This window comes from Tasmannia lanceolata, unplaced genomic scaffold, assembly GCF_043159265.1.
Source record: "Tasmannia lanceolata isolate RefF3 unplaced genomic scaffold, GAP_Taslan_0.1 ptg000015l, whole genome shotgun sequence".
Lineage (NCBI taxonomy): Eukaryota > Viridiplantae > Streptophyta > Magnoliopsida > Canellales > Winteraceae > Tasmannia > Tasmannia lanceolata.
In genome coordinates this window covers 54,224,267-54,343,398 of record NW_027518692.1, presented here as the reverse complement: position 1 = coordinate 54,343,398, position 119,132 = coordinate 54,224,267, and the positions used below count along the sequence as shown (strand labels likewise).

At 38.9% G+C, this 119,132-nt stretch overlaps 8 protein-coding genes and 1 pseudogene across 9 annotated transcripts; 4 read left to right on the top strand and 5 right to left on the bottom strand.

Moving 5' to 3' along the window:
* Positions 1-10,844: 10,844 nt before the first annotated feature.
* Positions 10,845-12,425, bottom strand: LOC143892452 (aquaporin TIP1-1). Its single transcript, XM_077397074.1, has 3 exons — positions 12,238-12,425; positions 11,990-12,117; positions 10,845-11,484 (listed from the first exon to the last, which is right to left on the bottom strand). The coding sequence occupies exons 1-3, from the start codon at positions 12,368-12,370 to the stop codon at positions 10,990-10,992; spliced, it is 756 nt and encodes a 251-aa protein (XP_077253189.1). The 5' UTR covers positions 12,371-12,425; the 3' UTR covers positions 10,845-10,989.
* A 6,326-nt stretch (positions 12,426-18,751) lies between these two features.
* LOC143892451 (uncharacterized) lies at positions 18,752-34,712 on the bottom strand. The gene is made up of 8 exons (XM_077397073.1): positions 33,873-34,712; positions 27,098-29,887; positions 22,078-22,131; positions 21,414-21,759; positions 21,150-21,306; positions 19,640-19,759; positions 19,485-19,549; positions 18,752-18,937 (listed from the first exon to the last, which is right to left on the bottom strand). The coding sequence occupies exons 1-4, from the start codon at positions 34,434-34,436 to the stop codon at positions 21,502-21,504; spliced, it is 3,666 nt and encodes a 1,221-aa protein (XP_077253188.1). The 5' UTR covers positions 34,437-34,712; the 3' UTR covers positions 18,752-18,937; positions 19,485-19,549; positions 19,640-19,759; positions 21,150-21,306; positions 21,414-21,501.
* A 1,767-nt stretch (positions 34,713-36,479) lies between these two features.
* Positions 36,480-43,690, top strand: CSD2 (copper/zinc superoxide dismutase 2). Its single transcript, XM_077397072.1, has 8 exons — positions 36,480-36,794; positions 38,632-38,693; positions 38,778-38,817; positions 39,746-39,841; positions 39,938-39,969; positions 40,131-40,206; positions 40,395-40,448; positions 43,444-43,690. The coding sequence occupies exons 1-8, from the start codon at positions 36,533-36,535 to the stop codon at positions 43,470-43,472; spliced, it is 651 nt and encodes a 216-aa protein (XP_077253187.1). The 5' UTR covers positions 36,480-36,532; the 3' UTR covers positions 43,473-43,690.
* A 7,056-nt stretch (positions 43,691-50,746) lies between these two features.
* LIG1 (DNA ligase 1) lies at positions 50,747-80,118 on the top strand. 2 transcript variants are annotated; one of them, XM_077397071.1, is made up of 18 exons: positions 50,747-51,515; positions 51,759-51,875; positions 52,784-52,885; positions 52,965-53,081; positions 54,400-54,630; positions 54,711-54,805; positions 57,626-57,713; positions 61,499-61,630; positions 64,809-64,921; positions 72,421-72,522; positions 72,646-72,707; positions 72,966-73,037; positions 73,234-73,307; positions 77,125-77,181; positions 79,190-79,267; positions 79,409-79,486; positions 79,578-79,699; positions 79,777-80,118. In XM_077397071.1, exons 1-17 carry the CDS (start codon positions 50,850-50,852, stop codon positions 79,644-79,646), a joined length of 2,253 nt encoding a protein of 750 aa, XP_077253186.1. In that variant the 5' UTR covers positions 50,747-50,849; the 3' UTR covers positions 79,647-79,699; positions 79,777-80,118. The 2 variants fall into 2 exon arrangements, with proteins under 2 accessions (XP_077253186.1, XP_077253185.1); XM_077397070.1 differs by having other exon boundaries at positions 50,748-51,515; positions 79,795-80,118.
* Positions 80,119-81,777: 1,659 nt separating this feature from the next.
* LOC143892448 (GDP-L-galactose phosphorylase 1-like) lies at positions 81,778-88,969 on the bottom strand. Its single transcript, XM_077397069.1, has 6 exons — positions 88,399-88,969; positions 87,418-87,527; positions 87,009-87,314; positions 86,724-86,909; positions 85,418-85,678; positions 81,778-82,362 (listed from the first exon to the last, which is right to left on the bottom strand). The coding sequence occupies exons 1-6, from the start codon at positions 88,499-88,501 to the stop codon at positions 82,042-82,044; spliced, it is 1,287 nt and encodes a 428-aa protein (XP_077253184.1). The 5' UTR covers positions 88,502-88,969; the 3' UTR covers positions 81,778-82,041.
* Positions 88,970-96,318: 7,349 nt separating this feature from the next.
* LOC143846051 (nuclear localized protein) lies at positions 96,319-101,403 on the top strand. The gene is made up of 8 exons (XM_077354459.1): positions 96,319-96,744; positions 96,844-96,923; positions 97,005-97,067; positions 97,169-97,270; positions 97,388-97,453; positions 100,537-100,615; positions 100,718-100,926; positions 101,289-101,403. The coding sequence occupies exons 1-8, from the start codon at positions 96,390-96,392 to the stop codon at positions 101,331-101,333; spliced, it is 999 nt and encodes a 332-aa protein (XP_077210574.1). The 5' UTR covers positions 96,319-96,389; the 3' UTR covers positions 101,334-101,403.
* Positions 101,404-102,327: 924 nt separating this feature from the next.
* LOC143846050 (flavonoid 3'-monooxygenase CYP75B137-like) lies at positions 102,328-104,275 on the bottom strand. The gene is made up of 2 exons (XM_077354458.1): positions 103,216-104,275; positions 102,328-103,090 (listed from the first exon to the last, which is right to left on the bottom strand). The coding sequence occupies exons 1-2, from the start codon at positions 104,173-104,175 to the stop codon at positions 102,452-102,454; spliced, it is 1,599 nt and encodes a 532-aa protein (XP_077210573.1). The 5' UTR covers positions 104,176-104,275; the 3' UTR covers positions 102,328-102,451.
* Positions 104,276-105,642: 1,367 nt separating this feature from the next.
* On the top strand, positions 105,643-106,176 carry LOC143892091 (cytochrome P450 98A1 pseudogene; annotated as a pseudogene).
* Positions 106,177-115,948: 9,772 nt separating this feature from the next.
* On the bottom strand, positions 115,949-118,129 carry LOC143892447 (uncharacterized protein At4g22758-like). Its single transcript, XM_077397068.1, has 2 exons — positions 117,456-118,129; positions 115,949-116,385 (listed from the first exon to the last, which is right to left on the bottom strand). Exons 1-2 carry the CDS (start codon positions 117,697-117,699, stop codon positions 116,192-116,194), a joined length of 438 nt encoding a protein of 145 aa, XP_077253183.1. The 5' UTR covers positions 117,700-118,129; the 3' UTR covers positions 115,949-116,191.
* Positions 118,130-119,132: the final 1,003 nt, after the last annotated feature.

The window sequence follows — 119,132 nt, the reverse complement described above, 5'->3', positions numbered from 1 at the left end:
TTCTAGAGGTAGTGGAGATGGTGTAAGCAATTACTCACACATTCACTCACCATAAAACAAATCCTCTCTCTCTCTCTCTCTCTCTCTCTGCCAATGGTTTTTCTATTGTCATGATATTTTGATTCATGTATTTGTTAAGGGTACAAATGAATAAATGTAAGTCAATGTAGTGATTGAGAGGAAGTTTCATATATTCCCAGTCACTTGACTTTATGGAAATGTATGAAAAGATTACTAAACTTGGAAGGCAAAAATCTTAAAAGGAAAAGAAAAATAAATAGGGAAATGATATAGAGAGATGGGCCCGCTTTAATATCTAAACCAATAGATCACCCATGTGGCGAGCCTTATACCTCGATGACAAGATTGATATGAAGCATTTAATCCATAGATCTCTTATGCTCTGTTTGGTTGCCGGGTTTTTTTTGTTCTTGGGAGTTTTGTGGGAGAGTAAGTTAAATTTTGGTCCCATCCCATGTTTGGTTGCCTTTTAGTACTAGGTTTATTTTAATCCCACTCTTGTAATGATTACTTGTGGGGTGAATTTTTTAATCCCACTTTTGTAATGATTGCCTTTTCATCTCATCCCTAGATAACCCCAGGAACAAAAATAAACTCAGGAACCAAAAATAAGTTTGAGAAGAATTTTTTTTCTACCCAACAGTTCAAGCAACCAAACAAAGTTTTTTTTTTTCCCACCATATCTCCCAGGGTATTTTTTTCTCCCACATAACCAAACATGGGATTTTTATTTTACCAGGATACTTCTAGGACTTTTTTTTTCCCACCTATCTCCCAGGGTATTTTTTTCTCCCACGTAACTCCCAGGAACAAGAAAAACCCGGCAACCATACAGAGCATTAGGCATCGTAAAAAGTTCCCATATAATCTTTTTGGCAGTAATAAATCGACCCCCATATATCTCAAATCAACCCCTTTTAACGAAAGAGGTTAGGGAGTGCGAATAAAGTTTTCATCTGCCGTTAAACACCGTACAAGTATACAAGTACAACTCACACGCCCTAACGTTTTTGTTAAAAGGGTGGATTTAAGATATATGGGGGTCGATTTATCACTTCCCAATCTTTTTCATCGATTCATTTACCATCTTTTCTTAAAGAATGATCCAATTCGGTTTTCATTTTCGCCCGTCAACGTTTTATGGTGGACCAGTGTTTGTATAGAAATTGTTACAATGGACAAGAACTAAGGTTAAATCGAACCAACTTAGGCAGGTGGGCAATTGACTGGATCAATTTTTCATTCATTCGGGCAGTCAAAAAGTCAATTGTGGAGTCAATAAGTCGGTGATTTTGAGTTTAGAAGTCTTAATTTCAACAGTCATTCAAACCATTTAAAGTAGAACTCACATGACTTGGTCCAGTCCTAGATAGACTAATTTTGACTCATCTAAACAACTCATGTGGTAAGCCTGGGCTCAGATCACAAATGTTCTTTTATATCAAATGATCCCAGCCATCTAATCATTAGATCTTCGGATCATTGAAATTGGAATGTTCTCTTCATCTCTTTTTCACTGCTTATTTCCTAGCTCCTGTTTCATCCAATTAGGTTGATCTTCTCCGCCCATACATATTTTAAAGATTCGCCTACGACATCAACGGTTAGAAACTCGTATTTGGACAAAGAAGAACGTGGCCTAGTTAAAACTGATTGGCTAGAACAAGTCAGTAATTGACAAAATCAATTTTTCATTAGCTCGGACAAGTCAAAGGAGTAAACCCAATCTACTTGAGCAAGTCAAGCTGGTGGTTGAGGGGAGATTATAAAGAAGGTACATGGAACACTCGGCTTGACGGAAATGCGTCGATTGGAAAATTAAAGTGCTATCAGAGATGCAAAAAAAAAAAAAGAGAATATATTCGTTACACACATGTATTGCTCTGATACCATGGTAAATTTAGGAGATTTTCACTAAACTTGGATTTCTTAGATTCTTTACAAAGAGCCCTAATTTGTGTTTATATAAAACACCCATAGGGATAAACATAGAAAGAGATCATGATAAGAAGGGAAAGAGATAAACCTAATCTAATTCACTAGCCTAATCTAACCTAACTACTCAATATAGCCCAATCAAATTAAATCTGAGGAGATTTGATCTTAATCTGATTTTATTCTCTAACACAACATGTTTGATTCCCAATTAAATAATAATAAAATCTTTTATTTTATTGTTGGGTTGGGGGCTACATGTAGCCCTTGATCAGCTGAGATGAATTTTCTCGCTTTGTAAAGAACTTTTTGCGAGGGTGAATTAATGAGGGTGGATTCTTGGCGTAACGATTATTTTGTTGGTAGTGTGTAGCACGTAATGCATTAGGTGGTGGAAGGAAGGGATTGGTTGGTCGAAGATGGTTTCCCTCTCCTTTCCAACTAATTCAATATGCATTTCCACAAAGCAAATACAACAAACATTAAACAAACAAACACTCCCAAGCTCACTGAGATAGAATACAGGTGCCCATTAGAATACTCGCCATAAAGCTAGCACTACTCCCACGTCACCCCAAACAGATAGCCAAAAAGAAAGAAAGAGATAGGAAGTAGCTTCTGAGCCACTCCATGCCAGCATGTCTGTTTCAACTAAGCACATCTTTCAAACAATACTCTCACAGAAAAAGATTAGGTTATGCGATTGCTCCCCTAGGAAAGAAACCCACCCAATCCATGATTTTTTTTTTCTTCCTTTCTAAAGGACTAAGCACTTAAGAAAACTATGCACTTAATTAGGCCCTGTTTGGATTGAAGGAATTTTCTGGAATAGTTTGGAAAAGAAAAACTTTCCAAAATTTCATGTTTTTCCATTGTTTGATTTGACTTGAAAATAGAAAGTAATTTGAACCACTACAGCTCAAGTTTTATTTACTATGACCTTCAATTTATAATGATGTCCCTCAAATTCATCATTTCCCTCTAAATTGTGGATACAAAAAAAATTCCTTAACCATAGAATTATTTTTCCTGAAACCAAACAGGAAACATATAACCCATCTTCCAAGGATTTCAATCATTTCTAGGTTGCTCCTCTCTCTTTTCATTTTGTATTTTGAGATGGGGAAGACTTGTTAGGGGTACAACTCGAGACGGGTTGGGTCGAGTTGATGACAACGCTAGCCCAACCTGAAATAGCATCACCTCAATCCTAACCCAACCCAACCCCAAACCTTGACCTCATGTTGAGGAGTGTCAACCCTAATGCAACTCCTTTAAATCTCTCAACCCTAACCCAACCCGCTAACCCAATTATTGAAATCGGGTCGGGTTCAGCTTGGCTTGGGGAATAAAATAAAATATAAAATACAAAGAAATGGATTTTGGTACGGGGTTGGGTTCATGTGTCAATAAAATTACGACAAAATTAGGGGGAAATGTTGGGTTTGAGTTGGGTCAGGTCGCCCAAGGCCTCAACCCTAACCAAACCTAGAATTAAATCAGGTTGGCAACCCGAGCAGTAATGCCGTGTAGAGTTCGGTGAATCCATGTTTTTCATTATTCTAAAGCAAGAGGTTAATACTTAATATTACAAGTGGAAAAAATAAAGGGGAATCGAAGAAATAGTGTAACAAACACCAGCAAGGAGAATCATGTTGATATTCTAAGTTTCTATTGTGGTACTAGTGGTAGTGGTAGAAGTACTGATGTCTTGGAAAACCACTTAGGCGAGGTTGGAGATAATACATATATATGAGTGTGTGTTTTGTGTGTGTGAAAAACAAAGAAGTGGCATCATCAAACCATTAAAGACAACGACATAATGCCAACCCCACCAAATGTTAGGTCTGCACCACACACTCTCTACATCTACTCGCACCTCACACTTGCCTCGTGAATTAAGTCTATCCCAACAGTGTTTTAAAAAACCATGCCGGCAACAAAGTTGATGGGGTCGTTGTCATGTAACACGACAGGTTGGGCACATAGTTATTAGTCCCAAAAAGGCATTACTAAACTCGGGTCGAAATCAACTCGAAACTCATCCGAGTTGACTTGCTACTAAAATGAGTCGACTCGATGATAACTCTGAATATGAGTAAACAAAATGGCAAACGGACGTCTACAACATATCATGATATAAAATGGACTATACAGCCCATACCATAGGATGATCAAACCGCCCAATTGATGGGCCACAACATAAATAGGTTGTGCCCCAAAAATCATTTCCATAGGATGATTCTAACCATCCGATCTAAAGAGGGACTTAGATTATGGAAACTTCTATAGATTGGCTGGTTGGGATCATCTATGGAAATAATTTTTGGGCCAGAAACTATTTATGTTGGGGCCCATCGATTGGGCGGTTTGGATCATCCTATGGTGTGGGCCGTATAGTCTTTTTTGAAAAATACGAGGTGAATTTATCACTACCCTTCTAGAAATTGTGTTCAATTACGTAAATACGCTTGGCTTTTGACTTGGTGGTAGGGAAGACCTATTGTTTCTTCATGAGAAAGAGTTTTTATATGATGTAAACCCATATACTCCAGCACTTTTCAAAAAGTATTGTACGGGTCACACCATAAGATGATCCAAACCATCCATTAGATGGGCCACAATGGAAATAGGTTGTGCCTAAAAAATCATTTCCATAGGGTGATCCTAGCCCTTCATTCCATAGAGGAAATTCGGATTATGGAAACCTCTGTAGATTGAAGAGCGAGGATCAGCCTGTGAAAAACATACTCAAAACTTCAAACAACATTCCATGTTATGTATTTTTGTTTGGAAAAAAATTGTCCATCCTCTCTAGTTTCTTTCCACTTTCTCTTGATCCCTAACTCTAAGCGCTAACTATATACAATATAAGTAGGACTTACGACACTATGATGGATGGTCCCACTCGACTCAAAATAGCTTGTGACCCGGACTCAGAAACTAAGATCCGAAAAGCATCCTAAAAAGGATAATAGATCTAATGAAATACTATTAGAATGTATGAACCACTATTTATACCCTGGAACCACTACATAGTGGTAAATAGTGGTTCCGAGGTATAAATAGTGCTTCTCACTGTATAATTAGTGGTTCTGAGTGTTTAAACCACTATGTGTACACTCATTCTCACTTTTTATAGTGGTTTTGACTGTAATTGTGGTTCCCATGAATCTTGAAACCACAATTAGTGCTTGGAAGGATTTAATTGTTGTTCTTTTCATCTAAATATGGTTCTGAGTATTTAAACCACTGTTTATAAATTCATGGCAACTTTGAGACCCAATGAAATACTATTAGAATGTATAAACCAATATTTATATTCGGGAACCGCTATTTATATCTCGGAACCACTACATAGTGGTAAATAGTGGTTCCTAAGTATAATTAGTGGTTCTGAGTGTTTAAAACTACATAAATACACTCATTCTCACTATTTGTAGTAGTTTTGAATGCATAAAATTTTCAATCTCACAATTTTAACTCTTGGAACAAGTATTAGGCCATCTAAACTATCAACCACCATAAGATCTGAGTGTTTAGACAAATATTTAACCCATTGTTCATAAATTCATTGCAACTTTGACACCCAATGAAATACCAGTAGAATGTGTGAACCTTTATTATACTTCACAACCACTATTTATACCCCGTAACTACTATATAGTGGTAAATAGTGTTGTCTAAGTATAATTGGTGGTTTTGAGTCTTTAATCCCCTATTTATACATTGATTCTCACTTTTTATACTGGTTTTGGCTGCATAACCTTTTATTCTTACTATTTATACTCTCAGAACCACTATATAGTGGTTCAGAGATCTACATGGTGGTTAGGACGATATAAATAGATTACATAAGTGTTTAAATAGTGGTTCTGATCTTCTACATAGGGTCCTCATTGTATTTCCACATTCAGAACCACTATTCAAACCATTGGAACCATTACTTAGTGGTTGAGAGGACTAAATACTGATTCCCACATATCAACAGTGGTTTCGAAAACAAAATATTGCTTCTACACATTTAAATAGTTGTTTTAATTGTATAGACATGAGTTTCATCCGGGTTTACTCTGAATAGAAACATAGAGGGCAATAGAGAGATAGAGGGATGATGACAATACACCATAACATTGTAAAGAGGATGATGACAATAACAAATGCCTAACAAAACCATAACAAATCACTAACAAATAAACAAGATGATGACAATACACCATAACATTGTAAGGGACATGTTAAACCTAAGAATATGTATGACAATTGACCTACCAGAGAACCTTAGGTTTCATAGCCAAAGAAAATAAAGAGATCCAATAAAATCTAGATGTTCTCAAGGGGAGTTTCACCGGTCTGCAATGGAGTTTTACAACAAGCAATGGAGTTTCAGCAGTTGGCATGAGGAAGAAGAAGGTTAAAAGGTAGAAATGGTAGGTGAAATGCATTGGGATCCGTTTCTTACCTTCTTGGAGGGAAAAGCAACTCAAGGGCATTTTTGTCTTAAAACATGCCTTGGGATGCGTTTTACCCTTTTTTGAGATTTTCAGTTAAAAATCACATTTTTTTGAGAATTTTCCCCATAATATATAGTAGTTTTGATTAAAAAAAAATTCACCACCGAAAAGAATGCAACCTGGGGGCAGGCCTCGGTGTGCAGTGTACGGCCTGCACCATAGCATCCAAACCATCCATTTGATAAAAAAAGTATTGAAATGATTTTTTTGGGCACAGGCCTAGGAAGATCCAAACCGTCCATTTGATGGGCCACAACTTAAATAGGTTGTGCCCAAAAAATCATTTACATAGGATGATCACAACCTATCGAAATGATTTTTATGGGCAAAACCTATTTTCATTTGATAGGCCACAACGTAAATACGTTGTGCCAGAGGAAGATCGTTTGGCATTAGCTTCCTCTCACTTGGAGAGTGACACTCAATTATGGTATCAATTGAGAAAACAAGAAGGGACCATGATGACGTGGCAGTAATTTTGAGAAGGGCTTCACTCTAGATAGATACAGTTGGACTCAATTCCAAGAATTTTTTGGTGAGTAAATGAAGTTGACAACAAGTTGGGTGTATTCGTGACCATCAGACTCAATTTGAGAAGTTGTTTGGCAAGGGTAGGGAAGCTACCTCAGGCTCATCAAATCAGTTCTTTTATTACTGGGCTTAGAGACAACATCAAGGAGGATGTGCTATCAAGAAGGCCCGCTTCATTATCAACCGGTATTGGGCTGGCCCATTTGTACGAAGCCCACATCATATCACACCGACATGCTGCATCAATGAAGACCTAAGGAGGAGCACCCCTACTAAAAACGAGGATACAACCCTCTTACCACTTTACCAAGTCACGGAGTTGCAAGAGTGGCGTGCCAAGGGACTATGTTACAATTACAATGATAAATTTAGCCTGGGACATCGCCGCAAGAAGTTGTTTTGATGAGGCCTGTTTTGAAGAAGATGATGATTATGTAATCAAGGAAGAGGCCTGTTTTGAAGAAGATGATGATTATGTAATCAAGGAAGAGGAAGATACTATTAATGAAGATCTTAAGGAGCTGCCAGAATTTCCTTGCATGCAATATCCAGCACATGAGCACCAGAAACAATGCGAGTCATGGGCAGTATAGGGCATGTGTCAGCCATCATGTTGGTGGACGCAGGTAGCATCCATAATCTCATGAGTGAATCTCTTGCAAAAATGGTGAGCTTACAACCAATGATGGGAAAATGATTTGAAGTAGTTGTAGTCCTGTAGAATTCGGTGAGAAATTATGAATAATCTAGCCCGATCGAGTACACTAACGTAAAATTAAATTTACAAGGAGTGCCTATACTTGTGGATTTCTATTTACTTCCATTAGAGGGCTATGATATTGTATTGGGTACACAATGGTTGCGTACGCTTGGCCCAATCGTGTGGGATTTCTTAAAATTGAAAATTAAGTTTAATGTTGCAAATAAGGATGCGAGGCTTTATCAGTTCCGGATGACAAGGTGGTTGGAAATTCAGAATTCGGTCGACAAACAAGGAAGAATAAGCAAGGCGTGTTTTTTCTCTTCTTATTTTTTTTTTTTTTTTTTGGAATGGTAAGCCGATGTGGGCCCACTCAACGGCTTGATGCTTATTATTTAAATGCCTGCATTTCCGGCCTAATTTCGCTCTTTCTTTCTATTGGCTGACTTGAGGAGTAGGATCAAATGTTCCCCTCTTTCCATATGTGTTGTTTTGCATCTAGGAGATATCCTGCCTTAGTGATAAGGGGCATACCTCTAAGAGGCGTGCCATGGCTCCATTTTCACCTTAGGTAGTTTCTATTCGCAAGTTTAGCTTAATTTCTATTTTCAAACGTAGGCTAATTCTATTTAACAATAGTTACTATTCACAAGTGTTTTATAGAAGTGGCCCCCATTGACCTAGGGAAATTATATTTACGCCCCTTTTATCACCAGGGACGCCCATTGCCAGTGTACTTTGCAATCAAAGCCACACTATATTCATGTTTTCGTGACTATATTCATGTTTATATATTCATGAAATCATGCTTTGGAAAGGTGATCATGTTTTTAGCATGTTGTATTTCTAAAAACTTGGATCAGGCCTATGTGCATATTTTATGATGGTAATATTTATTAGTTTTATTATACTGTTGGTGTAATGGAATCGGCTTTGGCCTTTGGGTTGTGATTTCATCATGCATGTTATTAGACGGACAAATTATTTGGGTTTCCCTATCTACTAGTGGAGCTATGCCATTGGAACTAAACATGATGCCCGTGGTACCTACGGTATCGTTGCCTGCCACTTGGGGTTGTGGCACTGGTACATGGTCACGTAGATCTGTCAAATACACAGTTTTTGGGAGTTTTCCAGTGGTACCCATGGTATTGTTACCTATCAATTGGGGCGGTGGGACTGGCCATGACCACGCTAGACCAATCAACTATCTATTAGTTGGGGTTGTGGCACTAACCCTAGTGTAGGGTAAGAGACACAATTGATCGTTGCATGTTTTTTGGTGAATGTGGCGTCATGGGTAGACTTTACTACTTTTTTTAAAAAAAAACAAAGTTGTTCCGTTTCTCTTTCCACTATAACTGTTTGGGATATCCTGTTTAATATTATATTTCCCTTGCATTTTTGGTCCACCTGTTAAAGTGATTTGGTATCATGTTTTACAAATCCAGAGGAATAGGTAGGGTGTATGACACGGGATTTGGGGTGAGCATGGCGTAGCTTAGTTGGAAATCTTCATATTCATTTCATTTAGAAACACTGGCCTAAACTTTTTAGTGATTGATTTATTATTAGCTGGGAACTTTATGACTTGGAATTTAATTTACGATGGATCGTTGTAAGACTTATTGGTTTTTAATCTGATCGAAAATGTTTAGTTGCTCTCCATACTTGATTTGTGAAACAAGTGATGATTTGATCTGCTTGCCTTGCGCGCTCGTGCTGGTGAGCCATGGGAGTGCGGTGCTGTCACGGACCCCGGTTCAGGGTGTGACATAAACCTTGACTAATTAATATCTTACAGGCCCTCCAAATCCAAAATTCAAGAGCTCACAACCCTCTATAGTTTTGAGCAATCTGATTGGAACGTGGCAGTTGATAGTAGTTTTAGTAGTTATCCTATTCTATATTCAATAGGATATCTATATTAGTAAGAGATGGTGATTTTCTAGGACTCTTAACATATTGGATGTGATTTAGGTAGGAAGAAGATTTTGGTACGGCTCTTATTAATCAAATTTAATGGGAAAATATGAAAACATAAGAATTATTTGAGATTTTTAGAGTTGAGAATAAAAATCAATAAGAAGTTGAGATTTGCTGGGGTCCATCGTAAAAGGCATTTCACAGATGGTATGTCGCATGTCAGAGCAGCCACACAGGCTCACTTTTCGGCATATTTTGTCTTCATTCACAAGGTGGACGACTATCTACGAAATGCGACAGACTATATGGGAAATGCCTTTTGCAATGGACGCTAGCAAATCACAAAACAAATCCGACATAATCGATCTAAAGAATGGAAGGTTGGTAGAAAATTTCATGATGTCACATAATAATGAATATGAAGTGAGTGGAACATGGAGAGGGCATGGGTAAGAAAAGGGACCACGATGGGAGCTATGTTTTTGTCCCTTTATTAATTACTTCTTTGGGCTTGCCTTATCCTCCTGACAACTCCACTGTCTCAGACGTGAATAGCATACCCATCTTTTTTATCCATATGTACATCTAATTTTACATTAACAAAATGACCCAACGTCGGGCATATTATAATTTATAACTACGAAAATGCTTTCACTGGTTTGTGACTCATTTCTAGGAATGTCAATGGACGGATCGAATCCCATCCACTTAAGTCGTAGTCACGATCCATTCAAATCTCTGATCCGTCTGATCGGATTTGGAGTGTTTTTGGATCTTAATTTTGTGCCACGGTCACAATCCGTTTCAAATTGTTGTCCATCGGATTGTCATTGTAGGTTCTACTTACATTTTACACAGTTTAAATTCTCAAATGAAGGCGAGCGCCAGATGGTTCGTTGGACCGTCTGGGTCCATTGTCACCCCTGCTAATTTTCCTCTACAGCACCAAATGATTAAGCTAGTCTATTCTCTCCCGTGATTTGATATTGGCAGCCCTCTCTCTAGACACACAGGTGCCCTCGCAGAAAAAGGGGTGAAAATACGCCCCCGTTGGTCAAATGCCATTTTGACCATTAAAATCATGTGCCATCCTAAATGGCTATTGACCAATGGGGGGCGGACCCTTTCATCCCTTCTTTGCAAGGGCGCCTGTGGAGCATTCCTCTATTTACACACTTCTCTTATTAATATCAACCCAATGGAGTGGCATAAAAAGATAAATAAGTGTCATCACATGATCTCAAATGCATAAAAAGAGAAATAAGTGGCATCACATAATCACAAACAGTCGGAACCACTATGCAGCCAGAGAAGAAGGAAGCCCATAACACCAACAAACCAAAGAAATTATCAAAATCAAGTCTAGTAGTCGGTAGAAGGAAGTTGCTCGTGGGAGTGAGAAATGAAGAACAACTCATAGACCACACCCGCAAGTCCACCTCCAATCAAGGGTCCAGCCCAGTAAACCCAATGATTCTCCCAGCTCCAGCTCACGAGAGCCGGTCCAAACGAAACCGCTGGGTTCATAGACGCACCGGTAAAAGCTCCGCCGGCAAGAATGTTAGCACCCACAATAAATCCGATCGCAATGGGCGCGATAGTCCCCAAACTCCCCTTCTTAGGGTCGATCGCGGTAGCGTAGACCGTGTAAACCAGCCCGAATGTCATGACGATCTCGAACACGAACGCGTTCCAAACGGTCACGCCTGTGGAGAGCGAAAAGGCTGCCGTAGTCATACCGTGGGTGGCGAATTTTAGTAACAGGCAAGCGACGGTGGACCCCAGGAGCTGGGCGATCCAGTATAAGATCCCTCGGAGGAGGGTGATGTTTCCGCCGATGAACGCACCGAAGGTTACCTGTTGAAGTGTAAATGATTAAATAACACTAACTCTACCAGCTTAAGCTTTTGGAGTAATTGGTTGTTTCGCATGGTCTCAGAGTCATGAGTTCAAAACTAAGGGTCCCCTTGCCAAAACAAAAACAAAAAAAGGGGGAAAGGGAGCCCTCATTCGCTGAAGGTGGCCAAAGTGCATTTAATACTCTTTGACTTTGCCATTATAAATGCACTTTAAGCCAATGGGGGCGCGCTTTCAGCCCTTTTTCCCAAGGGTGCTCGAGTTTAGCATTCCTCCTTTGATAGATCGGTGCCTCCAGCTAGAGATGAGGGTGAAGTGGCCAAACTAAAAATCAAGAAACAAAAGAACTCTACTCAAAATAGGATTGACTTTTTCCTAATTTTTAGCCACTTCTTAGGCTCATCTCAATTGTACCCTCTCAAGTCTCACTTGTGCCCTCTCAATTGCACCATCTCTAACAGTTTAAGCTTTAATTTGGAGTGAGTAATTGGTTGTTTCACATTACCGCTGGGTTGACATGTCCGCCGGAGATGTTAGCTCCTACGGAAACTGCCACGAATAAGCCAAATGCGTGAGCAAGGGAAGCCGCAACCAGACCGGCCGGCGTGGTCGAGCCATCATTTGTCAGCTTATCTGCAAAAAAACATATACCGGCAGTCTGGTAAATATGGACAATTAGGGGCGTTTCTATAGACCGCCTGTAAAAACCTTAATTCTTCTAAAGAGAAGAGGAAGAGAGATTTATGATCTTACTGAAAGCCATGCCGGATCCCTCTCCGGCGAAAACGAAGATGAGAGTGCAGATGAATTCTGCTAGAGCTGCCTTCAATGCATCTGGGTGTGTTGCGTCCTCCCTCCGGCCTACTGCAATTCGAGAAATCGGCATTTTTCTACTCTCTCTCTCTCTCTCGATCTCAAGTCACTCTAACTGGGTTGCCCATCTTATAGTTGAGCTGAAAGCTCTACGACTGCTATTAGCCGGTTTCCGGTTGCTTCTGACAGCCCAACAGGGCCGGTTCTCCGCTTTTGCCAAGCTCTAGAATCGTCTTCTAAAAGTAAATGAATATAAAAAAATGACACTCACTTTTTTTAGTGGAAAATCAGACTTTTTGAAAGAAATGACAACATGATTTCTTTCTCTGATAAAAAGAGGTCGTTGATCATGTGAAACACTTTTTTTTTACTGTAGTCACATGTTTCATGGGTATGGAACCAAACTACTCATCTGAACCAGTTCTTTCTAGGTGGGCCACGGCACTAAAAAATTATATGCTCATTCAAAACATCCAAACCGTTCATCACAGGGAGGGAGTGATTGCAGGAAGTTTCTGGAAATTTAAGGTCTCTCTAGATAAAATTTGAACCTTGGTCGTTCAGGTTCCTTCTTTTCAAGGGTAATCAAAGCATTGAAAAGCAAGGAATCTTAGAAAGAGTTTTTCTTTTTAAAACTTATCCAAAACATCCACGCAATCCAAACAGGGTGATAGGCTTTAGATACTAAATACCCTTATGAATATATTATAAACCTCTATATAGCTATTAAATATCTTGTAAGTATAGCATTCCTTATCGCTATTAAATAACAGCAAACAATTATTTCTGAAAAGAAAATGAAATGTAAAACAAAGAAAAGCAGCTCAAGACCGATGCATGTCACAGACTCACAGGTACATAATTGAATCTGTATTCAACAACCTCAAGTCTGGACCATTACAGATAGTCTCCTGATAATTATTAACCAATATCTTTAGGAGCCCTCAAAGAGAAGCTTAACCACAGATTTTGTTGTTGTTGTTGTTGTTGTTGATCTTATGAATGGGACATCCAAGTGGCATGGGACTGGGATCATGTAGGACGCCTATATATGTGGCTCCACCACACCAAATCAATGATCTCGATGACATGCGTGTGATGTGGGATCCGATTTTGGTCATTAAGATTTAAGATCATATCTTAACTATTGGGAGTTGACTTGTTTCTTTTGTGTACGATTGCAGAAGGCATTTCGCGGATGGCCTGTTGCATTTCGTGGATCGCATTTCTGTGATGGACACTATCAAATCCCTAATAATATATATATACATTTGGGAATTGCTAGCGTCCATGGCAAAAGGCATTTCGCAGCTGGTCTATCGCTTAATAATGATCATTTGGGCTGTTAATTGATGAATTGAAACTCTTGATTTCAATCACCTCTAATTAAGTACCTCTTAAAAATAGCTTAAAATCACAATTTCTTAATGAATCATGCTCTTACAAGGCGTTGTTATTTTAGTAATTTTTGAAATACTTCTGCCCTATTCGTTTCGGATTGTGGCAACCGATTGTGAGCTCCAAACCAATTATTGGACTCAAAACTTAATGTAATTTTGAGTCCAATAATCGGTTGCCACAATCTAAAACAAACAGGGCCTTCTAGTACGACAAAGGTGCCTAGATTCCAGAACCATCACCCTTTTAAGCTATGGCTTGTATGTATTTCTCAAAAGCCCGATGTCTTTTCAAACAATTTTAATGTATGCAAAGACAAAAAGACCTGATGGAAAACGATTTTTCTACACCAAATCTTATCTCCACCAGGAGGGAAATGATATTTCCACCTCTTTTTAAACATCTGCACACCTTTTGGCTGCTGTGACTGTAAATTCATTTAAAGGAAAAGATAAACAAAAGGAAGTGATAATACATAGAAAAAATAACATCAATCCTAATGCTGCCAAACGTACCAAAGTAGGAATATTTGTCACTTTATCATATATATATATATGAAGACATTGTTGTAAAAGAAGACTTCACAAAATGGTGTAGATAATGAGAGTATTTTAGTTTGCATGTGAAAAACGACACATAATCCTTAACCATCAATATCCTGTTCGCATTGGATTTGGAGAAGTGATTTTGAGTTCAGAATCGGTTAATTGACTCAAAGTTAACTGTGCTCATTTTCAATTTTGAGAATTGATTTTGAGCCCAAAACAAATTATTGAACTCAAAATTGTATTTAATTTAAGGGTCATGTTGCTCACGAGGTGAAAGACTGAAAGGCATCCTCTTCAGGAGCATATGTATATGTCCAAGGAGATAGAATTCTGGCACTAGAGGCACCATAAGGTGGTCTTTTTGTGATCTTACAAGGCGTTGTTATTTTAGTAATTTTTCACATTAAAATGGTGTGAATTATCCTACATGGGGTGCAAATTTATCATCGCTCTAATTAATTTTGATTATAAAATCAATTTTGAAAGTCCAAAGCTAATAGGGCCTTAAGGCAATCAACTTTGCGTCTGATAATCAATATTAGTTATAAGGGATTTGCTAGCGTTCATTGCAGATGGCATTTTGCGGATGGGATGTTGCATGTGAGCACAGCCACCTCATGAATGAAGACAAAATCTGCTGAACAGTGAGCCTGTGTGGCCGCTCTCACATGCAACAACCCATCCGTGAAATGCCGACGCTAGCAAATCCCTACTAATAAATTAGGACAGCGTTATATTCAGCCCCTTTTTCTTCCATGAGTGTATACTGAGAGAGAGAGAGAGAGAGATATAAAAAAAAGAAAGAGAAGATAGAGACGCGTGAACGCGCATGTCAGGAATAGTGCTTCCCAGCCTGGCGATCAGATTGGTCAGATTATGACAGCTCTGCAAAACCCAACCTCCATATAACGGTGGGGCCTACCACGTGACTAATGAGATTCTGTGTCTATCCTTTACCCATTCGGGAGGGGCCCACTCTTTCTCGAGTACAGCTTTTTCAACGACATTCTTTGGGTTAAGAAAATCAATTAACGCTACCCACATTATGGACCCATTGTCACTTGTTGGTTGATCCCACACCTTATCATACACTAGAGTGGGCTGCCCCAAGTAAAAAATGTGGTGAGAATATATATCACTTCCCTACTAGACCTTTGATCATGTATGATGGCTTTTAAGTGAAATCATATGGTGTTCACCTGTTGCTGTGGGTATGGGGTACGACATATGTTATCCAACAACCACAGCATCATTAGGTGTAAGCCCTTATGGTCCCTTATTTTTCTAAAATTACTATACGTCCTGCTCCATCCAAACCATCCATTTGATGGGCCATAACATAAATAGATTGTGCCTAAAAAATTATTTACGTAACATGATTTCAACCCTCCCATTTATAGAGGTTTCCATAATATGCATTTCCTCTATAGATCGAAGGGCTATGATCATCCTTTGGAAATAATTTTTTGGGCCCAACCTATTTACATTATGACCCATCAAATGGACGGCTTGATCATCCTATGGAGCAGGCCGTACAATACTTTTAGAAAATTAAGGTGCTATCAGGGCTTACACCGTATAAAATCTCGCAATTTACCCTCCCATTATTCCTGATATACCAATTATCATTTAAATTCCTAGCCCTGATTTACTTTTCCTCGAACTCTGATACGTTGTCAAGTCATTTACATTTCTTCACACCTTAATGTTCATGCATCATTTAGTTTCTTGTACCTGATCATCATCCAAGTACATTAGGCATAATCACTCGTGCCTACTAAAACCTCCCTCTGTAAAAAAACGTTGTCCCATAATTGTACTCTAGAAGGGACCAAATAAGGGAAACCGAGACTGTAATTATCAGAGTTGAAGAAGTAGCCAAGCTCAAAGCCGCCCACCCTTGGTCACCCAATTGCAAGATGTTGTCCGAAAAGAGGAGAGCGATAACTGACCCAAACATCTTCTTGCCACCCTAGTGGGACCCGGTTCTAGGAAAACTTGTCAAGCATGCCTGAAAAGAAGAAACTCAATGACTAGAGTAGGGGCGATGCCAGAAATTTTGCACAAGGGGGGCAAAAATTATAGTAATTTTTTTATCTATCTTAAAATTAAGATAGAAAAAAATTCTTTCTGAAATTTTGCACAAGGGGGCAAAAATTATAGTAAATTTTCCACAAAAAAGGGAGATAAAAATGGTAAAATTAAAATTTTAAACTTATTTTCTATCTTAGGGATGATTGGAAAGGGGGGCATATTTTTTTTAAAAAGGGGTAAAGATAAAAAAATATTAAAACATGAAGGTATATTTTTTTTTCCCAAAAAATTAAGGGGGGCAATTGCCCCCCTTTCCTCTCATGTGGCATCGCCCCTGACTAGAGTGACGCTCCGAATGTCGCTGCTGGGGAGGGGGGAATGAACTCCCCGAGGAATCATTGAACTATGAGCCGCACTACACGCCCACTAATGAAGCACAAGCCACCTCCGTAGAAGGTTTGGCTCACCTAAGGGTGTCCATTCACATCGGATTCCATAGTACAGTGACCATAGTACAGTGATCTGAAGTGAACAACTAATGGAGGTCATTGTTCGACAAGAATAGGCTATGATTACGGAAGAATAACAAACTGCCAAAATTAACGATGGGAGGATGGATCGAGATTCCTCTCCATGGTTGACTGAGTAAGCCAACTGGTGGTTGGCTTGTATAAGTGCATTGGTTGTGTTGAGCAAATAAGATGGAGTCAAAACTAGGATGATTTAGTGATATGTAGCTTACAGAACCGCCCTTATAGTTCTAAAGAATAAGGGCGGTCTACCCTTATAATTATTCTAAGGAATAAGGGCGGTCTACGGCGATAGCAAACCTGTGGAGACATCAACTGTAAATCTTCATGTAGCTGGAAAACAATCCAAAGTGGAGATTGTTGGGCATTTTGATGTCTTATTTTAACTCATGCGAAACGGTCATATCCTAGTTTGACTAAGAGTACGAATTGCCTCTTGTACATCCTAGTTAGACTACGTGAGTAGAGTTAAATTAGGTTTTCTAGAGAGAGAGAGAGAGATCTATAAAAGCAGGCATGGGGAGAGGAAAACCTCCAACCATATGAGCAAGGTTTTAAATTTCGGCCGAAATCCAAAATTTCGGTAAGGACCCAAATCAAAACGGTCCGATACCGAAATTGATGGAATTTACCAAATTTCGATCGAAATTTCAGCAAAATTTTTTGATAAAATATTAATTTTTTATTGCTTTACGAAATTTCAGCCCAAAAAACCAACATTTCCAGCAACTTTGCCGAATTTCGGCTGAAATTTCGGGATTTCAGCCATGATTTCAGTTTCAGTGAGGACTTAAATTTAAAACCTTGCGTGTGAGGAGTGGGTGGATAGAGAAAAAAATGAAAGTTACTTCCTAGAAATTTCTCATGTGATGAGAAATTAAGAAAGGGATTTCTCTGGGGTTTCTTCTGAATCTTGGTTGAGAAGAAGAGAAAGGGCTGCAGTTTCTGGTTTTCGGGCTAATGCATTGTATTTTGCATTCTCGTGTGAAGATCATGACATCACCGTCAACGTGGTCATATTGGCCAAACCACGTTGAAACTGAGTATTTGCATCTTCATGCAGAGGTCTACCAGAGAGTCAAATCTAATGGGAAGTCGGCACAACCAACGAAGTCAAATCTGACGTAGTCATTGTCAGCTGATGGAAAGTTCAAAATGACAAACCAACAACATGCCAAAATTCTAATCGGGCCCACATTGTGGACCCACCTCAATCTCCACCGTTTTAAGGGAATTTGATTAGTGAGTCCACCAGTTGGATTGTCAGCTGATGGGTCCACCAGTCAAATCTCCACAATTGAAATTTTCATTAATCACATTATATCCTATTATGAAGGTGGAACCCCACTACGAGTGATTTCTCATTTTCACTTCATCCAAGGCTCAACCTAACAAGTTAGAGTACGATTTTTTATTTTTGTGTGTGTCTGTGTGTGTGTGTGTGGGGGGGGGGGGGGGCGGGGCGCACATAGAGAATATTTTGTGGAGCAGTGACATCTCTCGTTTTCCGCAGGACTGTTCGCTGCTTTGGCTGTGTTGTTTTTCTGCTTTCGGTTAGTCCGGGGGACACAATGTTCCCTGGTCTGTTTTCGTTGGCTTGGGGATCTTTTTACCGTAAAATTGTAACCTTTCAAAGAAAATAAATGCTCAAAGAAAATAAATTTTTATTCTAACAATGTAATTTGATCATACCCGAATCAGATTCCCTGCCATCCCATACTAGCTAACTAATAGGGTTATGATCCCATTAACCACACCCACTGCCATTAACTAAAAATACTCATCATGGCGACAGCTAGCCGTGGGGTAGATACCTCTCGACACAAGCAAATCATCTAATAGCAACACGAAAGCAATGAAGCAAAACAGAAAGGAACAATCTTTTTTTATTACAAACAAATGAAAGGATGTTCAAAATAATGAACCCCCCCCCCCCCCCCCCCCCTCCCCGAAACCTAAGAGAAAAAAAAACTAGCTGAAAATAATGAAGGAAAAAGTACCTTCTGAAGCCATAATTTTCCAATAGCTTCACCATCTATGATTCTCCAGCCGGTTACAGAATTTCAAATGTTCCACCCTGTCCCGCATAAAACTTTGCTAGCCTGCTCCAGTAATTTGAGTATGGAAATCCTGCACGAAATCCTCCACAATTGATTTAACACTGCTCCTATCACTAACAAGTGAAAGGTAAATGCATCTATGAAAGCACCAAAAATGCAATTGGACTGCAGACACAAATGGACCCTTAATTGATGATTTGTGTAAGAACTATACTTGTGCAATCTTTACTCGATAGACAATGCCACTTGAGTATCATAACCAATTTAACTCTCAGCAAACACAACCAAAGAATGCAAATACGGAAAAATCGTAAGATTTATGCAACATCCACCCAAAAACAAAGGGATAGTGTCGACAGAATTAAGCCAATGACGAACATACGAGCATTAACATCAAGGAAGACCAGTCCAGACTGAGATTCACCTACAATGTGCTCTAGAGATTGCATCCATCTTCCTCTCAGAATAAAAAATGCAATAAACGGTGCCACTGTTTTATTGGCATGCACCAGGCAATTCAAAGAAACTTTCAAAAGAACATGCATGGATCAATGAACAAACATTAAATAGATAGATAGATATGATAATGAAAGGCGAGCACACATGCAATAGCATACCTCATTGGTTCAGAAGTTTCCACCTAAATGACGCACCAGCAGATTAGTGCCCTAACAACATTCACCTGCAAAAAGTGTCAGCCTTTAATAAGATTTCTGTCACTTCCACAGAAGGGAAGATCAACAAAATTTTCTGATTAAGCTAAAAAACTTACATGCAGAGAAAACACTATCTGACAGGAATAGCTATGCTCAAAGTTTCTGCTTTCTGATTGCAGCTCAGTACAGTAGTTGCATCATAACTTCAATTGATGAGAATATGAGATATCCTTACTCTGCATAAAAAAATACTTGGTGACACTAAAGACGTAAAAATAATTCCAATATGAAATTATGGATCATACATGCTACCCTTGTAAGGCACGCAGAGTAATGCATAATTACATACTACATCAGACATAATATGTAGAGGATTGCTATCCGCGGGCATAAGGCCTACAAACGCACCCTAAACAGGAGGAACATCTGCCTAAACAGGAGGAACATCTGAGTATTTGACAATTTTCAGAATGCATACTGTTCAAAACATTATATTCAATTTTCTGCATGCATCTGCAGCTAGCATTTCTCTAATTAATCATTATAGATTATGTAATAATATTAATTTTGATGATTTAGGAAAGCCAAAACAGATATTTTGTTTTTTTAAGTATTCTCCTTTTCTGCGTGCATCTGTAGCTAGCATTCCTCTTATTAATCATTATAGATTATATAATAATATTAATTTTGATGATTTAGGAAAGCCAAAACAGATATTTTGTTTTTTAAAGTATTCTCCACGTGCGCCCACGCACAGGCGCCCCCCAACCAAAAACAAAAAGCCCACACACACCCGCACGCCAACACATACATGCACGAATCGGAAAGAAAGAGAGGTTTTGCTTTCTCAAATGATAATGGCTGACTTATTAACATAAAGAGAAAGCTATAGGGGTGATGAGGCCAAGGTGACCCTTCTAGGCTTCACCGGAAGAAAAAGAAAAAAAATGATGATACTCTATACATAATCCTTCGGTGCATATGGTATATTACATAAATTTGTTTAATCGCATTAACTTGATCATCTAAACATGCTTGTGACAACAACCAAGTCAGACTACAAATTACCCACGGTCATCTACCATGTCCCAACCCAAGCCCAAGGTTTTAAATTTCGCTTTCGGTCTTGGTTTGGCTTTGGTTGCCACGAAAACATACGCAAAACATAAAGTGGAAACTCTATAAAGTCATACGCAAATGATAGAATTGAAAGATGAAACTTAGGAAATACTAGAATAAGCACAAATACACACTTAGAAACCATCACATGAGCAAGATAATCATCCATAATGGTTTAAAAAATCGAACACCTAGTGACATGCACGACACGCATGTCTGATAATTTAATATATACCAAATTTCACATGTAATCCATATAAATATTTATACATAATGAATGCACCACATCTCGCATGCAATTCATATAAATATAATTATGTAATACATACTGATAGTATACCACTATTACATTTATGATTTTGGTTTATGCATTTCGGTTTCGGTTTCGGTTTCAATTGAGAGGGAAACGGGAACATTTCTGTTATTTAGTGTCGGCTTAGGTGGAAATTAAAAAGCATGCCCAAGCAGAGTTTCAAACAGATGGAACATTCAAGTATTTCAAGTTACCTGGTCAGAAGCTCACAATGCTCCAAGGGAAAAGAAGAGAGCACTTTGAATTCGTTCGCCGGTTCAGGGCATATCGTGGGGTAGAATGGAATTGGTAACCACAGTAAAAGCAAGGATAATTTGGAACTCCTTCAGTGTTAAAGACCACCGAATAAATCTGAAACATCAAGTGCATTTGTCATCTTATTAACCGAAAACAGGTGTTAGAAGTTCCCGTTAAGGAAAGAAATGGAAGAACTGAAAAATAGGTAGACCAGCTCACACCTGATGACAACTGCAGCTATTTTTACAGTGCCAGTTCTACTCCAAAAGTAAATTTAGTGGCCAGATTCCATGGCTCAAATGTTTCAATCTACTTGTAAATCTCCTCATTGATATTGCTCCCCTTTGATACAACCTGCAATACTGTGCCTTTGGTAATCCAGGCAGTTAGTTCTGGTAGATGTTCAAAGTGCTTAAGTGGGTACAGACTTCTATCCTCCAGTTGCACACCATACACAAATGGAAGTCTAAATGTAAGAAAACTCTCGGGAGGTAAGATCACTCGACAGCCAAGGCTGAACTGTGATTGTTTCTCACGGTCGAGTGCTGATGAAGGCAAACATGAGGCCTACACATGCAAAAGAACCTTTAACACTGATGACAGCTTCACAGCTTGTAAAAATATCCATCAACTCTACAAGAGTTTAACATAATCTACATTTTTATTTTTATTTTGAAAGAGTGACAAAGATAACCAACTATGGATAGATTAGAAAGGCAAATAAGTGAATAAATGAAAATAATAGTATACAGAAAATGAAATATTTTAGGAAGAAGAAAGAGTAATTAATTCAACAAAAATAAACAAGATAGAAAGTGATTTACCATTTAAGCACTCAAGAGGTGTCAGTAGATGTAGCTAAACTATTGAACAATTAATATGTACCTCAAATTGTACAACTGGGCATGTTGCTAACACGATGGGAAATGGTGGCGTCACCTACACGAGGATGCAGAAGTAAATTAGATGGTGTTTTAGGCAGAATAGTTTCAAGATATGATTATCAGCACACTTCATATCAGTACAGTATAGCACATTTAACTCACAAAATAAATAGGGTCACCCTTTTCCTCTCTTTTTCCCTTCTTGACAGTACAAAATAAATAGGATCACCCTTAATACACAACTCATTGTTGATAACTGTTTTGAGTCTCCATATGGTGGACAGCTATGTATGTGTGCACGTGCAGTGAAAAAAAATAGGGGCACCCACATTATTGGGTGATCCAAACTATTCAGTTTTTGAGCCACGAGGTAGACGGATGGGCCACGGGGGAGTGTGGATATCAATTCCCTTACTTTTATCATAACCGTAGTATTGAAGAACAGTGATGATGCTGGAAACATGATATTGAAAAGGAAACTAGATAGCTCCTTGTAGTTATCTTTGATATCTCTAATTACAAGCATTTTAATGTCACGGGATAGTCATTGAACTCAAGATACAACCATGTCTACCAGCAAAACACACGAAGCCCATGTCAGCATTACTAGTACATGGCCTGTTCCATCTCTCATCAGTGTCGTAACACCGGTATCATCTCTTATCAAACTCTTACGATTAACCAAAAAAAGGGGTACTTTCGATGCCTTATACATTAGATTTTGAGTTGATAAAACTGTCTTGAGTTTGAAAACACAACTAAGAAGGACAAGCAAGCCGATAACCATAAGGGTAAAATCACAAAACCAAGTCAACACAGCATAATATTACAAAATCATCATCAGAAACTCCATCTGCAAAACAAGATAATGAGCATGATAATACCCTCAGGCAGAGACGCAGCCCTCTAAGTCAAAAGTTTGTTTGAGTTGTGGATACAACTATTATTTACTATTTTTCCCACTGAAGTTAATAGCAAAGTAACATCCACTTTCTGGGCCCCAAGTGTGCCACATAGACATTATCGATCCATTGATATTATTGGCCAGCCCACTGCCATTGACCCCACCTTGAGCTAAGCTGGATAGATCCACTTTTTCCTCCATGGTGTAAAAGAAGGAAAGCATCGACCGCGAAGAAGTGGGACACTTGGATAGATCCACTTCTTCTTCTTCTTCCTCTCTCCTCCATTATTTCCTAACTACTTATCACCATCACCTTAACCCAGCAACCCGGACCTATCCTTAAACCCTTTGCCCCCTTTCCACCTTCCCCTTGCCCCCTTTTCCCTTTCCCCTTTCCCCTCTCCATATCCTTTACAACCCAAACCAAACCACGATTCCTTCCCTTACACAACTTATAAATCACACAATCGTTCAAGAACCAATCTTTATCAATCCACCCTCTCTATAACTGGTCTTTATCAATCTTTATCCTTTCTTTACATTATTTACCTATTCTTTTTATCGAATCATTAACTTTACAAATAGTCAAGAAACCCAATCAAAAACCTTTTCAAGGACCTTTATCATTAACCAACCTTCTTTTTCTTGCTTACGTCAATTGGTATGATAAAGATCTTTCCATTGCCTCATCGACATTTTAACCAAAGAGGTCACACATATGAGGCAATATTCCATCATCTAACTCATAGGACTGAACCCCAATTTTTTTTTAAGCGATAACCAATTTCAGTAATGTGCGACCGTAAAATCCCTACCAAGTTGAAGAAAAAGTTTTATAAGACAGCTGTGAGGCCAGCCATGCTGTACGGCTCAGAATGTTGGGCCACCAAGAAGCAGGATGTGCATAAGATGAGTCTAGCGGAGATGCGAATGCTTGGATGGATGTGTGGCCACACAAGGCTAGATAGAATTAAAAATGAAGACATTCGTAAAAGGGTGGGGGTGGCTCCAATTGAGGAGAAGATAAGAGAGCACCGCTTAGGATGGTTTGGACATATCCAACGTAGGCCTTTGGATGCTCCGGTGAGAAGAGGCGACTCGTGCCAAATTGATGGAGTAAAAAGAGGTAGGGGCAGACCGAAAACAACTTGGGTAGAAACATTGAGGAAAGACTAGATAGCTAGGAACATAACAGAACTTGACCTTGGATAGGATAGAATGGAAGAAAATGATCCACGTAGAAGAACCCAACTAGAACCAGGATTAGAGCCGGGTAGATTCCTTTTACCTTCTTCATGAAATTTTTCTAAAGGATTTATTTAGCTGTACCCAACTCGTTTGGGACAAAGGCTTTGTTGAGTTGAGTTGAGAATAACCAATTTCAGTAATGAAAAAATAAATAAATAAAGTATTAGGACAGCTTATACATTGTCAGCCGACCCCAACTAGTTTGGGACAAAGGTTTTGTTGAGTTGAGTTGAGTTGAGAATAACCAATTTCAGTAATGAAAAAAAAAAAGGAAATAAAGAAAGTATTAGGACAGCTTATACATTGTTGAGTTATTTTTAGAGAAATGGTACCTGCACTATCTTCTTCGGTGGCACTCCTTACGGTATTAAACACTTTTATTGGTTGTTGATAGCTTTTAGTGCCATTATAAAACCAAGGAAGGATAACAATTCCCTATTTTTATTGATTCTTCTTTTGTTCATATTATTCATCTACTCCTTAAATAAGAACCAAGACCTAGAATCCATGATATACCTACCCTAACCCACGCAAAAATCTAAACCTAGTTTCAATCTCATTCGGTCTCTGGGTAAGATGGCATTGAATAAGGATGTCAATGCATCCTTGACGTCATGATGTCACTGCATCCGTTGAGTAAGAGAGAGGGGAGGGGAGGGGAGAGTAAACCATTATAATGAAAATGAAACACCAAAATACAATCCTTGGCGCACACACATTGACGCACCGCATGCACCCACAGGCACACGTGCACACACACATCAATAATAACAGCAACACAAGAACAACAACGACATTAGTAATAGGTGGGATTTCTCTAAAACCCTCAACCTGAGTATGGAAAAGCTAGATAGAAGAGTAAAACCCTCCGACCAGATTTGCTCTTCAAAGGTTCTACAAGTCCTGTCCAACCACAATATAGTAGGCAAGCATATTGGTCTTTCTTTGTTTTCGACTTCTAGTATAACTGTTCCATATTCCATCGTCATACAGAGGTATGTAACACTACGTCAAGGTCCTCGATTCTAAATCTTGTTAATATCAGAATGCACAGATTCAACTTTCTCCTATGGTTTTGTGCCTCAATCTTGAGGTTGCACGTTCTATCTCAACTTACCTACCAAAAGATAAAAGGAAAAACATTCTCCTACAGAAAGAATTAGTAACTCACTCACGACACCATGAGACATATTGATAGAAAGCGTATGCTACTCTATAATATATCCTAGAAGAAAACATCTGACTCAAGATTGTACCCCATGATTAGCATTAAAGTGCTGACAAAGAAAAGATTAAATCACCCAATTTAATTGAGTTGAGTCCATATTGTCACATGAGATATTCACACAATTTTTGCCAATCCAAAAGAAATTCCTAATAGGAAAAAAAAAAGGTGAGTTAGTTTGAAATCTCCAAGCAACTATAATAAAAAATCAGGGCTTTCTGGTTCTTGCAGTCAAATTTTTCCCAAGAAAAACGATCGCGAAGCTCTTTCTTCAAACACCACAAAAACACTAGGGTGGATAAGCATGAAAACAAAGAGATAAACCGAATAGCATGTTACAAACTAGATAGCCATATCCATGTGTGTACAGGATTTCAGGAAATACACGATTCACATCCCGACACCCCATATCAGTGTCCATGTCCTTATCCAAATGCATATCGAAAAATTGTGTATCAGAGCACAAAACATCTCTCTAAAATGTGCATGATCATATCATTTTTCTTTTTTTTTTACAATTTCAGGTTTAGGGAAACCAAAAAAAAAAAAAAACCTAATTGCGACCAAAAAAGGGGCTTCTGATGGATTTTAACCCCCCATTTGATTGAAAGGAATGAAATACCTTAAACGCCCCTCCTTTCCTCAAAAAACTATAACAAAAATGGAAAATCTCAAAAAAAAAAATTGTGATGGTACTTCCATTGCAGTTTTAAAAAATTGTGATGGTACTTCCATTGCAGCTTTGGTTGGTCGAGACAGAACAGGCTGTTCTAGACATGTTACATTTGAAATTTTAGGAATTTTCTGGAATTTCAACTGGGAACGCCTCATGGACACTTCTTTCCCGAATTCCATTATGGGACAGAATTGACAACTAAGATCAAGACCGACAACACTGAAGCTTGAGATGAGAAAGACACTATTGAGAAACAAACTACCAAAGACAATAAAGAAACCTCATGCCTAGCCGTGGGGGTCAAATTGACTGCATCTAGACTAAGCAGCTAAATCTGAGTAAAAACTATGATATAATGAAGTCTGTGCAACTTGGGATAATTGGCTGCCGCCAAGATGGCGACTGAAATAAAGAAATACAAGGATTTACAATTCATTTTTAAGTCAAATTGGAGAGCTTGACACGAGAAAACAAGGTAGAGAATTTTTGAAAAATGATACGCTTCATTGAGTAATCGATTCTACAATCATCTGGATAAAAAATTTTAAGAGCTTCATGGGCAATTAGTAGAAAAAATAAAGTTGACACCGTAAAGTTATTTTCTCATTACAGATACTGATACAGCTCGGCAGATGCCTACTTTGTTTCACCTGTCTAGTTTAATGATAGTACTTCAGCTATCCTTCGAGTCCCTATATACAATAGATCATATGTCTTAGATAAAATAAAACTTCTTCCTATCAGTAGTCATAAAATAACTAGACAAAATGGCCATTCAAAAAAAACTAGACAAAAATAAAAAATATCTGCAGCAAATTGAAAAAACCATCAAAGACATGAGAGCCATGAATTCACCAAAGGGGCGATTTGGAATTTTATGTTCAAGGAAGTAGACGCAAGTGTAAACAAATAAATGATATCTGTTAAATAAGCATAACCAATAGATCTGGGGCAAAAAAATCATGTACCATAAAAATTCGTTGTAACTGTGATATTGTACTTGCAAATTTGATCTTTTGACGATCCCCCTTACTCGAGCAGATCCTGCAGTGTGGGCAGTTCATGTAAATGGGCAAGTTCCTGTTCAAAAGAGAAAATGCAGACCCTTTATCATCAAGTGTAGCATAGTGAAGGCTCCCATCAAGGTCATCAACAGATTTAGAGTGTCCCCAAATCCCAGTAGCAGACTCGTTCTGTTCTTTTTCTGATTTGGCGAACAGTCTGCGTCCATCCCAATGTTGGTTACTATTAGCCACTTTCTCCTTTGTCAAATTCACTGGATGTGGATGAACTTTTTCATGTGTACCATTCTTATTCAAAATCAATGAGTCCGCGGACTCTCTGTCAGAATTTTCTGTAGAAGAGATATGGTGTTCTTCAGGCACAGAAATGGAGGAGCACTCGTTGAGAAGCTCCGGAGACAATACAAAACGGTGTCCATATGAGCACTCGTACTCAAATCCAATATACACTACGACATGTTTCAGAGAAGTGTCTGGTATTGGCCTTCCACCACTACTCACATTCACTGGCACTACATTACTTCCTATCTTTAAAAATGGGTCTCCATCTGGGTGGAAATTAACCACTGGCCCAAGTGAGCTTTCCTGGCCAGAAATATCATCAGACTTTTGAGATGTCTGATAATCACCACTGACGTGAACTTGGTCCTCGATTCGATCTCTTGCAACCCTTTTTTTAATCCCCTTTTCTAATCCTGTTTGTCTTCTTTGCTGAAGAGGAGGGAACTCCAAATCCGCAGCAATCGATCCTGCAACAACCTCGGAAAAAGGTTTTTTCATAGCAAAAGATGGAAGACCTCTACCAAAACTGATCTTTGGATCATTAGAAGAAATGTTCTCTGAGAGTTTTCGTTGATTTTCTAATCCTCCAGTTCGGATTTCTTCCGGAGATGCACCACCTTTCTTTATTTCATCACCTGTAATAGATGCAAAGTTGGGATCTCGAGGCGACCTTATTATGAATCCTTTCCGGGTTACACCAGAACCATCTGTTTCCTTCAGTTTCTCAAGAAAAATTGTCCATCTTAACAGTAATTTTTCGTTGGAGCAGAACCCACTCTGAAGCAACCCTTTAGAAGGTTCATAATATTTTGCACCTCCAACACGAACCAGACTCCATGAAGAAGCCTGAAAAGGTCCCGCATCACTAGTTTTTGGTAATGCAAGTGCTGGAAGGAGATTTTCGCAGTTCGGGAAACAATTGAACTTAACATTGGCACTCTCAAAATCAAAAGGGTCATCTCGAAATTGCCTTGAACGGCCACAAGCACAAGCATGAAGAAAGACATGTCCACTAGAGTGTGGCTTAACATCAGATTGTGAAGTTAAAGCATCGGTTTCAACCTTGTGTCTTTGATGCACGCACGGTTTTCCCGTCAAACTAACAGCATCACAGAGTTGCCTCCCGGATTTCCAAATGGACAAACACTCATCTTCCAACTTTTTAGCAAACATTTGGACAGCAGGTCCTTTGACCATCGAGTTAAAAGCTCGCATAGCCTTCCCTAACTGTGTCTCATGAAGGGTAGTCGGATAGCAAGGTGGCAAATCTCTCAGATATACCGCCTTGGCAGACGGAAGGACTCTCTGGCACCATGACACTGAAAATTTCATGTTTAGGCCTCTACCACTATCCAACCAAGATATAGCTCCTTCTACAGCATTTGCTCCTATCAGAGTGACCCCATCAACTTGTGGCCCACATTTTGGAGAGAGCAATGCATCAATAATAAGACGACAAGAGGACAACCAGCTATCCAAAGTTGGGAGTTCGGGAGTCGTACTAAATGACTTCCCGGATGCAGCAGAAGCGGCGGCGGCGGCGGCAGCAATGGCTACCATACCAACACCAGCGGCTGAACCACTATTTGTATTTCCCGCCAACCCTCCTTTCCCTCTTAGGGTATCAGAATGCCTATAAATAAATTCCTTTATAGATAGAATATCCTCTTTATTTGCACTCTGACTATGGTTTTCAAGCAGAAAAATATCAGAGGAAGCATTGGCATTTAAAACCTCTTCGACAAGACCTGTAATGAAATCCAGTGATTCGCCTTTGTGGTTCGTCGACCTATCTAATAATGCTACAGCCCTCGAAGGGTCGAGGGAAAATAGTGGCAGGGAGTTCACATTGACCCCACCTCTTGTGCCAGAATGATTGGCTTCTGTACCAGCTAAAGTACGACATTTCTTAATTAAAAATCGGATCTGTGCCTCAAGAGATGACTGCACTTTCTTCCTGAAACTGCCTTCAGTTTTACTCATTTGGCGTGATAACATAACAACTGAACTGGAACCTTTCATGGGCACGCTTGGCTTCAGAGTGCCATTTAAACTAGAGGACTGATTTGAAGAAGAGACATCTGCCAAATCCTCAACTTGGAACCCGGGGCTCGGACCATCCAAGAAATCATCAAGAAAAACAAAAAGAATGACGGGGGTGCACTGGCCCGGAAACAACGAGGGGGATGAACCTGAACCAGACATGAGTGAAATGGCCGAAGCATGGCGACTTGTGATGCCACCACCTCTACTAGGAGAACTGTTCAAAGTGGTCGTCAGAGCAGTTGGCTGTGAGGAGGATGAAGAAGAAGCCTTTGAGGTCAACATCGGTGCAATGTTGGACTTCATAAATGGAGCCAGAGTGTTCTTTGCGGCTTGTAGCATTCGAAACTTTTTCAAGATTTGGGTATCAAACCGTGACCCCTCGTGAAGGTGTACAATGACATGGCAAACCTGCATTACTTATTTAATTATTTGCCTGAAATCAAGAATTAAATATTTTTTTCATTCAAAACCACAGGTATCACAAAATTGGAACTCAAAATCAAGAACTCAAAAATGACACCTATTGTGGAACTTCTGCTGCTGTTGCAAGGTTGTCTTTTGCTGCATTTGGTTTTTAGTATGTTTCCTCTTCTTAATAAAGCTAGTTATTTCATTAAGAATAGATACATATATATATATATATATATATATATATATATATATATATATATATTAAGATAGGTGAGGTAAATCAAAAATCCAAAATGCACAAGAAAACATATCCTCTTTAAAAATCCGAATCCCTTGTAGGTTGGCCGAGCTCTTATCCAAGTCCAAGTTTTTAAGCATTGGTATATCAGTTATACAATCCCCAACACTTGCATAGAGTTTATTTTTTAGTTACAAGGGAGTGTCCATAATCCAAGCATCTTTGCGTTGAGCTTGAGCGACCAGACCCTTTGTATTTTATGTTGCCAATGAGAGAATGGATTCCAGTTTTGGAAACCATGAGATGATTAATGACGATAGAAAGTTGCCACTTTTGGAAACCCAACTCAAGGATAATGATACTGTTTAAATAAACTGAAATAGCAAAATGCAGAGAAAATTGATGGAATTTCTTAATCGTATTCAAGAAATTCATTGGGGTTAGTATTATGTAGTGAAGCATTACAATAACAAGTTCTTCTTTTTCTTAGCTTCTTTTGATGTTGGGTTGAGTAGTGAGGGATCTTTCCCACAAATCATAGACCTAAACAAATCTAAAAGTAGGAAGAGCTTTCACCCACAGGATAGTTAAAGCTGACACTTTTGTGAAAATACTTGCAGGGCTTCTAGAAGATTCTTTAAATACTCTTGTGTTCCTCTCCTTCCAAAATACCCGAATTGTAGCTAGAAAGGACACATTCCACAACATTCTTCATTTCTTCTTCCATGGAACTTCAGCCCATCCCTAAAGAAGACCAAATAGATTCTCTAGGAATACCCAGAGGATGCCAAAACGACTAAGGATCTACTCCAAACCTCCCTTGCCGTCTTGCAATGAAGAAATATATGATTTACAGTTTCTCCCGCCTCAATACATAATGGGCCTATCATGAGCATCTTCCTCTTTCTAAGGAAGTCTACGGTTTGAATTCTCCCTCGAACCGCCGCCCGTCCAAAGGTACACACCCTAGGACGAGCTTGGATTGTCCACAACGAGGAGTTCACCAAGGCCTTTAGCTTTTAGCAAGAGACAGGGTGACCAATGTGGTTGTTGAACAAGACTCATTGAATGTTATAAAGTGACTTAAAGGATCAACAAATCGCCCGAGGAGATTTGAAAGTTTCTTTGATGAAATGCTTGATTTGATAGGAGCGGGCCAGATTGAGTTTATACATGTTCGGCTCACGGCAAATAAGGGAGCCGATTCCCATGCTAGAGAAGGGGTGTTTAAAGAATCTCTGCATTTGTTTGACTCTCTAACTCTTTGATTGAGGGGGCGTTGAGTCTCCTCTTGTTTATTTTGTATTCTCTTGTTGTATCTTGACCATCTCGGTCCTTATATCAATGAATTTGGCGATCATTTAAAAAAAAAAGTGAGGGATCTTTGTTTTTTGAATGATGAATAATTTCATCAAAAAGAACGAGGAAAAGACCGGCGACTGAGATGTTCAATACAAGAAAATGGAAATGGAAGTGGAGGGAGAAAAGAAACTATAAAATCCTCATGGGTGGAGGAAATCAAATAACTCAACCAGGAACGAGGAGCTCTCCCCCTTTTTCCGATGACATCCCTGCCGACGTCGACCCTAGCTAAGTTGTCGGCCTTCCCGTTTGCCGATCTTTTTACATGTTTATACATATGGAAATGCCTTCCACTTGGTCTTAAATTCCGTCGAACCATTGCTCAAATCTCCATGGATAGGGGAGACTACGCTTTAGCCACCTAATAACATTGAGGGAGTCTCCCTCTACAATCAGTATTTCCAAGATGTCAACCTCCATTAGCATCAGACCCAATGGACCGCTCTCACCACAGCTTCATTGGAATCCGCAGCTCCGATTAGGCCTAAAAAGGCCCATTTTGGTCCCTCTCTGGTCATCTCTTAGAACCCCTCATATTCATGCTGGTCCTAGGTTCCCAATGCTAGATCCATCAAAGTTAAATTTTAGTTTTCCTACATTTGGCGGTTCCCACCTAGGGGAAGAGGTTGTTACATGCTTAGTGCCATTACATATATCTCTCCAGACCCACCACAAATCATATGCTGAAACGAACCTAAAACTTGGTAGGCATTTCACCCATGCAATGGTCAATGCTATGATCTTGGTGTAGAAGAAGGTCGAGACACAACCGAGCCCTTGAAGACCCGAGCTTTCCTTTCTTTCCAGAGCACACATAGTAACAGATAGGGATCTTGCAAGTCAATGATTGACACGGTCAATTTTTTATTAACTCGAGCAAGTTAGGAGTTTTGGTTTGACTTGGAAGAGCAAACATTCAGACTTAGAGGATAACTCAGCCAAGGTACGCCCTAGTCCATTCAAGTGAGTTGATGAGTGACTCAAGGAGTTTTTAAACAATGCATTATACCAACAACTTGAGCAGATTAGTTTACTTGACCACTGCTCCTCATACATTGCGACTGCAATCCATGTTGCCAGCCAGTACGACAGTATCAACGATCCAACTCTATTTTAATAAATGGAGGGCAGGTGGGACATTTTCGGTGTCTCTTGAGGCCTAAGAACAAACAATCCTCTCTCCCTTTATGTTCATTGCAGCAATAAAGAACTTATGATACATCCTGTCTGATGAAAAAGAAAAGTGCTTTTTTAGAGGGTTGGAATCCATGTCCGGAGGACCTTTTATGTTTCACTTACAGTGTGTGGATGATACTATTACCCATAGTTTCAAAACTCCCCCGCATCATCGTGGACTACCTTGAGTCGACTCCCTTTTGCATTGGCTGCATTCCATGTTTTGCCTTACAAAGTCAATAAAAACTCTTTTGACTCTCTCGAGTTATGACCGCGTCAACCGAGTACTTAGGCACATCAATCGAGTACTCAACCACGTAGTGCTGAGTTGACTAGGATTTTCTTCACCCGCATTTTGTGGGAAAATCTTTACCACACGCACACACTAAGCCGGGTCGGGTCGTGGACGTGGTGCGTGTGCAAAAAATTTCTTATTCTATTTTATTTTATTTTGCTTTCCGGTACCAACCAAAATCAAAATATTTCGGCTGAAAATAAATGTTTGTTTCGGCCGAAATTTAAAACCATGATGTGAATTCAGAACGTGTGATTCAGATACGATGGACCTCATTGCATGTCTAAGTCCTGTCCAAATGTACCCGGATCCAACCAATCAGTCGGAGTGTTTGGGTTCTTTGACAGTCCTACCATAGTAGATAATCCTACATATTACCAAACAAAGGGCCAAATACCTTTTGAAATTAGATCATTTTCCAATGCACCTCCGAGCACGGTAAAGTACACGGCACGGAGATAAATGATAAAACATAACTCCAAGGAGTGCTGTCCAATGGAGAATATGAAATGAAATGGAAGATCGGTCAATAATAGGGAAAGACCCATGCATAACAAATAAATGTTAAACTTTATAGTTGAAGATAAATAATCTAGATTTTCTTTATAAATGAAAAACACATTCACCTGTTGAAACAAAAACCTAAAGAGGATCAATTGGTAGTAAAGAGCTCAGCGTGTATTTAAAACCAAAAACAATAAAAAAAAATATGAACAACATGAACACATGAAAGCAAAAAAAAAAGAGAGAAAATCATAAGTAAAGACAATTACAATGTTACGAGAGTACTGCTGTAATTGCTTGATTTAGGGAATAATCATACGTTGTAATTGCGTAATTTAAGGATTAATTATGTGATTGAATTAAGGTGTTAATTAGGGCAGAATTAGGAAAATAAAATAAATACTCACAGAAAACATCAGGAGCATCCCCTTGAGATCCTCAGACTCATTTTCCTCTAAAATTGAATCTAAAGAGGAGTCCCCAAGGTCAAGCCCGGACAAAAAAGAAGATGAAGGTTGAAAGTGCAAAAAGACAATCCCTTTTTCCTCCTCGTAGTAATAACTGAGCCGAAAAGAACCCTTATTCTCCTTTTCTTCGAGATGTTTGTCGAGATTACCAGAGCCGAAAACATTGGCATCGAGAATTCGGTTGATGAGATAGGTTACGTCGTCACTGTTCCTTCCAATAAATCCAACAACGATTACGCCTTCTGAAGAGGGAGACGCGGATTGGGAAGGAGAAGAAGCGGAGGAGGAGGAAGAGAGAGGGAGAGATGAAAATGAAGAGAGGCGGAGAGGTGAGGGTTTTTGAAGAGGAGGGTTTGTGAGATTTGTGGAAGAAGTTGAAGTCGAGGTAGTAGTAGTAGTAGTAGTAGTTGAAGAAGAAGTAGGGATTGTGGAAGTGGAAGGGGAAGAAGAAGAAGAAGAAGGTCGGATTAGGACACGGAGGGAATGGGGATTTGGTGTCTCCATCAAAGACAAGAGTTTCACTTATTATCGCATTGTTTCAGAAAGAGAGGGGGATTCGGTTCAGATTTCTGATCTCTCTCTCCTCGCCATGGACAAAACCCAAATCAACTGGACGATTCCCACCGTACGACCAAATGACTTGGGAGGACTGCACAGAGGATGGTTGTACGAGTCCAAGATCTACCTATATAGAGATTGATAAGAAGCCATCTTATGATCATGTGATCAATTAGTGTTTGTTGTGATACACCCAATCAATGGTGATGGGCTTAGGTTATGACTCGATGAGAAGCCCTCGCTTGTGGTCACATGTGTAGGCAAGGTTATATTTAACAGTTACTCATAGATAATGAAGAAAAGGTTGATTTTGTCTGATGAAAACACAGCTAGGGATTAGTTTAAGCTAATGTAGCCTGGCTGTGGCGCAGGCGTTTTAGGAGGGATGAATGACAATCACACCTACCATTGCAAATCGGACTCAACTCGACTAAGCCTTTGTCCCAAACTAGTTGGTGTCGGCCAGGTCCAAATCATAGAAGACGATAAAAGGTTCATGCTTCTCCCTTCCCTATGTTATTTCATAAGATCAACTAAAAGTCCCCTTTCAAATAAATAAATGTCACATACATCTTCTATACGAAGCATAAATCCTCATCCTAGCATCTTTCTAGATATAACTACCAAACCCCTAAAAATAGAAAAAACACTAATAATAGACTCCAGATGTAAATAAACTTTCTAAACTATTAAAATATATAAGAATACATCTTATAATCTAAAATCTAATTTGTTGCTGGATATAAAGGTGATTATTAGCAACAAAATCCCTTGGCTCCAAGTTACCAAAACATGTGACCATATCGACTACCCTAGTTAGAGAAAATAAATCCTTGGATTTGAATCTTTCGAAGAGGGTACGTTTTTACTAATTTTCGTTGGCATCATTTTCCCATGATTCGACTTCATCTGCTGTCATGTTAGAATCTCCTCGAAAACAGTGCTAAAGAATGGATTCTCTGGGAAAACATGAGAGAATTCCTCAACCAGAGGCCTCGCCAATTCTGAAATTTCTTCAACTACATCTTCCATTTTAGTCACTAGCACATACACAATACTTGAAATTTCAGTAACTATTAAATATCCGTCATATGAATATTGGTGGTAACTCCCAGTCTACAATTTTTGCTCTAGGTCATACTAAAATAGTTTAAAGTCTTATGTTACCTTCTCAGTCTCGAGACACGATTTCCAAAGCTTGGAATCACTTCTAGTAGCCTCAACTCTCATCGGTCGTCATGACGGATAATCCTGTCGTTGGCTCATGGATTCTCTTTTCACGTTATTCAACTTGCGGGGGCAAATATCTGTCTTAAGGAAAGTGACATTTTAATGCACCTTGACTCATCATTTTCTTCTACAACTCCATAAATATTCATCCTCAGTCCATTTTTCTCCTGGCAGTATATGCCACATGGATATGACCACTATTGATCCATCCCACAAGCATGGGTCCGGCTCATTGCCATCGATCCACCTCAGGCCCTGTTCGTTTAAGAAAAGTTTGTTTTGGACTCACAATCAGTTGTTATAGTCCTAAACAAGCAGGGCCCAGTGAAATGTCTCCAGACCCTTTCTGGAGACATTTCTGAACATTGTTTGGGGTTCTACGGAAGATAAAACCTTGTTTAGGGTTATTCGAGAAGTATGCAGGCCGCTTATGATCATACACAAAATTTCTGAGGTGGGACCCAATGCTGATCCTTACAATTCAATCTCAACATGTCCGTTCCCAACTGGGATAGGAAGCTGGAGTTTATATTATCCTCGAACATTTCTATCCTCTCTGGTTACCTTCACCTCTGTTCTTGGATAAAATATTACGATAACAAAAATGGTGAACATCAAAGTAGGGATATTCAATCCACGACCAGCTTATCCAGGGACTTCTATTCCTGAACAACCCTTTTCCTATTCCAGGTTCCAGAACATTGTGGTGCAGCACGTGCATCCAATGGCCGAACAACTCTCTTTTATCCTCCTCCTTATCTATCTGGTGAGTTTGTGCGAGTGTGAGTGTGCGCATTTTTTTGGTTTAGCGAATGCAAGCGATTTTGGCAGCCATGGCCGCCGCCCACATCGTGCTCGGAGCTTCCCCTTCTCCCGCCATTTTCCCCATTTCCCAACACCGCTCATTCCAATCCTCATTCGCCGGATTGTCCCTTAAATTACCTCGTCAGTCCTTCTTTAACCTAGCCGCTGTCAAGCCACTGACCGTGGTGGCCGAGGCCAAAAAGGCCGTGGCCGTACTAAAGGGAAATTCTCAGGTAGAGGGTGTCGTTACCCTTCTCCAGGAAGACGGAGGTCAGTTATCTTCTCCCTTCCCTCTCTCACTAAGCTTCTTTCTTTCTCTAAAACCTATGATTGTTTCCTTCTTCTTCTCTTATGAATTGTACCTTCAAATGTGCCCTAATTCTAAACAAACGCTTTAGAATCAGGAACCCTAGGTCTAGATTGATTCAATTGCAGTTATTTTGATGCACGGCATAGACTGGGAGAGTAGTTGAATAAGTAGGGGGTGTTATTACTAGTAGAGAGAGAGAGAGAGAGAGAGAGAGGGAAGAGAGCGAAACATAGAGAGAAAAAGCACCGTTCCCAAGCAAAATTCCACCTTTTGTTTTTGGGAGAATTTGGTTTGAAAGCTACAAGAGGAGACAAGAATTCTACCTCAGCACACATACAGTAATTACGACATGCCAAGGAGTCTTCTTGGATTTCGTTTTATAAATGGCAACCAAACAAGGAATGACGTCTGAAATTCCTTCAAAATCCCGACGGATGCCGAGATTTAGGGCAACCAGACACAGGAGTTCTCTCCTCAGACACCTTAGAACTATAAATCCCATTGATGCGGGCACTGATTCAAATGTTTCAAAAAGTTGCAACATCATTTTCAAACAAAGTATGGACTATTGGGGTTCATTCTATACCTTCCTCCGGGAGGGGATACTCAGTGTTGGGAGTTGGGAAAAAAGAGACTAGAAATTATGATTAAATCACATAAAGTGAATCTACATCTGAAACTCTCGCTTTTTAATGCTGTAAACTGTTTTCCGAAGTCCAATGGAGTTATTGATGGACAAGAGGCCTATAAATTGTTAAATAGGAGAAATTATACGATGCCCCGGCCGTGAAAATGTAAAGGGCGGAAGGAGACAAAACCTGCTGCCTTGGTTTTTGAACCAAGGAAAAGTAAAAAACGGGGCTTTCTCTTGGATTAAAAATCAAGGGAGAGATGGTTCTCTCTCTCTCCGCCCTTTACATTTTCACGGTCGGTCATCATATAAGTTCTCGTTAAATAGAGTAGGTATGAAATTCCCATTACGCTATGGATAATAGGCAAGACTACAATAGGATCTACCTGCTACGGAAGTGTTGGCATGGCTGATAGAGAACAGACATTTCACATTGTAACTTGCTGTTCAGAATTTTTTTTTTTATCATACCTGCTTTAATTTTATTAACATGCTAATTGAATCTAACCACCAATTACAATGAGAACAAACGGGATGGTCATAGATGTAAGCCAAATAATGAAGCAGAAAGTAAGAATAATAGCCTAAAACTACTGATCCTGCACTGGATAAGCACCTGTCACAAGCAACAAAGGTCTCTCGACTTCCTCTATAGCTGGATTATTGCCTCAGAATTTGCACATTTGATGTAGAGGAGGACAAAACTTATGAAGCAATGTTGGTAACCTCCTCAATATTATTTGTGACGCCACAACAACTGTATAAAAAAGGGGGGCCCAGTGCACAAGGCTCCCACCATTGCGGGGTCTGGGGAGGGCTAGATGTACGCGCCACAACAACTGTATCTTCCCCAAAATTTTGTAATTGTTACAAAAAAGTTTATATTGTTTCTGCTCCAACATAAATTATCAGTGATGAGTGTTGGCTCAAGTCCAATACAAAAAATTTATATTGTTTCTGCTCCAACCTAAATTATCAGTGAGGAGTCTACCACTTTAGGAATTCTAGTTGCTAGTTTCACTCTGCACACTATTTCTTTCCTAACACATATTTTGTTTTCTACTTGCAATTTCATTTCTTGACCAGTAACTAGAATATGTTGCCTTTCGTGTAAATGATATTTTCTTTTTAATTATGCTAAAAATGATCTTTTCTCTGTATAATAGGTCCTACTACGGTAAAAGTTCGTGTTACCGGACTTACTCCTGGACTTCATGGATTCCATCTTGTGAGTATATTTGATTTAATTTTCTATCAGTTTGTGGGCAATATCTGGGGCTTCTCTAAATATTCCTCTCCTTTTATTCTGCAGCACGAGTACGGCGACACTACCAACGGTTGCATATCAACAGGTTGAATTTCATTGCAATCACTTGGATTATTATTTGGAACATTTAAAGCTCCGGATCATAGCCAATGGTCTAATTTGCCACCTCATTGAGGACCACTTATATGTATTGAATTATGTCAAGCAGTTGTAATTATGAAAATATGCAACCCTTGAAAGCCTGACATTCCGACACTTATGTTTATTTCTATAGTAATTTGAAATTTATAATAACAAATACTATCAGTTTATAATTCTCTCTCTCTCTCTCTCTCTCTCTCCCTATATATATATATATATAGAGGAAAATGATTGTGAGCTTGAAGCTCATATAGCTTATATGAGCTTGAGGGCCCAAACACATGTGGGCCCACATTGTTAGGATGATCCAAAGCATTCATTTGAAAGGCCCTTACATAGATAGGGTGTGTACAAAAAATCAGCTCCATAGGATCATCCTAACCCATCCAAAAGTGGAGGGCAAAATGGACAAACACCGTTTGCCACAACTTTGCCCATTTTTGCCCTCCGCTTTTGGAGGGGTTAGGATGATCCAATGGAGCTGACTTTTGGTACACACCCTATCTATGATGGGGCCTTGCAAATGAATAGTTTGGATCACCACAAAAAATGTGGGACCCATGTGTTTGGGCCCTCAAGCTCATATAAGCTATATGAGCTTCAAGCTCACAATCATTTTCCTCATATATATATATATATATATATATATATATATATATATATATATATATATATAGTGCGTGTGTGTGTAATACGATAAAGCACGCATATATCTAAGCTTCACAACTAGAATATAAAGTTACCTGAAAATGAAAGAAAATAAATATATTGTTTCGTCCTAATAGGCTTTTTCACTACTGGTAAGTGTGAGTGCCTTTTTGTTTTATTTATCATGTTCTATCATATTCTTTAGCTAATCGATTACTTTATAGGGCCACATTTCAACCCTAAAAAATTGACACATGGCGCTCCTGAGGATGAAGTCCGTCATGCGGGTGACCTGGGAAACATAGTTGCTAACTCTGATGGTAAATCTTTGCATCCATCTTAAAATCATTCCCAATCTTCTCCTCCATTAGGTACTGGATTAATTGTGCTTTTCTTGTTGGGTTGTATGAATACAGGTATAGCTGAGGCGACAATAGTGGACATTCAGGTACAACATAAATCATGTTCAGCTTTTTTTCTTATGGGCCATGTTATGCTATATTTTTTGTCTATTTTTTTCAGATGATACTTTTTCTTGTTGCTTACTTACATTTCCTAATAATTTCTACACTCCAGTTTCGTAACCTCATTTTTTATTTCAATATGCAGATACCATTGTCTGGACCTAATGGAGTAATTGGAAGAGCTTTTGTGGTTCATGAGCTTGAGGATGACCTAGGAAAGGGTAAAGCATGATATCAATTAGCTAATTTAAGCTTAAATTTGTTGCTTTCTACTTGTGGATTGAACTTGTCCTATTTTTTCTGAACCTTACTTTCCTCCGCGAGCAGCTCCCACTTCCTATAACACTCCCTTCTCTTGTCTTCTCATTTTCTGATCCATTGTGTTTTTGTCTCTGTTCTGTATCCATAGGAGGGCACGAACTTAGCCTTAGCACCGGCAATGCAGGTGGAAGATTGGCATGTGGTATGCAATATATACTAACATTATTCTTTGCATGCTAGTTTTCTTGGAGTGATTCTTCACTGTTAGCTAGAGTAAAACTTAATTTTGCTAAAGCAAAGATTTCTAAAGTTCATCATTGGAATTCTGTAGCTTGTATATGGAAAGGGACTTTAGCCATGCAAAAACCGCATGGGACATGAACATAATTACAAGAGTTGCTGATTTTTTTAAACTTCAGAAAAAATCTCAACTTAATAGTTTGCCATTCTAAACTTTTAAAACTCGCGAATAATTCAATGAGTCATCCATTTTCCGAATGGTTCAGAAATTTTTTGCTTAAATCACAATTATTTGATATACTTGTTAAAAAAAATAGTAAAGTAAAAGTCTTTTTATGTAGGTAAGCTGGGATTGAACCTACGGCCTCAAGGCTGAAACAAACCCTCAACCAATTCAGATATATGACCTATCGCCCAATTTAATCTCAAGTAAAATGCTAAAATCCACTTTCCCTTCTCCTTTAGCCTTTCCCCGTTTCAGTTGCTTTGCCTAAAACCCTAGCCCTACGGCCCCCACCCAGTCCTTCATATTACCATCATATTGACCTATGTTGCCTTTGTGATGAATTCAGGTCATTCACCTTTTCAGATCTCCATGACTGTATTTGCGCTAAAACGTTACCTAGACATCTTCTCTATGAGGGCCCTGATTCCTTCCACCATTGTGACACCGTCTCTTACAACCAAGGTTTTAAATTTCGGTTTCGGAGGTAATTTCGGTCCTATCCGAAACCGAAAGTTTAGCCTAAATCCTGAAATTTCGGGCAAAATTTGGTAATGGGCGCTCGAAATGTGGTTTTTGGGGGCAAAATTTTCGAAATTTCGACTGAAATTTGGCACGTTTCGGGAATTTCGGTTTCGGAACGTTTCGGTTTTGGTGTTCACCTTCGGATTTCGGTTGAAATTTAAAACCTTGCTTACAACCATGGCTGAGTCCGAGACTCTATCCATTCGAAAGCCACACGCAGTCATCTTCTGTTGACTTCGTCCTCTTGAAAACCCTTGCCCCGTGCCCAACCTCTCTTTTTCCCCGGTTTGGGAAGATAAATGAGAAAAGTAGAAGCTAATGTGAAAAATGTTAGAAAAATAGCGTGGAAGCCTATGGGATTGCTTGACTTTAGGGCTCTGGAGTTTGGGCTTACAAGAGTCATGGCTGACAAACCGTAAGCAACAACAAAGAAAATCAATAAAGAGAAGCATGAAATGTGTGAATGCCTATGCATAAGCTTGAATTAGGTATGCATTGTCAGGGCTTGAGAGACTTTAATGTGGATTTTGGACCATGTTTGCAAGAAATGGATTGCTGCGAATGGGTGCCCAAAGATAACATAAACAATGAGATAAAAAATAGAGAAATCATACCAAGATCTAACAAATGCAATCCACACATTTGCATTCTAAAAAAAATAACTAAGAGGACAAATAGTCTTGTGTATATATCCCTTAGCCCATACGAAGGCTACAAGTAGTTCACAATAGCCCACATATAGGCTACACAACAGTCCGAAGCAGCCTACACAAAACCAACTCTACACTTCACATGGGGCAGCTCAACACCAACTGCACATTGACACTGCAGCCCATATGGATGGAAGTTACCTTTCTCATGAAAGCACAAAAGTCCATACTTCGGCCAAAAATCCCTATGAAGGAATAGCAGTCCATACGAAGAGTAGATTCCTTCACTAGTGGGCACATGCCAACCACCAACCCACTCTCAGACACAATAATCCACATTTACACCCATAAATCCACACAAAAGCAGTTCAATTCTAAAAAAAAAAAAAAAAAAAATCCACACAAGAGCAGTCCATACTTTCACGCGTAGTAGACCCAGAATCCAAACTATATGAAAATTTCACCAAAGAGGTGTAGGTTGACTGAAATACACTAGGACACAACAAACACAGAGCATCCCATGGGATGTGACTATACACAAAAGAAAGAGAGAACCCTAACCTTTCAAGAATTAAGAATGATATAAAATAGTAGTAGGAAATTAGGGTTTCAAACAAGGAATAGTAGAATATGGTTTAAAAAATCTTACCATTAAAAAAAAATGGTTTCAAAAATATGGACACAAGAATGGGGATTTCAAAAAATGTGGTTTAATGGAAGGATTAGGTGATAAATTTAAATATGATTACAATTTGGGGTGCAAACGTGAATAGGATTAGGATTAGGGTTACAAATAGGACTAGAGCTTAGATTTCTAGTAGAATTAGGGTATCCTTAAAAAAAACTAAAATTATATATTCTAACATGAGATATGGAGAAATTAAGATTTCAAGGATTAGGGTTGGATTCTGAATATGTTTATGGCTAGGGTTTTGAGTTTGGGTTTGGGAGTTTTTGAATTCTAGAGAAGGCTAGGTTTTGAATTGGTTGGAGAAAGAATTCGGCTAGGTTCTAGGAATTCAAATGGTGGAAATATGATGATGTTATGGTAAGGTTAGGGTTTTGAGTTGATGGTGATGAAACTTGTGATTTGGGGATGGATGCAAGATCCAAGATGAGTTCTTAGGCTTTGGATGGAGAAAATACCTCTTATAGATCACTTATGAGTTCATGATCAACGATGCCATGTTTTACTTTCAATTAAACATCCGGAAGCAAATCTTATGTAATAAGAGGACAAAAGAAAAAGAAAGAATAATATGCAAATTTTAAAAAAAAGAATAGAGGTTTCCATTCAAAACAAAACAAAAAAAAAGAATAGAGGGAACAATATTTCAAATGTTTTGGTTGTGCTTCATTCATACTAAGTACCCATGATTCTCGAAAAGCAAAATCCCATCCTGATTATAAGTAGCGATAATATACACCCATAAAAGACCCAGTGTTAGTTATGTTACCATAGAAATTTCTATAGTTGTAGAAGATAAAACACATTATTATTCCTTATTCCCTTGAATATTCAGTAACTTGTTCTTCTCATCATGGATGTGCATATACAGGTGTGGTTGGGTTGACTCCACTTGCATGACTGGATCACTCTATTACTACTCGCCTACTTATTGCAAGAGCTTGATATGTGTACATCTGAAGTCTAGTATTCAGGCGGAGTGGTAAGTTGCTATTTAGAAGTGAGAAGACATTAGTCATTGTTGTTGGGTAGCAATTACTTGTGAATGCATTAACTTTGTTTGAAGCATGAATCTTTGTCTTCACATGGTATGGCTATTATTCAATTACTTGTGAGTATTTTCCATTTAATCTATAAACTTCTGCTGTTTATTTATGATATATACTCGATTAAAAGAAACACACAAAGAAAGATTAGAGAATTCAAAAATCAAAATGAAAAATTATGTCACAGGAACTTAATTCCACATCGAAATCGATAATCTTGGAACACCACCTCTGGCAGGAGAATCCACTTCATCATCAACCTTTCGAGTGAGTCAACCTAAGAAAAGTACGTTGGTAAGGGTGAGTGGGATGGCAGAAATAGAAGGCTTATGCCATGTTTTGCATTTTCAGATTCAGCACTCGCCGATTTCCTCAATGTCCCTTTAGAAACTGCCGATAAAGAGGCTGGGAAAAACACTGGTGTTTTGGAAGAGGAACCATCTTTCTCGTTTTCTTTTTAGGGGTTAGGTTACTCTTAATCATAGGGGACCCCACTAATTTGATTGCAAACGGGTTCTCTTTGGGAAGGGAAGGAAGAAGGGAAAATATTAAGGCATCTATTAAAGTGGAAGGTTTGTTTACCTAAAAATGGTTGGTGAAACAGGAGTGGTAGATTAAGCAAGACTCTTTTCGCTACGTGGCATTAGAGATTGGGAGAAGAAAAAGATGCCTTATGCCACAGCCATATTGGAAATTTATGTGTTGCCGGTAAGAGATAAGAGACGTAGGTAGAACTGGAAGCTCAACGTGTGGCATTTCACTTGTTCTGTCAATTGGGTTCTTTACTATGTATAGGTGGGAAGATGGAGGGATGGGGATGGGAAAGGCGTTAGGTATTGGGAGAATCTGTGCTGGGTAGCGTTCCTTTGTGCCGTGCTTTTCTGATTCTATATAGTTTTTTTAATGGTAAAGGAATATATTCAATGCGAAAAAGAATGGGAAGCTTGCGACCGAGATGGTCAGTACATGAAAAAAGCAAACACAACACCAAATCCCTCAGGGGAGGATAAAAAAATCTAAGCTTTCCCTAGCAACACCTACGCTGGCTAACCTATGGGCATCACTGTTAGCCGATCTTCTCACATGCTGGTAAGAAATGGATGAGCCCGCCACTCGGTCTCGAATCTCATCAATCCAGTGGCAAATCGACAAGGGTGATTGTCTACTCTCATCCATCTGATGACATTGTGGGAATCTCTGTCCACTATCGCTCGAGTAATAGGCTGCTCTCAAGTATCTTGATGCCTTTGAGGACCCGAGAGGGTCTGGCCTCTGCCTCATTAGAGTCTATGGTCTTATTAGGACCTGAGGAAGCCTACCTCGTTGACCCTTTTTCATCTCTAACATCACTAACTCCTGCTGGGCCAGGATTCCCCTTGCTAGATCCATCAAAGTTGAGCTTTAGCTGCCCAGGGCTAGGTTGATCCCCCAACCCTGGGAAGGAGTCGCCACCTGCTCACTACTCGTGCAAATCCCCCCCCCCCCCCGGCAAAATTGTGCCAAAGATTGAAGGTTGAGACGAACTTGAAACTAGAGAGGGTCCTGAGGAGATGGTCAGTGCAATCACCTTCGAAAAAATAAATTGTGAGCTTCTGATGAAATCTCTAAATACACGTGTTTCTTTCCTTCCAATGTATCCAAATCGTGGCTAACAATGGCACATTCCACTGGGTCTTTCCTTCTTCTTTTTCTGCCAATGGCATAGGACCAACAGTCCAAAAGGCTAATGAACCTGGAAGGGAAAATCCAAGTCAGACCAAATTTGCTGAAGATTCTACTCCACACATCCCTACCTTCCTAGTCTCAACCATAAATGATGCCGACCAATGAAGAAATATATAATCCATCGACTCTTTCGACTCCATACATAGAGCACATTGGTCAATAATCAGCAAGTGGCGGTTATACAGACGGCCCATTGTTAGTATTTTCCTCGAGAAAGGTTGTCCAATCCAACGCACATACCATGGGCACTTCACGAATACTCCACACTTTATAGAAGAGAGTACACTTGGCAAAGTTCAATCTGATGGTTAAATGATTTGACCTTGAACACTCCAGAAGAGCTCCAATTCCAAAACCTTTTGTCTTCACCAAACTTAATGTCGCAGGCTTCCAACATTTCTAATAACCTTGCCATCCGATCCAATTCTCTCTCAAAAAAAGTTCAGTCTGAAGTTGATCTTCCATGATATGCTATTCTCCCCCGTTGGAAGCAATCCTTTACGAATGCTTCCTCATCCAAAACCACTATAACAAATTAGGAAACACCTGTTTTAGAGGAGCTTCTTCACACTAGTATCATACTAGAACTTTATCCTTTCTCCCTGAGTAGACTCTTGAGTCTTATTCCTTCATTAAATTTTAGTTTTTGTCTCAAGAGCCATGTCCAAACCTAACATCAAATATCCACTGTCCCGGTGAAGATCCATACTTAGATAGTTAGATTCAATGACTGGCCCATAGATGATGATTTTCTTCTCCAAACCTCCGTAGCGATTCTATATAGGTTATTAGTACACTTTTTTTTTCTATTTCTATTAACATTTGTAATGAGGGTTTTGTTAGTAACAATGCTGTAAGTATATTTTAGAAACAGTGCTTGACTCTATATAGATTGTTATCAAAGGGGTTTTTTATTTCTGTCAACATTTGGGCATTGGGTTTTCATTTAGTAGAAATTACACGGATCGTGAATTTGAGGATACTTTAGGACATGTTTGACAACCATGGTTTTTTTTCCCCATAGAATATCAGCTTATCCATTGATGAGAGAGCTGGAGAGGGAGAGACCCGAGAGGGATTGAGTGAGGAGAGAGTGAGACAAGGCTGAAACAAGAAAATAAATCTCCACTCAAAACTGTATTTTTTTTTTCAAATTGTTTTTTTTTCTTAATTATATCTTAGGTCGTGCTTGGCAGCTGTGATTTTTTTCCATGGAATATCAGCTTACCCAATGGTGAGAGAGGGCTGGAGAGGGAGAGACCTGAGATGGATTTGAGTGAGGAGAGGATGAGAGAAGGCTGAGAAGCAAGGGGAAAAAAAATCAACAGTTCTCACCTCCTTGCTTGTGCCCTCTCAAGTCTCTCCTCTCACTACTTGATAAACTACCATTCCATGGAAAAAGAATTCATGGTCGTCAAACATGGCCTTAGAGTTACTCCAGTAGTTCAAGGAGTATTATTGGAAACTTTGAAGATAACAGCTTACCAATTGGTCCATTTTGAAAAAAAAAAGAGCTTACCAATTGGGAAATCAAGATTCTTATCGGTAGTTGGAAGGAAATTATTTCCTGGTTGTGTGAAAGAGAGAAGTCTGGGATAAGAGTCTTGTCCCTTTGGTGTGATCAAACTTAATTTAATGGAAGCCTGTGGGCAATCTAGGCTCCACATAGCCCGGAAGAATGATAGAAGGAAAATAATTAGACTACTCTAGTCCATAGTTACTACTCAAGGACTCTAATGAAGCTGGGGCATGCAGCATGCTCTATTTTGGTCTTTGTATATAGTAATAGATATTAGAGCTCGGAAGTAAGCAGTTGGAAAGGGGGACTCTTCCGATGGTATAGGGGCCCTTCGTCGTGGTGTAAGCATCCAGAGATTAGCTCATATATGGCATGTTTTGCAGGCCAGGAAACTTTTTTATCAAATATTTTTCCTTGAAAGTTTTATTAGTAAAAAAATTTTCTTGATATTTTTAGGTTTGATCTGCATCTTAGGACTTGAATTTTAAATTCCATTGTTTGGTTCTAGGTTTGTTAACCCGAGCCCAGCTCTGTGGCGACTAAGTGCATCGCCCAGAAATCCGCCTTTCACTTTCTTGGGAAGGGCTGAGATAAAGGTTGATCACTGGGCGGCACGCTCAGTCCGCGGGGGTAAAACTGCTTCGCGGGAATCCTTAATTTGGTTGAGAGCATTGCTTGCCCTCCCAACATATTTTCGTTTCTTAGAGATGCTCGGCTGAGTTGGGACTTTTTATGCCGTGCTCACACTATTGGATGATCCAAACCATTCATTTGTTGGGTGCCCTAAAAATCGTCTCCGTAGAATGATCCTAACCCCTTGATCAATAGAGATTTCTATAATGTGGCATCCCTCTACAAATAAGAGGGTTGGGATCATCCTATGGAGATGATTTTCGGGAGTTAGGATCATCCTAGGAGATAATTTTCAGGGCACGACCAATTTACATTGAGGCCCAACAAATGAATTGTGGATCATTGGATAATATGCGCCCCACTTTATTTTATTAATGATGTGTGTAAAGTACACACGGACACAATATAAAAACTCATGAATTGTTACCTAAGTAGACAATTTGTTAATTTCTTATCATCCGGCCTTCCTTCCCAACTCCCATCGGTGTAGTAGTATATAGATACGAATAAAAGATCAAAGAAACAAGCGGTAAAGTATTGTAGTGTTATCGAAGAATACTTTGCGTGTTGTACGTCCTTTCATCATATAATTTCTCGAAAATTGGCAAAACTTTAAATTTATTAAATCAAGAAAAGTGTTCATGCGCTGTAGCGCAGGGAGCTTAACCGCGCTTAGCTGGTTTATAAAGTCTCCCATTGGTTCCTTTCTCGTGGACCCACTATACGTTTCAAAGGGGGCCCCGCTGTACGAACCAATGGGAGGCTTTATAACCCACTAAAGCACAGTTAAGCTCCCCGCGCTGCAGCGCAGGAACACTTTTCTCTATTAAACCATGGAATGATCCGGATAAATTTACTCAATTGCTCAGTCAAATAAGAATAATATCAATGTCTTGAAGAAGTAGCGACTAGGGCTGGTCCCCAAATATCCGAGGGGATTAAGTTATGAGGCTCGTGATATTTAGTAGAAAGGACTGAGGAGAGAAAACTAAGACATTGATTTTTACCTTGTTAGGAAAAAAAATTCCGTGGTAAATGTTTTTCTTGCAATCCTAGCAGGGTCCACCAGCACTTATTTTACTCACTGCTACTCCCTTATTATGGCCAGAATAAGCAAAGGGACGCTGATAAATTAGCCCACCTGCCAGAACCTATTATTCCCCGGGTTCTAAGCCTACCTTACAGCCGGTAAAGCCTTTCTCCCGTCTCTCTCTCACGACAACTCCTTGGTTGGCCCAACCCAACAACTAAATGTGTTAGATCATGAAATGATATATTCACCCCCATTTTATTTGGGACAGCCATCTCTAGTGTAAAAGAAAAGTCATAAATACGCTGGAGGGGGCTGTCCCAATTAAAAAAGGGGCTAATTTATCATTTTCCTTTAGAGCTTTGAAAACGTAGACCCCACTGTAGTTTTAAAAAAATACGTGCAACGACACGGCGAGACTATATTCTTGGGCCGACTTCGTTCGAAATCAAAACGATTCATTTGTTGGACCCAATAAAACTAGGCAAAATCATCTCCGTGGGATAATCCTAACTTTCCAATCTGTAGAGTTTTCTAATGGTACCTTAACTTTTTTAATCTTCGAACAATCAAGCCTAGGTGTTTTTTTTTTAATAAAAAGGTATGCTTACCGATGGTTGAGTACCATATAATGGATATTTTTTAGAAAATTTATTGGGGCCCTTGTTCGAAGACCCACACCGTTCATTTGTTAAGCTTTCTCCCAAAAAATATCTATACAAGTTGATTGGAGCTCTTCGATCCGTTATATGGTGTCTTCCGTCTATAGATCAGATGTTTATCGCCGCAGGGGGGGGGGGGGGGAAGTCGCATAGAAGGTTGTTATTGCATGTTGAGGCCCACCATTCTACACTTCATGTCTGATAGGTAGGGCCCAACAGCTCCTCCTAAAGTCCTAACCGATCCATAAGGTGGAGCCCACAATTTACACCTCTAATTTTGATGTAGTAGGGCCCACTATGCATTGCCCCCCCCCCCCCCCTCTCACACACACACCCTTAAGAGGATCGCTTTCTACTTTGAGAATCCCAAAAATATTCGAGATTTTATATTTTGCGTGAAGTCAAGCATTTTTCAAAAAATACTATGGGCCCCACTTCATATGATGATCCAAACCGTTCATTTATTGGGCCACAACACAAATAGGTTGCATCACGTAAATCATCTCCATAGGATGATCTAACCATCCAATCTATAGAGGTTTCTATAGCGGGCAATCCCATTATATATCGGAGGGTTACGATCATCCTAGGGAGATGATTTATGGGGTGAAGGCGTGCAACCTACTTATATTGTGCTCAACAAATGAACAGTTTGGATCATCTTATGAATTAGGCCATACTTTAAAGTGCATGCAACATATAAAATCTCACAATTAACGAGTATAGAGTTTTCACATGGTGTGTGCCATTATAGTCCGGTATTTTTCAAAAACTATTGTATGGGCCATGCCATAGGATGATCCAAACCGTCCATTTGATGGGCCACAACGTTAATAGGTTGTGCCCAAAAATTCATTTACATGGGATGATCCTAGCCCTCTAATATACAGAGGTGTACATAGTATTATGTTCCCAGATAAATTGGTGGGATCATACTACGCAAATGAATTTTTGGGTACAACCTATTTTCGTCTTGGCCCATCAAATGGGCGGTCTAGATCATCCTGTGGTGCAGCCCGTACAATACAAATTTTCTAATACAGGCTTACACCACATAAAATCTTGTGACTCCCTTAATTAAATGGACAGTTTTGATCGTCTTGTGGTGTACTATTTTTCAAATACTAGCCTACATCATATACAATCATGCAGATAAGGTGTGATTCCCCTCAACAAATCAGCTGGAACGAGAGAGGGGGCATTGATTGATATTGAGAGAGAGAGGGTTAATCGAGGTGGAAAAAGGGCATTAATAGGTGACAAAATCCTGTAATATATGGAAGATTCCGGTAGAATTCATCTATGTGAAAATCCTTTGGAGATGATTTTTAGGGAAAACCCTATTTACATGGGGGGGGGGGGGGGAGGGGACAAGGGGGGATATTTTGTGTACCGGTTGTTAAGCTCAAAGGGGGCGGATTGGTTCTTTCAGGGGCGAATTTATAAGCGCCCTTAAATTTTCTGAGATAAATGTTTTCCCTCCGAATCCGAATGGGCCAAAGCCTAAGATTGACGCCAGTCGCACCAAGATACGTATTAGTCACCAGACCACTACACCCCTTGTTACATACGTCCAGAATAAAGGCCGAAAAAAAAAAAAATAGCACTTGGGAAAAAGCCCGCGCTCTCACATTTCTTCCTCATTTTTGCCTCAATAGGTTGATGTTGAGGCTCTCCCCGCTTGTCAGAATCCCTCCCCTTCTCCACCATTTTTCTCCCAAGCCCTCCTCTTTCTCTTTTAAGTCCACCCACTCCATTTTCAAATCCCCCCTCTCATTCTCTCTCACTTATTCTCCCATGTCCGGCAGAACCGTCGCCGACGTTCTCATGGGCGCCGCTCGTGCCGCCGCCGGTAAGAAGAGCGGCCCTCTCTCCAAAAAACAAAAAACCTCTCAAGAAAACGACGACCAAAACCCTAAAAAACCTCCTCAACAACCTAAACCTAAAGGAACACCCAAGCCAGAAGAGAAATCGACCAACATAGAGGAGAAAATCGCGGATTTGAGAAAGAAAGGTTCCGATTTCAAGCCCAAATCTGCGTCTTTCTGGAAAGACGGCGAGCGGGTCCCATTCCTATTCCTCGCTAGGGCTCTCGATCTCATCGCGAGCGAATCTGGTCGGATTGCCATTACAGAGATCCTCTGTAATGTCTTTCGTACTGTGATAGCCACTACACCTGATGATCTTGTTTCTGTTGTATATCTCTCCGCGAACAAGATCGCTCCTTCACATGAGGGTGTAGAGCTTGGGATTGGAGATGCTGCTCTAATCAAAGCGCTCGCAGAAGCTTACGGGAGAAAGGAGGAGCAAATAAAGAATCAACTCAAGGTAATCCAATGTAATTATCCTTTTCTTAGAAACTTTGAAGCCTTAAATTTGTTAAACCTACTGTGGCTACTATTGTTTTGGTCTTAAGTAACAAGAGGGCTTAATAATTTTGTTTTTTTATTGGAAAGTTGAAATAATGAACACCATTTGTTTGGTAAAAATGATTACTACTCTCCCTTGTTATTCAAGAAAGATTTTTTAGGTTTTGTTGCGTGGATGTAATTGTTGTTCATTTTATGATAGGGATTGGGTGACTTAGGCCTTGTCGCAAAAGCAAGCCGTTCATCTCAAAGCTTGATGTTTAAGCCTTCTCCATTAACAGTTGTCAAGGTTTTGGATACATTCCGTGCAATTGCCAAGGTTCTCCATTCCTCATTATTTTGCTGACACGTTTGTTTTGAATATTTACTTAGGTAAAGAGTTCATTATTTCATATGGCTTATCCTTACACATTTTTGTGCCTAGATATTGCGAATTTGCTATCTCATTCTATTTCGATATGCTTGCTTTTTTGTAATAACAATGGTCAATATGGTAACTATATTTCAAGTACAACAAATTTTAAATGTGGTACCTACTGAATTATCGGAGATGTGCGGCATCATATACCACTAGGTGTTCGATGTTGTTGAATCATTATGGATGACAATCATATGGTTTCAAGTATGTATTTGTAAGAGACACCCAAGATAGCATGCCCTTACCTTAGTTCACATTTTGGAAGAAACAACCAAGAAACTCTTCAAAACGAAAAAAAATCTAAAAAACCCTAACTTTGTGGCTTTTGCATGGAATGGAATTCTCAAACACACACAAAAAGAATCTAACAAACACACACAAAAAGAATCTAAAAAGCCTAAAATTTGGGAATTCTCACATAGTTGGGTGAAATAACACACTTATGGACCACTTAAGCTTTCCCTACTAAAACAAAAACCAATACCCTTTTTTGTCCAACCAGAATAACCTTTAAATACGACAATAGACTAACTAAAATCCAATAAAAAATAACTCTCTTTAATGCTATTCAAGGGTCACATGGGCCATGACCCCTATGCTCGCCACTTTGCCAGTCCTTGGTGAGCCATGGCTCTCACATGTATCATTCTTGTTCAATCATAAAAACAAGATGCCAATCTCTAATGAGAAACAAACTTGATGAGTTTGACTAGCTTCTCTAATACTTTATTAGGAGTCGCAGTTGCAGTTCTTTTTTCATTTTTAAGTACTGTTTAGTTACCTGTATTTTTTTCTTTGAATTTATCTAGGAATCTGGAAAGGATAGTCAAGACAAGAAAAGGAACCACATCAAAGCACTTCTTGTTGCTGCAACTGATTGTGAACCTCAGTATCTAATTCGCTTACTGCAGGTTATAACTTGCACCTTTTATTTTTTGATTTCGTGGTTCCTTTTGCTCTAATTTAACTACCTTTGAACTCTTGTTTCAGTCAAAGATGCGAATAGGTTTGGCAGAGCAGACTGTATTAGTAGCACTAGGGCAAGCCGCGGTATATTCCGAAGCACTTCCTGGATCACGTTTGCAAATTCAGTCCCCTTTTGAAGAGGTTTGTTGGTTTATCTTTACTTTATGATATTAACGCTACCGCAAGAATTTCTGGCAGTATGGAATTATTAGTATTTCGCAATGCTACCACATCACTCACTGCACAGTTTGTTTCATTTCTAGGGTTTAGTTGATTAGTTGAATTTGAAGCTATAAGTATGTTTTTATTTATAACTTTTAAAATTTCTTAGTGTGATATTCTCTATATTTTTGGTGTCACTGTACAAAGCGTTTTTTGTTTGTTTGAACCTTTTGCATTGCAGCAATGACGAAAATGCAATTCTTTATGTTATAGAAATAATACAACATTTTATAGAATTCATTGACCACTGACGCTTCTAATCTAGTCGTATTTATGGTTTTAAATTTCCAATGAAACCGACACGGAATGATCGCACTGTTTCCGTTTCCATCCCTACTGAAATTGCAACCGAAACGACCGGATTCCATAAACCAAAATCGTTAGTGTAATAGTGGTAAACTATATCACTATGTACTACATAATTATATTCATATGAATTGCACGTGAAATGTGATGCATGTATTATGTATACATATTTATATAAATTACATTTGAAATATGGTGTGTACTAAATTATTCAACATGCGCGATATTGCTTGTCATGACTCATGAGGTCTTTGATGCTTTTAAACTATTATGGATGGTTTTCTTGCTTATTTGATGGTTTCTAAGTTTGTATTTGTCCTTATTCTTTCATGTCCTGAAGTTTCATCTTTAAATTTTATCATTTGCACTTGTTTCCATATGTTTCCGTGATTTTACAGAATTTCCACCTTAACCGGAATGTTTCCGTTGCCGTGGTGACCAAAACCGAAACCAAAATGTAAAACCCTGGTCATATCCTTACTCCACGATCCATTACAAATTACAAACGGTGCTGATTTCTTCACGTTGCATTTCAGTCAATCTGGAAAGAGAAATGTCCACCACATATTATTAATATAAAATCACAAATTAAATATCTAGTGTCTATTTTTGGATGGCAATATCAGAAAGCATCAACACTTGTGATGTGGTCTTTAAAAATATCAGAATGGCTACTCTTTGTATAACGTTCATATCTGACGAAGAATCTGCTATGCGGTGTAGCTCTTTCACCCACAAGTCAAACTTATACTTAAATGTAGTTGCTCTCCTCACCTGTGTACAGATGAATAGACAGGTAGATTCTTAGGGACATTTTTAGTTGTCAATATTGTGCGTACTGAGACCTAATCTATTTTCTATATTAACCTGTTGCACTTTGGTTTTATGTTGCCTTTTTTACTTAATGATAAATTTTCTGGTGCATTTTCAGGCTGGAAAAATCATGAAACAAGTGTATTCAGTACTCCCTATTTATGATAAAATTATCTCGGCTCTACTCCATGATGGTGTATGGAAGCTTCCAGATACTTGTAGCTTTACATTGGGCGTGCCGGTTGGACCTATGTTAGCTAAGCCAACTAAAGGTGTATCGGAGATCCTAGATAAATTCCAGGATATGGAATTTACATGTGAATATAAATATGATGGTGAACGTGCGCAGGTGTGACTAATTGCTCGGTCTCACTGCTATATGTATCTTCTTATATTATATGCAATAACATCCCTGCAATTTGGACACAGATACATTACATGGAGGATGGGGCAGTTGAGATATACAGTCGAAATGCGGAACGAAATACCGGAAAATACCCAGATGTTGTTGGTAAAGTTTCAAGGTAGACGTGCTTTGTGAGGGCACTTTTTCTACTATGCTAAATGTTGCTTTGTAAATGCTCCATGAAGACCACCATCTTTCATTTAAATGAAAACCTGTCTAAGTAATTTCGGGTTTGTACTTCACACACACACACACACAAACACACAATGTCTATAGAGAGCTCTAAGAACTATTTGCATAAAAACTGATAATTTTTGCTTTTAATTCCTCAATAGTTTTACATGCTAAGGCACTGTTTGCTTAAGATTATGACAACCGATTGTGAGTCCAAAATCAATTATAGGACTCAAAATTACATTTAAATTTGAGTCCAATGATAGGTTTAGCACAACATCGGTTGTCATAATCTTAAACAAACAGGGCCTAAGCAGTGTGCCTTATTTTCCTTGGTGCATTCTCTTGTACCTACAAAGGGGATGCTACAATAGTGATTAGTTGACAACCATGTAGTTCACATTCCTAATTAATTGGAGGAGTCCTGGAACTTGATGGAGTTAAACTTTCTTGATATTTGCTTGCTCTATGCATTGATCAAATATTATTATCACTGACCTGTTATATAACTCCTGACTGTTACGGAAACTAAGAGTACACATTTTATTGACTACTTTATCAGTCAACTAGGCAACCAATACCATAATGATTAATGTGGATGTCAATTTTGCCATGCCATGCTCACATTCCCATGGGGCGATGCCGTCACCCTTGATATTTGTAGGCGATTATGTTTGAGCATCTGTATAGAAATTGAATATTCTAAGGAATTGAATATTCTAAGGAAGATGGTCCATAACTGAATCGACCAAGAGCAGAGAAGAATTTTTACTGAGTTTTCTATAAGATTTTCGCAGAATATGTCGTGATGGTTGGGACTTGGGAGTTGGGACTGTTTCTCAAACCTCAATGGTTGAGGTTTTGAGGATTGGTGCAAGCAGGCCTATCTACGAGAATAAAATTGAAGCATATGGTTAGAGGGGTTGTTATTAAACTTCTTTTCTAGTCATATCCCCACCTCATACTATATTACTATCAAGTTTCTATTTCTCTGTCAATGTTGGATACTAAGGAAGATGGTCCATATCTGAATCGATCAAGTGCAGAAAAGAATTTTTGCTGAGTTTTCTATAAGATTTTCACAGAACATGTCGTGATGGTTGGGACTGTTTCTCAAACCTCAATGGTTGAGGTTGAGGATTGGTGCAAGCGGGCACATCTACGAAAATAAAATTGAAGCATATAGTTAGAAGGGTTGTTATTAAACTTCTTTTCTAGTCATATCCCCACCTCGTACTATCAAGTCTCTATTTTTCAGTCAATGTTACATACTGCATGTTATGCTAGGGGTGTGAGATGCCCAATTGCTTATGGCATAAATATCTTGATGAAGAGGTTGAGACGCTTAAAAAATCGTAAGCTTCAAATCTGTTTGGGAAGAGGGAGCATTACAATTATGTGTAAATCTTGGATTGAGTCTGATAGAAAGTTGGTAATTGATCTTCGGGGTCATAGATGCATCAGAATACGTAATGAACTCTGAATATCTTGTCAAGGTTACGATCGTGGTTGATGAAATTGGAGAGGTGAATTTAGTCAACTTTTAACATATAATGAGGCATCATTTAAAATTCTTAGGAAATAACTGATGTATAAAAGAGATAATTGATATCTGTCCCCATGTACTTGCCCCTGCATTGGCCCCATATTAAAGGATATTGAAAAGTAAAAATCAGTTAAAACATAATTAAAGGGGAGAAAATAATTGTTTTCATTTATAATTCTATATGGGTGGTGGATCTTATGATGAAGTTCACTAGCAGAACGGAGCTGTGATGGCCTAGTCAGTGTTTGAAAAGTCATTGACTCGGCTCAGAACTTGGACGGGGTCAATGCATTTTGAATTTGTTGAGTTCTTGAGTTTAAACTCGCTGCTTTTTGCCATTTCTTAAATCTAACATTGTTTGGATGATCCAAAGCATTCATTTGATGGGCCCTCACTTAGATAGGGTGTGCCCAAAAAATCAGCTCCTTAGATCATCCTAACCCTTCGCTGCGGAGGTAACAAATGGACATATTTGTGAAGGTTTATACCCGTCCATTTTAACCTCCACAAATCGAAGGTTTGGGATGATCCTATGGATCTGATTTTTTGGGCACACCCTATCTATGTGAGGGCCCATCAAATGAATGGTTTGCATCACCCAATCAAATGAATGGTCTGCATCACCCAAACAATGTGGGCCCCCACTATATTTTAAGCCGACGGAGTAGATAACTTATCTACTCGATTGAGTGGATACACTTTCCTCTCTCTCTCTCTCTCTCTCTCTCTCTCTCTCTCTCTCACACACACAAACACACACACACACACACACACGCACACACGCACACACACAAACACACAGCAATTTTATTGTTTTCACTTACCTGTTATTTTTTGTGCTGCTGATTTGTATGGCCGTAGTTTCTTTTCTGAAGACAGACCATTTAATAAAGTTATATACCACTGTTATGAGTATCTGCATGCTGACATGGTGGAATAAAATGATTGTTCCTGATAAATTTGGGGAAATGATATCAGCACAACCATGGCTTGATAATTGCACTAACCCATCTTGTCTTTTATTATTTAAAGAGCTGTCAAGGGTTATTACAGAATTTACAGTTGCCAAAAGGCTCTTACAAACCAATTAAAAATCAAAACACATGCTGCGTTTGTGCAATTATTAATGTATGGTTGTGCTGATATCATTTCCCTATATTTACTTGAAATAGTTCTTTGCACATACAGTGATGTCTAATTCTTTTTGTCAGAATGCAGATTCAAGAAGTCCTCTGTAAGTTCCTTTGTGCTGGATTGTGAAGTTGTTGCTTTCAACCGCGAGAAGCAGAAAATTTTGCCATTCCAGGTTATATATTTCACTATTGCCTCAAAATTCGCATTCTAATAAGTATTATTTCTTGTGAACTCTTACAACAATATTTCAACCAAGAAAGACACAGTTTTGTTTTTCTTTAATGCTTTTTCGCTTAACCTCTGATTGAAGATAAAACATAACCTCACAAGACCCCTAGGTTTCTCATTTCCTTTGGTTTCTTTTCACTTTTCGAGCCCTTTCGCAGCCTTGTTCATGCAAATAGTCCTAGTTCTTCATTTCTGTTTGCTCTTAGTTTCATTTACTCATTTTTTATGCTTACGGTTTGGTTAATGGCTGTATCTTTCTTTTCTTTGTTTTTTCCCATTTCTTATTTGTCTTTCCCGGATGGAAGTGTAAAATTAAGATGATTTTTCTTGTTTACTGTGTGCACATCCAAGGGACTTGTTTGGGGGCATGCATGCTTTTTATTTATTGATGGCCATAGAGTGTAGATCCAAGGCTGCTGTATAGGTTTCTAGCTGCCGTTTTTTGGGTGTCACATTATAATTATAGAACTTGTTGAAGAATCTGCATTCTACATATCGTCAAGGTTGTAAATTTTGATTTCGTTTTCGGTTTCAGTCGCTATGGAAATGGAAATATTTTAATTTTGGTTGGAAATTTGGTGGAAATCTTGTACAATAATGGAAACGTATGGAGACATGCAAATGATAGAATTTTAAGTGCAAAATCTAAAAATTACTAACTCAGATCTGCACTCGGTTTGAGCAAAATAAGATCTCTGAGCTTGGCGATCTAGATCTGGAACTCAGATGTTCTTTCTCCCAGATGTAGACCTCTAATTTGATCTCCAAGTTTCATTAGGCTGGATCTTCCTTTCCGAGATCCAAATCATATAAAAAAACCTTCAGTGTTAATGACAGAATGCCTTCAGCCGATCACTTAGCATTGGATTGAAATCCTAGCTCAGATCTGGGTTTCATGCACTTCATGGTCAGATATGGCTTTGAATCTTGCATAGAGATGTATAAACACTAAGAAATCACATTGGAAGCTTGATTTAACTCCAAAGCCCTTGAATTCGTGGAGTTGGATTGCTAAACCAACCGAAATCCCAGGCTTTGTTGCCCTTAGTTTGCTTGACTTGAATTGAATGGAAATCACCTTTGAGTTTACTGAATTATTCATCACAAATCAGATCTGAATCTTGTGTTGATGCTATGTGATTTTTTGGATGAAAACCATTACTAGAATTCCCATTTCTGCTCGAAATTCCAGTCACAATTGAAGGAACCCAAAACCTATGTACAGGTTGAGTAGATATCTACTCAGTTGATTGTTGGACTGTGTGGTTGCTGGTAGATAAGGACAATTTTGGCTAGATTGGTTCATGGAAGTTTTGGGATCTAAATCTCTGTTATTACAGCTCAAGACCTGAGGATTTTCTCTAAGTTTTCCTCATAATTCAGATCCTAGTGTAGATCTTAACTTAGTGTCAAGATTAAACTGATTTCTGTCATGAATGACCAGTGACTGTCCTTCAATATTGCTCTCTGTTGGAATGCAGAGATATTGAAATCCTTGAGTTTTGGGATGGAAGTTTGTAGTTTTCTTCCATCTGGTGTTGTGATGTGAATTTGAGTTGGTTGGTTTATCAACCTTGACCATTTGCCAACCCTTAGCCGAGAACCTACTACTCACTGGTGTTCTTTGCACCAGTCGCAACAGTCACTCGTCAAGTGTTTCCATAGTTGGATGTCTTCACATTTGAATTCCAAGAACAATTATCACTGATTTTTATTTGAATTTGAAGCACTATTCCCTTTGGATTGAAAGAATTCAGAATTCATTTTGGCGGAGAATTCATCCATTCAACAAGTTGATCACAATAGTTCAGATTTCTGCACTTACTGATCCAGGGTCACCAAAAAAAACTGCAAGTGAATCTAATTAGGGAGGAGATCTTTTTATTTCTCGTCTGTACTAGATGGTATTATCACTGTCTGTTCTCTTTGTTTCATTTTATGACTTGTTTCTTATCGTTTCATTCTATTATTGCCGTTTACCTGCATATTTTGCTTGGTATTTCTCCTGTGACGGCTTGTCACTGGGCATCCAACTACCATTCCAAACTTCCACTTGCATCAGGAAAACACAAGCTCACGGTTAACCAAGAAACACTCAAGGTTTTAACTTCCGGTTTCAGTTTCAATTTCAGTTGCATGAAATCGAAATGTTTCGGTTTCGGTTGGATATCAGTGGAAATCTTGTAAAATTACTGAAATGTTTGGAAACATATGTAAATGATATAATTTTAAGATGAAACTTCAGGAAATGCTAGAATAAATGCAAATACGCACGTGGAAACCATTATATAAGCAAGACATCCATCAATAATGGTTTAACAACATCAAATATCTACTGACATACGCTATCGCGCATATCTGATAATTCTCTACATACCACATTTCACATGTAATTCATATAAATATTTATATATAATACATACATGATACCCCGCGTTTCATATGCATATCATATAAATATAACTACGTAATACATATTGATATAGTATGCTCAAAATTTATAACTGTGGAAATAATTGGCGTGTAGAGTCTGGTTGAATAAAGCCTCCAACTTTCTTTCAATGGTGTCCCGAATCAGCTTGTACTCTCTTATAGTTAAAATTTTCTTCTTCTTTTGCTTAACCAATTAATGCACATATGTACACAAGGTAGGCTTCGTATTGCCATTAGAGTACTTTCATGATGCAGTCTAGATATGGATATATACCAAGCTGACTAAGAGTAACGATTGCGGAATAGTCAAAACTGCAGGTAGAAAACAATAAGAGAGATCCAAAAGATCAAGCCTCACCTATCCATGGTTCTAAAGTTCATATTATCATATAAAATACAATTCATTGGAACTGTGTTTTCTGGAGACACAACCATTCTAATTTGCAAGGGAAAAGAATGGGAGTATTTGTGGAAAGATTAGTCATCAATATTCCATTGATGGCATTAATACAATGATTTACCTCAAAAAGACAGAAGATAAGATAGCACCACTTAACAAAAGGTAAATTTCTATCCTGGTATTGAAATACCAGAAGTGACTAAACATACTTTCACATTCATATCACACCACATGATTACATGTGGTACTTTTTAGAAAATTGACAAAATATTCTAATGTTTTGTGAGTAATTTCATTGTCCTAACATCGGCATTATATTCTAAACAACTCAACCAATGTGGTAAACTAAACCTACACGGGTAAATTTTGGCAGCTACAATGTAGCACATGATATCACAATAGACTGATAGATAATCCATTTGTGCATACTACATAATAATTTCAGAAAATTTTTAATCATAAAGGAACTATTAGCTCCTTAGTAAACAGTTGCTTCATAATTATCACTTGGATTTGTGCCATAAAAGAGCCATGATAATGGGATGAAAAGATATGGCTCTGGGCTCTCTAGGTAAGTTCCATTGCATATGAGACCAGGCATGGCTAGGAAGGCTGGAATAGAACTTATCTTTATCGAATGTTAGTGTGGATAATGGCTTGGAGAATTATTTATACTCCATTCTCATGCTTTGCCTATTAATTTTTAGTTATGTGACATAATTTTATTATTTTCTTGGGATTATTAGTTTTCTTATCCCTTTTAGCAGTCTTGCTGATGTTGCTTTTGCGGGTACTTATGCCTTGTCATTGATCTCTCCATAACTTCTCTTTGAAATTCATGATGCAATGATTTGCATTAAGTCGCTGTTGATGTATGGTTACAAACATCTGTGTAGATCCTTAGCACCCGTGCCCGTAAAGGTGTGACATTAAGTGACATAAAAGTTGAGGTTTGCATTTTTGCCTTTGATATTTTGTATCTCAATGGCCAACCACTACTCCGGGAGCAACTCAAAGTTCGTAGAGAGGTATGAATCTATTATTTGTCATTTTCTTAAACTGCTCAAATATGGTTAAATTTTTTTCTTAATCTTATGTTAGAAAGTTTCATGTTCTCAATATTGCCCTAATTACTATTTTTGTAGAATTATGTGTCTCCCCATGCATGACCTGGTTTTTTAGTGTCCACATTATGTACTGTATGTGTATTTTTATATGAAATGCCTCACATGCATGTTAGGCAATTCATATTCATTAGACTTACATGGATTAATGTGTATTAAATTTTATCGGGGTGGATATTTATTATAAAAGTGTGAGATTTAACAAGATATAAGTTACTTATCAACCATAATCCTTGTTGCAAACAACTTTAAACCCTATTTGCAAACAACTCCTAATAACATATGACTTTTTACTATGCAGGAAAATCGACAGATAAATATCCGTTGTGGGTTAGGAATAAATGATTATTTCGAAAATTATCTTAACTATAAATAGTAATGATCTATGCAGGAAAGCTGACATAGATAAATATCCCTTGTGGGCTAAAGAATAAATGATTACTTCGAAAATTATCTTAACTATAGATAGCAATGGTGCATGTTGTAAGATGGATGAGATAAATACCCTTTGTGGAAGGAGCATAAACAATTTTCTTAACTAATGAATTACCTTTATTTTTGTTGGATAGCATAGATATTATACTTCAGTTGTTGTAGAGGCTGGAGGGATATTGTTGTCAATGGTCTTGGAAAAGGAAGAGATCTACCTGTGGTCATATTCTCCATCATGTTGTGATTTATTTGGACAAACTTTAATTGAGAAATAATTAATTGAGGGGTTGATGTCACCAATATTATGTTCTTATGCAAGCATGCAAGAACATTTTATATTCATTTTGGATACTTTGCTGATTATGAAGCATTTCAAACAATTGTTAGTATTTTTATTTTCCTTTGGGCCACATTAACCCGCTAGGGTGATTTTTTTTTGAATGGCAGAATATCATTAAAGAAAGAGAAGAGAATACAAAAAAACGAAAGAGAATGCAAGGCCGACCGAGATAGTCGGCCAAAACAATACAAGAGAATAAAAGAGAAAATAAAATAAACAACCACAAACAAGCCTCTCAAGGGGGGAGAAAGTCGAAAAACTCAAGATCCTCCCTCAATACTCCATCTCTTGCGAGTTTATCTGCTTCTTTGTTGGCGGACCGTTTAGTATGCTGAAAAGAAATCTCTGAACTTCCGATACGATCTCTAATCTCATCAATCCAACGTGCAAATCTCCAAGGGTAGACCTTGCTACCCTTAAGCCACCCAATAGCATTGAGCGAGTCTCCCTCTACTATAACCTTCGATAAATCATGAGACGCAAGATATCTAATGCCCTAAAGCGCTGCTCTAATTTCTGCCTCATTAGAATTGACACAACCAATCGGACCTGAGAAGGCCCAAATTATCACCCCTCCATCTCTAAGAAGTTCGCCAATCCTAGAGGGACCCGGGTTCCCAAGCTGGAGATTTCTCCTGGCTGGTGAACTCACCACTATTGCAAATCTCCTTCCAATCGTACCAAAGGTCATATGCCGAGTTGAATCTAAACCTAGGGAGAGATCTAGCCCGAGATATGATCACTGAAATGACCCAAACATAAATGAGATGCGTACTTCTACTAGTGCATTTCAATAATCTAGCATTTCTTTCCTTCCACAACGATCACATCGTAGCCAACAGAGCCAAATTCCAAAGGATCTTTCCTATTTTCCTCCATGGGGAGAAAGCCCATGCGCTAATAAGGTCCCTCAACTTAGCAAGGAAGACCCAACTCAGACCGAACCTCTGGAGGATTCTACTCCACACCAAGTGAGCGGTTTTACAATGTAAGAGCAGATGCTCCACCGTCTCACCTGGCTCTATGCAAAGGGTGCAATGATCAACTATCAACTTATGACGATTTCTTTGATGATTAACCTTTAGGATTTTATCCAGAACTGCTGGGGGCGGGGGTTATGGTCCTTACCTTGGCCGCCTGCAAAGATCCCGTGCTAGGTGATAGCTGAATGAAGAAGGATTTGACTCTAAACTCCCCTAACGAGCACCAGATCCAAACCTCTTTTCTGACCCAAAGCAGCTAACGTGTCGAGACTCCAAAATCTCCAACATTAAGGATAGGCGATCAAATTCTCAATCGAAGAACTGTCTCCTGAGATTGAGATTCCAAGCTATACCGTTGCCCACTCGAACCAAAAACTCCTTAACCCACGCATCCTTTTTGAGAGAGATACTGTAAATATTATGAAAACGATCTTTAAAAGTGAAATCTCCACACCATTTGTCCGTCTAGAATTTGACTCTCTCCCCTGATTCATCACCCGCTAAGATGATGAATCACTACCAGAATACAAGACATCTGTACAACATTAAATTTTTTCTTAGTTCTTTGTCAGCCTTTCTCAACTCGTCTTCATTCAGCAGAGGAATATCCATTTCACTTTTGTGAGTGCATACTAGATATTTTATATTCTTTAGTGGGGCCTGATTCAATGGAGAGATCATTTTTGCCATAGAACCTTTTGATGACATGTATTATCATCTTTTGTTGTCTCTCCTTTCCCCATGCTGTGTTTTTTTACTGTATTCTTGACCTGAAGGTTACTTTTGCTCGCCAATTTCAATATAGCTCATGTATGATAGGTATCCATGCACTAGCTTGAGGAGTACACTTTTAAGATTTATATAATATCCTCACTGGGGTTCGAGTTATGGAAACAGCCTCTCTGCAAAGCAGGGGTAATGCTGCGTACATCTAGCCCTCCCCAGACCCCGCAATGGCAGGAGCCTCATGCACTGGGCCACCCTTTTTTTTTATAATATCCTCACTGGGGGTGTTTGTCTTTTTAGCCATTGTTCGGTATAAATGAATTACGTATATGGAGTTACACTAGTGGCAATTCTCTCTAGTTGTAGCTAATTCTGAATGCCTCCTGGAACATCCTCAATTTAGGATAATTCTTCAGAAACCAAAATTAGTAAATACATTAGAGGATCCACAATTTATCACAGCATTTTGTTGCATTTCCTTCTTTTTTATGCTACGCACTATCTAATTATTTTTCTCTTGTATGTATTATCTTTTACCTATCCTTCCCTGTACATACGTGGGAATTGTATAAAGCGAATGTAAATTCGTGGCTTATTTCAGCATCTTTACAACTCTTTCGAGGAGCTACCGGGAGAATTTCAGTTTGCAACCGCAATAACATCAAATGACCTTGAAGAAATACAGAAATTTCTTGAAACTGCTGTCAATGCCAGGTATTATGACATGCATTTGACATATTTTGGTGGATAAGTGTGTTTTTTGTCAATGCCAAGATTATTTTAAGGTATTGACATTCAAATCTTTTTTTGCTCTTGCTTTCCTTTTAATATACTTATGTTCAATTATACTAGGTGGTCAAAGTTTATTGTCTCTGTTGACACATGAACCCGAAATTATGAGTGATTGAGTGGTTGCATCACTGTCACACTGTCTATTATTGCATGTGTAGTAGAAAAGAAGAAAACTGAAGCTTTCATTTAGGGAAGTTAGGAAAACTGCAAGATTTCTTCTTCAAAATATAAACAAGCAACCGGAAAGCTTCTTATTCCATAATCCAAAATGTCTATTCATCTTGTGTTTTGTTTGCATATATATATATATATATATATATATTATATATATATATATATATATATATAGAGAGAGAGAGAGAGAGAGAGAGAGAGAGAGAGAGGAGAGTTCCTCTGCAGCTTATTATATATATATATATATATATATATATATATATATATATATAGAGAGAGAGAGAGAGAGAGAGAGAGGAGAGTTCCTGTGCAGCTGCTTAGATAGCTTATCTGAGCAGCTGCTTCAAAAACTCATGTGGCCCCACATTTTTGGGGTGATCCAAAGCATTCATTTGGAAGGCCCTTCCATGGATAGGGTGTGTACAAAAAATGAGCCCTTTAGGATCATCCTAACCCTACCATTTGTGGAGGGAAAAAATGGTCAGAAACAGTGTCTGTCCATTTTCCCCTCCACCTTTGATTGGGTTAGGATCCTATAGGGCTGATTTTTGGTACACACCCTATCCATGGAAGGGCCTTTCCAATGCCAAAAATGTGGGCCACATGAGTTTTTGAAGCAGCTGCTCAGATAAGCTATCTGAGCAGCTGTGCAGGAACACTATTCTCATCTCTCTCTCTCTCTCTCTCTCTCTCTCTCTCTATATATATATATATATATATATATATATATATATATATATATATATATATATATATATAGTCAAACTAGGTGACCAAAACCTTCTTAAGCAGTAACAGAAAAAGCTTAAAATTCTCCCTACATCCAACTCCTCTAGCTTCCTTATATATATATATATATATATATATAACAATTCCTGAGGTGGCGCCAACGCTACCTTATATGAGGTGGCGCTCACAAAACATAGGGGGCCCACTTTGTTTGGATGATCCAAAGCATTCATTTGATAGGCCCTCACATAGATAGGGTGCCCACAAAAAATCAGGCCCATAGGATCATCCTAACCCTTCCATTTGTGGAGGTTTAGATTTATGGAGGTTTATACCCATCCATTTTAACCTCCACAAATGAAAGGGTTAGGATGATCTTTATGAAGTTGAATTTTTGTGGGCACCCTATCTATGTGACGGCTTATCAAATGAATGCTTTGGATCATCCAAACAAAGTGGGCCCCCTATGTTTTGTGAGTGCCACCTCATATAAGGTAGCGCTAGCGCCACCTCAGGAACCCTTTTCTCATAAATATATATATATATATATATATATATATATATATGTCATATATGTATCTACTACTATATAGCAATAGAGAAAAGGAGATAATTTTGTTCATTTAACACGTCAATGAGGATGATTTTTACCCTCCCCACATATCTGTACATACTATCTATGTGAGAGTAAAAAAGGTATGAATGTTCGGAATTATTTGCAAAATCTGTAGCATTAACACCTCGCTGGTAATTTCGTATCTTGATTTGCTAGCCACCTTCTCCAAACGCTATGTCTCGCCCATCCTTTGCAATATGTATTCAGAGATTTGTCTTATTAGATGTGATGAAAAATTGCACGGAAATACTATTTCTTAAAGGTTGCTAGCAATAATACGTAAAGAAAGAAGCTACCAATAATAATCATTGCGCAGTAAAGTTTGGGAGGAAAATTACGGACAACGGGTACCTGGATATGACAATTACAGAAAAAACTACAAAGAAGAGGTATCAAAATATGACAATTACGAAAAAACTACTTTTCCTTATTAATTTTTTGAGGATATTACGAATTCTGCACACCTGTAAAAATATTTACAAATTCCGGGCACCTTCAGACAAACAACAGATTATGGAAACCTCTATAGATTGGAGGGCTACGATCAGCCTATGGAAATGATTTTACGGGCACAACCTATTGATGTTGTGTTCCATCACATGAACGGTTTGGATCAACCTATGATGTGGTCCGTACAGCTCTTTGTCGGCCTGTGCATCGCACGGGGTTTTTTACTAGTATATATATAGAGGAAAAGGATTGTACGCTCGAGCGTACCATGCTTATGGTATGCTCGAGTGCCCAATCACATGGGTCCCACATTTTTTGTGGTGATCCAAAGCATTCATTTGCAAGGCCCTATCATAGATAGGGTGTGTACCAAAAATCAGCTCCATTGAATCATCCTAACCCCTCCAAAAGTGGAGGGCAAAAATGGGCAGATTTGTGGACAAACAGTGTCTGTCCATTTTGACCTCCACAAATGGATGGGTTAGTATGATCCTATGGAGCTGATTTTTGGTACACATCCCATCTATGTAAGGGCCTTTCAAATGAGTGCTTTGGAGTTTGGATCATCCTAGCAAAGGGGGCCCACATGTGATTGGGCACTCGAGCGTACCATAAGCTTGGTACGCTCAAACGTACAATCCTTTTCCTCATATATATATATATATATATATATATATATATATATATATATATATATATATATAGAGGAATAAGATTGTGCGGTCGACCACACCTAAGCTTAGGTGCGGTCGAGGGCCCAACCACATGGGTCCCACATTTTTTGTGCTGATCAAAACCGTTCATTTGCAAGGTCCCATCATAGATAGGGTGTGTACAAAAAATCAGGTCCATTGGATCATCCTAACCCCTCAAAAAATGGAGGGCAAAAATGGGCAGATTTGTGGCAAGCGGTGTCTGTCCATTTTGCCCTCCACTTTTGGATGGGTTAGGATGATCCTATGGAGCTGATTTTTTGTACATACTCCATCTATGTAAGGGCCTTTCAAATGAATGCTTTGGATCATCCTAACAAAGTGGGTCCACATGAGTTTGGCGCCCTCGACTGCACCTAAGCTTGGTGCGGTCGACCGCACACTCATTTTCCTCATATATATATATATAGAGAGAGAGAGAGAGAGGAAAATGATTGTGAGCTTGAAGCTCATATAGCTTATATGAGCTTGAGGGCCCAAACACATGTGGGCCACATTGTTAGGATGATCTAAAGCATTCATTTGAAAGGCCCTTACATAGATAAGGTGTGTACAAAAAATCAGCTCCATAGGATCATCCTAACCCATCCAAAAGTGGAGGGCAAAATGGACAGACACCGTTTGCCACAAATCTACCCATTTTTGCCCTCCGCTTTTCGAGGGGTTAGGATAATCCAATGGAGCTGATTTTTGTTACACACCCTATCTATGATGGGGCTTGCAAATGAATGGTTTGGATCACCACATAAAATGTGGGACCCATGTGTTTGGGCCCTCAAGCTCATATAAGCTATATGAGCTTCAAGCTCACAATCATTTTCCTCATATATATATATATATATATATATATATAGAGAGAGAGAGAGAGAGAGAGAGAGAGAGAGAGAGAGAGAGAGAGAGAGAGAGAGAGATCTTTGGATGGCCAAATCGTAGTCAAACTAGGTGACCAAAACCTTCTAAAGCAATAACATAAAAAGCTTAAAACTTCTCCCTACATCCAACTCCTCTAGCTTCCTAAAACTCCTCAACATTCGGTCAGTCACGTTGTGGAAATTGACTTACACTTCCAAGAACAAACACCTCAAAGCATGGACCAACTCAAGAGTCGATTTCACCTCCCAACTCAAAGTAAAATTTCCTAAAAGATATCCTATAATCTCTCTCTTTTACAAGTTAACGCGAAAGGCACTAATATTCAGAACCTGAAAGGTAGGAAATTCCTACAAAATAGGATGTTTTGCACTCCTTTTTGGACGCCCAAATCTTATAGTAAAATTCCTAAAAAAAGCCCTCTTAAATTCCTATTCTAATTGGAGTAAATTAAAAGAACAAAAAGTCTAACGAGATCTTCATCTTTCTCTCTTCTCATGGTGATGGAGTTGTCAAGGACCGTTGATCTTGTAGCTGATCCGTTCTCCTGACAATCTGGTGACGACTGGCCTTTAGATGGTACCCTCCTCCCATAGTCTGGGCTTGATCGACGATCTGGACCGTCGGTTTGTTGATCTGATGGTTTTGTGTGGTCCGTTCTTGATCCAAAACTTTCAGATGATGATCTACGCGATCTGGCGAGATGAACCTGCATCAAGAACCCACCTTGCCTCGTAAACCCGAACAAAACCAATGAAGACTACTTCCAACGAATATTATAGACATAGTTTTAAGTTTCGGTGGAAAACAAAACGAAATTCACAGTGAGTCAGAAAAGTACCAAACTTCACTGAAACGTTTCGGAAATTTCGGCCGAAACGTTTGGTTTCGGTAAAATTTCGGAAATTTCGGTGAAACGTTTCAGTGAAGTACAAAATTTCACCCGAAATTTAGGAAATTTCGGTGAAATGTTTCGGTAATTTACAAGATTTCGTCCGAAATTTTGTACTGAAACCGAAACCGAGATTTAAAACCTTGATTATAGAAACCCAAAGCATCACATCTGAAAGTACCTGTAGTGATTGTGGAAGCTCTTCCCAACTGCTGTAGGTCCTATAACAACTAAAAATACAAGCTTCAATTCCAAGAGAATCGGCAACACCATTACCTTTCCTGCACTGGTGAGAAAGATTAAGCCTAATATCCTTGACAAGTTGAATAATATCATGCCAAACATAACTAATAGACCAAGGATAGTTGTCTATGTTTGATAGGATCAAGAAGAACCTGACTATCCCATTATATGATGACATTATGAACATCCATTGCTTTGCTAAAATGAAGATTGTAAGTAAAGCTCTAGCCACAGCTGACATGTTGGTTAATGTTCCATAAAAAAGGGAATAGGCAAGCATGTTATTTGCATTTTCATTTCTAAAAACTCCCCGCTAGAAATACATGGGCTGCCCTTTGCAACTCCATCTAAGAACTTGTGGAGAAAATCCTTCCTAATTTGTGTATTTCACTATTTTGAATCTATGGATTTTCAAGAAAGTATCTCCTAGGAGAGATCATCTTCAATCCAGTAGGATTTCATCATTGGATTTTTATGGAAGGACTTCTGGGAGATGATGCTTCTTAATTCGTATATTTTGAAATGTTGGATTTTAAAGGAGGAGTCTTCAGGAGGAGATCATCTTCAATCCAATATAATTTCATTGCTGGGCATTTTATGGAAATACTTTATAAATTCTTTTAGATTCCTTTGCAGGATTATTTGTAGATCAATTTAGCTGGCTACTCTTCTTGTTATTAGGAGCATTTATCTGGGAAAAAAACTGGGGATATGGTGTGTATGCTGACCCAAACAATCCTGAAACAACTGATTAGTTCTTTGGTTTCTAGATCTATTGGTGTAAAGATTCGAATGCGACTTAGATCGAATACTAGGACATTTATGGGTGATGTAATTTAAGCATAGACTTGGGGGTGGGTGCAGGGTGGGCGATTTCAAAACAGACTCCTCATTGATTAGATAGATAATTCTTAGGTAGACAATAATAAGGTAAATCTCAAGAGTCACTCGGGAAGTAGTAGGGGTATGAATGTGGAATTGGACTTAGGCTTTGCTCTAGAGTTCAATCGGCACCATGATCTGCAAATTTGATGGAGTTGCTATCTAAAATTGAGTGGAGAAATGGTTTTCAATTCTAGAGAAGTATCAACTTATAAATTAAATGTTGTTAATGCCACCTTTTTTTCTTCTACTAGGCTTTATTTTCATTATGAAAGTTTTTAATTCACTTTGCAAAGTGCAATTTTTTTAGAATCTTTTGATTTTTATCGATTTTTTTTTGCTTTTTCTGATCTTTTTTTTCCTTGGTAAAGAGCTGTGTTGACTTCTCCAAAAAATCCTTACACCTTCCCTCTATTGCTTTTTTTTGAATGGTAACTGTATTGCCTTTTAAAATCCCTCTCTCTTCTTTTTATATTTGTTTTTTTAACGTTGTTATTTGAACTACCCTATTTGACACTAGTCATCTTTTTGGTTGGCTAGTTATTTAGCCTCTTCTGTGTGGGACACTTGCAGAGATTTTATTTTCCCATATTGATATTTTGTAGTCGCAGAGAAGTTATTTAAATTTCAAAATTCGAAACATTATGACTGTGGCTAAATTTTAGCCCCTCTCCATTTGTGAATTTTAGAGTTTGAGGCTAAATTTTAGCCCCACTGAATATATTGCTTTTTAATGTGTGGCTAAATTTTTGCCCCATTTGAACTGTGGAAGTTCGTGGAACTTTTAATTTGTGAGGGGCTAAATTTGAGCGCCACTCGATATGTGTGTTTTAGTGTGGAGCTAAAGTTTACTCCGACTCAATATTTTGGTTTTAGATATAGGGAAATGATAAATGCACCCCTTTTCATCACTTGGGACACCCAGCTGCAGTGTACGTGGCAATCAAATCCGTTGAATCCTTCCCATGTGAAGTACAACAGCCCCCTTGCAGTTATAGATACACTGCAGCTGGGTGCCCCAAGTGATGAAAAGGGGCGCATTTATCATTTCCCTAGATATATGGGGCTAAAATTTTAGACTCATTTGACTTGTATAATTGTGTAGAAATTTAGCGTGTCTGGGCATACTAAAATTTTGCTCCATCAGATTTGTTGAAGTTTGCTTACCCCAACTAGTTTGGGACAAAAGCTTGGTTGAGTTGAGTTGTAGACTTGTTGAAGTTCGTGGAACTTTCAATTTGTGCGGGGCTAAATTTTAGCCCCACTCAATGTGTGTTTTAGTGTGGAGCTAAATTTTACCCCGACTCACTATTTGGGTTGTAGATATATGGGGCTAAAATTTTAGACACATTTGACTTATTTTTAATTGTGTAGAAATGTAGTGTGTGTGTTTTCGGGGGGGCGGGGGGGTGTTGGTTTGAAAGGTGCAAAATTATTAGCCCACACTCAATTTGTGGATTTTAGTGTTTGGGGCTAAATTTTAGCCCCACTCATCATATGATTTTTTAATGTGTTGGGCTAAATTATAGCACCATTTGACTCAGCAATTAGTTGAATTTTAGTGTGTGTGGTGGTTTTAGGGCCACAGAACTAATGTAGCTCAGATTTTAAATTGAACCCACTTAACTTTACAAATTTACACAAAAGGCATATGTTTGTGTTTATATAAAATAATTGATTACAATTAAGGTCATTTAATTGATTGCTGCTTTTTTATTCAAATTTGTAGGGATGTTGATCTGTCGTGTAGCAATAGAATGTTTTCCTTATTAGGTCTTACTTGTAAACTTGAAATGTACTTTATGAACAATCAACATGATTTTGTGCTATTAATTTATCTTATTTTATACAGTTGTGAAGGTTTGATTATCAAAACGTTGGATAGGGACGCTACGTATGAGCCATCTAGGCGGTCGCATAACTGGTTGAAATTAAAGAAAGATTACATGGACAGGTAAAGCATGAAGAGCCTTGCCTGATTTCTCATCTCCTTCAACTCGAGTGTCTTAATTTTATTTCATCATGTGGAATATCTTCTTCTTCTATTCATTTGCATAACACTTGCTACATTCTGTAGCATTGGTGACTCACTAGATTTGGTGCCTATTGCTGCATTCCATGGTCGTGGGAAACGTACAGGTAACCAATCAAGTCTTTCATTGTTTCAATCAAGTTTTCTTTTTTATTTATTTTATCTTATTTTTAGTTTGGTTGGTAGACTGGCATAGAACATTAAGATTGTGACACATTTGTCTAGTTAAGCTACATGATCGATGCCGATGATGTTTTCTTTTGAGCTCAAGATTTAAGTTGTAGAATGTCTCTTGTAAAACATTCTTGATTAGACTTCCTTTCCAAGGTAAATCATTTGATGGTACTTGCTCGTTTCTGCTAAAGGAGTTTATGGTGCCTTTCTTCTTGCTTGCTATGATGAGGACAATGAAGAATACCAAAGCATTTGTAAAATAGGTAAGCAATTGATTTTTGGTGCAACATTATCTCTTTTTATTGAATTTCTTGATTAACTTAAATATGCCTGGTGTATCCATAGGGATTGGTGCCGCCCTAAAAATTGGGGTGGGGATACCCTATGTTATAAAAAAAACCCTAAAAGATGCCTGGCCACACTTACAAATGATATAATGTTTTATTTGATGTTTTATAGGCACTGGATTTTCTGAGGCTATGCTTGAAGAGCGGTCTGCCAGTCTTCGTGACAAAGTGATCTCCAAGCCAAAGGTATTTTTTCTGGCCTCCTCTGTGTGTGTGTGTGTCGATGTAAATGTTGTTTACAACAATGGAAAATAACAAGAACCAGAAGTAGTATGAAGTAGTAGAAGGGGATGGGAGAAAGAGAATAAATTTTAGGGTTAATCCTTAGGGTTGTGAAACTAGGAATGTTAATTATTTTAGTCGTGGGGGTGAAAAACCTAGTCCCACGAAATTGGGCCCACGACTAAATTAGTCACAGAAGTTACTTATAATTAAGTTACAGAAATATCCCCAAAATAATAATAAAAAGACAAATGACAATAAGCTCTTATTTATAAATATGTGGTCATTATGGCCCAATTCCATCAACCAATGTTACTTGCACTCCCCTCAAGATGAGGTGAATGTCGATCATGTGCACTTGTCAAGAATTTTTTGAAGGTAACCTTCCATCAACCAATGTTACTTGCACTCCCCTCAAGATGAGGTGAATGTCGATCATGAGCACTTGTCAAGATTTTTTTGAAGGTAACCTTTGGGGACGACTTTGGTTAGAATATCAGCAAGTTGATCCTCTTATCTGACATAAGGAACTGTAATAATATCTGCGTTTACCTTTCCTCTGACAAAATGTCCAACCTCAATATGTTTCATTCGCTCATGAGACAGTGGATTACCCCCAACAATGGATCTTGCTACCACTGCCTGTTTCATACTCTTCTAGGTGATTTACCCCCAACAATTGTGCAAAATTCGCTAGTAGATCTGTGATCTTTATATTTGCCAGCCCAATCTGCATCTGCATAGCCTTCTCTCTTGCAAAGGAGAAATTTACCTCTAAATTCTCAATCCCGGGATTCCTTTTTCAAATTCTATTTCAAATTAAAAAACTATTACAAAAAGAGAGGGAAAGGGCCTTATATAGTCAGCCCATACATGGTAAAAGACAAGAATAACCTACTAAAGCTAAAATGGCCAAAAGGACAAGCAAACCTCAAGATAACCAAACTACCCCTACTAATGAAAAAGTCTACTTAGGACATTTGAAAGTAACACAATTTCAAACATGACACTAAATGGAAAAAGAAGGAGAAGCAAAACTACCCTAAGGAGATATAAAGGCTGATGTAGAAATCCAAGTGATGCTCATGCATCAGGCCCACTCCTAACTAAAGTCACTTAAGTTATTTATTGTAAAGTTATAGAAACACTCCTAACTGATAATTAAAGATATAATTGACAAATGACAATAAGCCCTTATTTACAAATATGTGGGCCCTATGGCCCAATACCATCAATTCATGTTACTGTCGACATTTGTCTCTATTTCTGCCCTTTGTGTGTATCTGTGTGTGGCTATGTTGTCTGTACCTATGTTTTTGTCTGTGTGGCTATGTTTGTGTCTGTGTCTATTTGTGTGTGGCTGTGTATCCGTCTATGTCTGTTTCTGCCTCTGCCTTTGCCTCTGTGTGTGTGTGTGTGTCTATGTATGTATTTGTGTGTCTGTGTTATGTGTCTGTCCATCACTGTCAATCTGTCTGTCCATCACTGTCAATCTGTCTGTCCATCACTGTCTTTGTCTCCCTCCATGTGTCTCTGTGTCTTTGTGTGTGTATATGGCAATGTGTAGCCTCTCTCTCTCTATATGTGTGCGTGTCTATGTTTGTTTCTGCATTTGTGTCTCTGTCTATCCATCTGTTAACATCTCTATGTTTGTGCCCGTGTATGGGTATGTCTCTGTGTTTGTATATCTGTCTATGTCTGCATGTATCTGTGTTTATTTGTGTCTGCCTCTATATATGTATGTGTTTGTGACTTGTTCTATATGTATGTGTATGCATGTCTTTATCCATGTCTGTCTATCTCTTTGTTTGTGTGCTCACATGTGTGTATCTGTATATATCTGTGTCTATCTCTGTGTTTGTACGTACGTGCCCGTGTCTGTATCTTTGCATGTGTGTTTGTTTTTGTCTCTGTGTGTATTAGTGTATGTGTATGTGTATATTTCAAAAAAAAAGAAGTGTATGTGTATGTGTATATATCTATCGGTCTGTCTGTCAACATGCTTGTCTTTGTCTCCCTCTGTGTGTGTTTCTGATTGTGTCTGTGTGTCTGTCCGTGTATGTGTCTCCGTTTGTCACGGGGTAAAATTACTCATACTCAAAGGAACCCGTGATGGCATTAAGTCTTCCCAACTTAGTCAGCCAAGCCCACACCGAATATGCAATTGAGGCTCTCTTAAGAAAGGGACAAGCACAAGCAAAACAAAGCAACACAAAGTGCACAAAACAACAAGAACAACAAGGGACACCAAGTTTTTAACGTGGTTAGGCCAACACTTGCCTACTCCACGAGCAGTATCTATTGCTTCTCTCTAGGCCAAAAGGCCTTTACAAGGAAGCTTTCTCTACAAACACACACAATCCACTGTTGCCGATGTGCATGGGGTTTTTTTGCCACATATAGCCATTGGCCAATTTACATAGTGCTTATAGGCCATTGGCCAACATGCAACTGCCCACAAAGGTCATGTGCACATGCACTTACACACACAAGCCACCAAGTGGCATAACTGCTTGGAACCGCCCATTTGTACTGCAACCTTGCATTCCCTGTCTTGCACGTGTTCTGCCTCATTAGCCAAATACTGCCAGCGTGCAACTGCACAACCCATCCAGCCCATGTGTGCCAGTCTTGGACATCCAGTCTTGCACATCCAGTGCCTCATTGGCCAAACACTGCCATGCACGTAACTGCATAAACCGCCCAGCCATGTGTATGCATTGTGTGTCCAGCCACGCATATAGCTATGCCAACTCATGCACAAGTCAGCATATAATGTGTTGTTGCTTCCCGCCAATGCTTCAGCCCACTAATGTGCTGTTTTGCACACCAATATCTACAAGTCCCTTGGCCCTTGCATGCATGCCTTGTCCACTAATCCTCTTGGCCATGCCCAACCTATGGCCTTTTCTTGTGTGCTGCCTTGCACACTTGTGCTGTGCCACCAAGGTCTTGCCATGCAACTTTGCCAGGTCCATCCACACTTGATCTTCTCATGCCATTGGCCATATGCCATGGTCTTTCTCCCACCTTGTTACCCTCTAGGCCTATTTCCCATGGCCCATTTGGCTATTGACAAGGGTGCAAGGTGCCACCACAAGCCAATGCCTATGCCATTGATTTTAGGTGGCTATCACGGTGTGTGTTTGTCTCTGTCTCCATCTCTATGTCATTGTGCTCGTGTTTGTGTGTGTGTGTGTGTGTGTGTGTGTGTGTGTGTGTGTGTGTGTGTGTGTGTGTTTGTCTTTCTCTGTCTCTGTCTTTGTTCCTGCATGTTTCTCTATCTGTGTTTGTGTCTCTTTGTATGTGTATCTCTCTCTATGTGTGCCCATCTCTCCTTTGTGTATCCCTCTGTCTCTGTGTCTCTCATCGTGTCTCTATATATCTGTCTCTGTGTGTGTGTGTCTCTTTGTGTGTGTGTCTCTTTGTGTGTGTATTTTTGTCTGGGTGTATGAGTCTCTCTCTCTCTCTCTCTCTCTCTCCCCCTGTGTGTATTTATCTACTATCTCTGTCTGTCTCTATGTCTCTGTCTGTGTTTGTGTATGCCTGTTTGTCATTGTGTCTAAGTCTGTGTGTATATAGTTGTGTGTCTGTGTGTGTTTGTCTATCTATCTGTTTGTTTGCCTGTGAGGGTGTGTGCCTGTGTCTTTCTCTGTCTTTATGTCTGTCTGTGTCTATGCTTGTGTCTGTCGCTCTCTGTGCGAGTTTTTTTCTTTTTTAATGTTTGGGGGGGGGGGGTGTTAGTTTCACTTTTGGGTTCTCATTCTTATTTCTTTTTCAGCCATATTATCAGTATGCGGATACAATGAATCCAGATGTATGGTTTGAGCCAACAGAGGTAATAATATCATCTTTTATTTTTACAGTTTCTGATCTCCTAAGCTGGTAACTTATGCATCTCCAGCCTCATTTTAGTCTCAGTAATTTCTGTTACTTGTGGGTTAGAGCTCAAAATTCCTAGTGAGCACTTTACTTTCGTATGTTACTTTCATCTCTGATGAAGAATTTAATCAGCTGCAATTTGTATAGCCTTCCGGTTATGAGAAAATGTAAGTTTATCTTTTGAACTCTTATATTGTAATACCATGTCTCTTTACATACAAGAAGACTTCTATAATTTAATTAATGTCCTTGGTACTAGCCCTTAGTTATGTTGGTTTCAAATTATATCAGCTAGCATGATTATTAAATTAATGAAGTTTAAGCTTTTCCTAACAAGGAAAAAATATTTAAATACAAATACATTATGGATTGAACATCTTGCATTGCTCACCCATCCAGTCTTATTGTTTCCTAACAGGGATTGAGTAAAGGGAGTGATAACGGTATGCATTAAATCTGAAATTACAGTCACCGCTTGTTGAATTTTTTCCCAGGAAATTTGCACCCTCTAGAAATTTCTTATTTTTTGAAATTTCCTGCTAACTTGAAATTTCAGAATCCAAATCTTAGTTTTTATGTGCCCATACATTTTGGTACAAGAATTTTCCAGATCCGCGAAATAGGAATTGGATGGGAGCAACCATTCCCATGTTTTTATCTCGAAAATGTCAGTTCCATATTGATCGGTGTTTCTGAGGTGCCATAAAGATGCTCATGTCCCTCCCAGAATAGAAGTGCTTGTGATTGAAACAGATTCTGTTAAGTAACATAACATTACGATTTACAAAAGGTTCTTATCGTTCATTTTCCAGTGTAAGCCCTTGAATCCAAAGCTCACAAAGCTAAGGTAAGGGTTTTTTTACCATACTGACTCACCTAAAAGTCCCCAATATGAGAACCAACTTCCGGATGAAATACACTGACATCAGGCCCCATTTTTTAACAAGTAGAAAAAAAAAGAGATGGGCACTTCACTCTAAAGGTTGAACTATTAGCGCACGAGATAGAAGAGATGAGGGTTGTTAAGCCCCTCCCAGTTGATTCCGTCCTATGGACTCCTTCATGCTTTTAGTTGGTCACTCATTTTCATGTACCATACGTTAGACGTCGATTTCCCCCGGTTCATAGGTTACTGGGTCACACCTGGAATCCTTGTCAAGATCTATATAGGGCAATGATATTTCCACACCCATTTTTAGCTATCCCACCCTTTTTGTCCAGGATTTCCATCCGGCTGGTGACGATGTGCTGATCCGGTGGGGGATGTGGTGATGGAGATGATATGCCGACCGGTTGGGGTGGGATGATGATGGATGGCTGAGATTTGGGGTTTGACTAGGATGAGGCTGTTGGTATACATGCCAGCGGCTGGGTATTGTTGGTAACGACCATGGGCGTGGTGAATCTCTTATTCCCTCTCTATCTCTCTTGTGTGTGTGTGTGTGTGTGTTTGTGTTGTTTTTCTATTTTTTTTAATAAAAGCCGAAATCATATCATGGTGATCATCATCACTTACTATTTCTACTTGAAGTACATGACAATGTTACTAGGTTTGTTTTCATGGATATGATGTTAGGGGATGGTTGAGATAGCAAGATATCTACTCTTCAAAACTCGGTAAGATAGTTTCATTTGAGACAACACATACCAAACTTTTTTAGCTATTGTGTTGCAAAAAAATCCTTTATAATACTTTTTTCTATTATTCATTATCCATAGCCATTGACAGAAATGTTGTCCAAATGTCTGGTCCATAAATTCGAATTTCTTTGGAACTTTATTTATTTTCTGCATCTACATGCAACTATTAGTCGAGTACTTCTGTTTCTTTTCTTATGGACATGGAAGTAACAGCATCTAGCACGCGTATCTCTACTTGAATATCCAAATTTGTTGACAACCAGGAGCCATAGCAATTCATTATGATCACCATGCATCTAATCTTCGTTTTGCTTTCTCATCAGGTTTGGGAGGTGAAAGCAGCAGACTTGAGTATTAGTCCTGTTCATCGTGCTGCAAGTGGTGTAGTGGACCCAAATAAGGTTAAATATCTCTTTGACATGTCTTACATCCTATTGGTTGCACTTTATTCATCTACTTTATGACACTTAGTTTAGCTGTTCAGTATCAACGAGATAATCAAATTGCATTTTCTTTATGCTTCTATGCTTGTCATGGTAAAGGGTATCTCTCTGCGATTTCCTCGTCTCCTACGGGTTAGAGAAGATAAGACTCCAGATAAAGCGACAACATCTGAGCAGGTAAACCAAAAATAACCCTTTTTTTCTGGCCAGCATATAAAGCTCATAATGTTATTTGGAGGGATAACTTAGGTTGTTTAACTTTGATCAGGTTGCTGATATGTACCGTGCTCAAAAGATCAATCATACAAACAATCAAGAGGAAGAGGATGATGACTAAGGTGTCTAGAATTCTACTAATTCTTCATTATCAAGTGAGATGGTCCTTTTGAGGTTGGTGTTGTTTTCCATAGCTCGTACTGGTGAAAATCATCTGTTGCATATGATTGGTTTAACCAGTGTCTAAGCAGGGGCTTTGAACTTTGTAGGTTCTCCCATCCCACCTGCTGCTTGCTTGGGGTTACATATCCGAGTTGAATCAGAAAAAAGTGAAGGGCAGCCACAAATTTCTTAGGTGATATTCTCTGGCTTTATCCACCCCCATCATCTTGAAGTAAATTAAGTATATGTCCATCAATTGGGGAGGATGTCATTGCATGCGTCTGTAATCCTTTGGTGTCTTGCTTAGATGAAATCATAACCGCAATCGTACATTTTTATTGTCAACCCCATGCTAGCGCAACTATGAAACAGTTATCAAAAAATGTATGTACAATACTAATTTAGGCTGTATCGAATTATCAATTGCTTGAGACGATCTGGCTGATAATTGAAGACAACTCTGTTCGCACTGCAATTCAATCCATTTTTGGCAGGTTTTGCAATTGTTTCCATGATCCTTATTTCTTGCCTTGGTGAATAAATTGTTAAGGTGTGGAAACAGGGTGAGAATTTGGTTGTATTGCATGTAAGAAATGGTGAAACAGTGGCATCCTTTTCGATTTCCTCAAGTTCATTCAACTGTCCCAAGTTCCTGTGAATCACTGCCATTACAGGTGACTGGTATTTTTGGTTGTACCAAAACAAGTACTTGTTAAAATGTGTTTTGGTAAATGAGAAATTATACGATGAATGGGCGTATAAACATGTACTCATCATCCCATCCTTGATATTTGATCCAACAGCAGCTCACTTTTAAGAAGCTGCTGTTGGATTAAATATCAAGGCTGGTACATCCATCGTACCACCTTTATGTGTTTATACACCCATTCATCATATAATTTCTCTTGGTAAAAAATATATATAGATAGTTTCTTTGATTTTCTTTATAACTTCTGGAGAATCAGTTTCTACCACCTGCTAATTATCATGTTTTGGTGCACACATTCTTGGACAATTCTTTCATTGGAAAAAAGTTTCCAGTATCTCGCGGCTCCTTCTTCATAGAAACATTTTTCCAGATAAAAAAGTGTCTTCATTATTTTCCTTTGGGTGAGTTTAAATTTTCTTCGTTATTTTCTTTTAGGATGTGAATCCAACTAGATGAATTAGGACCTTAAAGATTAAGTATTAGGGATGCTTAAATTTGAAATTTGAAGTCCTAGTTAAATATTGGAAGATGAACTTGTTTTCCGCACGGGCCCTATCAAACATTCATACTGTTGTGATTATTTGTGGGGCTCCTCCATGGTCCTTTTTCTTAGGGAATGATCTCTTGAAGATTGTTGACCTTGTGCAAATGGGAAAACACACCTTTAACATCTGTTCATGTCTCATATTCAGTGAAAGCTAGTTTTTTTTTTCTTGGTTAGAAGCAGTTTATTGAAAAGTAAAACAAATACAATTGCAATCCGAAAATATAGCCTTAATTTTTGCGACTATGTGAAGGAAGATGATCGAAGTTCAGCTTGGGTCAGTTTGGATATGCATCCCTCTAACAGACAAATTTGCAAGATTATAGCATGAATTGTGTGCCCTTCATACATTGTCCATTGTGTTGGAGGTCATTGATCAAACAGCTAGTGTTGTCGCATCTTTTTACTTTCTTTACTATGGTGCATCCAAAGTTCAGCTTGGGTCAGTTTGGATATGCAACCCTCTTACATTTTACGGTGATTGTGTCACTGTAATACAAGGAAAACCCGAGGGGTATTGCCAAAATCAGGTACTGGAATTGGGATTTGATTCCAATTCGGCATGGTGTTTGGTTCAAAAAAATAGGAAAGGAATCAAGGGGGTGAAATTAACACAAGGGCAGAAATAGATGGGGAGCCGCCCCAAGAGTTGGTATACTGATTCTGCCCCCATCGGAGTGGAGTTTTTATTAGATTTTTTTGAATAAAAGTTTTTATTTTAATTTTTTCTCATTTGTGATAAGGGACAGTCGGAATAGGAATATTGGAATAGTAATGTGAATATGATGCCCATTCCGATTCCCAAAACACAGTTTTAACCCCAAAAAATGCAATAAGTTGCAGACCCAAATAGAGCATTTGTATAGTTTGATGATAATCATGGTAAACTTACAATGACCAAAAACACAAAATTCATTCTTTGGCTCTCAGTGCAGCAAAAGAAGACAGATTCAAGCACAAAGTCAATACAAAGACCTAATAAAGTTAATAACCAACCACACTATGACAGAGACCTTGTGCTTCACCCAACAGTACTAGAACTAGTAGTGTAATATTGTCACGTCTTATTTCTTGACAACAACATGAAGAATAGAAAATCACTCACTCCAGCACCAGACAGCCTTCAGGGGAATGGGAAGGCACAGGTGGCTGAAACAGACCTTCTTTGTCGTCCATGTCGACGTCCTCTCCCACCACAGTAACTCCTATGGCCGCCAAGATATAAGCCTTCACCTCTTGGAACATCTGTTCAGATAAAGAGACCTCAGCAAGGAGCCTCCATGCATAGTCCTCGGATGCCTCCTCGTAGTCCTTCGTCCTCTTCAACACCATATGCCCACTGATTTCCCACACGGCAGGGTTTACTTGGGTGTCGAGAAGCTCTTGGCTCACTTCTCCGAGAGCTTGCTTCGCTGCATAGCACTGCATGTTTGTCCAATAGATTCAGACGATCGTTAGTGATTTCCCACACTGCCTGTTTGTCCAATTGTTTGTTCGACCCAAAAACTTCACACAGGTGAGTTAAAGCATCATTTAGAGGAGTCTCCTTAAAATTTTGAGGTATTAATTGGAAGGAATATAAATAAGTTAGAGGTGTCAATGGATCGGATCCACAGGCTAACTGAAACCAAAATTCGTGATTATGCTATTCATTTTTTGGCCGAACCCATGACTGAGGCTGGCCCATTGACACCCCATACATTAAATAAACAGAAATGGAAAATCTAATCTAACTACTATATATAAAGGCAAAATGATGGGTTAATGTCTTCCACCCTTTGCCAAAAATTCCATCTATATCCCAGTTGTATTGTGCCTATTCTCTTCAATAAGACGTTATGATATTACCTACTTTCTTTAGGGTAAAATCGTAATCTACATACGAAAAGTACCGACACAGGGTACCTGTCTATGACAATTATGGAAAAAAAGCACCAAGAATCGGTAAAGACATGACAATGACGAAAGAATTACTTGATATTATTCATGCAGGACACTTGTAAAATATTGATGGATTCCGGGCACCTTAAGAGGAACAACAATTATGGAAACCTCTATCGATTGGAGGGCTAAGATAGGCCTATATCGGCTAGGATCAACCTATGGAAATGATTTTATAGGCACAACCGATTGATGTTGTGTTCCATCACATGGACGGTTTGGATCAACCTATAACCCTCTATAGATCGGAGGGAACCACCTATGTAGGCAGTGGCCCATCTAATGGACGGTTTGGATCATCCTATGGTACGGGCCATGCCGTATATTTTCATAAAGTGAGGAGTGCAATCATCAAAATACGGTGAGTAGTGCCATTACAAAATATGGTAGTGAGGACATCAGCACTATATATAATTTGAAACCATCGTTGTTGCTTGGATGTTCCCACGCGGGTCGGGTTCAACATTGAAATAGTCTCCACAGTCCACAATAGACAGTTTGGGTAATCCTATGGTGCGGGCCATACCGTACTTTAATAAAGTGAGGAGTGTGATCATCAAGATATAGTAGTGCGGATAACATTTCCCTTTGTTTTAATTGTTAGTCCCTGTTTGGTTTGGATTTTGAGAACCGATTGTGAGTTACAAACTAATTATTGGTGACTCACTATTGCTTCTCAAAATTCAAAACAACCCGGCTTGAGTTGAGGTGGTCAACAATTGGTACCATATCTCAGTGACATAGATTCATTGACATAGATGCAGTCCAATCTCTGCCAAAGGAGATAAAAAATCGGTCAATGCATTGGCAATGAATGATTGTGAAACTCTACTTTCTGGCAAAACTAATAAGGTATATTTTATAGTTTACATTTACTTTCTTCTTAATTTGTCATCTTCATATTAACAAATCATTTAGTTATTTAGTGACTTGCCAATGTATGTCTCTCATACTTCTTCTTTTTTTCTTTTGAAAATTTTACTTTTATTTATTTATACGCTAATACTTACATTTTCTCTTCGATTTATTTCTTTTTCTTTTATTTATATGCATCCATCTAAGAAATAAGCTCTCAACTCTATTGTAGGTTAATTAATATAACTTTCCTTTGTGAAGTCTTTTTAATCACATTGTCTTAGGGTTTACTTATGCTAAATGTTTGTACCAATTCACATGCCAAATGGTCTTTATCATAAAAAAATTTCATTTGTGCTTCTGCCTATCTAAATGCATAGAGTTCACTTCTGTAGGTTTTACAGCTATTTTTAGGCCATTACTTAATTTGTGGTTATTCTTACACGAAATTTATTGGGCACGTGCATTTTTACTAGTAATGTACAAAAGAAATACAAGAATAGAAAGTAGAGCTCCTCATAAGACTAAAGTCTACTCACTCTAATTTATGAGAGTGGTATGAGGCCCGGCCTTGAATATCATGGGACCCATTGACTGTACCAAGTGGTAGCGTGGCCCATAATATTCGATGAAACTTCAATTCTAGATCACTGAAACAGGCCTCGTACAAAGATGTACAGGGAAATTTATATCATTTTTTTATATAGAATTAAGTTCCAAACAAAGATGGCATGATTAGGACTCCCTGAAAATATATATTGGTTGGTCTTTCTCTTCATAAAATTATTTTATTTTGATACGAAACAATGACAGGAAATATGCATTTAACAACACCAAACTGCAAGTGAGAATTGTTTTTTGGGTCTTAAATGAAGCTTGCAAACAGAGCTTTGCCTAACTTAACAAAAAATTTCTCTCCTTAGTAGGAGAAGTGTTGGAAAGTAAACTATATCAAAACCCATAATTCAAGATTGGATTTGATTGCAGCCCGCTTTGTTATTGAGGCTCATATTCAAGATAATATGTTTTAGTACAAAAAATGTACTTCAAGATAAAAGATGCTTGGACAAGTTTATACAGATGCACGATTGTGATAGTAAGCACAAAACTACATAATACTGAACTTCATGAACATCATTATATTATATAAAGGGAGATGATATTTTCACCCCCCCCTGCAGTACTTGCACACCCCCCTGATAACGTTATTTGCCCACTTTTCACATCAAATCAGGTTATAAGGGGGGTGTGCAAGTACTGGGGGTGTGTGTGAAAATTACATCACCCTATATAAAATATTTACACTGCATATAACAACTGAATCTGATGTAGCTTTGCATAGTAGTGCAGATACTAAGTCGATGATTATCCTAATATATTGTATATAATCATTTATCAAATAGTGATACTGTAGCGCTATAAGGAGGTGCATAAACATTTAAACAGGAAAAGTAGCCAGAGTTTAAAAACTATCATCTTCTTTGGTCAGCATAAAGCTCACATGGATTCTACCCAAAAGATGAGTTATGAGTACAGATCCAATTTTGAGAATATTTTGATCAGAATTTTGGACAATAAAAGTCAAGCAAGTAGTAAAAATATCACTAAAAGCACAAAAAAAACAAGAAAGAGTTGCAATCCTTGGCATGTGTCATTGAGGTGTTTAGAACGAAAATGCTACCTGAGGGAAGACGAAGACCCGTTTGCCAGAATCAGAGATGAGGACATTGTATGGGACATTGTTATTTTGAAGCCAAACGCAAGATTTGGACACTGCATCAGATAAGTCTTGAAGTGAGTTCCCACACATGAAAACCAGACCTCTCACTGGATAATTCAACAGCTCGAATATCGCCACTTCACTCTCCGCCAGCCCCTTCACAGTGGTTATATTTCGCATGGGGGCTTTCTCAACAGGAAAGGGTAGCGACAAGTAATAAGCCTGTCATCACAGAAATGAACTCTTTCATAACTATTTTTCTTTAAAAAAAAAAATCAATTATCACGTTTGACAATTACAAATATGATCGAAATCTCTAAGATGCTTTTCAAACAAAATCTGAAAATGGAATAATCAAAGGCTCTTAGACAAAAAAGATTGAGACTGTTTTACATTTTTTTATCAAATAAAAAATAATAAAATTGCAGTGAGAATACCATGTGATTGGCCCATCTTAGCAAATTATTGGCCTTTTCTTTTTTCATTAGAAGTAGTTTTATTATGTTAAGAAGTTTATAAAGAAATTGAATGATAGTTATCTTGTTTCAAAAAGAAAAAATTCAACAATATAGTTAGAACAGTAAAGTGAATTGAGTTGGTAATGAAGGTTTTTCTAAGTTTCAGAGGCAATATTGGTCTAGCTCATTGCTTCATGCAAGAGAAGTATCTGTTAAGTTGGCTAGTTAAGGTAGGGGATGGAAATTGGAACCGGATATTTGCATAGGGATTTGGTTAATATAGTAAGTAGAGGCAACCATGATAGTTGCAGATAAGTTTGTGGAGATTATTTAAAGGGAAACCATATCCACACTCCCATTTTTCTATTGCTCGCACTCCTCACTTTATTAAACACTTTCTTGACTGCCTGTTGATAGCTTTTCGGAATTATAGCAGCCATCAACATTTAACAAGAGAAGTGTAAAATGAAGAGAGGGGTGCCACTATTAATATGATTGTAGATTTCAGTTCACCCTTTTTTTTTTTTTGCATGATAATTGCAGTTCACCCATAGGAATCATAGAAACAGAGTAGTATCCTATTTCTCTTCTTTTTTAAGCTTTTCACCTCAAGCCTTTGTTGTTTGTAATATGTTTATGGTGAAGAGTAAAATTGGAACCTAATTTTCGGATCTCTTGTAGAAATCAATCTCGGGCAAGAAAAATTGAAGTTAGTATATCCCAATTATCATAGACACAATGAAACCCAGTTTTTAGGATTTGGTTCATATCAAAAAATAAATATAAATAATGAAGGCAAAGCTAAACACCTGGAAATGGAGGTGATTGATGGTCGCAAATGCTCCCAAACTATTGTAACCCAATCTGAAGAACGGGCTCGCAGCTTCTGCCGCCATATGAAGAGCAAGCAAAAAGCTCTCGTGGTCGATCCTCTGCGGCAAACAATCGAGTACACGAGGGATCAGAAGCACATGCCCATACTCTATGGGGCTCACCTGCAAGCACAAAACTTTCAAGTAAGCCCTGCAGATTCACTAAATACCTTGTAACAAACATGGAGGTTGCAAAACCGATCTTTTGTACTCATTGCTTACATTTATGGCAACAATGTTAGGAGATTTAGTAGCAGCATTGGCGGGTGCATTCTGAAAGTATTGGGTCTTGTCATCTTCACTCTTTTGGAACACCAAGAGTACCTCTTCTTGCCCAATTTTGGTAAAATTGAACTTGTTCTCATCGAAGGGTTGCAGAACTTGGTCGACTCGGAACTCAGTGGGGCGTTTCTTGAGGTGACGGCCTTCGTTCAGCTGAGCTATGAAACCATACTCGCCAGGGATCACCTGGCTTTTACAGGCGGTAACATCGTAGCGGAATAGACCTATGCTCCTGCGATCCTCCCACTGGCAAATAACAGAACAAGGACAAGGACTCGGAGTCTCAATCTCAAATCAAACAGGAAGAAAAAAGCAGTAATTGTGAGAGAAAAGCACCCATTTTTTATACCTGGCTGAGGAGTAAGTTGTTGAGGAAGGAAATTTGAGAATTTGTGGATTCTCCACTTCTGCAGATATCCTCCTGCTCTCTCTTGAAGGCGTAAAGAGGAAGTTTGGATACTGAGAAGAACCCCAAATTCAAAATCAATGACTCAAATAACCAGCTAACAGGGGGGGAATTAGTCCCCTGTTTGTATTGCAAGAAAAATATTTCTTGCAGAAATTTTTTTCTTGGGGAAATTTCTTTTTGTTTTCACAATTTAGAGGGAAATGATATGATTATGGTTATTTTAGAGGAATATTATCATAAACTGGAGGTCTCTCTAGGTAAAAATTGAATTGGGTTTGTTCAAATTATATTTTTTTGTGTGTAAAAAGAGTAGGAAATTTAAAAATTGAATAGGGTTTGAACGAGTACGAAATTTAAAAATTGAATAGGGTTTGTTCAAATTAACATTTTTCTTGTGTAAAAAGAGTAAGAAATTTCAAAATTGAATATGTGTAAAAAGAGTAGGAAATTTTAAATTGAATATGGCTTGTTCAAATTATCATTTTTTTTGTGTGTGTAAAAAGAGTAGGAAATTATAAATTGAATATGGCTTGTTCAAATTTTCATTTTTTGTGTGTAAAAGAGTAGGAAATGTTAGAAATATTTGTCCTTTCCAAACTTTTCCAAAAAAAAGTCATGCAATCCAAACAGGGTGCAAGAAAAACATTTCTGACGGGAAATTTGTTTTCCTTCTATGATTTAGAGGAAAATGATATAGTTATGGTTAATTTAGAGAAATATTATCATAAATTGAAGCTCCCTCTAAGTAAAATTTGAATAGGGTTTGTTCAAGCTATCTTCTTCACGTGCAAAAAAAAAAAAAAAACATGAACTTTTCCAAAAATATGCATGCAATGCAAAACAGGTGCAAGAAAAACATTTATGACGGGAAATTACATAATTCAGAAAAATAAAAAAGAGGTGGGAACCCTTTTTTATTACCAGGTAAACAACACTTGCCGAGACAGTTTCGTCCGCATCCTAGGGTTTCCTCATCTTCTTGGTAGTTAGAAACCACGGTAGGAACCCTCTTGATTGTCAACATATATCTCTCTCTCTCTCTCTCTCCACCAATAACAAGGAAATGATAGTATAAATGAATTAAGAAGAAGAAGAAGAAGAAGAAGAAGGGAGAGATTTTTAGCACCTTATTTTGTCTCTTGATTTGGGAAAGGGAATAGAAAACCTAAAAGACCTCCTCCTGCAAGGAAAAGGAGATCGGAAGGGCTTCCACCTTCAGAAGGCAAAGCTCCCCTTCCACCGTGGGGCGAAGGGCTTCTTTTCTCGACCAGGCAATGGATTTTTTTCTTAATCACATTCACCTCATCGATTCTTTGATATAATCCGAAGGCTCCGATTATAGCCGTGATTACCCAATTCGATTGTCTCTGCTTTTTATTCCCTCCTCGCCCTCTTCTTCTTTCTTCCTCCTGCGCCTCGTTTGAAGCGAGGGAACGTGGTATTTTTAGACAGGAGGAGGCGGTTTACGTGGGAGAGGATTTCGTGTTTGTATCGGACGAGGACATTCTTAAATAGTGTTCAGTTATTCTTTGATTGGGCCCACCAATTGGCATGCACGTGTGCATTTTTAAAAATGTGGTAGGGCTTGATGATCTAAACCATTCATTTGTTTGGCGACTGAGGCATTGTATAAAAATCATTCGTGTGGCCCCGTTACAGATGAGATGGTTACTGTCATCCTATGAAGATTTTCGTCGTGGCCACGGCCTATTTATGTTGGGGCCCAAGAAATGAATGGTTTGGAACTTTGCAAAGGGAGCCCTTCATTTTAGCCTAACTATATTGTAAATGCACTTTAATGGCGTGGATTGCCAACCCTGCAGCTGGTTTTTGCAAAGGGAGCCCTTCATTTTAGCATTCCTCCTATACTAAAGGTAAGCCCTGTACTTTTTAGGGCGCCAAATTAAGAAAAATAATACTGAGAGATCGGAGAGGGTTAAGATCATCCTATGGAGATGATATGTGGAGCACAGCCTATTTAAGGAGCCAAAAATTGAATGGTATGGATGATCCAACCATATGGGCCACACAACACTTTTAGAAAATACGGCAACTATGTTGGCCCACTACACTTTTGTTGTTGAATACCACAAGAAATGATCACGTGGACTTTGGTATTAAACGAGATGGAGGCTCCCAAGTTGCATATCGTGGTGCCTTTGTGAGCCCTTCAACTTCAAGTAACGGTATTTTCCTGTGGTCATCCACATTCTTTAGCATCTTCTGTATCTTCCTCCAATTTCCCTTGGTGGAAGAATTTCTTCTAATCAATTCTCTCTTTTTCCACCTTAGAATTGGCCATTTATTGAAATGGAATTCTCCACCTTTTTTGGTGCGGGGAATGAGAAAAAAAAAAAATCATGAAAATCCCATTCAGTTACTCAACCAACAAAGCCTGTTTCCCAATGTTCTCCTTCTATTTTGATTAAAAAATGAGATTCTTTGAAGCGACTCACAGCCACTTTCAAGATTATCTTTAATCGGTTACTGCCCATCTGTTCTTTTATGGGATTTTCCCCCTTTTTAGGGGTGGAGAATGACGAAAGTAAAAAAAATCTCAAAAATCTTGTTCCCTGTGTGACCCGTTAAGGTCCGTTTCCAAAATTTCTGCTAATTTTTTGACTAAAAAATAGGATTCTTTGAAGCGATAAATAACCATTTCTAAAGTTTCTCATCACTCTGTTTCCGCCCAATTCTTTAGGCGAGAATGAGATGTGATGCCGAACATGCCCTAATTGGGCAAGAATGAGAAGCCTTGCCAAACACTCCCTAGCTTGTTCCCCCCTCTTGGTGGAAGATATTCTTGTAATCGATTCTCTCTATTCTACCATAGGCCTACTAGTCTAATCACATCACAATCATCTAATAGGATCCACGGGCTCATCCTTCTAGAATAGAAGGATAAAGGAACACAACATGGACAACTAGTAGAGATAACCAAAACAATGGGTTCTTCCTTTTAAAATTCCTCAATGGGGAGGATTACACCAAGGTTCTTGAGGCTCCTCCCACCACGTATGGTGGTAAAGTTCTGGTCCTTCAAAAATGGACCCCGGAATCGAAGATGGAGAGAATCAAGCTGACAGAGATCCCAATTTGGATAAGGTTTCCGGGTCTGCACCTAAAATTCTGGACTCGCAGAGGGCTAAGCAAAATAGCTAGCCGATTTGGGAGACCATTGTATATGGACTCCCACACAGCTGAAGCATCTCGGCTTATGTACGCTCGTGTTTGTGTTGAGGTAAGTGTAGATAAGAAGCTCCCAGACTCTATCAAAATAGAAACTCCCACTGAGACTCATATCCAACCAGTGGAATATGATTGGAAGCCTTCCGCTTGTATAAATTGCAGAGATTTTAGCCACGGGACAGATAGTTGCAACCTCTATATTGAAAATCAGAGAAGCTACAACAAGTCTTCAAGACAAGTCTGGAAATGCAAACAAAAGGAAAAGGATGATCCGAATGTCCTGGTCGCTGCCAAAGGAAAAATTACAGGTTCCAACTCTTCTTCCATCCAGCGTGAGCCGGAAAGAATGCACTCAATTGGGATGCCCATTGGCCCCAAGGTTACCCCTCCCCATCTCCATGTTCATGGCAATCGGTTTGCTGCTCTCGATGTCCCTGACTCTGATCCGCCTCCCTATATTGATGGCTTTCAGCATCAAGTTGTTCAAGATGAAAGCCCTCCAAATTCAGATCAGGGACCATGGCAAAATGTTCGTAGGAAGAAAGGCAAGTCGCCCTTCCTTGCCTTCCTCTCCCCTCCAACCTGTGGCATTCCTTCCCTCTCCAAACTATCCCTTGGGAGGAGCTTGTGATTAGGCTGATCAATCTCTGTGTGATTAGAGCGCTGATTTCTTTTCATGAGTTCAGTTGTATGGTGTTGTAGTTTCTGTTTTCCCTTATCTTTGGGTTTGTTTTCTTGTGGGGCCTTATGTTTGTTTTGGCTTGTATTGTCCTTTGTTTTCCCCTACATGTTCAGGGGTTTGTTCTCGAGCTTCATGTAATCTCTTTTGTTGTTTTTATTAATATATCTGGTCGAGGTCCTGCCTAACCCCAGCTTACCCATATAAAAAAAGACAATTAAGACCCAATTTGGTTTGGATTTTGAGAACCAATTGTGCATCCAAAACTGATTATTGGACTCAAATTTATGTTTAATTTTAAGCCCAATAATCAGTTTTGAACTCACAATCAGTTCTGAAGATCCAAAACAAATGGGGCCTAAAGCATGAAACAACCCACCAAGGCAACAAATTGAGGTCGGGGTAACTGAGGAAAGGGAAAGAGGATCCATAAATCTCAGCTGCATCAAAGCTACACCAATAAAATTTTATAGACAAATACTGTCAGAATTATATAAAAAATTCTTCAATGGAAATCCCCTAATTATTGTTTTATAATTCCATAAAATTTGAGCAATGCTATCAAAATGCGTAGCATAGGTGCAACCTTGTGAAGTATAAATGACTAAGTAACAGCAATTCTAACAGCTTGTGCGCTCAAGCGCATAAAAGCTTATATGCGCTCGAGCTTCAAAAACACATGGGGCCAACATTTTTGGGATGATCCAAAGCATTCATTTGAAAGGCATCTTACATAGATAGGGTGTCCGCAAAAAATCAGCTTCATTGGATCGTCCTAACCCTTCCATGTGTGGAGGAAAAAACGGGCATATTTGTGGAGAAATAGCGTCTGTCCATTTTAACCTCCACAAATGGACACCCTAGGAGGATCCTGTGGAGCTGATTTGCTGTACACACCCTATCTAAGGGCCTTTCAAATGAATGTTTTGGATCATCCCTAAAAATGAAGGCCCCATGTGTTTTTGGTGCTCGAGCGCACAAACATTATTCTTATACATATGTGATTTGCTAGGGACCATAGTAGAAGGCATTTCGCGCCTGGTTCAGGCTCAAATTTTGTCTTATTAATTTAATTCGTCTAAGGTGGTTTCTCTGTTTGGATGCCAATTGCAAGGGCACCTTGAGCAATCCTCAAACAAAATAATGCACTTTTTGGTGTTAGTTTGCCAATTTAGCATCACAATCCATAGAAAACACCAGACAAGAATCATAGCTAATTATTGCTTGTCTGGTGATGTGTCACCCATGAGCTCTCCTTATATCCTCTAAAATCTATGCTTCATTTCTCTAAAATGGTAAAATTCTTCAAGTAGAATTTTGTTGTCTCTCTTTCTCTCTCTTCCCTCCCTCTTCTCTTTATATATATATATACATACCGGTAATGGAGTTTTTATATGGTGTAAGGCCTTACAACAATATGGTAGGGGTACCACCCTTGACATTTGGTCCAACAACAGCTCCCTTTTTGAGAAGCTGCTGCTGGATCAAATATCAAGGTTGGTACTTCCACCGAACAAGGGCCTTATTGTTGTAAGGCCTTGCACCATATAATTTCTCCTGGTAATGACACCCCGTCCCATAACTAATGAGATTGGCAACCAAACACTACTTATTACTATTCTACCAAGTAAATCCTTAGTAGATAAAACATTACAAAAGTTAGTCTACTCCCTATTGACTACTTATAAACAGATTGTGGATTCATCTAAGGTGGGGTTAGTTTTCAATACATTTTGTCCCCGCTCTCTGGATAATATACCCGTCCTTTTTACGTGAATGTTGAATTGTGTCCAGACTTCAACGCTTTTTCACGTCAGTCAAATCACGTTAAAAGGGGGTGTGCTATTGGGGGCGAAAAAAAAAAATTCGCCCTTTGTCTTATTCATTTAATTAATCTGAGGTGGCTCCACAAAATGCCTTCCTCCGACGGTCCCTAGTGAATCCCTTTTATCTATGTTCCTTTATGTGGCGTGCATTACAGAAGGCATTTCTTCTAGGTAATAGAAATAAGAGTACAAATAGGGGTGTTAACGGATCGAATTCGAATCAGATTTGGCTATATCCAAATTCGACGGATATTTAATATCTATTACCGAATTCGTATCCGTCGGATGTTGTTCGAATTCGGATATTATCCGTATCCGTTTACCCGGTAAATTTGAACATTTTATTGCAACACTTTATCTTTCTTCTCCTTCTTACTCCTCGAATAAATTTTCCAAACCCTAAAACCAGACCTCTACCTTCTCTTCACAAAATTAACTCTCAAACCCTAAAATATGTGAGATCCTCTTCTTCCTTTTAAAACAAAGGGAGAGAGAGAGAGAGAGAGAGAGAGAGAGAGAGAGGCGGTGGGGATGGATGATGGTGTTGGTAGTGGTCTTTGGATTTTTTTTTATGTATATGATGGAATAGGTTTGGGCTATTTTGAGTAGGGGAAGTGAGAGTGCTGATTGTGGAAGATGAAGAGAAATGAGGATGGAGATGGGGATTGTGTTAGAGATGGATGTGACTGGTGGTAATGGAGGTGGTTGTGAGAAGGTGAAGAGGTGCGGCGGTGGATTTTGGTGGGGTTGGAGGCACCAAGGAATGCCGAAGATGGTGTCTCAGCCTCCTTTCTCCTCTCTTGTTTCTCCTTGCAAACCTTAGACGTCCCATCTTTTAATTGCATTTTGGAATTTTATATAACCCTAAGTTGAAAAATTGATTTGAGCCGTCCATTTACCATCAATGACTATGGCCTTTTTGGTCTAGAATTCTTTAGAAACTATGACATCTTCTTTCAATCACCATCATCCATTGGTCTCTTTCATCTTACAACCCACATTTGTTGCTTCATAAAGAAGCCATGTCAAACTCCAAGAATGCCCTTAAAATGAGAGATTACTTCATTTCCTACCCAAAACACTTTTTGCTATTGTTTTTTTCTAAGGCTCTGTTCACTTGTTTTCCCGGGAAAGGAAAAGAAAATGTTTCCCGGGAATCTGACGTGGCATTAGTAGGGGTGTAAACGGATCGAATTCGAATCGGATACGGCTATATTCGAATTCGATTACCGTATACACTATCCGAATTCGGATTCGGATTCGAATTTGACGGATATTTAATATCTATTACCGAATTCGTATCCGCCGGATATTGTTCGGATTCGGATATTATCCATATCCGTTTATCCTGTAAATTCGAACATTTTATTGCAACACTTTATCTTTCTTCTCCTTCTTACTCCTCAAATGAATTTTCCAAATCCTAAAATCAGACCTCTACCTTCTCTTCACAAAATTAACTCTCAAACCCTAAAATATATGAGATCATCTTCTTCCTTTTAAAACAAAAGGCAGAAAGAGAAGCGGTCGGGATGGATGATGGTGTTCGTAGTGGTCTTTGGGTTTTTTCTTTCTTTTTTGTGTGTGTATATGATGGAATGGGTTGGGCTATTTTGAACAGGAGAAGTGGGGGTGCTGACTGTGAAAGATGAAGAGAAATGGGGATGGAGATGTGGATGTGGATTGGGTTAGAGATGAAGGTGACTGGCGTTGATGGAGGTGGCTGTGAGAAGGTGGAGACGGGCGGCGGTGGATTTTTGTGGGGTTGGAGGCACCAAGAAATGCTGAAGATGGTGTCTCAGCCTCCTCATTTCTCCTCTCTCTTGTTTCTCCTTGCAAACCTTAGAAGTCCTCTCTTTTAATTACATTTTGAGTTTTTATATAATCCTAAGTTGGAAAATTGATATGAGCCATCAATTTACCATCAATGACCTAGATGGCCTTTTTGCTTTAGAATTCTCTGTAAACTATGACATCTTCTTTCAATCATCATCATCCATTTGTCTCTTTCATCCTACAGGCCACATTTGTTGCTTCATAAAGAAGCCATGTCAAACTCCAAGAATGCCTTTAAAAATGAGAGATTACTTCATTTCCTACCCAAAACACTTTTTTTTTTTTCTAAAAAGAAAATTCACTTTTCTTTTAGAAACAAAAGATAGTGTGTCATTACTAAAAATAAATATTAATGATATTATTAATAATAAATAAAAATGATTTACTTTTCGGATTCAGATGTTAACCGGATCGGATATACCATTTACCAGATTCGCATCCGCTAAGAGCCGGATATCTCATAAACGGATTCGGATAATATCCGCTTGAAACGGATCCAGATAATGTTCGCTTTAAACGGATTCGGATGCGGACGGTAATCGAATTTTCGAATATCCATTTACACCCCTAGGCATTAGGAAAAGAAATCCAGGGAATCTGTGCAGGATAAAGTTTCCTTAGACTGTTCACTTGCGTTGGAAAAAGTTTCTTTAGACTGTTCACTTGTGTTGGAAAAAGTTTCCAGGGAAACTGCTTGCCCTTCTTTTTGCACTAGTTTTCCGGGGAAACGAAATCCGTGTATTTTTATTAGGAAATGAAATCCCTAAAGGGTGGGAAAATGGGCTTTTCCATGTCATTTTTTTCTTTTTTGCAAATATTCCACATGTGTAATTCTATCTTCCCTGGAAAGCAACTGAACATCAGAATTCTGTCTTATCAAGGTCTTGTCAGGGAAAAAATAAGCTGTTTTCTAAGGATTTGCTTTCCTGGGAACGCAAGTGAACAGAGTCTAAAAAGAAAATTCACTTTTCTTTTAGAAACAAAAGATAGTGTGTTATTACTAAAAATAAATATTAATGATATTATTAATAATAAATAAAAAGGATTTACCTCGGATTCGGATGTTAAATGGATCGGATATACCATTCGCATCCGCTAAGAGCCGGATATCTCATAAATGGATTCGGATAATATCCGCTTGAAACGGATCCGGATAATATTCGCTTTAAACGTATTTGGATGCGGACGGTAATCGAATTTTCAAATATCCATTTACACCCGTAAGTGCAAATTCTTAACAAACAGAGCAATAAAGACTATAAGAGATTATAAATTCACGAGCTACCTAAGTTTCAAATGCACCACACCTAATACTCTTCCCGCTTTCCGCTTTTCAGTTTCCCACTTCCCACCCTACACCCTTACAACCTTCTACATCGAAAATGGAGGTGTGGGAAGCACTGGACGTGGACGACTCAGACCTCTACTCAAATGTACAGCTTTCGACCCCTTCATCTCACCTTTCCCTCTCTCTCCAACCCTGTTCCAAATTCCCTCGCCCTTCTCAACCTCAATCCACCCTCAACACCACCAACCCCGCAACCCTAGATTCAGACATTTCCTCAATCCCCCCTCCACGTCTCATCCCCGGACCCGCCGGAGCCATTCAGGCCGCGATGCACCGCCAATCTCTCAACCCTCAAAGCAATTCCCAACACAATTTAGGGAGACTGGAATTAGACGCAGAAGATCAAGATTTCAAGCAAAACCCCTGGTTCTGTGCCATGGATTTCCTCGGTATGAATTGAAGACCCCTCATTTAAGTAACTTCTTTTCCTTTTTTCTGCTATTCTGTTCCTCTTGCTGTGGATGGTCTCTGAAGGTGTACTCTTTTAGCAATTGAGGCGGATTTTGCTATGAGATCGCCTTTACTCTGCTCGATCGATACAATTCGAAGTACCGACAGGATACCTCAGGTATATATCCAAAGCTTTATTTCCAGGAATCTTAATCTCACTCACATTTCTTATATTGTCAATGGTTGGATTGATTTTCAGGTTGTAGGAATTGTAAAATCCTGCACGCCGAATGGGCTTGGTGATCTGATAGTAACTCTCAAGGCAACTCACTTACATGATGTTGATTTAGCATTTGAATTTCTCTGCAGCTTTATTTTTGTAATTAGTGTGGCTTAAATTTTTATTTTTTTTTAAAATTTCAGGATCCTTCGGGTACTATCGGTGCTAGCATCCATCGGAAAGTTCTTTTAGAGAGCGAGTTTGGGAGGGACATATCGGTTGGTGCTGTTGTTATTCTCAAGCAGGTTTCATCTGATCTTCCTTAATCCACTTTTTCTATGACTATTGTAATTAAGTGAAAGCTAAGCTCTAATCATGTCGTGTTTATATGTTTAATGACCTGTAAAGCACCTTTCTTTCAGGTGGTTGTATTCTCTCCTACTCGTTCTGCACGTTATCTCAATGTCACGCTGAACAATGTTGTCAAGGTGCATATTCTTTTTGTTCTTCTTTTGCTTATGTTAATTAATCAAATAATTGATGGTGATGCTTGCTAGGTACTAAACTGTCAATTCCTATGGAGTTTTTAAGAGGTTGCTTAATATGTTCTGTTTGATTTTAGGCTTTTCCTATGGAGTTTTTACTCTATTTTTAATGATAGTTGAGTATTTTAAGTCTATTACATAACGTTAGCCTCATCTTTTAAGTTCGAACCATAGGGAAAGGAATTGGAAAGTGGGTTGACATTTTTGAACTTGAGCATGGTTGCTACACTTCGCATCTAACAAAGGAAGCCTCTTACAGTACAGCTATTGCAGCTTTTAGATAAAGTTAGTGCTTGCACTCCAAGTTCCTTCATTTTTTAATCTCATGAAAAGAATTGCGGGGATCTTGCAAGTCTCTTCCATATCTAGCTGCTATGGAGACAAATCCTTAGTCTCCCTTAAGCTCCCATAAAGATTTTTGGGGATCTCCTGAATCTATTCTGTCACACACTATGGTTATCAAGTATTGACACCTAAATGATCAAACATCTACCTTCTTTGTGCTTCATGGATAAACTGAAGTTGTGCATAACATCACGTGCCTTATGAACTGAAGGCTTACATTATTTGCATAGGCGCTCTTGCTTTTTAAATGATGCTACTTACTATAGGGTGGGTAATCATGCTGAGGGTGGAACTGTCATGGAGATATGAGGAGCAAAACAAATTGGTGCCGATGGCAAAGTGAGGTAGAATGTCTTGGTATGAGAGGGATCAACTAGAGTAAAGAGTAAGCATATCTGATGATGCATATGATTCATGAGCACAAGAGCAGATGCAACATTGAGGGAGTGGGTGTAATGATTTTAAAATCACCATGTTGGATTATGGATGTCTTGGGTTCTCCTGGTCCAAAACTGAGTCAAATGGGATGCGATTGGACCCCTCCAAAAATCAATAAATTGGTTAAGCCTTGAGTAAAATGGTACATTTAAATATTTGATTCATCAACTCATTTGATTTTAGTAATTTGTTGTTTTATTTTTGTAGTTTGTTTTCTTATTTGTTGAATGCAAGAGGGTTTGAATTTTGGGGAATTTGAATGTTACCAGTTCATCTTTCTTCATTCAAAGTGCTACCCGAGCTTTTGGATATTTGAAGTAGGCTAGGTTTTACCATTTGGGCTTATTTTTGAGTAACAGCTTTGGGGATTATAGTCTAACACATTTTTCTATTTTGGTTATATTTTGTTGGATCATGTCAAGTTAATTTTAGAGATTTTCATTGATAATACGAAGACCAGTGAATAGAGCCCGACTTCCTTTTCAACCTTAACACCGATCACATTAGAAACTTTAATGGTCTCTCCCTTATGGTTCTAAGTCCCTCCAATTCCAAACTAACTTGTATTTCCTTTATAACCTGTACCAAAATTAAGCGTAATATAATTCGAAGGGGGTGGACTCCATCTCTCATTGGTTCTGTTTAGGGCCTTTAGGCACATATTGGTCATCCTATCAATTTTCAACTATGAAATACATAACCAACCAATAGATGCGAAATTCTTTACTTGCCATGAGGGCACAACCTACTTGACAGTGGATAGTTTGGGTCAAAGTTAAGAAACCAACAGGCTTATGCAATTCTTGGAAAATACGTTTGGTTCTTTCATACCAAATACTCCATAGAACTACATATGGGGTAATCTTCCATAGAATCTCCTTCGTTATGACAATGCAGGCCACCAAACCACACGAATTGTGTGGCTTCCCCCATCCCTCTCTTCTTCTCTTTCATCCTTCTTCATCATCGGATTCTTCACATGGTATCATAGCAAGGTTTGTTGCAAATCAAATATTTCCTCCCTGCATGAAAGTTAGCAATATCCCCTTATTTCAGTTCTCTTTTTTCCTTCCATTTGAAAATGGGATCTTCCTTTTACAAACCCTGCTCTTTTTCTTTCACAAACCCTTCTCTTTTGTTTGCAAACCAACCCTTTTCTCAAGCGTCAAATCTTCTAATCTTTTCTCCACTATGTTACATTGATTCTTCTGAATCGTTGAAGCACTTGTGTACTTGTGTCGGATACTTTAGGATTCATTGTGACACTTCTAGATCACTTTAATCTATTTTTTTTAAAATAAAACAGATTTACAATTATCACATGTTTTGAGTTGGGAAATGATAAATGCGCCCCTTTTCATCACTTGGGACACCCAGCTACAATGTAGCTACAGTGTATCTATGACTGCAAAGGGGCTGATGTACTTCGCATTTGAAGGAATTAAGTGACCTGATTGCCACGTAAAATGCAGCTGGGTGTCCCAAGTGATGAAAAAGGGCGCATTTATCATTTCCCTTTGAGTTTTATCTATCCTAACAGATTTACAATTCTGTCGCCCTCCTTTTCTCTTTAAATCTTTCCCTTAAGGACCTACATCAGGTTTTAGAGCTCGCTTTGTAGGGTTTGATGAGAAAGAGGGGAGCCATGGCAAGTGTGCATATAAGAGCCTGTCATAGAGAATGACAAACAACATGGGCTGGAAAGTGCTAATTTTTGGGGGTCGACATATCAGCACCATACTATTGTACTGGAGAAGCTTCACAGAAAAAGACATTTAAGCTGAAACTCTGCTATAGAAGAATTGTGATCATCCAGGAAATTGCAAATTGGTGCAGACATAACGTAACACTGATTTTTTGAGAAGAATTAGGGTGCTCCTGTTTCCACGTAAACCATGGGAGAAAGTTGTTAAATCTGGTTGCAACCCAATTTATTCGGTTGTCGTTTTGGTGATTTACTGAGAGTAGAATCGTACTTTATCAAGTATTCCTTATGAACCAAATATGTAATTGTGAAATTCCCCATACTGCCCTCTGTGACTGCTTGATGATCAAGTGTATCTTCACTGGTTTATAGATCACCCAGTTCTCAAAAAACCAAACTTTTTCTATCATTCTGCATCAAAGTCAATACTTCTTTTAGGCAAATGAGTAACATGTTCAAATGCTGATAAGGAACACCCCATAGTGTTTTTTACTTTTTTTTTGCATAGGTAACAAATTGACAATAATTTATATTTCAGATAATTAGTAAAGACAGTGGACCTCCTCCACAACAAAGGTTTCCTGCATCTTCAGTTAGATGTGCAGCTTCTGGTGCAGGTGGTCAATGTTCTTTTTTCGAGTTTGTTTCCTTCTGTGGCCAAACTTCTATGCTTGTAGATGTTATTTTGATATTTTACCTTATGACCTATGAATTTCCAGATGAACTCATAACTGTTGGGCCAGCAAGGGCAGAGGTGTCGTCACTGATTAGCAAGGGAGCTGGAGTTGCAAATGAGACAGTTAGAAGAGATCCTATCTTTGACAAGGAGATGGTGGACAAAACACGGCCAGAAGGTACAGCAGGTAGCAAGACTACTGTGAGTGAGGGGCCTAACCATGAAAGCTGTGGAGGCAGCAGAGTTAAGCAGGTAATTTCAAAAGTTACACATACAGAGTGGACAGATGAACAGCTACATGAGCTAGATTTTGACGACTCCTAATTGACATCATTCCTCTGGCATTTGAGGTTATGTTGATTCATTTCTATATCTCCACTGATCAGGAAAAAATAATAAACTAGAAAAAGAAGATTCTTTCCCACCTTTATTTTTTGTAGCATCTAACATGACTGGATTGGCCTTGGTTATCCTCAATGTGTATATGAAACTGGCACTCGCCAGTCGGGTAAGCTCATGGTTGATTGCATTCAGTACAAATTATCGTTGCACATACGAGAGGTTATCTGTGCTTCCCTTTATTTATTTCTTTTCTCTTCTTTTTTGATGGCTAGGGTTGTGGGGTGGGATCCTTTCAGGTCTTCGTGCCATGCCCATGATAATGGGTGTCAGTGGATCCACTTCGGATCAGAGCCACCTATCAATGCCCATAATTAGCCTCATTGAAGAATAGAGGTCTAGGGGTAGATTGGCCTTCGGCAAAGCTGGATGTAGTAGTCATTTTACCCCAAGATGGGGGTTGCTAAAAATCCTCTTTTAGATGTTCACATTGATCTTCTTCTTCATGTCTTCTTCTTCAACTTCTTGGATCTTCATCACTTCCTTTGGCTTCATTCATCTTTAACTTAATCCGATGCTTTTGATCCATGCTCGTTGACTTGTTCTCTGCATGGTCTTTGATTATATCTTCAACTAAGCAAAGACTCACTAGTGCAACTAAATCACATAAGTAAACAACTTGTGTTTGGAATTGTCAAAACAAGAATTAGAAAATTGCCAATAGTTGAACCCTTGGGCTTACAGTATGCCAACTATGGGGTTTGCAAATTTTATATCCCCAAGGAATTAGTCAGAGAGATCAAGCGTGGTCCTCTTTGGGCCTAGGCGCATGAGATCCCTACATACTAGTGGTGCAATTCGGGTCAGTTTCAACCGAAAAAAGTCGGGTTGGGCTGGGTATCTTTCAGTTGGGTTTTACTAACCCGGGTTGAGTTCGGGTTCGGGTTCGGGTTGAGGGCTTGGGCAACCCGACCCAAGTGAAACCCGACATTTTTTCATCATTTTTTTTTTAGTTTTTAGTAAGCTTAAAAACTCGGGTTGGGTCGGGTTGAACCTCATTGGGTTGGAACTTGGGTCGGGTTCGGGTTGAGTAAATGGTTCCTTGGGTTGGGTTCAAGTTGGCCTCAATCCTGCCCAACCCGACCTGAGTTGCATCCCTACTGCATACACACAAACAAGAATGTACAAAGGTATATACATTGTAAAAACCTCTTGAAAGTGCATCACATTTCAAAAATATAGCTTCCCTTTATTTCGTAGGAAAAAAGTTAAGAGTTTCAAACGTACCAAAAAAATAAATAAATCAAAACACAGTTTATATAGTGCGAAGTTACTATTTCATTAAAAAAGTTAAAAGAATTACAAAGCATAAAAATGCCTAGGGCATAGCCAAATACATGAAAATAACACAGCCTTACTAGAATCCTTGTGTAAGATATCAATTTGAGATTTGAGTGTAGAGGTTTGGGTTGGATAATCGTGGAGTGGGTATAGCGACCACGGGGTTCCCTATCTTTATAACGCCACGAAACTGGTCGGAGAGATCAAGCTTAGTCCCCTCTGGTAATCGCCAATTGAAAGAATGCAAGAGTGAGCCCAATACGAATGTTATTGACCTTTCGGCTAGTGAAATCCCTGGGCATATCCTCCTCCCTGACCCAAATGGAAAATATCGAAAATCATTGCCTCTAAAGTCCCATTTGTTGTCTGGAGTTAAGAACCTCGCCGGATCAAACTCTAAGGGATTCTCCCAAAGAGAAGGGTCCCTATGTATTGCCCAGAGGTTCACGAAGACACCAGCATCCTTTGGGATGGTGTAACCACCCACGACACATGATTCACTTGGAGTGTGAGGGATCAAGAACCCATTTGGCGGATGCAAACGGAGTGTTTCTTTAACCACCGCATCTAAATAATGCAATTTGCTTAAGTGATAATCTTCTAGAATGTTATCCTTCCCCACCACCGCTTCTATTTCCTCTTGAACTTTCTTGATGGTCTCAGGCTTGTGAATCATCTCGGCCATGGCCCACTCTAATGTGGTTGAGCTCGTGTCAACTCCACCCCCTACCAGATCCTACACCAACAAAACAATCAAACGTAAGGTTGAGAAATATGTGGCAATAATGTGAAGGAAATGATATATGACGACAAGAAGTCTACTAAATATATTACATTTATGCTGAGAAGAAGATTAATTACCATTAATAGGGCCTTGATGTGGGTCATGGTCAAGGGTGTTTTGGGATCTCCTTGCTCCTTAATCTTCAAAAGGATGTTGAGGAAATCCTTTCCGTGTTTGCTTTTGCATTTCTCATCTTCTACCTCTTTATCCATTTTCAGCCTTTGATCTAGTATGTTATCAAAGATCCGATCAAACCACAACATGACATCCTTCAACTTACGCTCAACGCCTTGTATATCGAACCTGGCCAGAGTGGGAAAAAGATCAGAGATATTGGGTTGCGCCAATAGACTCCCCATCGCCCCCATCGCATGTCGGAATTCTGCAGCGACACCAGTCTCGCTCTCTCCCTTGAGTGTGCTACCCCATAGAGTGCTCGTCATACTATTAAAGATTGTTTGAGTTAACTTCTCACCGATATCTATCGGAGTTTCAATTTTGGCATATAGGTCGCTTATTGTCCGACGAACCTCCTGTCGTCGGAACACACTGCTAGCTTCAAGGCTACCGGAATTGAGAAGCTCTTGGATGCAGACTCTGCGGAGCATGCGCCAATTTGGACCATAGGGACTCCACACGATGTCCGAGCCTCCATATGTGGCAACTAATGCCCCAGCCATTTTATCGTGGTTGGCAAAAATGGTGTCATGGTCTTTGAGTACCTCCTTCGCCATGGCTGGGGAACCCAACACGACCATGATCTTGTTGCCGAGTCGGAGCTTGAAGATTGGGCCATAGATCCCAGATAATTTTGTGAAATAACGGTGGAGATCGGGTTCAAGGAAGGGAAGGTTACCAATCAATGGTAAGCCTCGTGGGCCTGGTGGCAATGACAAAGTTGTCCCCTTTCTCGACTTGTTAATCATCCATGAAATCCAAGAAATCGCAACAATTGTAATGGAAAACAAGAGGACCACATCTTTTTGCTGCCTCCCGTCCAGCCACCATGACCACACTTGTGAAGGATTTGAAAACATAATTTTTCTTCACAAAGTGAAAGCAATGCAACCTCTGAAAAAACAAAAACAGAAGCAATGAAATTCTGGAAAACCAATTTGATGATGATTGTGAAGGAGGGTGCTTCTCTATTTATAATACTAGTCCATCTAAAGAGACTGCAAGTGCAAATAATATATTGAGTTTGACCTGTTCATGAAAGTGTAAGACCCGTAGGCTAGTCCAAGTCGTAGTCCACGTTTTTTGCAAACAGTTGATATAAGACAAAAAAAAAGTGTCATCTACGATGGAGAGATCATGAATGTTTCTTCCATTTTGAGTCCCAGTCAAATCCCACGGTATCTTCACCTAAATCCACGCGTTATTCGAAAGGAGGAGGGACCAAGACACCTTAGTCATTGGGAAGTGATATATGTCTGCTCTTTAGTCGACTCTTTTTACACTAAAAGCCTTAGACAAAAGGAGGTGACCGGGGAAGAAACGGGGGCCAATAATATATCGTTTCCCTAATCATTCAAGTCGAGAAGGGTGGTGGCTAATCCAGCGTGTCAATCACACGGTTTCTTTTTTTTTTGAAAAGGCAATCACACGGTTTCTTGACCTCAACAAGAATGTTTCTTTCCTTCGTCATTCGTTTACATTTCATGGAAATTTTTATTGGAATGGAAAATTTTTATTGGAATTTTTTTCTTTGTTAGCTTTTTTTTACACCTCATGCATAGCATGGGTGGGGGCCGTGGGCCCACCATTTTACAACACATGTTTTGATGACATGAGGCACATCATTTTACACCCATGCATACCATGGGCGGGCCCCCATTTTGCACCTCATGTTTTAATATTGACTCACTGTCTACCCAAACCCATGCTTGCCATGGGGCCCACCGTTTTACACCATGTTTTGATAGGGTGAGTCCCACCAACTCCTCTTAAACCCATGCATGGATGATAGGGTGGGTCCCACGATTTCTACCAAGTCCTTGTATAGGGTGGGGCCCACCATTTTAAACTTCATGTTTTGATGGGTGTGGCCTATTATTTTACACACATCAAAACATGCATAGCATGGGACAAGAATGCTAGTATCTTTGTATTTCTTACAATTTATCACCTGATATATTGGATTGGGCAGCATTATTACCGGTTCAAAAATTTTGCTTATTTTTATCACCTAATCACTGAGGACCCTGTTTAAGAGGATTAGACCATTTTTACAGTGATTTTGGGGATTCGAGCTCTCTTCAACATTTTCACCTCAACATCCTTTTGAAGATTAAGGAGCAAGGAGATCCCAAAACGCCCTTGACCATGACCCACATCAAGGCTCTATTAATGGTAATCTTCTTCGTAGCATAATTGTGATTTATTTATAAAGCATCATGTGGAAATATATTTCTCAACCTTATGTTTGTTTGTTTGTTTTATTGGTGTAGGATCTGGTCGGTACTGGTGGAGTAGACACAAGTTCAACCGCATTATAGTGGGCTATGGCCGAGATGATTCACAAGCCTGAGACCATCAAGAAAGTTCAAGAGGAAATAGATGCGGTGGTGGGGAAGGATAACATTCTAGAAGATTATCACTTAAGCAAATTGCATTATTTAGATGCGGTGGTGAAAGAAACACTTCGTTTGCATCCGCCAAATGGGTTCTTGATCCCTCACACTCCAAGTGAATCATGCGTCGTGGGTGGTTACACCATCCCAAAGGATGCCGGTGTTTTCGTGAACCTATGGGCAATATATAGGGACCCTTCTCTTTGGGACTTCAGAGGCAATGATTTCCGATATTTTCCATTTGGGTCTGGGAGGAGGATATGTCCGGGAATTTCATTGGCCGAAAGGTCAATAACATTCGTGTTGGGTTCACTTTTACATTCTTTCAATTGGAGATTACCAGAGGGGACTGAGCTTGATCTCTCTTACCAGTTTCGTGGCGTTATAAAGATAGGGAACCCCGTCATTGCCATACATACTCCACGATTATCCAACCCAAACCTCTACACTCAAATCTCAAACTGATATCTTACATGGGGTTGAATTAAACTTTTGTTATTTTTAGGTATTTGGTTATGCCCTCGACATATTTACTCTCTGTAATTCTTTCGTTTTTTTTTTAATAAAATAGCAGCTCCACACTACATAAAATGTTTTTTGATTTTCTCTTCTTTGTAAGTGTGAAACTCTTGATTTTGTATCCATAAGAAAAAAGGAACCCTATGTTTTTGAACTGCGATGCAGTTTCAAGAGGTTTATCAAGTTTTATCTTTCTAGGAAGCTCTTTGGCCCAGAGTGGACCACGCTTTATCTTTCTGACTAGTACCTTCGGGTATAATATAAAGATTGCAACCCCCGTTGACGTTGTTGCCATACCTCCTCCACTATTATCCAAACCTAACCTGTACTCTCAAATCTCAAACTGATGTTACAAATGGGTTATAATAAGTTAATTTTTATTATCAAGTTTCCACCGCAAACGGTTCTTGGGATTCAGACCCTCCTTAAAAACTAATACCTCTTGCCTGAAATGAATCTTTAACACCCAATGGACCGACAAAAAAAGGAAGAAAAAACTTAAATCCACTCCCCTACACCCTTCAAACTCGTGTGGATTCTTGCTGAACTTATTGTAAGGCATCTGAACATTTCTTTTAACTACGAAAAAGTACCCTGAGTTAGAATAGAGAGGCCAAAAAGCTCAGCTAAAACACAAGCTTCATATAGTGAGAAGAAATAAGGTAGTAACGCCAACATAATATAGAGAAAATGGAACTTCAAGCCTCCGGCCTGGATTTTTGTTCTCTAAATAACATGAACCCAATGATGATATTTGATAGAAGATTTCTTTAGGCTAAATAATTATTTGAGAGGGAGTTGCCTTTCCACTTAATAATGGTGGCTAAATTTGCCAATTAAAGCTCATTAGTATAAACTCCTGAGGCTAAAATTTTGTTTCAATTAATCCAATGACTTAATCTCCTCAATCAAACAATTGAATGAATTTCATTGCCTGGTCCACTGAGGCAAATGTTATAAAGTGTACTATCCATATCTTACGAATGGGATAGTATGGAACCCCCCATAGCGACTTGAATACCTAACATAAAACCACTCAATACTGTTTCTAAACGAATAAACAATAAATTCAGACGCCAGAGTGAACAGAAATGGGACAAACCCTCTTGTGTTAAACCCTTTAAAATTCAAAATTAGCCAAGTTGGCCACCATTTAATAGAACAGAAAAATACAGACATGCATCAATGCACCAACTTTTTCCATTTCAAGATGAAGCACATCTTCTCAAGAGCAGGCCACTCCACAATCATAATCATTTTCAAGGTCCACTTATAAGATCTCTCATATATGATTTCTTAACCAAGTTAATCATGTCATTTCTGTCACAAATCAATTTAAAATTTTTCGATCCTCCACCAATCAGTTTCGATTAGATGTCACCAAAGATCCCATAATGTTTTTACATTGAAGGGAGAGACTTTTGCTAGAATCAGGGTTGGGTTTGGAGTTCAATTGGTTTGAGGCTTTGTACCTCAACCTTTTTGTCGTAGGTTCAATCCAAGCTTACCTACCAAAAAAGGCTTTTCTTAGAATCTTCTAGATTCCACTTATCATTAGGTACCTAACCAGTATGCTAAAAGCCACAGGACTGATGGAACACATTAGGCTAGGCCCTTTAAAACCAATACCAGGCTGGGCCCACCTAGTCCCATACTAGTCAGGTCCCCACCCACCTAGTCCCATACTAGTCAGGTCCCCACATAGGACTGCAACACCCATAGACTGATTAGCCTAAACTTTTAGGGGCAGTTTGGATACGTGGATTTTAGAATCCTGGATTTCTTCAAAATTATAGATGGGAGACAAGAGGAGGAAGAGAGCAGGCATCATTTTCTGATCTCTCTCCCTTCTTTCTGTCAGCAAGAGAGTAGGAGATCATCCCATGTTTCCAGGTTTTAGAAATCTCGGGATGGGGGAGAGATTTCTAAAACCTGGATTTCTTGCTTAAAATCCAAGATTCTAACAAAGAAGCGAAACAGCAGCTCTCCTCCTTCTCTCGTCTCCCAACTACAATTTTGAAGAAATCCAAAAATGTTAAATTGCTAAGTTTCTCCTTCCATGTGAGACCTTTTAACTTTAAAAAATGGAGAACTATAGGACAATGTCCAAGATTTTGATTTCCACAAGTTAATTACCACATCTGTTTAAAATGAACAGGCGCAGGTCTCCTCAAACCCTCTATAAATTTAACAGAAATTGCAAACAATCAAATATATGACGAATATTAATATTCTAGAAGGGACCTTCAGAGAAATATCCTCTGATAATGTAGAGAACTAAAGAAAGAGGTTGAGAATAAAGCAATTGCATTTGTTTTCTCCTCGACCCATCTAATGAATTAAAATACCAAGAATGCATGATCAGGAATATAGTTCATGCTCCATGCGAAGAGTCTGGGAAGGAATCTCTTCAGATGGAGTTCTCAGATCAGTTCTAAGATTTAGAAGTTTGTGCATGTGAAACTCAGTTTCACCGAGTCTAACAATGCTTCTGTTCTAAAAAGAACTCAAATCCTAAAGAATAAAAACACTCAGATACCCTTGAGGGAAGTATTGCAACTATAACACCCTTCAAAATGAACTTCATTATGTCCAACAGAACCAACTTAATTTTCACTTCCTAGATATGAACAAATTATGGCTTAATAGATCTAATTAGAACTGTTACTACCCATTTACAATCTAAATCATTGAGACCTATTGATACACAGATATGGGTATAAATGCGGATACCGAAATGATCACGTGCATTTAAGATATACCTATCCCATTTTTAAACTGAGAGAAAGATCACCGTGAAGAAACTTCGTGATCAACCAATTGAATCCAAATTAAAAAAAAAAAGCTAAAATCACATGATTGGATTTTGAGATCAGAAGAGAATCACTTCAAAAACACACACAGAGAGAGAGAGAGAGAGAGAGAGAGAGAGAGAGAGAGAGAGAGATGTCCAAAGAAGAAAAAATGATTCTAATGCAAGCCTGAATACATTTTTCAAGTTATTAAAAGAAAAGGTGGGAGAAGAGAAAGAATTAATCAACGATTGTGAATTTCTCACCAAAAATGAATATTCAACCTTACCTTCTACCAATAGAGGTGTCCTCAACATACTCTCGTAAGCATCTGCACCATAAAGGACATAACAATGGTGAGGACTAAATCTTCTTTCCAGAGGGAGCAAACCAAAAGTGATAATTGTTACTTCATGTATGGGCTATGAACCGGAGAAGATGTGTCTAACCAAAGAGATAATTGTTGCTTCATCTATAGTCTGAGGAAATTTGAGAAGATGCTCCCTTCTTTGTGCGCCATTTTCGAGAAAGTCTAAGCAACAAGATATCTTTATAATTTATAAAGAAAAGGAGGTTTAAAATCTAAAACAAGATCTCACTCAGACGGTTCCTTCTGTTTTTCCTAGAGCACGAACCCTAAGCTTCTTCAACAGTGGCGATTGGCATAGTACAGTTCTTTTCGTACCAAAACTCCACGCCCATTTGCCAACACCATTCTTTTTAACTCTTTACTCCAAATTAGTTGGAAGTAAATTATACTTAAAATTGACATATCCAATATTTATCAATAAATAATCAAGGTTTGTAAATTAAATGCTGTTTTGTGTACAGTGATTGACGGTATCACAATCTGGAATCCCAGCTATGAGCTAGGGGAAAATTAAATGCACACACACGTCGGTTACATAGCACATAAGTGCCGTATCCAGAAGCGTTAAAAGTTTTACACAATTCCACGGATTGATGATATGGTAACCCCCTTTGAAATGGCATGATCCCCGTGCTTCTATCAATGTAATCGGAGGAAGACAAAACTTCCGAATCTCTTGGGACCTATGATTTGTGGACACGGACACGAGTGTCGCCTGTCGACACAGACACGAAGTGTCGTACATGGCGAACTCCCAAATTTTAGAAACGGGGACACGCCTAAAATAGGAAGAACATATAATCATGATTTGTTGACATGGATTTGTATGCCGAGTTTCAACACGGATATGAGGTATCTGACGTGCCAACCCCTAAAAATCTAGAAATAGTGTCACACTCATACACATACATGAGAACTTATATGATGCCCGACAGTGAAAACGTAAAGGGCGGAGAGAGAGAACCATCTCTCCCTTGATTTTTAATCCAAGAGAAAGCCCCTTTTTGACTTTTCCTTGGTTCAAAAACCAAGGCATCAGGTTTTGTCTCATCCCGCCCTTTACATTTTCACGGTCGGGCATCATATAATTTCTCCACATACATACATATAAAGTTGCCGACACTTCTAGCAGTACACTTAAAAGTGTCTAAAGGAGTATCGACATGTGTGGACACGGGTGTCATGTCGGCCACGACACGCGTGTCGGCAATAAATTCAAAGTGTCGGCCAAATCATAGCTTGGGACATAGTGATACAGTTTCCAACAAAGAATAAAACTTGGTAACCTAGCCCAAGAGACTAACATTGAGTGCACATACTATTACCAAAAAAGACGTCACTATAATACCATTACACATTTAACTGTTTTGAGAGGGGGACATGTGGAATCGGGAAGTCCTCAGCAAGGAGGTAGAATAAGATCATCACAACTGATGCAGGAGCATCCCCTGAATTCACTACATCAGCCCATATTTTCTCCCTAGTGTAGTTTTTCTTTACGTGCTTTCATCATTTGTGTTATTTTCTCATGTAGTAGGGTGGTTTAGTCATTAGACTAGTTGGATGTCTCCTTTTATATCATTTCACTTAACTAGGGGTAGTTAAGTCATTTTACTTGTCAGTGGTCTATAAAAGGGATTTTTCCCTCCATTTGTAATAGTTTTTGAGATTTGAATTTGAGATTGTGGAGATTCATCCTTAGGAGAGATTTTTCTCTTCCCTTTTATCCTTGCATTTTCTTCTTGGAATTGGAAATTGAGATTAGGATTTTCTAATCTTTTCCTTCAATTTACATCTTGTTTAATGCAAGATTCAGATCCAATTTGAGTGTTCTTGGATCCCCTTGAAAGAATCTAGATTTTTTCACTGGAGATCCGATCATTTTCGAAGAATCCGATGGCGCTTCCGCCCACTTACTCAAGTGGCATTAGAGCATAGATTGCTGGAATTTCCCAATTTCAGCCGATCTTGGAAGAGAAAATAGAAATTGGAGCTCAAATCTATTGAAAGAAAACAATATCATAGATCTGATCTTGTTTTTGTGATGCTACAAGTTGCTATTGGAATATGAATGTTTCTGTGAGTTTTCACTGAATTCCTCTGGAAATTTCATCTAGGGAAGTGTTTTTCGATTGCTGTCCATTAAACACACTAATACTGCCAGAAAGAAGGATTTTATCTCTGATAGTGAGATTTTTGAGTTCCGTCAAGGAAGTTCAAGAAAAATTCCAAAAATGCAAGGCCCCTTCTGTATCCAACTCCCTTCATGGATGAAAATTGGATCCACATGTTGTTTGTTCGTGATATGCTTGCATGTTGTGTAACCGTGTTCATCTGCAATTGAGCAATCATTTCTTTTCGAATTTGAGCTTCATAAACATTGAAGCTCACGATCTACTCAGGATATCTCTGTACGCACAATACGTTCGTTAACTACCTTATCTTGGATGCATTTCTGAACCTTCTACTCATTTTCATTAAGGACAGACCTCATTCAAGTTTCAGGAGGTTTGATTTTTCTTTTGATCCCGTTGGGACGGTTGAATTCAAAAGCTTCCTTCATTTCCATGCTTATTAGAAGCTTGATTCGTGCAAGCTCCAGATCTAAGTGAATGCTCTTAGTTACAAAAGGAATGCAAAGTCTGCCATCACTGTGTCTCCGAAGCTTTGTTATCTGATCGTTACAATTTTGGTTCTTCATTGCTTGAACTTCACCGAATTACAGGTAATTTCTTACTCCATCTTCAATATTGAATTGCATCTATCAAAACCTTCAATACATGAGGATCAGCTATAAGCTTGAAGAAAATAGCATTCTCGAATAGATCTGTTAGCTATGAATTTTGCCTTTAAAATGCATATGCTGCATACTTGCCGTTTGGGATAATTCGTGTGAGGAGGCCTAGAATTTGCATGCTTTTTTCCTTCTTATGGATAGATTCTAGTATATCTTGTTTCCTTCCAAACAAGTTTCCCTTTTGAAGGCACATAGTTTAAAAAGTTTTTGGTGCTAGAGAAACTCTGAATGTTGTTGGTTCCAAGACAGTGACTAGTTCCTCCTTATTGCTACTGTTGGAAAACCTTTGAACTAGGAGTTTTTTTTTTTTTTTTTGCTGGGGCCCCTACCAGAATTCATTAGAAAGAGATGAAACAAGAATACATGGGGGACTTCAGAGAGTTATACAAGAAGAAACAAAAAGAAAGCATAAAAAACCAAAGAAAAATAGAACATGAAATACCGAATTGGAAAATGCCTTCAATCTGATCATTCAGCAGGAGCATGAGTAGCATGCCGACAACCAGAGCCCTTACCAATGCTTGGGATGGGCAGGTTCTGAGTTAGAGTTGATTGGGTTTGGGACTGATTAGATGCACTGGAAGCTAGATGTTTGTCTCTGAGATCATGCAGGTGTGATGGGCTGACTTGATGGATTTCCATATCTGCTTCAGTATGAGGCTATCTGAATCAACATCCACTTCCAGGTTGTTATCCTCTGCAATAATTTCAAGAGCTGAGAAAGGATTGTGAGAGCCAATTCCGGTAACAGGTTCAGCATCTTTCTTTTGAGTTTTTGGGGATGGATCTTCCATGATCTTCTCGGGCGGATGGATTTCTGCCTTGTCCAGGGATTCATTTGAAGAGGCTCCGTTTTGGTTGGGGATCTGGGCTGAATTGCGAATGGGTCTCCAAACTTGCTGGGGTTTTTTAACATTCAGAGTGGGCACAGATTTGTGACAGGCTTCAGAAGAGCGGCTAAAATTTTGGCACTGCTTACAAGCTACTCGTTTCCAATCGTATTCTACAGATTCGTAGTGTATTACGGTGGAGGAGTGTCTAAGGATGAATTCAGGATAGGAAGCCCCTGCTTCCACTTCAACACATAGTCTAGCAAAATTTAGTCTAGTTGTTTCAGAGGTTTGGGTGTCCATATATAAAGGGTTACCAATGAAGCTTGCTATTTTGCTGATGCCCTTGGTGCTCCAAAATTCAAATGGAAGGCCGGGAAGATGAATCCAGATGGGAACAGATGTTAGCTCTAACTTTTCAAAGGGGGTGCCAGGTCTCCATCTTCTCTGTTTCATTTGGGATGTCGCGTTGATGTGCATGCAATTAAGGATGCTGCATGTTGTTTTTCGTGTAAATTTCCTTAAAAAAGTAAAAAACTAATCATCTTCTGGTAGATATTGCCATTGTCATTGGCCACATGTCCTAGATTTTATGTTCTACCAAGATCATTTTGGATCTGATCCAAGAGGATTCTAAATCTGGTTGCTAAGGAATTGTCCACACAGTTCTGTCCATAAATGTGCTCGTTGTGTGTTACTTAGAATTGAAGTATCCTTCAAAGGTTCAGAATCACTGAGAATACTATGCAGATTGGAATTCCAACAGTGTTTCAAAAGCCAGTTCTATAATTCTGCGTGATAGGCATATGTTCAAGATCGTGTGAAAGGTAGCCTATCTGAAGCTTCTTCCCAGAGTTTTCTTTCAACTCTCATTTCAGACTTAGTGCTATCGTGTCAATTATCTGAAACATCTGAAGCATTCTTAAATTATCCAATGAGTTCTGAATTGGATTCCATTTGTAGAAGTTTTGGTGCTTTACACTTGTCAGATCTTTGAAAGAAACTCAAGTGGACAAGTGTGTTGCTTGGCAGTGCAATCCATCCAACCGAGACCCTATTAGTTGAAAGTTGATTCTGCTGTGGTAGACTATTCCATTGTGAAGCTCCCACTGACCAATTACTCCTATATTCAGGTTTCCATTGTTTTGCATTAGGACTTCTTTTGGGGTAAGGGGTCCGCCATGGATCTGTGCAACATTCCTACACATTAGCCTTTCTAAAGCAACCTGCTGCTACTCGAGTAATCTGCTCTTGTGCAAGCTACCTTTTCCTAAGCAGAATGTGATGAATCTTGCAGGCTGTTAACAATCAACCTTGCCATTTAACTCGCTAAACAGTTTTAGTCCTCTACATACCACACCGAGCTACATCGAAATCATTCTCAGCTAAGGTTAGTTTTTGCAAAGCTTTGAATAGTTGGATACATGACTGCAAAGCACACCAATTCCCTTTCCTTATGTAAGCATTCTTTTCAAGAAGGGGAGCGGGATAGGTGTATGGGAAATGACTATGAGCATGACTTCACAGAGAGATCAGTCCATAGGCCTTCTTCATGCACATACGGTGATAGACGAGTGGAGATCCCTGAATTTCATTGGGGACAGGAAACCAACGAGATCGATGGTTGGATGTGCACCGTTGAGTGGGTTTTCAACAATAAGAAGGTCATTCTATAGAGACAGGTACCCTTCGCCGCATCGAAATTTCGAGGTGATACCCGAAATTGGTGGTGTACTTTAACAAATCGGCGACGAGACTTCGACAAGCCTCCAATTCAGACATGGAAGGAAATGAAAAAGGTACTTGGGCAGGAATTGATTCCATCACCACCACCGTCAGTTCTACACATTTGATGTTGTATGCTTGATCATGACATGTGGAGCTGTCCGACTCGATGGCCACCTCCACCTATTGCTACAACCATTGATGACGACGATGCCAGACAGCAAGAGTGTAATGGTACAGTAAAGGAGACTACTACCCTAGAGCCAGGCACAGACAGTGATGATCTTGGGACTAGCAACATTGATGATTCTAGTGGTGGGCTAGTTGTTATTAGTGTTGAGGCCGACATTGATGACGCTAGTGGCGATCTTGTTGTCGAGCATACCGAGTCCGAGCCTATTGAAGAGATTGCAAATACAAAGCCTATGGAGTTGACAGATATTGTCGTGATCAGTGATGCAGATGAGGTGCCAATAGTTGCAGAAGTTACACACGAGAGGCATGAGGGCACAGACATTACATATGGTTATAAAGTTACAGTTACAGAGGAGATATTGGCGGGTCGATCATGTTAAGATGGTATTGCCTATGGTGTTCGTAGCGAGTTGGCATGGCGGGCCACTACTTCTCTATCATTTTCAGTCGAACATTGGATTGAACCAAATTGTCACTACCCCATTCCACCGTACTTGCTAGGATGGGCTGTTTCGGATGATTTTATCATGGGCGATTTTGATGGCCTTCTACTCCTACTAAGGGAGTGGGTCACTTACATATTTGGCCTAGGCGGAATACCGCGTTGGTGAGGCTGATGGGGAACTCGAAGACGAGTTCTTTCAAGAAGGGGAGATTGATGCAGGAGCATCCCCTAAAAAAAATCGCTAACATGTGTTAGTTTCTTCTGCACTCTTCTCTCCCATTTTCCATTCAATTCCATTTCCATGGTGAATACTGGGGGACAATGTGGGAATTGCTTTGTTTTTTACCAAAGCAAACCACGTAAGAAATTTATAATTTTCAAAATTCGTGTGTTAGTAGTCAAAACTCAAACGAGAATTATACAGATGAAAATCTAAGTCGTTCCAATGCAAAGCAATCCCAAATTGCTCAATTTAACATTGCCACAGAGATCAGCAATCTAATCTAAGAAGATTAAGCAAGAGTGAGAGAGAGAGAGAGGGAGCAGCCACATAATCCTCAACAATCAAAGCAATCTCAAAACGAACTAATAATAGAGAATCTCAACCAATACAACGTAAGTCGGGAATTACCAATTACCAAACAAGAAAATCCCTAACAAGCTCTTTTCTCAAAGACATAATCAACCATTATCGTCAATATCCCTCAAACAGATGAGGAACAGAGCACAGATCGACACAAGACAAGTAAACAAAGAAGCAAACTAAGCAGCAATCTTATCTTGGATTTTATTGAGATCATCAGTTCATCAGTGAGAAGAGATCTTGAAATTGAGAGATTTGTTGAGCCACGCCTTCCAACTCCCGCTACCTTTCCTGCCAAGAACCGATGTTGCCGCAGCGGAGCCACCCTCACTGTCAGTCATCTGTGTCTGTGGTTGTTTCTTGTACAGCACAAAATTCCTGCCGCCGCGGGAACCAATTGCTTCCCAAGGACTCAAAGCTGCAAATCCATTTTCATATGTTAGAAACCTTCCTATATATTATCTTTATTCCGTATTTTATGAGTTTCCACAACTATAATTGCTTGTTTTAGGGAATAATTGTGCATTGTAGTTGCTTGATTTAGGGAGTAATTATTTGCTTGATGGAAGGAGTTAATCAGGATAGAATTAGTATAAAGAAGAGCTTGATTGTACGAGAAAGAATATAAAAATTTATCAATAACAGTTGGACATAGTTAGCACGACATGATACAGAAAAAAAAAGGAGAAAAATTCGAGTTTAATACGGTATTGGTTCAAAAAAAGATTAGTAAAAAAATTGAAACATAAAAAATGCATTTAAAATTTTGTCATTTATAAAACATAGCGGGGGCAAAGTTAGAAAGTTGGCCAAAAAAACGCATTTAATACGTCTAAACCACATTTTAAACGTGTTTAAAACATTTTCTACAATGTTTTCCACAAAAAATGGAGTTTTTTTTTTTCACACCAATAAAACCTATTTTTTTCATAAAATGATGTTTAAAACAGCGTTTTGTTAATTATTGTTGGAGGTTTAGGTTTCCTGGAATTAACCTACTCTTCTTTCTTCTATTCTTCATTTATATCTAGTTTTATTTTTATTCTATAGAGCAGTGCATTATCACCATATTATTTAAAAATAACAATAAAAAAAATAGAAGACAATTTGCAACCACAGAAACTTATGTTTCAGCCCCATCTTTTTCAATCTTTTTCGTTATTTGTGTTATGGTCAATTAGGCATCTAACCAAAAAAGAAAAAGAAAAAAGGAACAAGGATTGAAAGCAGATCATTAACAAAAAAAAAAAAGCATAATTAGGGTAGAATTAGTACAAAGAAGGGAGAAAGAATAATGAAAATTATCATATCAGTTACAGGTTTAGGTTTCCGCGAATCAACCTGTCTTTTTCTTCTACGCCGTATCACCATAAAATTTAAAAATAACAAAAAGAAAAAGAAAAAGAGAGAAACAGAACAAGGATCAAAAGCAGATCATCAGAGAGAAGAAAAGCGAAAAAGAGAATTCGGATTTGAGCTATTTCTTACCGTCAGATCCAGCATTAGCGCAGTAAAGGAAGAAATTATTGAGATCAGATCCAAGCACAGGGAGGCGACCCTCGCGAGCGTAGGATCTTAGGGCAGTATCAATAACCGTAGCAACTAGCTCCTCCTCGTTCACGAGAAATCGAATAGGCCCCGCACTTCCAAGAACATTGATCGTAATCAGAAATCGGTTTCCCTTCTGAGATTGATTGTGGTTCTTCCTCTGTTTCTGTAACAGAATCGACATATTTTTTCGATCGATCGAATCAAAACTTTATTTTTCTTCGAGAAAAGAATAAGAGAAAAAAGAAACCCTAAAAAAGAGAAGACAATGAGGGGTGGGAAAAAGTTCAAGGATCGGGGCCTAGGCAGCGATAATACCAGCCTTGAGAACAAGATCCAAAGGAAGAAGAAGAAGCAGAATCAGAGGATAAACGCGCGGATGGAATACGCGCGGTTGCCCTCATGAAAACGCGAGACTCCAACATTCACAACGAGAGAAAGTGAGAAAGAGGAGAGAAGGATTTTCCTTTCGCTGCCGCTTTTCTTCTTCTTTTCTTTCTTCCTGCTTGCCTTTTTTTTCCTCAAAGGTTAGGGTTTCTGTTCTTTTCTTTTTTGGTATTCTTTTATACCGGGTTCGGGTTCGGGTTCGGGTTCGGATTCTTCCACTACAATGTGGAATACGAATTGGATTGTTATTCTTCTTATTCTTATTTCGTCTTTTTTCGGGGAAATGAGTTTTAGCCAGCCATAATCTACGGTAGATATTTTAGGGTTCACACGTGGCATGCCCAGTCCACAAGGTCACGAGGAACGTAGGCCAGATCGGGCACATGGGCGGTTTATGTCCGCTGTGGGTCCCACCTTGAATGGTTGATGAGACCGTTCAATTGGCACATTTTAATTTACTACTAGAAATGCTTAGTCCCATACTCCCTGCTCCGAATTACTTTTCGGTCCGTTTTTGTCTCTTGCCCTATTCCGATTGCAAGAAAAATATTTCTGACGGAAATTTTGTTCTAGGGAAATATTTCTCTATACACCATTTATAGGGAAGAAACAATTCATTCATTACATATAAATTTCAATACGAGTAGAAATGTAGAATTAGCTTTTAGGGCATACATTTTAACAAAGACACACATCAGATGCATAATCGGAGGATTGAAACTACTTCCCCGGTTTGTACCGACTCGAGGAAGTGGGGGGCTATACGTTGGGGGATGGGGATAGATTTGAATATTTCACTCTAGGTCACGATTTGATTATTGTATAATGAATTGGATGAGTTGTTGAGTTCTTTCCTCGGTTTGCCCCGGGGAGTTGGTCTTTCTCAATGTCAGAAGTAGTGGTTTTCCTTGTTGCTTTCTTCCTTCAACAGCTTTCGTCGTTGAAGGGGAGCATTGAAATGAGTGACTCCTTCTTCATGGAGATTAGAATTCCTAGTTTTTGGCAGTATCTCCCTCGCCCAATGGTCTCTGCTTGTACCTCTAACTCTAGCTTAGTCATGAACCCTCGTATTGTATTTCCGACTAGAAATGACATTTGATCTGTATAGCGGAATGCACTTTCTCATTTTGATTGAGATCCTATGAAGGAACACCAGCTCATGAACTTTGCCAGTCGAATGGGCGGAACCTGACTCATCAAGCAAACAAAAGGAGCCTTCCCTAGTCATAA

Excerpts from the sequence above, each read along its gene's own strand:
- LIG1 (XM_077397071.1), top strand. The coding sequence starts at position 50,850 with ATGTTGAGGCTCTCCCCGCTTGTCAGAATCCCTCCCCTTCTCCACCAT. Across the intron at positions 57,714-61,498 it reads AGAAAATTTTGCCATTCCAG|ATCCTTAGCACCCGTGCCCG; the intron begins GTTATATATTTC and ends ACATCTGTGTAG. Across the intron at positions 64,922-72,420 it reads GAAACTGCTGTCAATGCCAG|TTGTGAAGGTTTGATTATCA; the intron begins GTATTATGACAT and ends TATTTTATACAG.
- CSD2 (XM_077397072.1), top strand. The coding sequence starts at position 36,533 with ATGCAAGCGATTTTGGCAGCCATGGCCGCCGCCCACATCGTGCTCGGA. Across the intron at positions 38,694-38,777 it reads GACTTCATGGATTCCATCTT|CACGAGTACGGCGACACTAC; the intron begins GTGAGTATATTT and ends TTTATTCTGCAG. Across the intron at positions 39,970-40,130 it reads CGACAATAGTGGACATTCAG|ATACCATTGTCTGGACCTAA; the intron begins GTACAACATAAA and ends TTCAATATGCAG.
- LOC143892447 (XM_077397068.1), bottom strand. The coding sequence starts at position 117,699 with ATGTCGATTCTGTTACAGAAACAGAGGAAGAACCACAATCAATCTCAG. Across the intron at positions 116,386-117,455 it reads CGCTAATGCTGGATCTGACG|CTTTGAGTCCTTGGGAAGCA; the intron begins GTAAGAAATAGC and ends ATGGATTTGCAG.
- LOC143892451 (XM_077397073.1), bottom strand. The coding sequence starts at position 34,436 with ATGGAGACACCAAATCCCCATTCCCTCCGTGTCCTAATCCGACCTTCT. Across the intron at positions 22,132-27,097 it reads AGTTACAACGAATTTTTATG|GTGACGCCACCATTTCCCAT; the intron begins GTACATGATTTT and ends ATCCTCGTGTAG. Across the intron at positions 21,760-22,077 it reads GCCCAGTTGTACAATTTGAG|GCCTCATGTTTGCCTTCATC; the intron begins GTACATATTAAT and ends TTGCATGTGTAG.
- LOC143892452 (XM_077397074.1), bottom strand. The coding sequence starts at position 12,370 with ATGCCGATTTCTCGAATTGCAGTAGGCCGGAGGGAGGACGCAACACAC. Across the intron at positions 12,118-12,237 it reads GGGATCCGGCATGGCTTTCA|ATAAGCTGACAAATGATGGC; the intron begins GTAAGATCATAA and ends GTTTTTTTGCAG. Across the intron at positions 11,485-11,989 it reads GCGGACATGTCAACCCAGCG|GTAACCTTCGGTGCGTTCAT; the intron begins GTAATGTGAAAC and ends ACACTTCAACAG.
- LOC143892448 (XM_077397069.1), bottom strand. The coding sequence starts at position 88,501 with ATGTTGACAATCAAGAGGGTTCCTACCGTGGTTTCTAACTACCAAGAA. Across the intron at positions 85,679-86,723 it reads TCAATCACCTCCATTTCCAG|GCTTATTACTTGTCGCTACC; the intron begins GTGTTTAGCTTT and ends CTGTGATGACAG. Across the intron at positions 82,363-85,417 it reads GGGTCTTCGTCTTCCCTCAG|TGCTATGCAGCGAAGCAAGC; the intron begins GTAGCATTTTCG and ends ACAAACATGCAG.
- LOC143846051 (XM_077354459.1), top strand. The coding sequence starts at position 96,390 with ATGGAGGTGTGGGAAGCACTGGACGTGGACGACTCAGACCTCTACTCA. Across the intron at positions 96,745-96,843 it reads CTGTGCCATGGATTTCCTCG|CAATTGAGGCGGATTTTGCT; the intron begins GTATGAATTGAA and ends GTACTCTTTTAG. Across the intron at positions 100,616-100,717 it reads ATGTGCAGCTTCTGGTGCAG|ATGAACTCATAACTGTTGGG; the intron begins GTGGTCAATGTT and ends ATGAATTTCCAG.
- LOC143846050 (XM_077354458.1), bottom strand. The coding sequence starts at position 104,175 with ATGTTTTCAAATCCTTCACAAGTGTGGTCATGGTGGCTGGACGGGAGG. Across the intron at positions 103,091-103,215 it reads ACATCAAGGCCCTATTAATG|GATCTGGTAGGGGGTGGAGT; the intron begins GTAATTAATCTT and ends TTGTTGGTGTAG.